This window comes from Babylonia areolata, chromosome 2 (assembly GCF_041734735.1).
Source record: "Babylonia areolata isolate BAREFJ2019XMU chromosome 2, ASM4173473v1, whole genome shotgun sequence".
In the NCBI taxonomy this organism is placed as follows: domain Eukaryota; kingdom Metazoa; phylum Mollusca; class Gastropoda; order Neogastropoda; family Buccinidae; genus Babylonia; species Babylonia areolata.
Genome location: NC_134877.1, coordinates 52,892,874 through 53,037,052, shown reverse-complemented (window position 1 = coordinate 53,037,052; position 144,179 = coordinate 52,892,874). Strand labels below are relative to the sequence as shown.

The window sequence follows — 144,179 nt, the reverse complement described above, 5'->3', positions numbered from 1 at the left end:
AGGTGTTTAGCAGTTTCTGTGTTCGTTTCTTTGGGTTTTTTCTGCCATCCCTTAGGAATGTGAGGATAGTAGCCCACATTCATGCATGTGAGTGCACACACACACACACACACACACACACACACACACACACACACACACACACACACACACACACACGCCGACCTAAGTGGTCGAAGGTGATGATATTAGACTGAAACTGAAAGGAGATGGATTGTTTTGTCTGAAATCACAAATGTGGATAGACGTAAAGCGAAAGAACGAACACACACACACACACACACACACACACACACACATCACCATCATCATCATCATCATCTGCACCGTTTCAGTGGCATTTCTCCCACGCCGCTCATTTAGATTCCTCCATACACGGGTTCGTCCGTCACAGTTCCAGCGTCGGCAGTCCGCAGGGAACCATCGATGTTAGGTCGCCAGGAGGCCATACACCAGAGGATACCCTGCACTGCTGCTGAGTCACTTCGGTGGTATTCAGTGGTGTCTGTTCTGATTTAAACGTACTTAGGACACCACCTACTAAGCCCCCTACTAACGACAATAATGGTTTAGTCGCTGAGCCAGACTGAGTGACCGCCACCACGTCCCTCAAACAACAGGCCCCCATGAATCTGCCGACACTGAAGACATTGACAGGACTCAACCCAAGCACGGAAGTGGAGGGGTATCGAAACTGAGGTCACCATGAGAGCAGGGCATGAAAGGCCACGGATTTTGAGACTGTTTTGTTTATATTGATGATGATGAAGGGGGAGAAGGATGACGATGACGATGTTGCTATGGGGGTCCATTTTGGTTTGGGACTGCGTGACAAGGCTGTACTTGACGCTTCCTGTCATTAATGATATCCAGGCGTTAACCAGGCCCGAGAGATACAGACACTTGCTGTGTTCGTCAGGTAATTAGAGCAACACTCCCAAAGACGCATCCTTGAAATGGATGGCACTCAACTGTGTGGTCCCAGTCTTCCCATTTAAGCCCACAGCACATTCAACTCTGGGTAGGAGCCGGCCACGGGCCGAAAAACCCACCTCCGCTGGGATTCGAACCCGCGTCCTCCCAGCCGTCAGTCCGCGACGCTAACCACTTCGCCACGGCGGCTGGTTACATACATATATATATATTTATATTGAATCAAAAACAAAAACAACGAACAAAAGAAGAGACAGACAAAACAGCAAGCATATTAAGCTCTCTGAACATTGAAACAGAAAGTGGTGTTGTTGTTTTTTCTCTTGGTGATTGCAGTTCAAGTATTCAGATGGTTTGGACAAACTGCTCATGGCTGTGGGGGCAATATGTGCTGCCACCACCGGTGCTGCTTTTCCGGCCATGATCATTGTGTTCGGTGACATGAACGATCTCTTCGTCGACACGGGTATCTACACTGATTTCCTGGACGACATTGGTGCTTTCTTGACATCCGTCAGTGAGACAAAAGAGTCGATGTTGGCAGATTCTTCAAAACTCCAGTGAGATTAACGTGAATGATACTGGCTTTTCTTCGTTCTAGAAAGTGCTTTTTTGGCTTGTGTACGTTTACACGCAACTTAAGTCTATGTGATAACCTGTGTTTCGATTGTCTCTGTCTCTGTTCGCGCGCGCGTGAGCGTATGTGTGTATGTGTCCATGCAGAACTTTAAGAAATTCTATTACTCTGGAAATACTTTGAGACACCAACCTTGGCTTAAAAACATGAAGAAAATAAATCCGCACATTTTAATTATAATGACAATGCACTTCCGGGAAGGGCACAAAAAGTTATAAAGAAGCAAAAAATAGACCCGAAGTCGGGTTACTGTTATTATCTTTATTTCTTATTCTCATAATTGATAGCAGTCATATTATATATGTATATATTAAAGATTTTTTTTAAAAAGGGAATTACTTCTGGAAATACTTTGAGACACCAACCTTGGCTTAAAAACATGAAAAAAAAAAAAAAAAAAAAAAATCCGCACATTTTAATTATGACAATGGACTTCCGGAAAGGCACAAAAAGTTAAAAATCAGCAAAAATACACCCAAAGTCGTGTTTCTGTTATCATCTTATGTCTTATTCCCATAATTTATTTTATTTATTTATTTATTTTTTTTGTGCTGCCCTATCATCTGCACCGTTTCAGTGGCTTTACTCCCACGCCGCTCATTTAGATTCCCCCATACACAGCCACACCCGGGTTCGTCCTTCGCAGTTCCAGCGTCGGCAGTCCACAGGGAACCATCGATGTTAGGTCGCCAGGAGGCCACACACCAGAAGAGACCCTGCACTGCTGCTGAGTCACTTCGGTGGTGTTCAGTGGTGCCTGTTCTGTTTTTTGACGTACTTAGGACACCACCTACTAAGCCCCCTACTAACGACAATAATGGCTTAGTCGCGGAGCCAGACTGAGTGAGCGTCCCTCCCAGAGTGGAGACCGCCACCACGTCCCTCAAACAACAGTCCCCCATGAATCTGCCGACACTGACGACATTGACAGGATGCACCCCAAGCACGGAAGTGGAGGGGTATCGAAACTGAGGTCACCATGCGAGCAGGGCATGAAAGGCCACAGACTTTGAGACTATTTTGTTTATATTGATGACGATGAAGGAGGAGGAGGATGACGGTGATGATGACGATGTTGCTATGGAGGTCCATTTTGGTTTGAGACTGCGTGACAAGGCTGTACTTGACGCTTCCTGTCAAAATGATATCCCGGCGTTAACCAGGCCCGAGAGATACAGACACTTGCAGTGTTCGTCAGGTAATTAGAGCAACACACCCAAAGACGCATCCTTGAAATGGATGACACTCGACTGTGTGGTCCCAGTCTTCCCATTTAAGCCCACAGCACACTCAACTCTGGGTAGGAGCCGGCCACGGGCCGAAAAACCCACCTCCGCTGGGATTCGAACCCGCGTCCTCCCAGCCGTCAGTCCGCGACGCTAACCACTTCGCCACGGCGGCTGGTCCTTATTCCCATAATTGATAGCAGTCATTTTAGATATATATATATATACATTTTTTTTTTTTAAATTGTAAAAAAAGGGAATTACTTCTGCTTAATATAGAACTTACATGGATGCGTACATCTGTCAGCAGCAGCAAAGTTCTGCGAAGTAATGGGACATGAAACTGAGTATACCGTGGAAAATATTTTTAAAAACAGATCTCACTCATCTAAAACACTAGATTTTAAAATATGACTTGAGGTGTAGAAAAGTTGTGTTTTAAGTCAGTATGTAGGTCTTGCACAATCTACATTTACTCAGGTTGACGTTTTGTGCTTAAAGGTTTTCCTTCCATGAATATTCATAATCATGTGTGTACATATATCAATAGTCATTGATAACATTTAGTTTGTGATGGTGGTGAGCAAAATATATGATTAAGGTCGTTATGTGTGTACTGGTAACTCCGTACCCCCATTCCCGTCTACCCGAGCATTTTCGGTTTCGTTGTTCCTGTAAAACGTGAATTACATGAAGGCTTTGTCTCTTGTTTTGGTTTATGGGTGAATACTTGTGGGAGAGGGGGTGTCAGTTGTATAAATTTATGCACATGAACACACGTATACCCGCGCTCACACACACACACACACACACACACACACACACACACACACACACACACACACACACGCACATTTCTACAAAACGTATGACATATCTCTGTGAGTGCAAAATATTTCGATGTTAACTGCCTTTCCTTCTTCAGAGGATACTGCAGTCAGATATCTACCTTCTACAATGGTACCAAAACGTGCCCCAGTGACTACATCACTGTTAAAATTTTGGATGAAATGACAACTTTTGCCATCTACTATGTCAGTAAGTGATCATAGTTTTCGCCATCTCCTATGCTGGCAGGTAATCACTTATCAGTAAGCATATTATCATTATACATGTCGGGAAGTATGAATTATCTTTCTTTTTCTGTCTACAAATCTGTAAATGATCGCAAATTTTGTAGCAAGTCACTGAAGTATTAACATAATTATCAATTTTGCTACTTCTATGTCAGTAAATAATCCGCCTATGATGTGTTTTTTTCTGTGTTAGCTAGGCTGGAATAGCTTAGTTGTTATAGCGCCGGACTCGTGTTCCTGATGATCATGGGGTGGTTGTCTGAATATCCACCGAGCAGTCCGGGTCAAGGTTTTTCTTTCCCTGTGAGATAACCGTGTTTCGGACTCCATTTCCTGCACGTATTTTGACTGAGACAATAAACTAACGGTTGCATGTGCAAAAAATCCCAACCCCCCAAACTGTAGCAATTCTAGTTTATTTATAATAATCAATGAATTCAGAGCAGTGTTGCCTATGTGCACAAATTTGTTCATTTAGGAAGAGAGAAAAAAGAACTCACCAATTGGAAATGAGATATCTTTTTGAGTGGTCGCAGTTATAAACTGTTTGAAATCGATTTTCATAGGCATTCATTAATATGGATTAGTTTCCTGATGTAATCAGTACATTGTAGTATTTATGGGAAACTGTGTCAGACATAATCATTTAATGTTGAATCTTATGAAGAATGGATCACAGTATATAAAGATTTAGTCTACCACCATTTGATTATGTTGTTTTGAATAGTGTCAGACTGAATCACCTGAATATTGTGTTCAATGGAATACAGTTGGTTCATTCAAATCCTTTGCAGTCACTGGTTTGGTGGTTACTGTGTGCGGTTACGTACAAGTTGTCACCTGGATGGCAGCATCTGAAAGGCAGTCCCATCGCATCAGAAATCTCTTTTTGTACAACGTTCTGCGACAGGACATTGGATGGTTTGATACTCATGAATCTGGAGAACTCAACACTCGACTGGCTGAGTAAGTCTATCCTTTCTGCACTGTTTCAGTGGATTAAAACTACAAAACATGTTTTGTTATTGAAAGGTGAATTTGTTGCAGAAGATCAGTGCACAAACGCATCATTATTAACTATTTACTCCAAAACTACACGTGTATTACCAAACCCCAGCACCAACACTACTAAGACAAATTGCAGTGAAAAGTGGGTGTCTTGCTAAAAGTTACAAATTCCTTGTTTTTAACATTATATTCCGCAAATATCATACTTTTCAGGGATAGTTTTCAATTAAATTTCCTATAGGTTGGCATATTTTGGAACATTTTAGATATTAATGAAATGTAGACAAGATTGGAACAGCGCTTTGGTGCTAGAACTAGGTGTGTGAAAATCATCTCATAACTTGAGAAGGATCAGTTTTGCTTTCTCTGTCTCTGTCTCTCTCTCTCTCTCTCTCTCTATATATATATATATATATGTGTGTGTGTGTGTGTATGTGTGTGTGTGTGTGTGTGTGTGTGTGTGTGTGTGTGTGTGTGTGTGTATTTATATATATTCTTTTTTACAACAAAAAAGATATTCAGTTTATTTTCCAAAATTCGTTTTTGTTTGTTTGTGTGCACACAAAGCCTTATTAATCGCGGATGTTTCTTCTTTCACACCTAGGATTTTGTGGTTTGTGTCTGCAGCGACATCCTCAAGATCCACGACGGGATTGGGGACAAGGTGGCGACACTGATCCAGCACAGCTGTTGCGCCATTGCTGGCATCCTCATCGGCTTCTACTACGGCTGGAAACTGACTCTCGTCATTCTTGCCGTCAGTCCTCTGCTGGTTGTATCAGCTGCTCTATTTGGAAAGGTGAGTTGCTCATTCAGTGTGTGTGTGTGTGTGTGTGTGTGTGTGTGTGTGTGTGTGTGTGTACATACATACATACATACAACGTTCTGAGTTCAGTCCCCAGATTCGTTGAGTTAAGTGTGGAGAATTTTCCAATCTCGCGGGGACAGACCTGTTTGTTTCTTAACCCACCTCATGTGTACACGCATGCAAAAATCAAATATCAGGTTAAAGATCCTATAGTCCATTTCAGCATTCGTAGGGTTATGGAAATGAGAACATACCGAACTATATATCCCAGAAAACTGAGTGTGGCTGCCTACATGGCGGGATGAAAACGGTCATACATATAAAAGCCCACTCATACATACAAGAGACTGTAGGAGCTGCAGCCCACGAACGCAGAAGAAGTACACAAGTTGTCTAATTCGTGAAACATTCTGTCTGCCTCACTATTCCAGCTTGCTGCATCCATGACAACCAAAGAAATGGCAGCCTACGCCAAGGCTGGTGCCGTGGCAGAAGAAGTGTTCAGTTCCATACGCACTGTGGTGGCTTTTGGTGGCCAGGAGAAAGAGGCACAAAGGTACTTGGCGCTGTTCTGTACAAACATGTTGAACTTAGAAAAGTTTCGAACTGAGTCGTAATTGGTGAATTTCTCATGAAACTTTTATTTTGCAGTCACATATAAACATATTTCATGGGTGTGCAAGCATATGTTGTCCACTTGTTTGCAGGCATGTACTTGCACTTGCACGCATGCACACACATTCACGCGCACATATGGTGCAGAGTCTCCTTTGGTGCGGATTCTCATGACAATAAGCCTTGGTTTTGCTATGTACAGGGGGTTAGTGATTAGTAGTTTGGAGCTAATGCCACTGAATTGGCATGGACACATTCAGTGGGACAGCAGAAAAAAATTCAAATAATAAGTACACGGTAAATCAAACTTGTTTTGTGGTTACTTGAAAATTAAAAAACATGTGCCTGATTATGCTCACCCATTGCATATGCATTCTGCTGCAGGAATTGGTGTGAATTGTCAGTTTAATTCTTAAATTTCAATCTGCGGAAAAACATGTCACATTCTACAAAATGAAAGAGATTGCAAAATGAAGAAAGAAAGCAACAGCAGAAACATGATTCTGACTGCATGTCCATGGACATATTTTGAAAAATGATCTTCAGTTTGGGTTCTCAGGCTGTAGCTGAAAGTGTGTGTGATAGAAAAAGAAGTCCAGAAGGAATGTGTATGTACATATCAGTACCTGACGTCAGATGAGCACTCATGTGCATACAACTTTCATGACGCAAAATGAAGTTGTGTGGCCATCATGTTATCAACAGAAAAAATGTGAACCAAAAAAGTTCCCCTTTACTGTTCCAGCTTGTTACAAAAGAAATTCTTCGTGTATCAGTGTATCAGTCATTCCATCTTTCTGTTGGACTATCTTTGTCTGTGTCTGTATGTCTGTCAATACCCATCACTGTGTTTCAGTCGTGAAATGTGAATGAAAATGTTGATTGCAGGTGAGATTGGACAAAGAAGGGACAGGTTAAAACACAAAACGAGACAAGGAAACGAATTTTTGAGTTGTAACCTTTGTCCATTCACTTGGTCAGAACGCATTACTTTCCTGTCTTGTTTTGTGCTATGGCATATGTTCTTGTCCATCAGGTGAGAACAGTACGATCTTGTTTTCACTGTGAAGCACTTGATAATAATGATAATATATTGTACCTATATGATGCAAACTCCCCATATAATGTGCACAATGCGCCTCGCATGAAATAATATATATACACTACTGCATTACAAGAGTACCACACAAGAGCAGATCAGGACATAGAAGTGGAAAAACAAAATCTATGTTCACCAGTACCATACTAGAAATCCCAGATATGAATAATCGCAGAAAAAAGCCACAAAATCCCCCCCCCTCCACTCCCCCCCCCCCCCCACACACACACACATGCCCCCCCACCCCCACCCCACCCCCACCCGCGCGCAAAATACAGCAGACGCCGACTCACAAGCACACACACTAACGTTCTCCAATGGAAAAGGGAAACAAAGGGAGTGTATAGGGTTGGAGGAGACAAAGGACAATGCTTCGTCACATCCAAAGGCCGTTTTGAACGGGTAGATTTTTTAGTTTTCTTTTAAAAGAGGATAGAGTTGGTGAGTGCTTGAGATCCAGAAGAAGAGAATTCCAGACAGAATGTGCTTGATACTGAAAAGCCCTTTGACCAGATGTCTTTGAAGAGACTTCAGGGGACTCGAAGGAGCTTTTCTCTGGAAGACCTGAGAGAACGGGATGGAGTGTGAATATGAAGGGCAGAAGATAAGATGGGAGAGAACCTTCGAAGTGGCAGTAAACCAATATGCCAATTTTGTACTGAATTCTGTACTGGATGGGCAACCAATGAAGTTGAATTAACATGATCTTTCTTTAACTTTTTGAGAATGACTCTGGCAGCATTGTTAAAAATTGTTTGAAGGCGTGACATCAGATCAGATCATTTGATTGGTTTGTCACTGGACATTTGCAGGTACAAGAACAATTTAGGTGAAGCCAAGGCTTTCGGCATCAGAAAAGGCTTCACAGCGGGACTGTCAGTGGGCTTTATGTTATTTCTCATCTATGGGTCCTATGCCTTGGGATTCTGGTATGGTGCTAAGCTGATCCGAGATGAACCAGACAACTACAGTGTGGGCAAGATGCTGATTGTAAGTTCATTTCTTTTTCTCCTCATTGGTTTATTGTCTATTCAATACAATGTGGTTTAGACAATTGTTCATCGATTTCAGCACACGCATGCATACTCAAAGAGTTGATGTGGAGAATGGGTCGTGAGGAGTTAGACATGGGGTGGGGGTGTACTGAGATATTTAGAGGAAAAAAGCTAAAAGTTGTGTGGTGCGACATTGAGTGGAAGGGTCATCAGTCAAACTACCAGTACAACAAGCTACACACCACACAGTGGCATATGACCTCAGCAATTGACGTCACAAATTGCTGTGAATCACACAAGACACATTGAATGTCACTATATCTTGTGCTCAGATCTATTCCCCTGTTCTTGGATACTTTCGAGTTGTGAGAATTTGTTGTGAGAATTGGGCAGTCAAAAATAGAAATGGTGTACAGAAATAGTGCTGGAGCAACTACAGGTAACATTTTAAAAATATTTTGTATTCCAAGTATTCAAAACTCTTAATTCAAAGAATATTTTGTTCCTGTTTGCAATGCCCGAGTTAAATTCCAAGTGGCACTATTTTTGTGTGTGCATCAACTGAATGTACAATGTTGTACACAGTAAGATGAATAGTAATTGTGACGTGAAAATTAAAAAAAAATCCTTTCTTGAGGCAAAAAGTATTTTGCTCTTTTAGATGTGGAATAATGAAACATCCTTCACTTTTGCATGACTCCAATACAGACCCCAATCCATCTTTGCAAATTTTTAAAAGACTGTAATAATGACGTTATCTCAACAGAAAATTTTGAATCTTGTCATATGTCAGTGTCATCAGCACGTTGCTTGAATTTGTTGCCACGGGGGGAATCACCAGAACAGCTGGTAAACACGGAATCTTGGTTACATTCATGTTTTCTTCCTTCGGATCATTTGTGTGGTTAAAGATGGTAGGCTGTAGAAAATGAATGATACTTTATCTTTTTGGAGTGTCCTTTTCTTACTTAATAAACCTTTTCACTCCCCATGGAGTCAAAAGAAATTAAAAAAGTAATGACAGTGCAAAATATATTTGTTCCTTTTTGTTCGTTTGAATTGCATAACTTCCTTTTTTTAGTCCCTTTTCAGAACGGTTATCCAGCAAGTTTAGCTTCAAAATGGTTAAAAATAAAGATAAGCATATAATGTAACAAACAATAGGATAGTGGAGGAAAACAAGTTCTGGTAAACAACTGAGCAACACTTTTGTCAATCAGAATTGACTGTTCGGATATTCTTTTAAAAAATAAGGGGAATAAATGAATAGGAAAATGAAGGGAGGGAGAAAAAGAAAAATTGAAGGATATATACCCTTCAAAGAAAACAATACGGGGCAGTTTGAATTCTCTATGAAAAAGAGAGTACACACACACACACACACACACACACACACACACACACACATCTGTATCTGTAAATATGCGTGCGCGTGTGCGTGTGTAATGTAAATGTGGAACACAACCGCCTTAATACTTATAATTGAATGTGCGCTTGTTATAAAATCAAATATTTGAAAAAAAAAAATCATATGGACAGTGCAGTAGGCAATACATTTTCTCTTTTTCCAGGTTTTCTTCTCCGTTCTGACTGGCGCATTTTCCCTTGGTAATGTCAGTCCCAGCATACAAAGTATGGCAACCGCCAGAGGTGCTGCATACATGATATTTCACCACATAGACTTGGTAAGTAGTCAGTGGTCTGTGTGTCGAGTGGATCTGCAAGACAAAGTGAGCACCATGGACGAAGAAATAGGCTTTCTGTCCTACATTCATTTCCGCATGTAATCTGGAAAGAGCGGGTTTGTGAGATGATTCTTTCAATATTTTATTTGACTGTTGCAAATATAATCTTTAAAACAGATGTGAATTAGAAAATATAATAAAGGCCAATTAGTGACACATACCATTTAAGTCTGTTTTGAATACACTTATCTGATATTAATTTTGTTCACTCTCATGTATTCTGACCCATCAAAATGTCAATAATATATTGCATACATGTGTGCAGTCTGATATAGGTTTGATATAAATTGGAAAGGAATGTAAATTGTTGTCGCTCTTGCAAGAAACATCCAACTGCTTCCTGGACATTCAAAACTGGATGACTCGAAATAAGTTACAATTGAACGCGGACAAAACTGAATCAATGATGATAGGAACTAAACAAAAACTGTCTTCCATCACAATTGACACAATCAAACTTGGCAGTACATCCATTCCTCTTTCCAGGTCAGTCAGGAACCTCGGTGTTGTCCTTGACAATACACTGTCCATGCAAAAATTTATCAGTCAGACATGTCAGTCCTGCTACTGTCAACTGCGGCGCATCAGTGCCGTCCGGAAATATCTGTCCATTGACGCAACATCTAGACTTGTCCTTTCTCTCATTCTCTCTCGCCTTGACTACTGTAACTCTCTATTGTCTGGTTTGCCTGCTTCATCCATTCAGTCCCTTCAGCGCATACAAAACTCTGCTGCCCGACTCGTCCTCAGAAAGAACACCTCCACTGGCTCCCTGTCTCACACCGAATAAAGTACAAGATCATCAATCTATGTTATAGATGTATTCACAAAACTGCCCCTTCCTATCTCTGCGGCTGCCTTCACCTCTACACTCCATCTCGCTCACTACGATCGGCTTCGGATCCACTCTGTTTACGCATACCCAGATTCAAACACTCGACTGTTGGCTGCCGTTCTTTCTCTGTCTCTGGACCTTGCAGTTGGAATGAACTTCCTCTTTCGCTTCGTCAAGTCTCCACACTCAGCTCTTTCAAGTCTGGCCTTAAAACCCACCTCTTCCAAAATAGCCTCCCTTCCTTGCCTCTTCCTTGTCTTTAGTTTCTCCAGTTTTAGAGTTATGCATGCGTGTGAAATGACTGGTGCGAAAGCGTTTTGATTTGTCTCTGCACAAGATTCAGCACTATATAAATACCATTAATAATAATATTATTATTATTATAAATCAACATAAAGGTGATTATCATAGCAAGTCCAATAAATATGTAATCATCACAAGTATATGCTTCCCTTAACACTGCCAGATCACTGATGAGCATTCAGTGTGTGAGCATGTGCTTGTGCACGCACATGCATGTGTTCGTGTGAATGGTGAGTGCGTTTATTTGAATGAATGTGTGTGAGCTTCTGCACACATGGTGATGCATGCATATATGTACCTGTGTTCAATTTTGCACGTGTGTGCACGCACACAAACACATGCGCCCCTCTCTGTCTATCTGTCTCTTCACATGCATTGCTGTGTTTCTGTTCTGGGTTGCAGAAATCCAAGATCGACAACATGATGGAGGGTGGCAAGCGTCCATCAGGAGTTACAGGAACTATCTCTTTTCACAATGTTCACTTTTCTTACCCTTCCAGGCCGGAGACAAAGGTAAATCAAGGCTCATAGTCCATTAAATGTGTAGTGTGTTACTTTCAGAAAGGAAGTGACGTTTTCACTCTTTCTTTTTTTTTCTAGATGATCCATTACCAGCAGCATTTCAGTGGCCTGACGTCCACCGCCACTCATTCCAAGTCAACCAGAGGATTTCTCTTCTCAAGTGTGTGTGTGTGTGTGTGTGTGTGTGTGTGTGTGTGTGTGTGTGTTTGTGTGTGTGTGTGCTTGTTTTCATTTTGGGTAAAGATCAGCAGAAACTTTGCTAATAAATTATGTGAAAAGATGCATTATTAGCCCAGACACTATCTTGCCCTGAGGCACCAGCCAGTTTTTTTTTTGGTTTTTTTTGTTTGTTTGTTGTTGTTTTTTTTATCTCTGTGTTATAAAGTTTGCTAGTCTGTCATTTTATCAGGATTACCTTAACTGGTTGACGGTAAGTCTGGCAGACTGACGCCTGCTGTCAAATTGAAACTGAGGATATATAATCTAAGGCAACACACCACAATGCCACATCAATGATTGAAGTGAAAGCTCGCCAGTGACAGTTACGTTGATGTGTTGTTTGTAATCATCATGGATACCTTTCATGCAAAACAAATAAATATTCTGCACATTTTGTCACACATTTTTGTCTACATATTGGTTGTTTAAATTTTTGTGTGGTAACAAAACGACAATTGTGTGTCACGATATTTTCAAAATTAACAGATAATGACATCATTTTCTGTTTCACAGAAATTGTGTGTGTTTGCATGTGTTTTTGTTTTTGTGTGCTAGAGTTTCTTTGTGTGTATTGATATATGCTTGTAGGTGGGTGGGTGTGAATTCATGTTCTCACTTCCTTGCTTGTGAATGAACAGGTCCTGGATGGACTTAGCCTAACAGTCAGTCCGGGGAAAACGGTGGCCTTGGTAGGGTCAAGTGGCTGTGGTAAGAGCACAGCTGTTCAGCTTCTGCAGCGTTTCTACGACCCTCTGGAAGGACAGGTGTGTATTGGTGTACATGTATTTGCATTAGTACTTCATCTGAGCCAGAAACGAGACACAAATTTGCATTCCCAGGTTCTGAGGGAAATCGTTAAGGTAACTTCGTCAGTTTATTCAATATCTGTGTAAAAGTGATGGATGAAAGAAAGCCGTGTGTGTGTGTGTGTGTGTGTGTGTGTGTGTGTGTGTGCTTGGTTCTTATGTGTATCATGTATCTATGTTCTTCACCATACATGAGTATCATGATTTAACTGTTTCAGAAAACGACTTACTGTCCATTATCCCCTCTGGAATCCAGGGCAGCAATGAAGAACCGCCACTTTTGTCTGTTTTGGGCCAGTCTTTGAAAGGTACCCCAGGTGTGCTTCGGGGTCTTGAGTTCTTCAATTGTTCTAGCCAGGGGGTCTTTGGTCTTCCTCTTTGTGTCTATTTTCTGGCGTCCATTGAAGGGCTGTCTTGGTGATGTTTATTTTCTCTCTACGCTTGACATGTCCGGTCCATTTCCACTAAAAATTCCCTTCCAAGCACGTAAAAATAAAAAAGGATACCAAAAACAAGCATGAAAACATACCCGAACGTTTCTTTTATATTCTTGAGAGATTTGATAGCTGAAACGACTTCTTCTGTATTGGGTGGGTCAATACTTGCATCGGGGTCAGTCTCTGCTTCTCATACATTAGCATCAGTTGTTGGGGGTTGTCAGTTCAGAAAGTTGCTGAAGTGCTCTATCCATCGAGTTTCCTGTTCTGCTTCTGGTTTGAACAACCGTTCACGCTCGTCTGTGATGGGTGCATCAGTGGTTCCACACTACCTGCTGCAGACTATCTTAGTGATCTTGTATATTTTCCCATGCCCCCTGCCCCCTCCACCACCCCCGCAACCCCTCTGATGCTTCAGAAAATGAATATTTGTGATATTTCAAAGCTGCAATCTCGTCACCTTTATGATTTATTTTGTTATGATTTGTTTGAAGGTCAAGCTAGATGGTGAAGATCTCCGAAATCTAAACGTTCGATGGCTGCGCAGTCACATTGGTGTGGTATCCCAGGAGCCTGTCCTCTTTGCCACCACCATTGCTGAAAACATCCACTATGGCTGTGAGGGGGTCACAGAAGAGCAGGTCATTCAAGCAGCCAAAAATGCCAATGCCCATGACTTCATAATGAGTTTACCTGAGGTTGGTTGATTTTCTTTTTCTTTTGCACCGTACATTTGTTCGTTCGTCTGTTTGTACATGAATTTCCAGATTTTTCTCTTGACTTAAACAGGCAGAACAGATTGTACTAAAATTATGTCATCTTAAGTGACTGCTAAAAAGGTACCTAGACTTTTGATGTCAGTATTAGACTGCCTGCAATATATCGATATAGAATATTCACTGCATGCAAACTAGTTTTCATTGTCTGTATATTTCACCACAGATACAAATAAATATAATTCAAGAATTGAAAATGTGCTCTGTGAGTTTCTCCAGTTTCGTGATGTGGCGACTGGCTTCAAACTTGATGGCTGTGTTCTAACTGCAGAAATATGAGACCTTGGTGGGTGAACGTGGAGCTCAGTTGTCAGGGGGACAGAAACAGCGTGTTGCCATCGCTCGTGCCCTTGTGCGCAACCCAAAGATCCTTCTGCTGGATGAAGCCACCTCTGCCCTGGACACAGAGAGTGAAAAGATTGTGCAGGATGCTTTGGATAAGGTGAGTTCACATCGTTTTGATGAAGCCTCGACTATTTGGAGTATCATTGTTTTTACTTGTTTTCACAGTTAGAATAGGAGGGATCTCCAAGTATTCGTTTCTTGATCAGGACTTCCAGTCAGTCTGCTCAGTACTTCAATACAGGACAAGAAATGACAAGCATTAGAATAATATTTTTGTGTCTGTGAGAAATAAGATGTACCATAACAAGCATTAGAATAATAATTTTATATCTGTGAGAAATAAGATGTACCATAACATTGAAGAATAGTTGAATTTTGAAATGTTGGTATAAATTCAACCATTCTTCAAAGTTATTATCGATGTTGTATCGAGTCCGTGCTCAGCTTCATTTATGTGCTGGTATGGAAGTTTGGGAGTGAGGAGTAAGCGTGTTTTGAACGATGTCATGAGTGTATGCAGTAAAATTGTGGGAGTGAAACAAGCTAGTATGCAAGAGCTGTATGAAAGTCGAGTGGTTAAAAAAAAGCAGGCAGATAGCAACTGACGACACCCATATTTTAGCAATGTATTATGAGCTATTGCCATCAGGACGGCGCTACAGAACTTTTAAGTTGAAATCCAGAGCTCTGAAGACTTTTATTCCACGTTCAATCCACCTTTTAAATTCTTGAGAACTCTGTGTGTGTGTGTGTGTGTGTGTGTGTGTGTGTGTGTGTGCGCGCGCGTGCGCGCACTCTCATGTGAGACGTGTGAAAGTCCGTGCAAGATAGGTCGTACCTTGTTCTAGCTGTGTGTGTGTGTGTGTGTGTGTGTGTGTGTGTGTGTGTGTGTTTGTGTGTGTGTGTGTGTGTTTACTGAGCTTAAAAACGTGACAATTGGTTATTATGAATGTGCAATATGTACGATGAATAATGTGCAATATGCAGAATGAATGTACAATGGAATATATCAAATGCTAACGTCCATATTCTAAATATATTTCTGTTAATAATTACGATGTAATAATTAATTGCAATGTTTTAAAAGCGAATATGTGAAATGCTTTTATCTGAGAACATATGTTTATTACTCTTGTTTAATCAAGTAAACCGCGTGTGTAGGGTGGGTGGAAGGTGGGTGTGTGCTGATTATCTGGTTGAGGTTTTCCGCAATTTATCTTTATTCTTATCTTATCTGTCTATTATAATCAATGTGCAATATAGTAGGCTATGCTTATAATTGTATTCAAAATAATGTTTCTTAATTCTTTCTGTTTTTACATTAAGAATACCAGTTATTACCTGCAGTGTGTGGATGTATGTATGAAACGGTGTATGTGATATTTTTTACATTTGTGTCTTCGTAATATTCGTAAAATCTGTTATTGATTTTTACAGTTATGGACCCCATGTTGTTTACTTGTCTATGTTGTGATAATGCACCTGACCAAATTTCTCCAGTTGGAGATAATAAAAGTTATTTTATTCTTATTCTCCTTACATGTCACTGGGCTATAGTCAGGTTTGGATTAATGTTAAGACTTAATTTTTATATTTACCCTTGCTTGGAAGACGCTTGCACATCTGAGATTATCCTTTTTCATTGCTTGCAATTTTTCCTTTCAATGTTGAAATGTATTCATATTGTTTTTTGTTTCTTTGTTGTTGTTTTTATAGGTTTCATTCTCTGTGTTTTTGTTCCTGTAACTTTTGGAATATGTTGTTCTGATCACAGGCCAGACAGGGCAGGACAACCATCGTTATTGCCCATCGTCTTTCCACAATCAAAACAGCCGATATCATCATCAGCTTCAAGGACGGCAAGGTGTTTGAGCAAGGAACTCACGATGAACTGATGGCAAAGCAGGGAATCTACTACCAGCTTGTTATGAATCAGGTATACTGCAGTGTGAAGGGTAGCAAATTGTGTACAGTTATTGTGCAACATCTTCACTCAGTGTGACAGAGGTAGACACATATGAAAGAGATTTAGATGCTTCATTCAAACACGTTTTTGACACTGGCAAATCTACAGTCTTTATGTCAAGTAGTTACAGTTCCCAATTGCAGCTTCAAGTGTATGGAAAGGAAGACATCAATCTAAACAGAAAATATCATTATCAATCTAAATAGTTTATAAAATTAAAAAAAGGGGAACTCTCCATTTATTTGTGAAACTGTTGAAAGTCAGTTAATCATACAAATGGATGTGCCTATCTTTATATCAACACTATTCTACATCTGTCATCGTCCTACAGAAAATAATACTTTCACATTCAGTGATGTCATCAAGAATATAAAAATACATCAGATTAATCATGGAAGCAATAATGGCCACATTTTATGGTCAGCCATTTTCCTGATATCTGCAGCCTCTGCAACATAATTTGACATGGGGGTGGAGGGTGGGGTTGGGGGGTGGGGTGGGGTTGGGGGGAGGCGCAAGGGATAACACAAACTTACAGAGAGAAGTTACATTACTATCGTGTTAATCCATGTTATGCAAGCTTAGAATTAAAACTAGGTTATATTCAGATTCAGTTTATAGTATGCAGGTGTTCGTTCCGTATCTGTGCCATATAAATCCTTTTATTTTTTCAGACAAACAAAAATGCTGCTGATGAAGAAGAAGAAGGTATGTATCATTCTATTCGTTATCAACAAATTATTGTCAGTGATTTGTACCTCTTTTCTCATCATCCACTGACCTTGGCGTAATTTTTTTATGTTCTTTAAAGACTTCAGTAAGATACACTTTTGCTGCTTCTTTCTTCATCTATCACCAGTGGATTTTACATGTCAAATATAATTGTGTATGTTATGGGAATGACGTTTTTTCATGCTAAAATCATCAGAATCAGACATTCAGACTGTTGTCAAAATCAGTTTGGAAAGTTATAGTTATTTACATTCTCATGCAAAGAGAGGTGCACTGAATATTAAAACTTAAAACGTCTTGCAGTCTCCTGTCTAATGAGAAGACTAATACTGACTCTATACTGTCAGTGTCAGGGTGTATTTTGTGGATAATTGTAGATAGACTATTATAAAGGGAATAAAATAAACAATGTGTCAGGAGGGTGTGTGTTTTGGTATTCACTTATCCACACATACACATGCACAGATTATAACAAAAACACAAAAGTATGAGTCTCAATTACTTATTGAAGGAAAAAAACAAAAACACTCACTTAACTAGTATGAATATACTATTCTATTATTATTATTATTATTATTATTATTATTATTATCAAATAACAGTATATATTAATAGGTGCAGGTCCCGTAAAAAAATGGAGCCTGTTGTAAAAAAACAAGAGTGGTTGATACATGATGTCGCTGGTAAAAGCCTCCGACAGAAGGAAGTTCACGACAGGGTCACCGTTGAACGCATCTCGCTGTTGTTTGGTGGCGTACAAATCTCTGATGACACGGCGTTCTCCATCTAGGGGGTAGATCGATCCGAAACCTTGCACCCGATCCCAGGAAACCGTCTGGTGCGTAAATGAATGCCATTAAGTCATGGTATCAAAGGAACACTCTCACTCATGTTTCCACAACATTCAAAACACCCACAACTGTCTACTGATTCATTAATAAAATAGCTTCAATAACAAAAAAATATTATGGACCTTTCTCAGTTACTCCACCTTCACATTCAAATTGTAGCAATCACAATCAGGACAGAAGAAGAAAAATTCACAGCAGTGGATACTTAGTAATATCTAATGTCAAATCATGGTGGTAAAATATAGACTCAAGTGGAAAAAAAGAAGAAAAGTTTAACATTAAGTTAAAATCATACACATAAAAATTGAACTGCCTACAAACCCTTTAGGACGTGAGATTCCTTGTAGGGTCCTGTAAAATATCATGCTATAAATCAATTAAAATGATACTGTCCAGTTTTACAGAAGCAACATTCCTCGACTGCACACAATGAACGAAATGTTGATTAAAATATTATATTTACCTTGCTCACAGCAGCATACACGGTATCCAGATATTTCAGCATTCTCAATGCTGAACAAATATTACTCAATGCTTTATGGCAAAACGACTTCGCGTCTGGTTGGCCTCAGAATGACCGTTTCAGGGGAGGTAAGTCTAAGCCTCTTTGCGAAAAACAAAACAAACAAAAAAACCAAGAGGTGCTTGATATACAAAACATTCATGGCATATACTTTTTTTTGAGAATGTAAACAAACACATTACATACACATAATTCTTGTTTTTCATGGAGGTGTCTTGCCAGAGGATAACATTCTCGTTGCGATGGGTTCTTTTTCAGTGCGCCACGTGCGTGCTGCACGCGGGACCTCGGTTTATCGTCTCGTCCGAATGACTAGACGCTCAGTTCGATTTTCCAGTCAGACTTTGGAGAAAGGGCGAGAGCGGGATTCGAACCCAGGCCCTCACGGACTCAGTATTGGCAGACGAGCGTGGAATGAGGGATGAGAAGGTGAATTTAAAAGAAAATAAGAGGGAAAGAGAAAATACAGACTGAATCAGTTTGACATTAAGTGTTGCACCTCTGTTCGTACATGAAAGCATTCTGTTTTTATGTTCCTGTGTTTAAAGTCAGTATCTCTGTCCCCACCCCCACCCACCATTGATATCTGCCTCATTTCCCTCACCCACACGTGGGACAGACGCGTCATTCATAGCAGAGTCTGTAGACTGGCTCATAAAAGTAATAATGAGCAACTTGTGTCATTGGTAGCTAATCCCAGCATAACTTTCAGCTAGGAATTTCCACTTGTATTGGTTTGAAAAGGAACACTCCATACATTACTTTTTGTTCAGTATCATTCAACTGGGGCTCTTACAGCCCTATGTTGCCTGGTTCAGCCTCTTGCAGATGATATTTATCAGAATTAAGTATCCCTTCCAAACGCTACTGTTTGGTGTGCGAAAGATTCAGTTCCCGAGGTTGTGCTTTTTTCATAACAAATAACCTGTAAAGTAACATGTCAAGAGGGGATTATTGCAATACAAAAATTAATGATAAAACATGGAACTTGCAATAGCAGTTATCTCTGCATGTGCACAACTTCATCACCTTGATATCGTTTCTGACAGAAGAGATCGAGAAGTTCACCCAGAAAGGAGCACCAGACAGCACTCGACGCCAGCTGTCCCGCGCATTGTCAAACGAAGGGGAGAGACCGCAGCGTGCGCGTGGTACATCTGAGTCAGAGAGGACAGAAGAGAAGAAAGTAAGTGGATTGTTTTTTTTTTAAATTATACACACTGCACAACAGACTGTAGCTTCGGGTCGAAGCCTTCTCCCCCTCTGTCTGTCTGTCTGTCTGTCTGTCTCTCAATAGCAGAAACATGTAAAAAGGGAAGGATCGGGGTTGTTGAAATTTTGAGATGCCTACATAAACAAGAATCCATTGATTCGTTTATTTTCTGGAAACTATTTGATGCTCAAGTCGAACCAATGTTGACCTATGGTACTTAGATATGGGACTTGGTGACAATAAAGATATTGAAAAGGTGCACACCTTTGCTGTTAAACGTTTCTTAAATGTACCTTTTCGTATATGAAGTACTGTTTTATACGGAAGGACTGGAAGATATCCATTATGTCAGATCATATGTGACATGTGTCAAATATTGGTTGAAGTTGGTTGATCTTCCTGCACAAGCGTGTGTCATGCTGGTTTGTTGTTCTGTTCACAGTCTTCGCTCACACACACTGCGACTGATAGATATAATTTATTTTTACCTAATGTCTGGTGCAACAATTGCCCCAGGGTGTCTTGCGGCATGCGATCTATGAATGTTTGATGACTTTTTCGGGTGTCCCCAAAAAAGTGAACCGCTTTTTGACAAGTATTTTCTCAGTGATAGAGAAACCAACCGAATTCACTGAAAATTTGCACATAGTAACCTTAGGGTATCATCAACTAGTCTGCAAAATATCACAAAGTTCGGACGCAAATTATGCGAGTATTGTCAAATTCAAAACAGCATGTCAAAAAATCCAATATCAGAGGAAAGAAAACACACTTATTTCAGTTAATGCTCAGTGTGGCCTCCATCTTCCTCCACGACTAAACGAAGCCGTTTCTTCCAAGCAGAAATGCTTTTACGTATTTCTTCCACCGATATCTCCTCCCATGACATAATTATCCTGTCTCGTTTCTGTTTATCATAAACGCGATCGTTTTGGTGATTTATAGCTCTCTCTAACGTAAAGTCTTTCTCGTCTGTGAAAATGATCCGTTTTACATCAGTGGCCGAGTAGCGGTCATTCAAATTACAGCAGCGAGTTTTTCTTTTCCCTATAACATTTTGGTCCCTCCTTGATACCCGTATCCTCTCGAAGGGCTTCAGCTCCAGTTCTTTCGCCATTCTTTGCACAGAAGACTTGCTCACTTGTAAATCGCTTGCAACTTCTCTAAGAGATTTCTGGGACCTTGGGTTCTCCTCCTGGGATTGAATCAGTTCCTCAACACGGTCCTTGTTCTCCTCCGAACATGCAGTCTTGGGTCTCCCACTGCCAATTTTACGAGCTACTAACCCATGCCTCCCCCCCCTCCCTCATGTGAACTTAACATCATGGGGAGAGTGTATATGGGTACAAGCCCAGAATTAATTCACTTGTCTTCTCTGACCTTAAAAGAAGAAGGCCAAAATCACTCCCCCCCCCCCCCTTCATGTAACTTGACAGGTTTTGGTGAAAGAAGAATTGGAGGCTAAGGGGACGGGGGCGCGAGTGGGGTGGGGTGGGGGGGTAAAATGGGCACAGGGCCAGAATCACCCCTCCCCCCTCTCGTCCTACATACCTTATGAGAACTGAACATTGGGTGGAGATTGTTTAGGATACAATGCCAGAAGTAATTAACTTCGCTCCTCTGACCTTAAAAGAAGAATTGGAGGGGGCGGGGGGGGGGGAGGGGGTGTGTGTGGTGCTAAATGGGCATAAGGCCACAATCACCCCACCCCCCTCCTTATGAGAATTGAACATTGGGTTGAGATCGTAAATGGGTATAAGAACAGAATTGGGTTGAGATCGTAAATGGACAGAATTTCTTCATCTCTTCTCTGACTTTGGAAATAGATGAATAGGGGGCGTGGGGAGAGGGGGTGGGGAGGGGCATAGGTCCAGAATAACTCCCCCCTCCCCCCACCCCCCTCCATATAAGCTTAACAGTCTTGGTATAAGGCCAGGAATTATTTTCTGATCATAGTCTGAGAAGATTGGGGGGTGGGGGTGGGAGTTAAAACGGGAATAGGGCCAGAATCACTTCCCCACCCCCACCTCACCCTTATGAGAACTGAACATTGCGTCGCTTCTCTTCTCTGATTTTGGTAATAGAAGAATTGGAGTCGGGAGAGGGTTGGGTTAAAACGGGCATAGGGCCAGAATACCCCTCCCCCCGGCCTCCCACACCGCCCCCCCCCCATACCCCCCAACGAGAACTGAACATTGTGTCGCTTCTCTTCTTTTTATTTGGTAAAATAATTGAAGGCTTCGGAGGGGGTGGGGGTTGTTAAAACAGGCATCGGGCCATCATCACTCCCCTCCCCTTCCCCCCAACCCCCTGTATATACTTTATATACTTAACAGTCTTGGTATAAGGCCAGGAATTATTTTCTGATCATAGTCTGATAAGATTGAGGGTGGGGGGTGTTAAAACGGGCATAGAACCAGAATCACTCCCCCACTTCCACCCCTTATGAGAATTGAACATTGTTTCGCTTCTCTTCTCTGATTTTGGAAAAAGAAGAATTGGAGGCGTTGGGGTAGAGGTGGGGGGTAAAGTAAAACGGACACATGGCCAGAATCATCCCCCCCAAAACGGGCATAGGGCTACAGTCCCCCCCCCCCCCCCACACACACACACCCTTTGTGAAAACTGAACATTGGGTTGAGATTGAATATGGGTATAAGGACAGAATTTCTTCTCTTCTCTTCTCTGATTTCGGGAAAAGGTGAATTGGAGGTGCGTGGAGGGAGGGGGGTGGTGGTGAAAAGGGCACAGGTTCAGAATCACTCCCCCCCGCCTCTTTTATGACTGGCGGGGGAGGGAGGGCGAGGGGTGGGGGCAGTGGTTTCGGAACAGGGAGTGATTTCGGCACATTACACCGGTCTGCGCGGGTCTGGAGAAAACGGATGTGCCAGAGGCTATGTCAACGTCTCCTTTACCACGAAATTCGAAAAAATCTTAGATAATATAGATACATCAGAATAAGATGATTTTATTCGGTGTTATCACCTCGAATGCAATAATCAATTTCTCGCGCTAAAAAAATGTTTGAATATTGATTTTGATTGCCGATTGGCGAGTAGGTCTACTTGCTTCCGACCCTAACGTGCTTAGTTCAATCTCAATCCACTGCCTTTTTTCCGTTTTGTTAATTCTTTTATATTTTTCAAGCTTAATAACGTTTAACACAGAACACATTTCTCTCTCTCTCTCTCTCTCTCTCTCTCTCTCTCTCTCTCTCTCTCTCTCTCTCTCTCTCTTTCCACATGATTCCTTTGTTGGATAAATTGCGTTTCACAAGGCCTTTCCTCTCTTGTCCTATTTTGTCAACAGTTTAGAGATTGTCTTACTTTTGAGCATGACTACCTCTTGTGGATGTTTACAGTTGTCTGACATGTTGTATGTTTTTTCATAGGACGAAAAGGAAGAGCTGCCCAACGCCCCATTCACACGACTGATGCGGATGAACGCCCCAGAATGGGTGTACATTTTGCTGGGTTGTATCGCTGCCATTCTCAGCGGGGGTGTGAATCCATCTTTCGCCGTCATCTTTAGCAAGATCATTGCGGTCAGTGGTTTAGTGCGTATATTGAGGAGGGTGGAGAAGAGCATTTTATCCACATGAGAAACCAGATACAGTGGGTTTTTTTTTTGGTTTTTTTTTGTCGTTCTTTTTTTTTTTTTTTTTTTAAGTCACCACTCAGTTTTTATTTGTTAATATATGACTTGATCGAGCCTAATTAATGCACAAATATGAGTAATACACATATGTGCATATACATTTATGTTCCAATCAATGCACGAATGCACACACACACGCACGCACGCACGCACGCACGCACAAACACACACACACACACACACACACACACAGTGAAGCTATAATTTACTTGTATTTATATATCATCAGTATGTATCACTAGAGAAGCATTTACATTACAATTTTCTGCAGGAAACACTCACATACCAACAGAATTGTAATGTGAATCGGTGAAATTAATTGATTACTTTTCCAGAATAGTGACAGAATCTTCAAATGTTTTTGTTTTTTTTTCTGAAGGTGTTTGCTGAGACTGACCAGGACAAGCGAGATAAAGACGTTGTGATGTACAGTTTGCTCTTGCTTGGACTTGGTTTTGTTTCTCTTGTATCAATGTTTATGCAGGTATGTATACTTGCTTCTACATTTGATATTGCATCATAATTTATGAGCATGCATATTCTAGCAATTTGTTAGTTTAACTGGTCTTTGATTAATTTTCGCAGAAATATTGTCTCTGGAGCCCCATTTGTGTCTTTAGTCATATTTTCAAAGAGAGGGGGGAAAAGGAATTTCAAAAAGATTGAATTCTTAACACTATGTTCCAAAAGTAATAAAATTTGATCACAACTTCAAGAGGTCCAACATTCCTTTGATGAGTTCAATAATGATATCAGTAAAATATGATGGTCATGGTTACAACTGTTATCAAAGTACGGAAATTAATTGAGTGAAGACATGCAATGAAACAGAAGTATAAACATATCAAGCAGCAGAAAGTAGCTTCATTTTTGGCTCACTTGTAAACAAAGTGAGTGTGTAATAATTGATTTGGTTGTGTGTGTTTATGTGATGTATATAAATGTGTGTCCATGGCAAACTTTTAACTATTTTTTTCCCCATGAAATAGTTTGTCTGTCAACAAGAAATTATGATGAAACAGAAAAAATAAGTTATTACCACTCACCAAATTTAGGGTGTGAGTCTTCCGGATTAAACCATATTTCCATATTTCCGTAACATGAACATTTTGTTTCATTTAGTCTCTGGTTTATTTCTTTTAGTCTTTTGATCTGCAATATTTTCTCATGACATTCCCGGTTCGTTGTCATGTTTGTATGTAATGATAATAATGTAAATTTGTATAGCGCCTGTTTTCTATGTGCTTTACAAAAATGGGTAAAAACACACACATACACACACACACACACACACACACACACACACACACACATACACACACACACACACACTCACACACGCACGCACGCACGCACACACACACACACACACACACACACACACCATACACACACACACACACACACACACACACACACACACACACACACAGAAACACTCAAAAGAAGCAAGAACACACACACACACACACACACACACACACACACACACATACATACGCACAAACACATTCATACACGCACGCACGCACACACACACACACACACACACACACACACACACACACACACACACACACACACACACACACACACACACGAAGAGTACATAGTCAAGACAGTAGGGGGTGGGGCAATAGTTTCTAGTTTAAAGAAGTGGGTTTTCAGGGAAGACTTGAATAAAGTGGAAGAAGAGTTCCTGATCTGTTCAGGGAGTTGGTTCCAGACAGCTGAGCCATGCAAGAGAAAGAACGCTGATAAGAACTTTGTTCTGACAGAGGGGATGCGAAGAGAATGTCGGAAGAGGAATGGAGCTGATAGGATTGGGTGTATTTGTTGATAATATATGTAAGATGTGTTGGGACAGAGCCAGTATCAGTATCAGTATCAGTAGCTCAAGGAGGCGTCACTGCGTTCGGATAAATCCATATGCGCTACACCACGTCTGCCAAGCAAGCTGATTCCTGACCAGCAGCATAACCCAACGCGTTTAGTCAGGCCTTGTGAAAAAAAAAGAAAAAAAAGAAGAAGAGGTAAATGAATATCTAATATATATATATATATATATATATACCCAAGAAAAAGAAAAGATAATCATTATTGTAATGATAATAATAATGATAACAATAACAATAATAATAAATAAAAATAAAATAAAAAGACAATAATGATAATAAATAAACAAAAACCAAGTACACAGTCAGATTCTGTCAATGCAGAATTGTATTCTCGTTGTTAAATCCTGGATGACATTCAACAAACTAAAGTTAAATTATGACAAAACTGAAGATATGATTATTTCCTCTGCAAGAATGTCCACATCTACTTCTTTTTCCTGCCTCAGTTGTGGCTGGTGATGCCACGGTTCAGTTTTCTAAATCAGCAAGGAAACCTTGGAGTCATTCTTGACTCAAACCTCAGCATGCATGCTCAGGTAGTAAATCTGATACGCATAGTCAATTGTGAACTTTGACGCATCAAGTCTATCCATCGGTACCTTTCTGTTGAAACTACTAAAACTCTTATTTCTGCTTTTGTGCTGTCACGAATCGACTACTGTAATTCTCTTCTCATAGGCTGTCCACATAATATTCTTCAGCGAATTCAAAAACTTCAAAACAATGCTGCCCGTCTGACTCTCAGAGTCCCACTTACTGATCACATTTCTCCTCACCTCCGCACTCTACATTGGCTCCCCATTGAAGCGAGAATTACATACAAAGTTGCGTGTCTCTGCTATTCTGCTTTCCACTCCGCAGGACCTACATACCTTTCTGACCTTATCAGTGTTTTCACTCCCGCAAAAAATCTCCGCTCTTCCTCCGACTGTTACCTTTTGAAACTTCCTCGTGTCAATACAAGAACCTATGGTGAACGTTCGTTTTTCCTTGCTGCTCCTCACATCTGGAACAACCTTCCTCATCATATCCGTGCATCTGATTCTATTTTCTGCTTTTCGCTCATCACTAAAAACTCATCTTTTTAAAACCTGTCTCTAAGCACTCTCAGCTTCCTTGTTCTCCAACACCACCCATGTTAGTTCGCTTTAGATGTATGTAGAGTGGGAAAGGGAGAGTGTGTGGGGGGGAGCGAGGGGGAGGGTTTTTTTGAGAAAGAGTGGTCATGAATGTTTTATGTAACTTGAAATGTTTTATGTGACTTGAAATATTTTTTTCATGTAAAGCGCCCAGAGCTCTTTCAAAGAAAGGGTGCTATATAAATGTAAATTATTATTATTATTATTAGATAAGCAAATAAATGTAAAACACACAGTGTACACACACACACACACACACACACACACACACACACACACACACACACACACACACACACGCACATGCACAGAGATCACCTGACACATGTGTACACTTACACACTCGCTCATTTCCCTTAACACCTGCATGTTCCGCGCAGTATGATCATGTACGTTTTTTAGTCTGAAAGTTGCGCATTGCCTCATGCCACTCTGTGCTTCCCATTCCACTTTCAATTTTCTGTATGAAGTTCATTGAGTCCGTTAGAATCATGGCACGTTGGTTTCCAGGCATATGGATAGATGATAGCCACTGGAGAGCATGTGTCACAGCTTCAACTTCCATCGTTAAGCAGGAGGTTGTGTACTTGGTAGGCAACATTCTCTTCCCAAATTGTTTTTCCATTTTGTTTCGCAGTGAATCCCCAACCGGACTGGTATTTGGTGACTGAACCAGCTGTGTATATGATGATTACCTCTTCTTTACTGTTTTCTTCTATGATGTAGCTTCACTTCTACCTCAGTTTTGCCCTCTGGCCATCCCCGATAATGCCTTCCTAGAGTGGGTGAAATGGCTGTGTTGAATTGATGACTGGGGTTTTCGGGGTTTTCCTCCCAGTCTTTTGTTTCTTTCAGGTCTTGTAGTCGTTATACTAGCTGGATTGTGTCTTCTGCTTGCCCCATCCATGATCGCCCTCGTCCTAGACGGCCGCCTTTTGGTTCCTTGACTGCTCTGAAGTAGGTCTTTACCTGTTCTAACTTGTTTCTGGCCTGCATTGAAGGAAGGTTAAGCAGGTATCGCATGGTTGCCATAGGCGTGTCTCTTTTTGTTCCAAGGATCAGTCTCATAGCTTCATTTTGCAGAGCCAGAATTAGATGAGAAACAGATAGATGCAGGTCTGTATTTGATTCTGTGTTGGACAGGCAGCCTGTGAAGAGACTGTAAGATAAGTGTTACGTGTTCCCATCTAGGTGATTTGCATACCAACCCGGCGGCACTGTTATGGACCTTTTGAAGATTTTCAAGAAGGTACTTTGGTGAACCAGCCAGGAGACTGTTATAATAATCAAGCCTAGACATGACCAGCGAACAAAGCAGTGTTCTTATAGCTTCAGTGGAAAAGAAATGTCGAATGGAACTGATTTTTTTTCTTCTGATTTCCGGGTTGGCTAATTAACAGATATTGAGTACATGAAATAAGAAGATCAATTGTAACACTGGGACTGCAGACTGAAGAACTAAAGGCAATACCGTTCGTGCCAATGCAGACAGACCCAGGAAGAGAAGAAATATAATGAAATTTAGAGGGAGTAAGGAGCATGATTTCAGTTTCGTGTTTATTGAACTGTAGTTTGTTAAGTGTTTTCCACTGTTTTCATTCTGCAGTGCAGTTTTGGCTGCTTGCGATCATATTGTTCAGTTCAGAAATGGAATCCGATGTTTATAGCTGGGTGTCGTCAGTGAAGCTTTCGTGTGACTGTTCGTGTTTGTAGATCATGCCAGATACAGGTTTGACGTACACAACGGACAGAACAGGTCCAAGCACAAAACCCTGTAGGATCCCATAGGTCAGTGGTGTTGCAGATATGTAAAGGCCATTGTCTGAGACTGGATGTAAAGATGTGATTTCAGCCAGTTTAACACTGCGTCAGAAATGTCAAAAGACCTTTGAAGTCTAGAAAGAATAATGTCGTGAACAATAACATCAAAAGCTGCAGAAAATCCAAAAGAGAAAAAAGAGATATCTGGTCATTATCAAGGACAATGAGAATAACGTTTACGACTTTGAGGGTGGTGGTCTCTGTGCTGTGCTTGGCCCTATTAGCAGAATGGTGTAGATCAAGTCAGATTGGTTCCATTCAGATGGACCAAACGCTGTGACAGAACGATTCTCTCAAGAAGTTCTGACAAGTAAGGGAGGTTTAAAACCGCTCATTATGCCTTTTTTTTTATAGGGAATTTGGGTCTAAAAAAAGGTTTCTTTATAAAGGGTCTAACATGACAGATTTGTAGTCCTGAGGTAAAATGCCCGATGAAAGTGAATCATTGATGACATGGGTTATATACGGAAGCACAACATCAACACAGTCAAGCAGTAAGGATGCAGGGAGATGGTCAGTTTTACGAGTACTGTAGTGCCAGGATAAGTGTTTGGTTGTGGTTTTAAGATAGCATGATATCCTATTTTCTCGTCCACTGCTAAAAGAAATGATTGACAGAACACACAGAATGGCACAAACTACACTATCAATGTTTATATTGTATAAAATAATATTTTACTGAAATGACAAGAATGAACATGAATAAAATTCTAGTCGATAGTACTTCCTGGTCAGCCTTCTTGTTAATGTTAACCCCAAGGCTGCCTGGCCGACGGGTTAACTCACCGGCGCAGCCGTGTACGGTTCGCTGCCACAGCAATGAAATAACTCGACACTGAATTCGTTGACAGACACACTGGCAGCTTTAGCTTGGGGAATCTTACTAGATTCTAATGGTAGTTAGAAACCCCATCTGCGTCAAGAGGTAGTCCTCTATTTGAATGCTTTGGTTGGTTACTGGCTGTGTTTTGTCTCGCTCGTCGCATCCTCAGCAAAATGGCGACACTGGGCTCAAGCTGCAATCGAGGAGCACCAAACAGCTATTTTCGCTGATGCTCAGAAAGAATTGAAGCGTCAACAAGAAGAAGAAGACAGTGATGAACTTTTATCAGAAGATTCCCCAGAAAATACAGTGAGCCATGAAGAGACTGGCAAGATCGACGAACAGTGAATGACGCTGTACAGAGCAGACTGACCAAATGATTGACAGTGATGCTGACTAAAATAGCAGCAGCAGGAGCGACATTTTTGGCACTGAGCCGACGCAGGGGAGATGTAGAGGTAGGAATTTGGTGAGGGGACTGAAGAGAACTGTCTGGACAAAGCGTAGCGGGTCAGAAAGGGGGAAGATGAGGGAGAGTAGGAGAGGGGTGTAGGGGTGGGGTGGGGGAGGCCACTGTGGTGTGGCCTTGGTGTGTTTGAGGGGATCAGTATAGGGCCAACAAACAACATTCAGCCTGTTATTCCCAGCTTTACTCGTGACAGTGGACTGAAAAATGACCCACATAACACAGACTGCGTGGACTTTCTCTCTCTAGGTAGATGAAAATCTAAATCAGAAATTTGTTGAGGAAACCAATTTGTATGCACAGCAGACACTCCAACAGGTACAGGCAAATCCAGAAAGGCAGAAAAAAGCGCTCCAGACTGTCAGCACGGACAGATACAAATGTGTTTGAAATGAAACAGTTCTTTGGTCTGATGGGCATGATGATTTTTTTTCTTGAAAACTGATTTGACTGAAAGGATTGGACAACCACATCTATGCTGTTATTACTTAGAGCAGTAACAATGAATCATGTATATGTCTCATTTTAGTGTCGTTGTTCTGGTATGAGTTGTTTGTACAGTTATTCATACATGTTATCCAGCTGTCTGCACGTCATCCAGATGTTTTATTAGACACAAATGTCACCCACCTGTCTCATAAGATACATGTGCCACCCACCTGTCTAATAAGATACATGTCATCCAGCTCATGTGACAGTATCATTCCAGTCCTACTTCTTTGCCGTGTCTGGAGAAAACCTGACAGTGAGAGTTCGTGATTTGACCTTCCGAGCCATGTTGCATCAGGTAAGAAAGTACTGGTATATCTTGAAAAGAAACTTAATGATGATATAGCATACATTTTTGAAAATATCTTTGGCACTGTTTGGTAGTGCTGTGAAATGGTTGATTAGAATTTTGGCTATATCTTTAAAAAAATTGTCATACTGCTGTTCTTTTTTAAAATTTTTTACTCACTTGTGTAAGCAATAAGAGTAGATGTAATAACCTGGTGTTCAGTTCTCTCTCTCTCTCTTTGTGTGTGTGTGTGTGTGTGTGTGTGTGTGTGTGTGTGTGTGCGTGTGTGTGTGTGTGTGTGTGTGTGTGTGTGTGTGTGTCCATAGTAAACTTTAACATCATTCTCTGTGGAAATACATTTTCTGCCAATACCAAATTTGGATTAAATGTAGTAGGAAAAATGTCTTCACAATCATACCAATAATAGGTTGGAAGTGTTCTAGATCAAGCTGTATTTCCGGATCTTCAACGCTTTATTTTGTTGAGGATCCGAAAAAAAAAAATCACAATTTATGGTTTGGCTTGAAGACGGCCTGACCTCGTTTTTCTTGTTCTCAATTAAAAGAAAAATACAAATTCTGGACAGAACACATACAGTGACACTAACGACACCACCCACGTGTTTGCTGCATATGAATATATATATATATATATATATATATATATATATATATATATATTAGTGGATACTGAATTAAATAGAACGAACATGAAAGAAAAATTGAATGGACCATGTTGTAGTTTCTGTCCGCCTTAGTGTTGAACACACAGATCTAGAGAAAAACAGCTTCCTGTTGCGATGTGCCAGAGGCGATGGCAACGTCTCCTTTACCGTTGACTTAAAGAATTTCTTGAATAATGGAGGTATTCCAAAATAATATATAATTTAAACGGCGTTATCACCTCGAATACCGTGATCGATTTATGACGCAAAAAAACAACATACGTTTAGATTGCCCCCCCCCCCCCCCCCCCTCCGCCCCCCCAGCTTTACATTATTGAATACAGGACACATTTTCATAACTTTTAGACTTGGTAAGGTGTGTATCACATAGTGTTGAGGCCTAGCCTCTCTTGGTTTATATATATATATATATATATATATTTTATTTTTTAAAAAAAAATTTAGAAGCACATATCTGGAAAAAAAAAACATAAAAAATATATATAATACATAAGCTGCCATGACATATGTCAGTAAATGGATAGAAGAAGAAGAAAACAATGTAGGCTGCAATATAAACCTGGTTGAGGTGATGACACTCATGCATTCAAGATCTGTGACAAAGTGAATTAAAAGAGTAGAAAATACAGATTTTGCGGAACAATGCTGAATGGTGTGTATATATGTGCAGTATGAGATGCATATGTACTTTTCTCTCATGTGAAATGTTGTGATACTGATCACACACACACACACACACACACACACACACACACACACACAGAGGTGCACACCCACACCTGCGCGTACATGCACACAGTCCACAGATGCGCGCGCGTGCGCGTGCACACACACACACACACACACACACACACACACACACACACAGAGTGAATAAACACAGTAAACAAAATAACAACAATATAAAACGTGCAGCTGTTCTCTTGAAAACCTGATTGTTGACACTGTCTTAAGGTGTTAATGCTGGGGGTGGGGTGAGGTTCGCTTTATAGTGACATTATTACAGTAAAAAAAAAACAACTTTGCAGTTGTTCTGAATCAGCCCTTAAGTTGCCCCGTTTTAGTCAGCTTACTTATGTAAGCAACATGATTTGATTTGCTCTGGAGTGAGTTTTATGCCGTGTATTTGTTTTTCCAGGAAATCTCATTCTATGATAACAAAAGCAACAACACTGGTGCATTAACCACCAGGCTGGCTACAGATGCTTCTCTCGTACAAGGAGTATGTAACTTTTTGTTTGTCTTTAGTTTTTGACTCACTTGTGTAAACCCAGTATTCGTCTCTCTCTCTCTCTCTCTCTCTCTCTCTCTCTCTCTCTGTGTGTGTGTGTGTGTGTGTGTGTGTGTGTGTGTGTGTGTGTGTTTCTTTGTGTGTCTGTATGTGTCTGCATGTATATATGTGTGTCCATGGTGAACATAACATTGTCATTTTCTCTGGAAAAACTGTCTGCCAATACCAATATTGGATTAAATATGATGGGAAAAATTCTTCACAGTCATACCATGAATAGGTTGTAAGTTTTCCGGATTAAACTGTATTTTCCGGATCATCAACGGTTTATTTCGCTGGCCGCTGGGGATCTGAATCCAAAAAATCGCCTGATCTCGTTTTTCTTGTTCATAATTAAAAGAAGAGAAAAACAATTTCTAAACAGAACACATACAGTGAGCGACACTAATTACACGATCCACGTGTGGATTCTGAATTGATCAGAACGAACATTTGAATGGACCGCATTGAAGTTTCAGTCAGCGTCAGTGTCGAACACGCAGATCTAGAGAAATAGAGAAAACAGTTGACTGTTGCGGTGACCTGATGCGATGGCAACGTCTCCTTTAGCGCGGACTTCAAAGAATTTCTTAGATAATCGAGATATACCAAAATAATATGGTTTAAACGGCGTTATCATCTCGAATACCACAATCGATTTATTACGCAAAAAACAACAGACGTTTAGATATTAATTTTTGAACGACATTGATAGGTCTGAAAAGCACTGTTAGTAAGTATCCTTATTCTCGAATGCGTTTGGTTTGAACCTGCTAACATGTTCTTTTCTCTGGAAGCTTTATATTATCTAATACAGAACACATTTTCAATTCTGTTTTTTTACTGGATAAAGTGCGTGTCACAAGTGAGTCTGTAGGGACATACCTCTATTGGTGGTGTTGTTGTTTTGTTCTCAGATTTACTGTTTCAAAATATTGAACAATGGTATAGTTTAATTAGCAACAGTTATGTTTACTGGCATTTACAGAAAAAGATGAGATTTTGTTTTATACATTCATTGAAAAAGTGTTGTTGTTTTTTAAATTGCGTGTATGCATGTGTGTGCACGTGTGTGTGAATTCATGTGAGTTGCAGTTTAGGACCAGATTATGGAGATTTTCTGGTACCAGAACAATAAGGACAGAAAAGTAGCAAAGCTACATTGTCTGTTAACCCGTTCTGTGCCTAGAAGACGTTAGTTGTCATCCTGCTCAAAGTGCTTCCCGAGTTCGTATAAGACACACATATAAGACATACATCTATTCCGATTTTGCCTTCATCGGAGTTTGGTTCAATGAACATAAACATACTTTGAATGATTAGTTTGATGTGTCTAGATTATAAAAATACTGTTTAGATGGAAGACTCCTTTCTTTTTTATACTGATTACAGCCGCGATTTGAACAACAGCCAGTTATCCTTGATTTCAATGAAACCCAAAGTTGAAAGTGCAAAAGATTGGAAATATGTTTCTTTTTTTTTTCGCGTGTGGTTTTTGTTGTTGTTGTTGTTGTTGTTTGTCACTGATCCGGTGATGGACTTGTTCACAGAAGAAGCAAATTGACATGCACAGAAGTCAGTTTTTTGTAAAACGTACATGTGCAGCAGGGACAGACTTAGTGTTTTGAAAAAGCTTCTTCCTCTGTAAGAGGAAGTTCTTTGGTGTCACAAATCTTGACTGCACAGTTTGAGTATAAATTGACCGTTTATGTTAGGGCGGTTATTCACTCACATGTCTGCAAGAGTTGTGATTGTTGTCATAACCTTATAACTTGTTTTATTTTCATCTGCGGGTATAAAATGACAAGAAGCATGTGATCTCCAGCGATATTTTGTTTGTTTTCGTTTCGGTTGTCATTCTGTGGTGATGGAAATAGACTTTAAAAATAATCGGGGAAAAAAACAGATACAGAATGCTGAGAATCATCATCGCAAAAACATTCACTTTCTTTCTGTATCTATTATAGTTTTTGTGTTAGATTTTTTTTTTATTGCCCTTGATTCCTCAAATTTCTCTAGCAAGAGGAGAGCAATTTTTACATATTCTTCGGCACTCAGAAGGTAATACATGTTAGTTATCTGAAGTCTTAAGTGTATGAAAGAAGTGTGTGAGTGTATATCCACTCGCGTGTGTGTGTGTGTGTGTGTGTGTGTGTGTGTGTGTGTGTGTGTGTGTGTGTGTGTGTGTGTGTGTGTTTGCATGTGCTTGTGTGTGTGTGTGTGTGTGTGTGTGTGTGTGTTAAGACAGTAGGTTACAATATTGGCATTATCAGTATAGCATGCGCATTAAATCAAAAACTCCGTCATATCTCAATTTGAAAGATAAGTTTTCACTTCACCAAATAAATAGATAATATTTGTAGACTATATATGCTGTTCTCATTATCTGAATTAAATCAAAGCAGTGCTGTTTGTGTGAAAAATGCTACATGTTATAAAAAATGGTAACATCGAAACATGTAAAGTCTATAACATCAGCTATGTTGTGAATGAGTTTAGAAGACTATGCTGGAACAGCTGAATTAAAAGATATTCTCTGGTCTGATTTCAGGCAACAGGGTCTCGACTGGGTATGTTCATCATGAACTTAGCCAACTTGGGAACTGGTCTCATCATTGCTTTCATATATGGCTGGCAACTCACCTTGCTCGTCATTGGGTTCTTGCCACTGATCATCCTCTGTGGATTCCTCGAAGTCCGCATTTTAGCGGGTGTAGCTGGCAGCAACAAGGCTGCACTTGAAGAAGCTGGAAAGGTCAGTATGGTCAAGTGTGTCACTACCTGGCATAGGTGTTTCAGATTTATGGAGGTGTCAAAGCGTATGGACCGGTCCATATACACTACACCATGTCTGCTCTATTGAAAAATAAAAGTCTGGTGCCTCATCTTTGCATAAACCCAGCGTACTGATCAAGTTTGTATAAATCATTGACATTCACTCTTTACCTACCAGGCGCCAATACCGAAATACGAACCCGGGACTCTCAGTTTTAACATCCAACGCTTTAACCATTCGGGTATTGCCCCCTTAACTACACATCCTATATGGCTGCCTTTGGTTCCTTCACTGTATCATGCAGTGGGTTTTAGGGTTTTCTAGTGCTCGAAATAGGCCTTAACCTGTTCTAATCAATCACTTGTGTCTGGCCTTCATTGGAGGAAGGTCAAGCAGGTATTGTATGGCTCTAGTAGGAGTGTCTTAATTTCATTGATCTGAGGATCAGTGCGTTGCTTCATTTTTAATTCTTTCTAACGTCAGGAGGCTGCTGCAAGAAAGTTTTGTTAGCCCATAGTCAGTTACACTGAGAAGAGTGAGTGATACAGCAGAAAGAAGTGGCGTTGTTCAACGCCTTTGGCTGCCATTCCCTTTAATACTGAAAGTCCCTTTTTGCATTTCAGAACAGTGTTTTCAGTATGTTTTCTGAAGTTCAGCATCCCGTTGAACTGTGCGTAGACTCTCAGTTTTCTCAATCTGAATTCCATCGAATGAGAGGGCTGTGGTGACTTGCTCAGTTCTGTTGTTGAAAGTGCATAGCAGGGTTTGAGCTGTCGCTGGATTGATGGAAGATCCTGTTTCCTGGCACCATTGGGTTATATTGTTTAGTTGTTTCTGGACAACTGCAGTTCTTTCTTGGGCATCTTTCGAAGTTTTAAGAGGAGGCCACCATCTGCTTAAGTAAGCACACAAGCTACTCCATTGTTGTTTCGATCTTCAAGCCCTTACAAATAGATGTTATAGTGGACAGTGAGAGATCCTTGTGGCATCCCCTTGGACAGTTTATAGGGTGCACACATCCAGTCTGCTGCTATCCATCTCGTTAGTGTCAGACTTACTCCATACCGTAGTCGCAGCTCCATCGCAGTTCTGTTTTAAAGTTAAATGTTTCCCGATAGCCACCAGTCAGAAAGCTTGATATAACCTATTTCATTATTTACGAGGAGCAACAGCCAATCACGCTGTGTATGGTAATTACTGTGAATCATTGTCAGTATCCCTAACAGAAATTTAGGACGACGCTGTCAGTGGCTGATAATGAAGGACAACCTTACCCTAATGGCTTGAAACAACAGCATGTTGCAAAATACCTCTGTGAATCTGTCACCCAAGATGTTGCGGAAACGTAACAAGTCGTTGAAAATGAAGAAGTTAGTGCTTGTGGTGACAATGTCCTGTCAGATGGTTCGCTTGACGAGAATGAAAGTGAGACTGATGAATTGATCCTGTGGGCATAGTGGTAGAGCTACATGTTGCAATAAAAAGAGCGGAACAGGGGGCCACGAAACGCTGAGTGGCTGACACAGAGTTGAACTCGAAGAAAAACCATCCGCTTATTCAGGGCATGCATGAATTACTGGACCAGTGTGATTTTCGAAAACCATGCTCGCATTGATCAAAGACAGGGATCAGCATTTGCCTGCAGGTGAAATTCCTTACAGTACTAACCCTCTCCCTCTGCACTGTATGCCAACTGGGTCACTGTTAACTCTTTGATGTTGTCTGAAAGTGAGCATGAGGTGAGCAAGCGTGGCACATGCAGGAGTGGCACGTGTGTGTGTGTGTGTGTGTGTGTGTGCGTGCGCGCGCGCGCGTGTGTGTGTGTGTGTGTGTGTGATTTCGATTTCTCGTAAATATAATTAAATTAATAGAAACAGTTTGTTGACTTCATTTCAACTGCAATTGCCAAGAAACTATGAGTGAGCTGAAAATGAGTAGAGTACCAGAACTTCGGATGTTTTAGTTTTTATATATAGTCTGGGATTATTTTAGATGCATTTGCTTACAATCTGTGAAGTATGTATATTCAGAAAGTATGTGAAATTTGTTTATACGTACAGTTCACTCATAGCTAACTAGTGTGTTGAAAGTGCTTCAAACAATCAGAAGTCGATAGTCTGTTCACTTTTCCTTCAGAAAAGTGTTGATTATATATAATTTCTTGCGTGCTCGAATTTTAGTCAGTTATTACCCCTTGCAACCCAAAACCGTCTGGCAAATAGGAAGCACAAGCTAAAATAATGCCTGGCACTGAACACGTTAATATAAATGTGATTGTAGTGATACTAGTATGTTTTCCCTTTCATGTTTTTTTCCCATGTTTCACATGGTTTGGTTTGAAAACTTGAGTTGTATTTGTTGTTGTGGGATTGTTTTTATTTGTTGCAGGAGCTTTCTTTGTTAAGGCAGTTTTGTTTGTTGGGGTAGTTTTCTTTGTTGATTTTGTTAGTTTGTTGGTTTTGGAGGTAGTTTTATTTGATGGGCAAGTTTTGCTTCTTGAAGGCAGTTTGCGTTTTTGTTTGGGAAGATTTGTTTGTGTAATTTGTTGGGGTAAATATCTGGTTATATTATATAGTTACATTTGCTTGTTGGTGTAGTTTTGTTGGGGTAGTTTTATGTGTTTGCTCCCGTAATTTTGTTTGTCCATCGGGGTAGTGTTCTTTGTTTTTTATGGTAGTTTTATTTGTTTGTTGGGGTAGTGTTATTTGTTATGGTAGTTTTATTTGTTGTAGTTGTTTTGTTTGTTTATTACTGTGGTTTGTTGGGATAGTTTTATTTGTTTCAGCAGTTTTGACGAGGCATTTGGATTTTTATAGGATGGGTTATAAAGGATAAGAATGTACAATCTTTTCTCAACTGAGTTGTTATGGGGTCGTTCCTGTTGTTTGTTGTTTTAACACATTTTCAAACAACAACAACAACAACAACAACAAAAAACAAACCAACTTACCTTGATATTGTTTTGCATTTTACAATATGCCCCTGAAGGCATACATTTTTGATGATTCTCTACCAGGGAATGTTTACTCGCTTTAGTAAACCCAGTGTTCAGTTTTGTGTGTGTGTGTGTGTGTGTCTGTCTTTGGTAAATTTTAACAAATTCATTTTCTCTGGAAATACTTTGTCTGCCAGTATCAAATTTAGATTGGAAAAAATATGTACAGTCATACCAGTAGCAGATTGCAAGTCTTCTGCATTAAGCCGTATTTCCGGATCATGAACGATTTATTACATTGAGGCTGCAGATCAAGAAAAATATAACTGGGCTCTTCACAGTTGCGTGAACGTATGTTAGGGTTTGAAGACGTTATGACTTTGTTTTTCTTGTTTGCAATTAAAAGAAAAGAAATACAAATGCTGGAGAGAACACATACATTGATACTAACAACACCATTGACTTGTATCCCGTATATGAATGTTTTAAAGAGGATATTGAATTGTTTAGAATGAACTTTGAAAAAAATGACAGCACCTCACAATTTCGGTTACATACACAGGTCCACACAGATCTGGAGAAAGCAGCAACATGTTGCGGTGTGCCTGAGGCTATGGCAATGTCTCCTTTACCGCGAGCTTAAAAACATATCTGAAACATTTGAGATAAACAAAATAACATGATTTAAACGGTGTTGTCACATGGAATACTGTCATCAATTTTTCGCGCTAATAAAAACAAGTTTAGATATCAATACTTCTTGTTATCAGGCAGATGTGTTTTGGTGCTGTAAGTCTTCTTGCTTCCAAACTTAACATGCTTAGTTCAATGCAGATCTTACACCTTTTTATCCCCGTTTCTTAATAATGTTCAGTAGAGAAGAAATTTTTATCGCATTTTTTTCCTCTCTCTTTTTTTTTCATTGGATAAAGTGTATATCACAAATGAGTCTTTAAGGCCTTGCCTCACATGTTTTTCGTGGTATCAGAAGCAATTCTCATTTCTCATTGTTGATAGCTTCTTGGTTTGTTTCAATAGACAGCCACAGAGGCCATTGAGTACATGCGTACGGTCGTGGCTCTTGGCCGGGAGGTCACGATGCAAGAGCGTTTCATGGAACATCTGAGAGGACCGTACAACGCTACACTGAAGAAAGGGCATATTGTGGGCTTTGCCTTCGGCTTCTCCCAGGGCTGGCTGTACTTTGTGTACGCATCAGCTTTTATGCTGGGTGCCTATCTCATCGAGGAGTCAGAGATGACCTTTGATGATGTTTTCCTGTGAGTGACTGGTATTATGCATGCTTACGTTTCTTTTCTAGTCTTTTTTCTGATCTAAATCTTTAAAATTTTATTTCAATTGAAAATCGCCTTCTGATCCAAATATTTTCAACATTTGCATCTATACCCCAACAGCAAGTCAGAGTACGTTTGGCCCTAAACTGAACAAATTCTGTTTTCCCTATGTTGTATATTTATCAGAATTGTTGAAATCCAGTAGGTTACAATATTTGCATTATCAGTATAGCATGTGCCTTAAATAAAAACAAAAACAAACGTAGTCATATCTTAATCTAAAAGAGAAATTTTCACTTCACCAAACGTTTTGAATTTCATGTCAAACACCGACACACTCAGTGATTACCTGTTCAAATCCCCAAAATCAATAGAAGATAAAGCAGCGAAGTCTGCAGCCAAAGGGTAAACCAATGATAGTAAAAATATGAAAAATAAAAAAGGATGGGTTTTCGAGGTCACAGTGGTCTTCACTTTGATTGCCATTCTGTTTTGCAACACTGTTAAACTCATCTGTTTCACTCGGCTGTGTTACCATAATTCTTTCGCATATGGGAATACATTCTATCTGTCAACAACTTTAGGGGCCATTGTTTTCACTTTCTATGCTTTGTTTCTTCAGAGTGTTTGGAGCCATCGTGTTTGGTGCCATAGCTTTGGGAAATGCCAGTGCCTTTTCCCCAGATGCCAGTAAAGCTCAGGTGTCTGCCCAACACATCATCAAGCTCCTTGACAGTGTACCCAGCATCAACAGCCAGTCGACAGAGGGCGGAAGGTTGCCTGTAAGTAAACTGCTTCATCCATTGTTGACACCCTTACATAGTATGACTGCCTGAATGGTATGACATAAACGACCAACATGTAAAAGCTTGCTCATTGAGTTCCAATTCATGAATGCAGATGAAGGAGAAGACAGACCTTTACAAATATCAAATATCATCCCTTTATTTATCTATGGACACAGCCACCACTAGATGGTTCAGTGCGTTTTGCTAGCAGTCAACTTAAGTGTGCATTAGATCAAAACTTTGAAGAGAATATGGCGTGACAGTTCATTATTTTATTTGCACAACACACAAAGTGTAAGTGGATCAGGAAAGGTGCCAATGTATGCCCCCTACACCCCTCATCATCCATCCCTCTCCCCCAATATGATTTGTAGGAGCAGGCCAGGGAAATGTGAAGAACAGTTAATTATTCAGTTACACTTTGATATTTGACACTGTGAATGATTATAAAAAGAAGTTTCGAGGCCTGTTAGAAAAGATCAACAATTAAAAACAAAATAAACCATAAGTAAAGATTACCTATAGTCTAGAAATATACATTTTATCCAAGCCATGTTTGTTTGTTTTTCTAATTATAACAAGTTTAAAACGAAATCAGGGATATGACTTGCATTAACTTCTTGAGTGCCATGGACAGAAATTTCCATGCCCTTCCAGTGGACAAAAATGTGCCCAGGTCGGAAATTTCCGTCCACGTCATTGTATGATTACAGATTATTTGCACTTTCGTTCCGTTGTTTGCATTTAGATTAAAGAAAAAAAATCTGTTATGCTCTGTGACCGAAATCTCCTTTGGCAAATAGTTGTCACTGAGCATGAAATAGAATAGAAAGGTTAAATTGTATCTTGTCAATAGTGTCAGTCTGTGCATACATTTCTATGTCTGTACATACATCTGTGTTGACAGGTTAAGGCATAGTCCTCTCTCTGTACCCCAGTTTCATGAAAAATGCCCATTTTCTTGTTTATTTTATCAATCAATGTAATTATCTTTGCTGTTTACAGAAAGGGTTCAGGTCCGAAGTGGTTTTCAAAGATGTGGAATTCCATTACCCATCCCGGCCAGATGCCAAAATCCTGCAGAAGCTGAACATCACCGTGCAGCAAGGGCAGACAGTAGCTCTGGTGGGTTCCAGTGGCTGTGGCAAAAGTACCACAGTGCAGTTGATTGAACGCTTCTATGATGCTGAAGAGGGATCTGTGGTGAGTCTGCTTCACTTTCTTGAGGAAATCTCTGGTTAACTTGTGCCGTAATTTCTGGCCTACATGACACACATATTTTACCAATTCTGACACCAGCACTTATCTGTTGATTGCGCCTTATCTATTTGCAAACCATGGACACAATTCAAATATAGCATGGGCACATTGGACACAACAAACTGACAACAACTCACTTGTTTCTGGACTTCAAAACTCACACAGCAGACAGTCACTCAGACAGCTCGCAGAGTTCTTTCAGTTCCACATTAGTTACACTTGAACTTTCAGTCCCGATATGACAGTCACAGTAAGAGTTTCTTGTCAAACCGTAAATCATACCGAAGACCAAGCAAATAGCATGTAATGCTGAATTCATACTGAAAGCTATTGCACTTGCTGACAAAAAAGGAAATCGTAGGGCTGCCTTCATACTGGAAATCATCAAGTCAATGGTCTGCACGTCTAAAAGACCAAAGACTGAATAGTGTTGGACGCAGATGACTCCATGACGGCAGATTCCAACATTAACTCCGAAAGACGACATCAGTCCTCAGGGAGCAACACCCGGAATTTCTAAAGAGGCTCTGATATTTTCGTTGTTTTTGTCTGACACTTATGAGTTGGACCTCTCGGGATTTTCAGGTCCAGATAAATAATTTAACCTAAAGTAAGTTGCCAGTCCAAAGTTTAGTGTCATTGACTGTAAATTCTTTGTTCTACTTCATGGACCTGACATGAGCGATTGGAAGAGTTGTAACATATGATTTTTTACATGTGATTTGTTTTCTCAAATTTGAATTCAAAATCAAAATGCTCGATTGTCTGCTTTAAGCAGTTAAAACAGAAAAACCTCTTTCAGCTCACTCAAAATGCACATCAGCAAATATCAGAGAGATAAACTAATGAGTAACTGGCACACCCTTCCCTGATCACAACCCACACATCAATTATTATATAACAAGAAAAAGGATTCGGGTAAGATAGTGTTACATTTTATGATAGAGTGAAACAACTCTGTGTGTGTGTGTGTGTGTGTGCGCGCGCGCGCGTGTGTGTGCATTTGTGTGCGTATGCGTGTACATTTCAATATTTTGTGGTTCTATGTCGTATCAGATGTATGCGCTTTATGTGTGACCAAATAAAACGCTTTTTTAAAGTATGGGGTGTGCCTTATGCTCCTTATCCCCTGGTGGGCTGTAAATTATGGTACATTTATAGACTTTTATGACTTGGTCAAAGGCTTTGCTTAATGTGTGTAAAGGTGGTTTGAAACAGAACGAAAAATATTTTGCGTGCTGGCTGAACAAGATTTAGTGATTGACTAATGGGAATTATGTAAAACACTTGTAAATGACTATATCTTTCTCTGAATGGAAACCATTTTAAAAGCTTTTCATCATTTCATGATTGAAATCTCTGTAGTCATGTGAAAAAAGTAAAAATCGTCGTAAATGGAAAGTAAACAAATGAAAATATTACACCACAGAACAGTTCTTTGCCTGGAAAAGCAATGTTGCCTAGAAAAGCAATTTTGTTAACAATCATAGGCTTGCATACAAATTTGATGATTCTAAAACGTAATTTGTTTCCATTTCTGTTTCTCATGTAATTTAGATATGAAAGCATCCATTTTTGTGGACAAATCTTCTTGGTCTTACTTTTCCTCAACTCGGGGGCAGAACTGTTCACCAGATTCCTCCATGTCTACTGGTTTTGCCTCATCTCGAAGTGATTTTTACGTCAACATTGTTGCTTTCATTGTTGCAGACGTTAGGTGGATACAGTGTGAAAGAGCTGAACCTGCAGCACCTGAGAGCACAAATAGGCATTGTCTCCCAGGAACCAGTGCTGTTTGACCGGAGCTTGGCAGAAAACATTGCATATGGCGATAACGAGCGAGTGGTGTCAATGGATGAAATCATCGCTGCTGCACGGGCTGCCAATATCCATGAATTCATCGCTGCTTTACCCAAAGTAACATATTATAGAGTACTGGAAATAGTTTCAAGTACGGGAAGACATTTTTGTCAAAATTCATGTAAAAGCAAGTGTCATTTTGTCAAAAAGGATTATGTCACTCGTGTGTGCATACATTCGTGTGTGTATGTATGTGCACTTGCGCTTGTGTAAGTATGAGTCAATGTGTATGTGTGTGGATGTATGCTCATGCATGCATATGTGCATGCATTCATAGGTATGTTTGTGGTATGTACACATGCATGCAATTACATTCATGCATTTTCTTCCCCAGTTTTGCCTCAGGAAACAAATGAACACAATGTGCACGTTTATTTTCTGTTGTTTACGCAGACGTTAACAAGGTAAGCAGCTATTTTTGTTATTCTTCCACCTTTCTGTTTTCACATATTTTGAGAATTGCCTCCACCAAATTAAAAAAACAACAACTCTCATCGAAGAAGTTAGCAAACAGACAAACAACCACGCTCGCCATTGACAAATGATCCACCATTTAGAACCCAAAATAAAACAAGAAAGATTGGGTCCAAAGTACATGTGCCTCATGCTCGATGCAGCCATCGAAGACACCATCTGTATTGGGTATTTTGGCTGTAAACGGTGAGCCCATTTCAGCTGCTCACATTTAGCAAAGAAACTGTTTGATTTCCCGGTTGAATGTCCTGGCAGTTGTATTCGGTGGAACAGTGAGAAGTGCCAAGCAGAACATTGTGAAAGGAAAACTGAAACTGAAGCCAAAATTGACCACTTGATCAGAGTGATCCCTAAAATGCAAGTAAAAAATGGCAAAATAGAATCAGAACACATGGGCAAACGTCTGAATGAAAAGATCGAAAAGATGGTTGAAACGAAACTGACTGAAGCCTTGGACGAAAGAGGATAAATTGAAGAAAAGGAGTGTGATGCTGGTGAGTTTGAAAGAAAGCGATGGGGAAACAGAGAGAGAGAGAGAGAGAGAGAGAGAGAGAGATGACACCACAAACCTGAAAAAATACTGACTAAAATCGACCCAGTATTGACCAAAACAGAAATCCATTATATCACAAGATAGGGACGCAGACAAGACCGACCAAGACTTTTGAAATTCAAAGTAAAAGAGAGACCCCAAGTCAAAATATTGAAGAACTATTACAAACTGAACGAAGACAAGAAAAGACAAGAAGATAGACTCTACTTCAACCCAGACCATACCCCCTTTCAGAGGCAGAAACACAAAGAGCTAAGGCAGACAGTGAAAGATCGCATCACAGCAGGAGAAACTGACCTTATAATCAGAAATGGTCAGATTGTTAAAAGACTGTTGAACATCGCTGGTGGAAGGAATGGTTCTGCTCCTTCACAAAAAGCTGCAGAGGTGGCCTCACCAGCCGACCAGCCTGCAGAGTGACTGAGCTGTCAGCAGGGTTATGATGTAAATGGTTTTAAAACATCAATTTTCCTTTCTCAGCTGCTGTTAGTACATATTCACATAATCTTACTGTTATTTACACAAATTTGGATAGTTTTCTAAACGACAAGGGTGAATCGTTAGCACTCATAGAAGAAAGGAAGGCGAATGTTGTGGCATTGACAGAAAGCACAAGCAAAAAACCAAAGGGAAATAAATTTAACTGAATATCACACCCTAGATTTTGACTTTTAAAAAAAAAAAAGAATACAAAGCCATTGCATGGAGTAGCACTCTACTTTCGAGATAACCTTAATGCCCAACTAGAAAACTTACTAAGTGATACATCGTTTCAGGAGAGTGTTTGGTGCCAGGTCTCAGATGATTCTGGAAAAAGGACCCTTGGTGTTATATAAAAGAGCTCCATTACAGCTGATGAAATCATGATAAACTGCTGGAGTTAATGAAATCAAGTATGACAATATCTGCATCATGGGGGACCACAACCAGCTGCTCAAGCAAAGAGGACTGATTTTGTGGAGGCTGTCAGAGAGGCATGTCTAATGCAATGTGTTGAAAAACCCACAAGGCGTTTAGAGGGACAAAGACCTACGAGAGAAGATTTAATATTTGTCAGTTCAGAAGAACTAATATCGGTTATAGAACATTACAGTCCTCTTGGAAAGAATGACTATGGGGTTCTCATTTTTGACTTGTTGCATATGAAAAAATTATATTAAAGAAAAACAAAAACAAAAAAACAACAAACAAAAAAAACCCACCAAAAAACCAAACAAACAAACAAAAACAAAACAAAACAAAACAAAACAACAGAACAAGTACTTGATACGACTTTGGTGAAGGTAACTATGATAATATCAGGAAAGACCTCAGCAGTATTAACTGGAGCCCTTTTGAAAAATATGATGCCACAATGGAAGAATGTGCGTCATATATTGAAAAACAGACTTTATGCACCACAGAGGCCAGTATAACTAAAAGAAAGTTAAGCGGCATCATCAAAGTAGCACCACAATAGGATGAACAAAGCATTGTTAAAAAAAAGAATAAAAAAAAGAAGAAATATCGTGCTTGTGAGAGACCACTCAAGATGGTAATGACTATCAGTTTTACATTAAACTGCGCAATCAGTGCACAAAGAAAATGTGGAAAACTAAAAGGGAACACGGAAAGAAAATAGCTCAAAATTGTAAAAGCAACCCAAAGTGTTTCTGGAAATATGTTAGAAGCAAAATTGAATATGACCACAGGCATCAGCCCCCTGGAGAGGGAAGATGGGAGTATGGCAGAGACTGACGAGGAAAAAGCAGATCTCCTTGATAATTTGTTTTAGTGTTTTCACAAGGGAAGACACAGATAATGTTCCCCATTTAAAATCTGCTACAAGATCCGATGGTGTTGCATTGAATGAAATTCTTATAACTCCAAAAGCAGTTGAGAATAAACTTAAGAATCCTTGCAAACTTAAGGCTTCTTGCAAAGAGCCAATCATACGGAATAACTGGAGCTGTATTAGCATGGGTGTCCAGTTTCTGAAAAATAGAACACAAAGTATTAGAGTTTGGAATACATACACTTCAGAAAACAAAGTTTTAAGCGGTATCCCTCAGGGAAGTGTACTCAGCCCCATTCTCATTACAATATTGATTAATGACCTACCTGACATGGTTATTAGCCCATGCAAAATTTTTGCGGGTGACACTAAAATTTATAACCTGAGCAGCCATGAAGATACATTACAGACAGATATAGATAAGCTAGTAATAATGATAACAATAATAATTCATAACTTTTATATGGCGCGATATCCAGTACTAATGCTGCTCAAAGCGCCTTACATCATCGAGCCAGATAGGAGCATAACATAAAACATTACAACAGCTCAATCCAGTGCGTTCACAGAATGAATAAAAAAAAAAGCATGATCCACCAAACAATAAAAAATATCAAGTAAATAATGCTTAGATTAAAAAAAAAATACATTCCTTAAAAACACACATTTTTTAGACACACACGTACAAGCGCGCGCACACTCACACTCGCACGTACACACATACACACGCACACACACACACACACACATGCACGCGCGCGCGCGCGCCCAGACACATTAAATATATCAACTGCACTAAAACAGGATTACGTGAGTATAAATATCTCTGGCATAAAACTCCATGTGGCGAACAGACTTTGGACTATCCATTGTGCTGAGTACAGAAATGTTTGCGGAAAAGGTGCGTTTTCAGATCTGACTTGAGGGTCTGGAGATCAGGAGCGTTTCTGAGGGACGATGGCAAAGAATTCCAAATTTGGGGTCCTTGAGCCCTAAAAGACCTTTTCCCTGCACATTTTAAATTGGTTATTGGGACTTTAAGTAAGTTTTACATGGTTCGTACGTTTCCAGCACAGAGGAGAGATACGGGGGGAGAGATTCATCAAAATGTCGGAAGGCAAGTGTCGCTAGTTTACAGTGGATGCGGAAGTAGTAAGCCAGTGTAACTGATGCAAAAGAGGTGTGACATGATCAGATTTCTTTTTTGCTAGGACGAGTCGTGCAGCATTGTTCTGTACTTTCTGTAGTCTAATAAGAGAGGAAGATGGTAAACCTGCTAAGGTAGAATTGCAGTAATCTAGTCTGGACAGGACAAAAGAGGAAACCAACTGAGACATGTTTTTCTCCGTTAAGTATGGTCTGACTGAGGCTAGTCTGCGAAGATGAAAATTGCATGAGCGACACAGGGATGAAATGTGGTCAGCTATGGTCAATGTCTGATCAATATGTACACTTAGGCATTTAGCTGATGTTTGAAATGTAACTATTGAAGTGCCGAGAGTGACTGCTCCCCCCCCCCTCCCCCTTTTTTTTTTTATTTCATTGAGACGAGCTCGGTCTCCCACAGCTAAGAGCTCGGTTTTCTCTTCGTTAAGTTTTAGCTTATTTCTGTCCATCCACACCTTTACATCAGCCACACAGGCTTCCGTCTCATTAATGACTGTTTTGAAGTCAGATGGTGGAGCGGCTTTTTGTAGCCCAGTGTCATCAGCATACTTATGGTAATCAAATGAATGCCTTTTGATGATGTCAGACAAAGGCTGAGTATATAAAGTGAATAAAATAGGTCCCAGATCCGATCCCTGAGGGACACCAAATACAAGAGGGATAGCCTTAGAAGTGGTATGACTTACTTTAACGCAGAGCTGACGGTTTGAAAGATATGATGAAAACCATTTTAAAGCAGTAGATCGAATGCCAAAGGTAGTGCTCGGACAGTTGATGAGAATTTGATGGTCAATTGTATCAAATGCTGCTGACAGATCTAGGAATACCACTAACGATGCAAGTTTTTTTTTCTGTATTTGAGAGAAGACTGTCTGTAACAGAGAGAAGAGCTGTTTCTGTGCTGTTTGTTTTTTTGGTTTTTGTTTGTTTGTTTTTTCGATAGGCTGACTGATAAATTTCGAGTAGACCGTTTTTCTCTAGATGTTCCTGTAACTGCTGTAACACAACTTTCTCAGTAATTTTAGAAATGAATGACAGATTAGACACGGGTCGATAGTTCTTTAGTTGATTCGAGTCCAGATTGTGTTTTTTCAAAAGTTGGGTGACAATAGAGATTCATCAGCAGAGAGTGGTTTACAATACTGGTGATCAAGGGGAGAAGACATACCTTTAAAAGGTTAGATGGTAATAGATCCAAATCACAGTTCTTATTTCGAGAATAAAGAATAAAATCTCTTACAGTCTTTTCAGAAATTGTTCTAAAACATGTCATTAAAACCCCTTTGAATTCATCAAACTGATTCTCTGGTGGACAAGCATACAGTTCACGTCGAATGTTAACGATTTTATCAGTAAAATATGTACAAAAAGCATCAGGAAGATCCTGAGGAGGAATGTCTTTTGGCAGTAACAGTTCTTTGCTTTTGCCAGTCAGTTGGTTTGAAACAGCATATAGCTGTTTGGACGTGGAGCACTGGCAGATGGAAACACTAAAATGTTGATGTTTTGCGGTGGTCTGCATAGCGTTCAGTGTGTTGCGCTCTTTGACATAGATCTCACAGAAGACTGTCAGTTTGTTGGAGCGCCAGATGTGCTTGGCCTGTCGTTCCCGACGCTTGGCGGCCCTCACTTCATCGGTCATCCAAAACTAAGACGGAGACAAGAATGTGAATACATGTTTTGAAGAAAAAGACTTGGGAGTTATCGTTGACGATTATTTGAAATTCGATAGACACATTAATTTTGTAACATCAAAGGCAAACAGAGTACTCGGGATTTTTAGTTTTGTTAGACAGGAAACTTAAAGGCCGCTAGGCTTATGAAACGTCCCAAGAACTTAACTGAACTGAACTGAGCAATATTGACCATTTTAATCTCAGTAATGCTGCCAGCCTGCTAATGTTTAACAGGAAGGCTGTTGATCTGTTTTCAGGGTTCATCTGCTGATGTTTAAGGTTGCTGGTCTGTTTCCAGGGTTCATCTGCTGATGTTTAAGGTTGCTGGTCTGTTTCCAGGGTTCATCTGCTGATGTTTAGGGTTGCTGGTGTGTTTTCAGGGTTACGATACGCCAGCAGGAGACAAAGGAGCCCAGTTGAGTGGTGGTCAGAAACAGCGAGTGGCAATCGCACGTGCCTTGGTGCGCAACCCTCGTGTTTTGTTACTGGATGAAGCTACATCGGCTCTTGACACTGAAAGTGAAAGGGTAAATACACTGTTTCCTTTTTCTTCTCTAAATTTTTTTCATTTTCAAGTCATGAACAAGCACTTTCTGTTTTCTTTGATGAATCATTTCAGTACAGTGAAAAGCCTGTGATCATTTGTCACATGTAATCTTTAGTTGCAGGTGTCAAAATCTCTATGTTGATTTGTGTGTGTGTGTGTGTGTGTGTGTGTGTGTGTGTGTGTGTGTGTCTGTTGCTGTTGGTTGTTATTACCGGTCTTCTTTCCAGCACATATTTTGCTTGTGTTACTTTGTGCAGGGGTGTACGTGCACTGTAATATTAGCATTATTATCATTGTTACCGTTATCATTATCAGTATCATTATCATGATGATGATTACTGGTATCATCATCATCATAACTACTGTTATTACTATGTTTATCACTATGTACCAGATCGTTCAAGAAGCTCTGGACAAGGCAAGAGAAGGCCGCACCTGTATTGTCATCGCCCACCGCCTCTCCACCATCACGAACGCTGACAAAATCTGTGTGATCCGTCAGGGGGTGGTCACAGAGGAGGGTACACACAATGAACTGATGAACTTGCAAGGCTTCTACTGCAAGCTGAACACGGCACAAGCCAGGCAGAAGTAATGTGTTGGCTTCATGGTTTCCTCAGGGTGTTGAAGACATCTGTGAGCCTTAGATGTGATGTGTGAAGGATGTTAGCCTGTTTCGTATGATCCAAGCCTGTGCGTATCATTTCTCTCATGTCATGAACATTAAGAAGTGTTGCATATCATTTCTGTTATAAACAATAAAATGCGTTGCATACAATTCCTGTTGAGAATAATAAGAAGTGTTAAACAAACAGTGCCTCCACTGTTTCAGCATTTTTTTTCCACATATATATGTAACTGTTGACGAAAAAGTTCTGTTGGATTCAGTTCATTGACTGTATAATCATGAACATGCTTTTAAGATGTTTTAAGGTCAAATACAAGTCAACAACCCTGATAATGAATCAAAGTTCAAATCTTCGGAAATCGTAAGCAGAAAATGTCCAGTTAACCTGTTACCAATTGAATAATGATAGAAATTAAAATATTTGCAAAATCCAAACCAAATCTTTACAAAATGTAGATTTGCAGAAATTTTTCCAGTTCATTTATTAACCATTTGTCAGATCTCATTTTTTTTCTGATTGTAGCTCGATATTGATGATGACTTATGTTTATTGCTTTTAATCCATATAACATTTGCTCCACTGATATTTACCTGTGTTAACTCAGTTGTATAATATGCATATCAGGTTCTGCCTGTAACTTGAACTAGCTTTTTATCTTATTGTGTATGTGGATCATGTACTTTAGGCAGTCTTGTTAATATATGTATTTTGACAGATAAAGCATTTCATTTCAGTTTTAAAAAATCTACTCCTTTTTTCTGTTTTTGGAAAAAAAGACTCCATTCTTTGTAATGAAAATGATTTGTACATGAAATGCTGAGTATTTCAGCTGCTCATGCTTTGAACGGCATTGTTGTGTAGGTTTTTTTGTTGTTGTTATCTAATGTAAGATTTGGAAAATCCTGCTAATTCTGTTTTTGCAGCATGGATGCTTAAAATACACTAGAATTGTTTTGCAACGTGATTTGTGATTCGCTGAAGCTTATCAGCATGAACTGTAATCAAGTACCTGAAAGTTCCCTCGAAAAACACAGTTTGCATACTGATATGTCTCTTGTGGTTGTTCTTCTATCTATTCACAATGCGCAAATGACTTTGTGTAAACGTGCCTCGTGGGTACAACATTTGAATTTTTTTCCACAGTGTTCGTCTGCATGTTGTCACACTGCAGAGCAACAATAGTAACTACTATATTTATATTTTTCAGCGCTTGAAACTGCAATCACGATTGTTTTGCAGGGAGAATAAGAGAAATCTACGAAAGCCCTTTTAGCATGACCAATTTTACAGAACATCAATGAGTCAAGTGGCTGACTGGCTGCCACATCAAACGGTCATTTCAAAATTGTATGTGTCAGTGGCCGATATGAAACCTTAACCCTGTACTCCGACTCCAAACCCTGTTTACCGAAACATTGTAAGTGTGGATTTTAAAAAAAATTGATATTGTATGACAATTATTCCAAACATTTTCTCTGTATGACAACTATTCAAAATATGTTCTGTACTTTTCTCCTGTATTTCATTTTAAATAATAATCTCAGCTAATACGCGTAATGTGATTTTCTTCTAAATATTTTTGTTGAAAGTAAGTTCTCATCATGTTAATACATGGACTCAGAAAGAGTCCAGATCCCCCCCCCCCCCCCCCCCCCCACCCCCCCAACTCCCCCACCTCTCTCTCTCTCTGTTTCTGATGTGAGGATGATGATTGTTTCTTCATGGTTTATTTTTTCTTCGCATTATTGTTGTTTCTTTCTTTTCTTTAGCAATGTTGATTAATAGCTCGCCGTGAGCGAGTATACCTAATTGTTCTTTGTTTCTTCTTGGCTATTATTGTTTTTTTTCTTGTTATATGTAATTTGTGAGGCGTTGTTAGCCTTTGTGTGAGGGAACAGCGCTGTAAAACAGCATTATCAAGATAATAATGACAAAAATAATAGGAATGATAATAATAATTGAAAATAATAATAATGATGATAATTGTAATAACGATAACAATAATAATAGTAATGATGATAATATTAAGAAGAAGCTGTTGTAGTAGTATCTTATGCGTTTTATGTATTATTTATGTTATTTTGATTTCTTTAGACACTTCGCGTGAGCGGAAAACTATACAGGACATTTTGTTTTTGACTCACTTCTGTAAACAAAGTGAGGCGTTTATCAGTCGGAATTCACAGTCAAAAATAATAAACCACGAAACGTAAAAAATTCCAATTTTGACTTTTCTCAAAATGAAGTCCTTTTCACTTCATACGACGTTTAGAAGTACTTGTATTTGGCTCTACATGTTATTAGTTTAATAAAATACTTAATTTTCATATCAACTTTAAAACTATAGAACTAGAATTAACATAAAAGAGAAATTGAATTGGATGTACCGGGTGTAACTAAACTTGTACATCTATCTAGATCCAGAGAAAACGGCTAAATGTTGCATTGTGGTTGCGGCGATAGCCACGTCTTCTTTATCGCGGACTTAAAAAAGAATTTTTAATTGCCCTTAAAGATTTTTTGAATGCCCAAGATACACCAGAATAATATGATTTAAACAGCGTTCTCACTGCGAATACCGCAATCGATTTATCGCCCTTTAAAAAAGCATGTTTAAATGTTAAATTTTTGAACGTCAGTTAAGGAGCCACGATACTGTATTGGGTAAGACAGTTTCTTCTCACCCGAACACGCGGGTTGGAATCTGCCGTCAGGACTTTTTTTTTTTTTTCTTTTTTTTTTTTTTTTAACCCGAAGCTTTTTAAATAACAAATACAGAACACATTTTAACAATTAATTTTTTTTTAAAGTGTATCACAAGTGAGTCTTGAAGGCCTTGCTCTCTTGTGTTTTATTAATACTCATTTTGATAAATTTATATGGTCATTGTTGTTGCCATCGTGTCCAGAGACGTTCAATGATGATGACAATACAATATCAGAGGGTCAAAATCTCTGACTGTTTCTCTCTCTCTCTCTTTCAATGAGAAAAATGGTTTAGATGCTCATCTGCCATTACAGTGTCCGTGAGGGTCTGGGTTCGATTACCGCTCTCGCCTTTTCTCCGAAGTGTTCCTGGAAATATCAAACTGAGAGTCTGGCCATTTGGCCAGTGTGACTAACCACTTTGGGTTGTGCTGCTGATCAGATGTGATGTTGCGTATATGGATTTGTCCGAACGCAGTGACGCCTTCAGTGATAAAGGCGCACACGCACGCCCGCCCGCATGCACGCATACTCGTGCACGCACGCACGCCGCACACACACGCACACACACACACACACACACACACAATCTGCATCGAATGACATATTTGAGAGGCTTGACTGAGCAGCCACACCTCCCTCAGAGTAATACAGACAAAAGGTATGAACAGCAGTAAAATATAGTTTGACGACGTCTGGAAATTCCGGGAATAAAATAATATTGATCCAGTTGCCCGAGACATTGAGGCACTGTGGGAGAAGTATGCGACTGAATAATGTTGAGGATGATATTGATTTTATATCATGTTATATGACACCGTTATTATAATGTTATTCTTCGTTGCTCATGGCAGCATGAGCGAAATGCCAACTTGGCCTATGACTGTCTTTAAAAAAATCTGTTAAAAACAAATTATCATTTATTTTTGTTGTTTCTTGGGCTTGTTGTTGTCGCTTCCTTACTTCATTGAAAAATGGGGAGATTTTTTGTTGTATTTATTTTCCCCCGGATCTGCTGTTCCATGCTTTTCTTCGCATGCGTGTTGATTTGAAAGGGATGAAGATTTGCAGTTAAATTCGTAATTATCGTTTCTTTTTGTTGCTGTAATGCCTTTCTATCTTGCCGCGTACATATGTTTCTGCGTGAGTGCGCACGCGCACGTGTTTGGATGTTTCTGTGCGAGAGAGTATGTGCACGGGTATGTGTGTGTGTGTGTGCGTGCGCGCGCGCGCGGGCGCGCACTTGTTCTGAGGCTTAACATGGTTTCACTATGTGTGTGTGCGTGTTTGTGTACATGTGTGCGAGGCTGCTCAGAGCTTATCAGCATTTTGTCTCTGTGTAGCTTGGTTTGCTGATCTATAACAAGGAGTAGGCAGTTTTAGGAGTCCTTCATGTGACGTCGCATGCTCCGAGTTGCCAGAATGACAATGTAAAGTCGGATCACCGCTGGAAGTTGGAGAAGATTATCAACTTTGGTTCGTAAGCACGTACATACATACAAACATACACTCGCGCACGCACATACACACACACACACACACACACACACACACACACACAACGCGCACAACTAATCATTGCACACAAACAGGTATATGAACAGGCTATACTGACATATACACAATACTCCACTCCCCCCACACTGCCACACTGTTCGATATATGCAAACATACGAGTGAGTTAAGAAAGTATTATACATTTATTAAGACATACAAACACACAGGCACACACTGAAACACACACACACACACCTCATTAAAGGGTTGTAACTCTGTTGACCACCTGACCTCAGTGACCAGGGGTCACGGCCGGCAGGGCCAAAAGCAACATGAGCTGACATGGGGTGAGAAGCAGGCTTGGCATTCACAATTCATTGCTCTCTCTCTCTCTCTCTCTCTCTCTCTCTCTCAAGCGGTTAGTTGTTCTCTTTCAGAGGGCAGGCCGGGAATACATTATTTGCTCACCTCACGCTCACATGACACGCGGTCGGTGTTGTTGGTCCTTACGGGATGCTGTCCTTATATGGCCGTGTGACTCTGACGCATTCACAGTATGAAGATTGAAATTCAAAATAACTGACCGGGACTGACTATGGTCCATGGGAACGAATCAAGGAAAATACCTGACGCCTTACCGTACGTCAAGCTGAATTTAAAACGATGCTATACGTTAAGAAGAATAACGAGAAATGTTTTATACATAATTTGATTATAGTGGAGCGGTGGCCTGGTGGAAATGCGCTCTACAAGGAAGCAAGTGTCAGCTGGTTTGAGTCCCCATATTCGGATCGCGATTTTTACTCGCCTCTCCACTAAACCTTGAGAGGTTTTGGGAGCTTGTCACTCGGATGAGACGATAAACTGAGGCCCCGTGTGCAGCATACATTTAGCCACACGTAAGAGAACCCATGGCAAAAAAAAAAGAAAAAAAAAAGTTCATGATAAAAATCTAAAGGAAAATCCACTTCGAAAGCAAAACAAATGCACTTGCAGACATCTTTTTGGTGGTGCTGCACTACGACGACGCGCTCTCCCACATGAAAGCAGCCCGAATTTCACACACAGAACTCTGCTATGGCAAAAAGTAATACAATATACAAATCAATACAGCACAATACAATGCAATGCAATACAATACAGTACAATACAATAATGACATTTTCTGAACGGCTGAAGCACAGCTGAGGATGACACAATCACCTGACGAAGAGGAACGAAATCTATTCATAAACAATGAATGCCCAAAGGGTAGTCAGTCAGTACTCTTTTGAAGTTTACATTAAAAGGAATGTTGAATGTGACAGATGCACCCACATAAGGACACGACAGTTAGTTAGGGGTGTAACACACGGGGCTTATGGTACCGGTTCAGTAACGTGCACATGACTCGAAAGCGTTGAGACCGTAAATCACTTTTTGAGAACATGTGTACCGGTTGTGTGGTTTGGGGACATGTCAATCTGATTCGAAAACGTTGGTTGCAAGTCGGTCTGGCGCAATGAATAACTTTTGTTTTTAGTTCATAGGGTTTGTTTTTTTTAATAGTCGACCACAATGCTGTCATTTCTTGCGCACATTCCATTGTTATTGCGTCATTTCCCATCCTGAATAATGATACTGTTTTAATCTTAAACGTGTCCAGTTCAGAAAACCGTAACTGTTCGGTCTCGTTCGATCTCGTATCGTAAGGTATACTTTGACAAGATTGAAAATATTCTTCAGAGCATTATAGAAGCATGTTATTGAGAAAGGTAATACCAAACTGACTGATAGATTATCTATATAATCATTTAGACATTTTGTACATACGTTAAAGCCACACCATTAGAAGTGTGTAACAATTGTGTTTATCTTTTAAAAGAAATGGTTTATGTTCTAATTCTTCAAACAGTTCGATGTTGCTTTAATGTGAGCCCTAAGTGGAATATAAACACCAACAACAAGACAGTCTTTTTCACACCCATCTATAGATTTCTTCGAGAAAACCTACGAAACGGTCTGATGCGTTTACAAATCTTTCTCTGAATAAATATTTAACGGTCTCCTTCTCCAACTTTCCATCACATGTTATCGTGTATTGTCGATTGAATATAGGATTGAACGGGCAGGTCAACAACTTGAAACAAAATGGCGTCGTTCGCGTTCGCGAAGAATATGAGCACGCGCTTTGAATATGTATAAATATGTGTACGCAATTGATTTTTGCCCAGACCTTCAGGACTCAGCCAACAGATCTATAAGTCCACTCATCGTATTGATTTTAGTATTTTCCGAAAAAGACCACTTGGGCGAATGAACATAGTGATGAGAAAGATCAGTTTAAGGCAAATTAAGCCCTCTACATTAATTACAGATTAATTTCCCTTTTTTACTATCTGCAGCAAAGACATGCACCAGAAATATAACTTCCATGCTTAGCAAAAGAAGTTCCTGTTTGAACATAAAATGATAAAAATGACTGCTCCTGTTGTGTCAGAATATCAGATCAAAGTGCCAAGTTTACAGAATATATATATATATATATATATATATATATATATATATATATAAACAACAAACAAACAAAAAAAAAAACCAAACCAAACCAAACAACAACAACAACAACAACAACAACAAAAAAAACCCAGTAAATTCAGTTTGCATATAATTTGGCTTCTTTATTATTTTTTTGTGCCCATCCCAGAGGTGCAATATTGTTTTAAACAAGATGATTGGAAAGAACTGAATTTTTCCTATTTTTATGCCAAATTTGGTGTCAACTGACAAAGTATTTGCAGAGAAAATGGCAATACTAAAGTTTACCACACACACACACACACACACACACACACACAGACAACCGAACACTGGGTTAAAACATAGACTCACTTTGTATACACAAGTGAGTCAAAAATGAAATAAAAGTGATAATAATAACAATAATAATCATCATCATCACAATGCATAAATTTCATATGACGCGATATCAAACACCAGTACGCCTAACATAATCCAGTTTAATGTAAACATGACATAAACAAAAATTAACGGCTCTCTGTGGACAAATAAATAAATAAATCTATATAAAGGTGCGTTCACACGAACAAATAGAAACTCCAGTAGGCCTACACATGTGCAGCTGAAAATCGCATTGCCAAACACATCAAACAGAATAACTTGTCGAGTAAACAATGCTAAAATTAAAATCAAATACATGTCAAAAGACAAAGAGAGATCGATTGATTTGCCAGTTAGGTACTTCCCGAGGACGTATAAATTATATCCATTTATAAGTCCGTGGGTACAGCCACACTTCCTTCCGTTATACGGCCAACATCGATTTTGCCGATGACTCTGTCGTGGCTGATGCATGCTGAGTATTTTCGTGTCTCCATAACCCATCGAACGCTGACATGGTTTATAGGGGTGGTTTGCATGAGCGAACTTAGCAACGCTAAGTTTGCTTATCGTTAAGAATGTTCCTAACTCCACGGTAAACTCCATATACTTAGGAACAATCCTAACTCTGAGCAAGTTTAGCGTTTCAAAGATCGCCTCATGCAACCCACCCCAGGATCTTTAACGTGCATATTTGATCTTCTGCATGCGTATACTCACGAAAGGGGTTCAGGCACTAGCAGGTCTCTATATATGTTGAACCTGGGAGATCGGAAAAATCTCCACCCTTTTACCCACCATGCGCTGTTACCGAGATTCGAACCCGGGACCCTCAGATTGAAAGTCCGTCGCTTTAACCACTCGGCAATTGTGTATCAATTAACCGTAAAGCCCTCGTATAATATATATATATATATATAGAGAGAGAGAGAGAGAGAGAGAGAGAGAGAGAGAGAGAGCGTCAATATATATGAACAGGCGTCTGGAGGGTCCAGGGTGTCCAGCATGTGTGTTGGGGGGGAAGGAGTGGGTGGGGGAGAAATATTGCAGTGCATGTATGTGCTGATTTTGTGTGTGTGTGTGTGTGTGTGTGTAGGTGTTTGTATGTGCGTGTGTGCGCGCGCGAGTGTGAGTGCGTGTGTGAGTGTGTATGTGTGTGTGCTTGTCTAAGCTGAGTCTGTCCTTGTGATGAGATCATGTAAAGGCAAACATTGCTATGCACATGTACACATGCGTGTGAATGTATGTTTGAAAATATATGTATTTGTACTGATGTATAATGTTCATTATATTTTCATCATTTTAGGAATCAAATTGTTTAACTTTTTACCATGAAGGCCAACATGCTGGAGGTTGGATCTGAGGTACGGAGTGGGGGCATGAGTTTAAAAATCTCTCACTTTATGCTCATGTCATCCAATTTGTCTCTCCAAAGGGGATGTGTGTATGCATGTATGTACGTACGTACATTAACGTATGTATGCATACATGTATGAATGTGTGTATGTCTTCTCCTTCAAAAATCATGTCAAATTTGAATAATACCCTTTTTATGGAACATTCTCTGTCTCAACGACTGCTATAAATGGACGTTGACGTCGATAAATCTCCCTCATGAGTGCACGGGTACCCTTACCATAAAAAACCCAACCTCACCCACACCTGACTAGCCATCAACCACAGCTGTGGTGGTAGCAAAACCAACTATAAATACGGTGGATCGGTAGGACTGACGCACGCTTACCATTAGCCGGCAATCAACAAGCGAAGAGGAAATCGATGTTGTGACCGTGCTCTGCCCTGAAACTGAAGGCCAGCAGAACCCGAGCACAACACTGCAGAGTTTGCACCTCAGTTCATGTCACAGTACACACTGTCTGTGCACCACGAGGATTTAATTATTGGCCCGTCGCTCATTGTTGAACACACGCTTCTCACTTCCTAATAAAAGGTAAATGTCTGTGAGTCTTTTTGAGTGTTTCAGAGATGAAAGACCAGAACTGCATGCTGTATTCGTCCGTTTCTGTTTGCTTTCCTGCAGCTGGCGGGTGATATGCTGTTGATTTCAGAAACATGCTTGGGTGGGAGTTCAGTACATGTTTGGGTTATGTATTTTGCTGTACTGCGTATCGTTGTTGTGGACCATTTTGTGAGGTAGGTATACGTAGCTACACTCTCGTACTGGTCTAGTTTGTCCACACAACTATTATGTTATATGTTTATGAAACTGAGAGGAGTTCATTTACGCTTTCTTTATTCGTAGTTTTCACTTTCTTTACGTCGTTAACACGCGTTCTTTTGTTGTATTCACATTCTGTTGGTAAGTGTGAGGAAGAAGTGGACTGACGATGATCGATGGATAAATGCAGAGTTAATGAAGCTATTCGTGACACGAGGAATGCGTTGTCTCTTGGCAGGTGAAGGTCATTGGGTTTTGTTGTGGGGGAACGTTTGAGGGGAGAGGGAAAGGAGGAAGCGAGGTAGAGGTAAGGGGCGAGAAGGTCAGAATGTTCGTGCTGGGAGAGAGAGAGAGAGAGAGAGAGAGAGAGTATTAATTTATTTTGTTATTGTCAGTTTAAAAAAAAAGTTTCTATTGGGGAGATCTAATCACACACAGATTCATGACGGAAAACAGAGATCACTGAATTTTGCTGATTCATTGAGAGTATTACTGGCCAAGCGTCTATTCCCCCCCCCCCCCCCCCCCCCCCTCCCCCCGTAGAATATGACGACAAGCGGCGGAATGCTTGAAAGCAAAACAAGAGGCAAAGGTTTCATGGCTCAGGTGTGATAGCATGCCAGCTGAACAACAACAGCAAGACTGAAAACGAATGTGATGGAGCGGTCTGGGGGTAGACGGTGGTGGGGAGTTAGCAATACATGCATATTACGATCCAAGTGATACTTTTGCTCACCATGAGAAACGATATTTTGTTGAACTGAAAGTTGTGTGCTGGAAGCAGAGCAATTCTATCTTTAGCAGCTCACATCAATTGGACCTTTCATTGTTTTACGACGAAAAAACAAAGAAAAGAAAAAAAAGATTATATATCAATTTTTTAACAATTCAGCGAGCACGGGCTAAGAGAACTTTAGGACTGTCGGCATTGAGACGGTCCCCGAAAAGACCAACTAGTCCCCATGGCTGCAGCACTAAGAGACAGTGCAACCTTGCTTACATGAGCAACAAACTGTGCACCAATATGTCAGGCCCCTGACTCCAGCTGACAGCGAGGTGTACATTCGAAACTTTTCATTCGAAACTTTTCAGCGGAAGTCGCTCTCCCTTTAATGCTGACCTGTTGCACCCTTCTCACTTATGTGTTTCAACTGCGCGCACACACACACACACACACACACACACACACACACACACACACACACACACACACGCGCACGCACACACACACGGATAGGTTGACCCACCAGCTCGCTTACGCCAATCTTGGCCACTGGCAGTACATTTGACACGGTTGACCGTCTTTCCGGTCACTGAGACCGGCCCGTGGAGAGACACACAGTATATTATGCCTGGCAGACTGTTGCTCTACAGACTATGAGAAAGGTGGAACAGCTACACAGACATTGTATTAGGTGCCTTGGACCCACACCAAACGGGTGCAATGTAAGCGTTCACGATCACCATAGATTCTCCATAGATCTCCCCAAAGATTCTCCATAGATCTTCCAAAAGATTCTCATGACAGTGAAATGAGTCAGAGTCGTAGTCTGAGTCATACCTTGTTGTTTCCACACATCATGCTTTCTTACCCACAACGCGACCACGAACCCTTCCACTACTCCATTAAAGAGCATTTCCACTTTATCGGACTGGACTGGTCCATCATCTAAAAACAGACTGTTTGCATTGCAGAAGGTCGAAATCGGCTTGCTACTGCCCCTAACACCACAACTGGCCCACCATCACCGTTAACATCGAAAAGAACCTGGTCAGCTTGTGTCACACACACACACACACACACACACACACACACACACACACACACACACACACACACACACACACACATTTTAATCAAAAGTTTTCATGAATCTTGTGCAGACAAAAAGACGTTCGGAAATCAAACCGCGAAGAAGGAGCAGGACAAGAAAGGAAGAGTGGAGACAGGGAAGACAAACCTTCACCCGCCTGCCCGAAAGAGCAGATAGAACAGAAGGACTCGATCACATACAGAACGACAGTTGTACGTGTATGTGGTGTATGTGAGGGGATCCAGAAGAAAAAATGGCCGAGCTGACCAGCTACAACAGTTCGGACACGGAGAATGGGACAGCGACTTCAGATCAGGCAAAACTTCCGTCTCTGGACAATGGTCAGACCAAAATCAGTGAGTAAACACACACACACACACACACACACACACACACACACACACACACACACACACACATGCATGCATGCATGCATGCATGCATTCACGCATATACATGCGCACACGCAAAGCCACACAACAGGCATGATAGATGAAGTTTCTTCGCAATACAGATATTTCATTACAGCTGGAGATTTTAGCGTCTTGCTGGTTGCCAAGCAAGGGAAGCTACTCGCAGAGAGATAGAGACAGAGAGAGGGAGGGGATATGGCTTTCCCTGTCTGTCACTCTCTTTGATAACGAGTGGACACAGATGATTAACTGCGCGTGTTTTGAAAGGCGTTTTGCATGTTGTATCGGAAGTACAGTACTGCTCCGTTTTTCCTCACTCCACCCAGGTGTGAATGAGTACCTGACTTTGGCTGGGGAAAGCTGCGAAAAACTGTGGAAGGAGATGATCGGGCCTCGCCTTCCCATGCCGAGCCCAAAACACAGTGAATATGAATTCACAGCTCCAGTGGTCGTAAAAGGCTATGGGACCTGTAGCTGGAATTACTGTGACGTTTTTAATTATAAAATTAAATTTAAGTTACGAAGGAGGTCGACGTTTCTTTTGATTTACACAGAGCCTCTCTTCAGTTCTTTAGTCCTGTGGAGTAGTCGCATGCGCGATCTAAGACATAGGAAGCACAAAACGCCAAGTCACAATCATGAACTGATCAATTTAACTGAGCATCAGATTCCATGGGCGTGCTTGTGCGTACGATCTGCGTAATATACCTGTTATTTAAAAAAAAAAACACCTTACTTCTTAAGGACTGTGACCGTAAACTTGAGGAGTATGGATAATAAGAAGCTGCTTAAGTTTTAGGAATTGTGATGTTGATTTCACGAGATTATGACAGCTTAAATACAGAGGTGAATCTATGTTGTGCTACGTATATGCATTAATGTAGGTGTTTTTTTCTTTCTCTTTATTTTCAGTGGTCTCTTTTCTCGGTATCTCATTATTACAAACAGGTGACACGCCTGAGCTCTTGTCTCATGACTGCTGATAGTGACTGTCTCTCTCTGCATGTTGGTTGACTTTTCCCTTCTGTATATTTCAGTAAATTTCTCTCTCTATCTGTCTGTCTCTATCTCAGTCTGTCTGTCTGTATGGCTGTCTGTCTGTCTCCCTGCTGTGGTATCTCTCTATTCTCTCTCTCGCTCTCTTCTCTATGCGCGCACTCTCTCTTTCTTTAATCTCCCTCTTCTTTCTCTCATCTCTCTCTCAGTCTTGATTCTTTCTCACTGTTCTCTCTCTCTCTCTTGTTCCCCCCTTACGCCCCCTCTAACCACCCTCTCTTCTCTCCGTGCCGTTGTGCATCGTCTTCCTGCTCTTATAGTTCCTACAGCGACACCAGCCCCCAGTATATGTGGATAATGTACAATTGCCTGTGCCCGTTTCCATGCTACCACCGCTCTCCATGCATGTTTGCCAAATGGGCCAACGTCGTAAATTTTTCAGGGCCGGACAGAAGTGCTTGCACAAGGTGAAGTGGCCAAGATTATTGCTTGTATAATCTTTTGGCGTTGATCAGAGCTGTGTTGCAGTTTGTTGCACTGTTGTGTTTTGTTGGGATATATAGATACACTGGTGTATATGTGACATTCTTTATTGTTCTGTGCAGTTTCAGTTTCAGTTTCAATAGTTCAAGGAGGCGTCACTGCGTTCGGACAAATCCATTTATGCTACACCACATCTGTCAAGCAGATGCCTGACCAGCAGCGTAACCCAACGCGCTTAATCAGGCCTTGAGAAAAAAAAGAAAAAAGATACATACATAAAAAAGAACTACTACTACTAATAATAATATGTATAAAAACTTGATGAAGTCAACTATAAGCGTACAAAATAAAATAAAATAAATAAATAAATAAATAATAATAATTTTTTTTAAATGAACGAATAAATAATAATGATAATAATAATAATAATAATAATAATAATAATAATAATAATAATAATAATAAATAAATAAATAAATAGATTTTTAAAAAAGACAACAATGATGATAAATAAGCAAATGAATGTAAAAAAAAATGCAGACACACATTCACATATACACACATATGCATAACAGATATGCACCAAACGTGCAGTTTTACGTATATGAAAGCACAGTCAAATACACATAAACGTACATGAGCCCCAACACACACACACACACACACACACACACACACACACACACACACACACACACATTACCCTGCACCCCCTCTACCCCCCTCCACACACTCATTTCTAGGCTACGAATCGCAGCTTCAACGGCACACACACACACACACACACACACACACACACACTGACAAACACACACACACACGCACACACACACACACACACACACATACACACACAGAGGCACACTTACTTGTACAAGCACACACACATACGCCCATATCCCCCCCCCCCCACACACACACACAGATATATATACAAAGATATATATATATGCACAACTGCGCGTTCCAATATTCCGTTGTTCCCACAGTGTAGGCATGGATACACACACATACCTCCCCCCCGCCACACACACACACATACGCACGTGCACAGAACTCTCCTGACACTTGTGTACACTTACACCCTCGCGCATGCACAAACGCACGCAAACACACAGACCCACACATACACACAAACACACACGCACAGAGGCTGCCACTGATTGGCCGCAAGAGGGATGGGAAAAGATCTCTGATGCCAAGAACGTGGCGTCTAGTGTGTTGTTCAGTCTACTGTAATTGGAAAAGCCCACAGAGACTCCGTTCCGTTCTGAAGAAATTTGCGCAATGTTGGTTTGGAAATGACGCCGATATTTGTTTGATTTGCAAAGCATCGTGCTCTACATTTCATGCTAGACTTACGGCCGCACCCTCTCTCCGCCTTTATTTCTTTGAGGCGATCGATGGTGTGATGGCCTTGTACCTGTTCTTTTTTATATTCTTTGACTTTTCTGAGGATTTCCGATTTTCCTAGATGTAGGCCGCTCGTTGTTGTTGCGTTACCAGCAAGTCTGTCAGCTCGCTCATTTCCCTTAACACCTGCATGTTCCGGGCAGTATGACCATGTAAGTTTTTTTTATCTGAAAGTTGCGCATTGCCTTATGCCACTCTGGGCTTCCCATTCCATTTTCAATTTTCTGTATGAGGTTCATTGAGTCGGTTAGAATCATGGCATGTTGGTTTCCGGGCATATGGATAGATGATAACCACTGGAGGGCATGTGTCACAGCTTCAACTTCCATCGTTAGGCTGGAGTTTGTGACTTTGTAGGCAGCATTCTCTTCCCTAATTGTTTTTCCATTTTATTTCGCAGTGAATCCCCAACCGGATTGGTCTTTGGTGACTGAGCCATCTGTGTATATGATTATGTCCTCTTTTTTTGGTTTTCTTCCATGAGTAGCTTCACTTCCGCATCAGTTATGCCCTCTGGCCATTCCCGACAATGTCTTCCTAGAGTGGGTGAAATGGCTGTGTGGAATAGATGGTTGAGGTTTTCGGGGTTTTTCTCCCATTCTTTTGTTTCTTTCAGGTCTTGTAGTCGGCATACTAGCTGGATTGTGTCTTCTGCTTGCCCCATCCATGATCTTCCTCGTCCTAGACGGCTGCCTTTTGGTTGTTTGACTGCGTCATGCGGTGTGTTTTGAGGGTCTTCTAATGCTTTGAAGCAGGTCTTAACCTGTTCTAACTTGTTTCTGGCCTGCACTGAAGGAAGGTCAAGCAGGTATCGCATGGTTTCCGTGGGCGTGTCTTTTGTTGTTCGAAGGATCAGCCTCATAGCGTCATTTTCTTTCTAATTTTAGGAGGTTGCTTTGAGATGGTGTTGTTAGCCCAAGTCCGTAGTCGATCACACTGAGGACGAGTGACTGGTATAGCAGGAAGAGGTGGCGTTGTTCAATATCTTTGGTTGCCATTGCTTTTAAGACTGAAAGGCCCTTTTTGCATTTGAGAAAAGTATTGTGCAGTATGACGAAGTCATTTGAAGCGATACAGTTGAAAAGTATCCCACTGTAAAAATTTTTAGCTTATAACTCTTTCACCGCCAGGTTTCTTTGTGAAAAACACTCCCCAGCGTGAAATATTTTGGAAACGATGCTCTCAGTCACATGCTTCGGTTCATGTCAAAACAACACAACGGACTTTTTCACTTCAAACTCGGTCAGGGGTAATTTACTGTTCTATTGGCGGGAACCTGGCTACGGCTGTCAAGCTTTGTTACAGTGTGAAAATGCTCTTATCAATATGATCCCTCCATGTCGACAAAAGTCGCCTTTGGCGGTGAAAGAGTTAAAAAGTGTGTGTGTGTGTGTGTGTGTGTGTGTGTGTGTGTGTGTGTGTGTGTGTGTGTGTGTGTGTGTGTTCGTTCATTCGTTCGTTCGTTCGTTCGTTTTTTTGTTCAACGTCTATCCACATTTGTGATTTTAGACGAAAATACTCCCCTGATCTTTTTGAGTGGTCTCCCCCAGGACGTGCGCAGACGACAGTAGTCAACAGACAACAGTTAGCATTTTGTGTGTGACCATCTTGACATTTTGTGCGTCAGTTGTGTACTTCGGTTTAAACTTTGAAGCATGGCTCTTCAAACAGTCTGCAGATTTATACTATTGCTTCAACAATTCTTAACATGCGCCCCTGTCGACGCCTTCAAGAGCCGGCTCGAACACCACTGGAGAGATCTGCCCACACTGACCTCACCAGCATGCCAAGAACAGACTCTACAGTCACAACATGTTCATTTACGATTTAGCTTCTTATACCTGCCACGCGTGTTGCTGAGAACGCAGTTTTTTTCCTACAGAAAGACGAACAGGCCCTTTGGAGGGGCCTCAAACGTCGTACATGTCAAATCCAGAACAGTCAAGGATTTTTTTTTTAGATTCCACAGCTGAGTTTGACATTCGCTGGCAGTGTTCTCTTTTGGTCGAGAGCAAATAGTGGCGTGAACTACTTATGAACGTATTATTATTATAGAACTGATGCCATAACCGAAAAGGTAATAGCCGTTGGCAATGGTCTGATGGCTAAGGGTGTACACCTATATGAAATAATTCATTTATGGATCTTATTTTTGCTGTACACAAAGCTGCCCACAATAGCATTTATATGTTATTATCTAATTTCAAATTGCTGTTATTGGTCAGGATTAAATATTAGAATTATAGAAACTGTAAGATTCCGAATGATTTCAGCATTAGAATATTGTGTAATCTGTACAATTAATTTCCTCATTTTCAAAGGGTAACTGATAGTCATTTTAGCCAAGTAGTATTTTTTCATAACTTGTATTGAACTAACAATCGTAGCATATACTATTCAGAGGATTTTTTCAAGATATGGTATGGGGAATTTGTGTCCTGTTCTGCTGAACAAATATTCACAGAATAGTACGACTACTTCGGTGTTTTTCCACGACACTATAGTATTGATTATGCACTGGAACTGAACTTCCTTCCTGCAGTGAGGGTTGAGGTACCGAAGTATGGTATTAGATTTGTATCCTTCTGTACATAATGAAGTTAACTGAATTATTTCTTCATTTGTACGTGCACGATCGCTGAAAAGTGATTATTGCTCTGCAGTTGCAACGATACTCATGTCGTGTGATGATTCTATAGGAGCAGCTTACACTTGCAGGAATTTCATATCCTTATTTCTATGTTTGATTGTTTATTTGTGGTGGGTTTTTTTCTTTTGTTTTGGATTTATGATATACTACTACTACTACTGATAATAATAATAATAATAATAATAATAATAATAATAGTAATAATAATGATAATGATAATGGTTACTTATATAGCACACTATCCAGAAATCTGCTCAAGGTGCTTTTACAAAAACACTTTTGTTTACATAACACATTAATCAATGTTACAAACACACACTAAAATGTGACTCAACACACGCACACACACACACACACACACACACACACACACACACACACACACACACACACACACACACACACATTCCATGAATAAATTCATAAATGATGATGCTATGATCGCTATCATATCGGTCTCCCCATCCATAGACAACACCATATTATCTTCAACTGGGGAGAGACTCAACATGTGGTTATTGTGTATTGGTCAGTCATGGGAAAAGTTGAGCCAAGTGTGCCAGTGTTGCTACTCACTGTATAAAAATAGGTGGATAGCACATGCCTTTGTTGAGAGCCTTTGCTAACCGAAGCCAGCGGAAGTGTTCAATCAGCCATTTTGCTACTCGTGTCAGTTTCGCGCGAAGCGGTAACTTCATATATGTAGCCAAGCGCTCAGCAAGCTATGGTGACTGCTTCACGGCTAGATTTCACTTGCTCGCAGCGTTATTTAAGCTGACATTCCTGTGTGTGTCTCCACAGCAAATTTGCGCAACGTGTCACTGCACTGTTTTCCTGTAATAACTTTAGTAAAAAAATAAACATTGGCAGATATCAATTGAGACACAACATTTGGCATGTCGTGCGGCCAAGCATAACACAATTTCTTCGAGGATAAATGGTCAATGAACTTGAATTGCCATCGGAATGGTTCAGTACTGTACTGTATATGTGTAACTGTGCTTGTATTCATTCATGTGTGTTTATGTCATCGAAGAGAATGAGAGAGAGAGAGAGAAAAAACTATAATTGCAAATCATTTCATGATCGTGTCATTCACTTCAGTGGGATTTTCTTTTTGTTTTGTTTTTCTTTTGGTGTGTTTTATCTTCAGTTTAACGTCTATTCACTATAAGTGTTTTTAGACTGAAAGGAGTAAAGAAGTGGATAAAGGAAAGGGAATGCATGTGAATATTTGTGTAAAAAAGTATTCATGTTATGTATCAGATGAAAAGTATATTATAAGAAAAAGGTCTAAAGAGATTGTGGTGTGTATTGAATGAGGTGTCATGGGAAGGAGAATATGTATATGCATATCAACAAGTATTAACCTACAACAATGTAAATATAAATAACAACAGTAATTATAACACATCAACGGAGGATACCAACTGGACTTGAGTTTAAAATTTCCGAAAACATTCTAAACAATGAATAATCATTCAAAATCTTTTCAGTGGCTAATGAAATATTGGAAGAAAAGTCATCAACTACATCTTTAGGAATTAAATGTCTTATGCTCGGACAATAAATGAGTAGATGACTTACAGTTATTTGTTTACCGCATATACATTTTATATTTTTAGAAAATTTTGTACGAAAGGCATTTAAACGAATTCTATACATTAGACTTGTAATTTGTCTTGAATGTGCTGCTGGTATCAAATTTAAAAAAATGTTTGGGATTAGCTGCATTCTTTGTGTTTACACAACACTGGTAATATTGATTATTTGAATCTATAAGTAATTTCTTAAATCGATTTCTAGATACATTTTCTATACAACTAATGTATTCATGTAGATCTAACTGGATGTCAAGTTGTATTGCGCCTTCGAAATTACGTGCTGCTCTTCTAGCTGCTTGGTCTACCCACTCATTTGAAGATATTCCACAGTGCGAAGGTACCCAACAGAAATTTATTTTAATGCCCTGTTTTGTCAGTTGGTGAATAATATGTTTTATTTCCATTGTCATCTCAATTCGCTTCTTTGAATTTGGAGATTCTATAGCTTGTAATACTGACTTCGAGTCTACACATAATAGAATTTCACTTTTGGTGTGTGTGTGTGTGTGTGTGTGTGTGTGTATACACACTTTCATGTGACGTACCATATCGACCGGAAGGCCTTCCAGTCCAAAAACCGTCTGCCAAAAGACAGAGAAATAGATAAGTTCAAACCTGAACCCTGAGCAGTTCTCTCAGAATCGTACTAAGCATACAAGCAGCACGGACTACACTGCCACATGGCCACAACACACACACACACACACACACACACACACATGTATCTTTCCATTTCCTAATACAATCAATGATTTTGTTTTGTAGCTGACCATGGCAGTGCGGGGCTTACTGCAGAAGGGGAATCAGGGGACGGTAAAAAGAAGAAGGAAGAAAAACCAAAGATGGTCGGCTTTTTCGAAGTGGTGAGTTTGAACTGACGTGTCATGGAGATTTATCTCTTATCGGGCATTTTGCATATGTAGGAACTACAGGTAAAAAGTGGAGTGATGGCCTGGAGGTAACGCGTCCGCATAAGAAGCCAGAGAATCTGAGCGCGCTGGTTCGAATCACGGCTCAGCCGCCGATATTTTCTCCCCCTCCACTAGACCATGAGTGGTGGTCCCGTGTGCAGCATGCACTTAGCGCACGTAAAAGAACCTACAGCAATAAAAGGGTTGTTCCTGGCAAAATTATGTAAAAAAATCCACTTCGATAGGAAAAACAAATAAAACTGCACGCAGGAAAAAAAATACCCCCCAAAATGCGTGGCGCTGTAGTGTAGCGACGCTCTCTCCCTGGGGAGAGCAGCTAGAATTTTACACAGGGAAATATGTTGTGATAAAAATAAATAAATAAAAAAAGGAAATACAAATACAAATACAAAACACTGTTTGATCTGATGGTCAGCTGACAGCCTTGAATGAAATGGGTCTTAGTGTTCGGGCTCACATTATATAGGGATCTCTCTCTCTCCCCCGCTCCCTCTCTCTCTCTCTCTCTCTCTCTCTGTGTGTGTGTGTGTGTGTGTGTGTGTGTGTGAGATTCTGGTCTGTTGCTGTTTCTGTCTCTCTCAAAGGAGAAAATAATTTGACAGACAGATAAGATAAATGGATCACATCAATAGATAGAAAGACAGATGGCTGTGTGAAGGTAGATATGCCGGTTGAGAGATGACAGGTAGACAGACACGTGAGATGTATATATTTATGAAACTAAATTATATATAGAAGAAAAAAGCAGGAAAAGTGTTTGATGTCAATGAGATTCACGAAAAAAAAAAAAAATCATGGCTACTCAGATTCATTGAAAAAGAACCAAATTCTTGAAAGACTGAAATGTAAAGACAAAATGGTTGTGGGGGTGTTTAGCAGTTTCTTTCAGCTCCTCGAGATATGAATATATTGGCCCAATTTCACGCATGTGCATGCACACACACACACACACACACACACACACACACACACACACACACACACACACACACACACACACACACACACACACACACACACACACACACTCATACACACACACACACACACACACACACACACACACACACACACACACAATCAAAAATAAAAAAACAACAAATAACAAACAAAACAAAATATGAGAGATAGACCAAACAGCGTGTGGACACAGCTCTATGGACACTGAAACAAGTTTTTCTGTTGATGATTGCAGTTCAGGTATTCTGATGGCTTGGACAAACTGCTCATGGTTGTGGGGGCAATAGGTGCTGCCGCAAATGGTGCTGCTCTTCCGGCCATGATCATTGTGTTCGGTGACATGATCGATCTCTTCGTCGACACGGGTGTCTACACTGATTTCCTGGACGACATTGGTGCTTTCTTGACATCCGTCAATGAGACAAAAGAGTCGATGTTGGCAGATTCTTCAAAACTCCAGTGAGATTGACGTGAATGATACTGGCTTTTTTTTCATGCTAAAAAATGCTTTTTGGCTTGTGTGTGTGTTTACCCAGTGTTTCAGTTGTGATGGTGGTGGTGGTGGTGGTGGTTTGTGTGTGTGTGTGTGTGTGTGTGTGTTTGGTGAACTTTAACACAATCTGTTTCCCTAGAAATATTTTGTGAACACCAAGAATGGCTTAAATTTGAAAAAACAACAAATTTTGCATACATTATAGTTATAATGATAATGCAATTCTGGGAGCACAGATAGTTAAAAAGAAGCAAAAAATACATCCAAAGTTGAGTAAATGTTATATTAACTAAGAAGCAAAAAATACATCCAAAGCTGAGTAAATGTTATATTAACTATTTCTTATTCCCATAATTGATAGGAGTTATCATATCTTTTTTAGTTCGAGTAGGAATTTCATCTGCTTGATATGGAAGTAACATGGATGCATACATCTATCAGCAGCAGCAAAGTTCTAGGAAGTAATGGGGCATGAATCTGAAAATGCTGTGGGAAATAATCTTAAAAACAGATCTCACTCCTCTAAAACACTAGATTTTAAGGTATGACTCGAGGTGTAGAAAAGTTGTGCTTTATACTCAGAATGAAGGTCTGTCTTCCATTGTCCACATTTACCCAAGTTGACGTTTTGTATTTAAAAGTATTCTTTTCATGAATATTCATAATCAGATATGCATATATATTAATAGTTATTGATAACATTTTGAAATGAGGCAAAGAAAGCCTCAAAATTATATTCAGATCATGAATTGTGCGTAGGCCTCACCTACTGTAAAATATATCCATAGGCCTCATCACCTACTGTAGAATGTCCATAAAGGATCAACAGTCCTTCGTCGTGACGTTGTTTAACTTAAGTCACACTACGCATGCACATTTGAAATCGTTTTCTGCTTCATCATTATTTGGAGAGAAATGTTCATATACAATCACAGTTGATTGTAGTTTTTTTTAAAATGAGCATTCGTGTTGGCGGATTCTGACAATGAGTCGCCCCTTTTATTTTTTGAATCGCGTCTTTGATCAGAGATCAGTCCATTAGTTTCCAGTTCATCTGATCCACCGTTGATGATTTTGCTGAAAGAACTGGATTGTACCAGTGATTATACCTGAAGATGCGTTTGATGATTTTGTTACGATTTATCAAAGCCAAAACGTTGTAATGAAGACAGGGAAAGTTTGATAGATTCGTTTTATGAGAGTAAGATAATGAAATGGTGATTGATTGAGCATGCTTTAGATAGAATAGCTCCATTTCCAGCACACATTTGACAAAAACTCGTTTCTGATGGCGGTGAGCAAATTTATGATTTCGATTGTTATGTATGTACTTGTAGCCCCCTACCCCTCCGGCCCCATCATTTTCGGTTTGGTTTTGCTGTACAACATAAATTACATGTGAGTCGTGTGAAGTCTTGTTTTGGTTTTTGAGTGAATAACATATTCATATATATCAGTGGATGCAGCATCTCTCTCTCTCTCTCTCTCTCTGTGTGTGTGTGTGTGTGTGTGTGTGTGTGTGTGTGTGTGTGTGTGTGTGTGTGTGTGTGCTGACTGCCTTTGATTACTTTTTCAGAGGATACTGCAGTCAGATATCTACCTTCTACAATGGTACCAAAACGTGCCCCAGTGACTACATCACCGATAGAATTTTGGATGAAATGACAACTTTTGCCATCTACTATGTGAGTAAGTAATCATATTTTTTTTCAATCTGCTATGTTGGCAGGTAATCACTTATCAATAAGCACATCACTACCATCTAATCATATCGGGAAGTATGAATAATCCTTCTTTTTTTTTTCCTGTCTACAAATCTGTAAATGATAGAAGGTTTTGTAGTTAGTTGCTGAAGTGGTAACAATCATCAATTTTGCTACTTCTCTGTCAGAAAAGAATTTTTTTTGTGTGTCATCTTCTGTGTCATAGGCTGGAATAGCTCGGTTGTTAGAGCGCAAGACTACTGTATCTGATGATCATGGGTCATTGAATCTCCACTGAGCTAAATGGGTCAAGGTCTTTCTTTCCCTCAGAGTTAACCTCGTTTCTGACTCCATTTCCTACAAGTCTTTCACTGAAACAATGAACCGAGGTTCTGTGTGCGAGGCATTAAAAACAGTCGCATAAGCAAACAGTCCCCCCCCCACCCCCCCAAAAAAAAACAACAACAACAACAACAACAACAAAAAACAAAACAAAACAACAACAACAAAAAACAAACCAAAACAAAACAAAACTGCAATTGTTCAGGTTCATTCATGATAATGATATCAAAGCAGTGTTCCCTATGTGTACAAATTTGTTCATTCAGGAAGAGAGAAAAAAGAACTCGACAAATGGAAATTAGAATTTCTTTGTTTTTGTCACAGTCACATTCTTTTCTCCCCAGTCCAGTTGAACCAAAATTAAATTTCAACTTGTAATTCATTTGAATCAAATTGTTTGAAATCGAATGGTGAAAAGTATAAAGTTTTATAGGCATTCACTGATATTTGGATTAGGCTCCTGCTCCTGCTCTTGATGTAATCAGTACCTTGTAGCATTTATCGGAAACTTTGTCATACTAAGACATAATCATCGAATGCTAAATCTTAAAGAATGGATCACAAAAAATAAAGATTTGGTTTACCATCATTTGACTATGTTGTTTTGAATACTGTCAGACTGAATCACTATTTTTGTGTTCATTTGAATACAATTGGTTATCAAATTCCTTTGCAGTCATTGGTGTAGTGGTTACTGTGTGCGGTTACCTACAAGTTGTCACCTGGATGACAGCTTCTGAAAGGCAGTCCCATCGCATCAGAAACCGCTTTTTGTACAACATTCTGCGACAGGACATTGGATGGTTCGATACTCATGAAACTGGAGAACTCAACACTCGAATGTCTGAGTAAGTATATCCGTTCCACTTTGTTTTAGAAAAATGAAACCAGAAAACACGCCATTTTATAAATTATTTGCTGAAAATCAGTGAACAAACACATTAGTATTAACTATTTATTCCATAACTACATTTTTTAAATCCATAACACCAGCACGACTAAGACTAGTTGTAGAGAAAATTTGGGTGTCTTGCTGAAAGTTACAACTTTCTTGTTTTGAACAGTATCATCAGTAAATTTCACACATTTCAGGGATTCTTTTCAATTTAATCTCCTATAGGCTGGTATGATTTGGGACATTTTAGATATCAATGAAATGTAAAGCGAGAGCTGTATGATCAATGGTTTCTCAATTGCAATGGGAAGTCATTTACAGTCTAGTTTTTTTGTGAAGGATCATGACTTTCAAACTAGGAGGCAAGATTGTACTGGCTCTTAGTGCTGCAGCGTTGGGGGTTAGCTGGCGTTTGGGAACCATCTCAACGCCAACTGTCCTAAAACCTCTTGGCCGAGAGAGTGGGGGTGTAGCCTGAGCAAAACACTCTCCACTATAATAAAATTCTAGCCCAGATAGTCGGGACAGCAGTTGCCTCTTCTGTTAAGAGAGAGAGAGAGAGAGAGAGAGAGAGAGAGAGAGAGAGAGAGAGAGCGCAAAATAAAAGATTTTTGTTCTGCTCATTTTGTAACATTCTTTTCCGTTATTTGTTTGTGTGCATTCATAACGTCTTGCTCACTAGGGATTTTTCTTCTCTTTCACACCTGGGATTTTGTGGTTTGTGTCTGCAGCGACATCCTCAAGATCCATGACGGGATTGGGGACAAGGTGGCGACACTGATCCAGGGGTACTCTGGCACCATTGCTGGCTTCATCATCGGCTTCTACTACGGCTGGAAACTGACTCTTGTCATTCTTGCCGTCAGTCCTCTGCTGGTCGTATCAGCTGCTCTATTTGGCAAGGTGAGTTGCTCATTCAGTGTGTGTGTGTGTGTGTGTGTGTGTGTGTGTGTGTGTGCTGGCAAAATAATTACAAACGCACGTTTGTGTATATTCGCACATACAAACACACGCATTCACGTACAAACATGCATACACACATGAATGTTAAAGTAACTGCTAAGATACTTTGAATGAAAGCACACGCATACATGCACAAATATGCATACACACATGAATGTTACAGTAACTGCTAAGATACTTTGAATTAAAAAAAAAAAAACAGTCTCTTCATTCATGCAGATATGATATATCTATATTGACACACGCGCACATTACATACATACGTACATACAGTGTCGTGAGTTCAGTCGCCAGTTTCGGTGGGTCAAGTGTGGAGAAATTTTTAATCTCACAGGTCAACGTACGTGCAGACCTGTTGTTTCTGAACCTACCTCGTGTGCATACGCATGTAAAAGATAAGATATGTAGGTTAAAGATCCTGTAATCCATGTCAGCGTTTGGCGGGTAATGGACATATATCCAAGAAAACGGAGTAGGGCGGGCTGCCTACAGGGCGGGGTAAATACGGTCATACACATGAAAGCCCATTCATGCATACAAGTGAATGTTGGAGTTGCAGCCCACGAACGCAGAAGAAATAGATAAGTTGTCTAATTTATGAAACATTCTGTCTGCCTCACTATTCCAGCTTGCTGCATCTATGACAACCAAAGAAATGGCAGCCTACGCCAAGGCTGGTGCCGTGGCAGAAGAAGTGTTCAGTTCCATACGCACTGTGGTGGCTTTTGGTGGCCAGGAGAAAGAGGCACAAAGGTACCTGGCGCTGTTCTGCACAAACATGTTGAAGTTACAAAAGATGTGAATTGTGGTGTGATTGGTGACTCTCTCACGAAAGAAATTATTCTGCAGTCACATATATGCATCTTTCATGGGTTTGCAAGCACGTGTTGTCCACTTGCTTGCAGGCGTGCACTTGCACATGCAGGAATACACACGCACTCACACGCTCATACGGTGCAGTGTCTCTTCTCATGGCAATTAGCCTTGGTGTGGCTATGTACAGGGGGTTAGTGATTAACAATTTGATGCCAATACCACTAAACTGGCTTTAATTTAATTTCCAAATGGATCAATAAAGATGTATTGTATTGTATTGTATTGTATTGTATTGCATTGTATTGTATTGTATTGTAGACAAATTCAGTGGGGCAGCATAAAAATGTACAGGTAAATAAAACTTGTGTAGTCACTTAGAAATATAAAAACATGTGCCTTATTATGCTGTGCCATTGCATAATCATTCCTGCTTCAGGGATAGTTGTGCATTATATGTTTAATTGTTAACTTTTCCATCTGCGGACAAGCATGTTATATATCTACAGAATGAAATATATTGCAACTTGAAGAATGGAAGCTACTACAGAAATCTGATTCTTACTGCATATATATGGAAATATTCTGAAAAATTATCTGTATGGGTTCTCAGACTTCAGCTGAAAGAGTGTATCAATGTATGTACTGGTAGAAAGTGTGTGGAAAAAAAGTCCAGTATGTATGTTCTTGTAGCATCAGTATCTGACATAGCTGTTCACTCATGAGCAGACGTCTTTCATGATGTAAAATGAGGTTGTGTGTCCGTCATGTAATCAACAGATTAAAAAAGTTCCCCTTTTCTATTCCCTCCTTTTACAAAAGAAACTCTTTGTGTATCAGTGTGTCTGTCATTCCATCTCTCTGTTACGTCTATTGTCTCTGTCTGCCTGTCTGTCTATACCCACCACTGTGTTTCAGTCGTGAAATGTGAATGAAAATGTTGATTGCAGGTGAAATTGGACATTAAAAAAGGATAGTTCTGTATTCACCTACTGGACAGAGAAGGGACATAGGTTAAAACACAAAACGAGACAGGGAAACGAAGTTTTGAGTTATAATCTTTGTCCATTCTCCTTGTCAGAATACATCACATTCGTGTCTTGTTTTCAGGTAAGAATAGTACTATCCTCTTATAACTGTGAAGCATTTAATTGGTCTGTCACTGTACATCTGCAGGTACAAGAACAATTTGGGTGAAGCCAAGGCCTTCGGCGTCAAAAAAGGCTTCACAGCAGGACTGTCAATGGGCTTTGTGTGGTTCGTCATCTTTGGGTCCTATGCCTTAGGGTTCTGGTATGGTGCTAAGCTGACTCGAGATGAACCAGACAACTACAGTGTGGGCAAGATGTTAATTGTAAGTTCATTTCTTATTCTCCTCATTGATTTGTTGTGTATTTACTACAGTGTGGTTTAGACAATTGTTCATTCATTTCAGAACATGCATACATACTCAAACAGTGGATGTGCAGAAGGGATTTGGGATTGTATATGGGGGTGGGGTATTTAGATACTTGTAAAAAGAGCTGAACGTCGAGTGATGAGACATAGAGTGGAAGGGTCAAAGTCAACAATAGGGGGCAATTTGAATTCTCTGTGAAGTAGAGAGTATATGCCCATCTATCTATCTATCTGTGGGTATGTGTGTGTCACTGTGTGTATGCATGTATGTCTGTGCGATGGAAAAATAGATTTGGAACACAAACGCCCCAATGCTTATGACTGTGCACCTGTTGTAAAATGAAAGATTTGGGAAAAAAAATTCACATGGACAGTATAATACGCATCTTTTAAAAATGTATTCATGTATTTTACAGCAATATATTTTAATTTAACTGATATTCCCATAAAATTACTTATTTACTTAGTAATGTTGCCATATTTTCCATATCCATTTATTTGGCGTTTATATCTTTGACTCCTTAAACTCAACTGTTAGATGTTTTTTTTACTATTGTCATTATAAGAAATAAGGTTTGTTATTGAAAGCAAAAGATCAGTGACCTTTTTCCTGTTTTACCAGGTTTTCTTCTCCGTTCTGATTGGTGCATTTTCCCTTGGCAATGTCAGTCCCAGCATGCAAAGCATGGCCGCCGCCAGAGGTGCTGCTTACGTGATATTTCAGCTCATAGATTTGGTGAGTGGTCAATGGATTGTCTGTGTGTGCAGTGGATTAGAAAGACAAAGTGAGTATTACAGATAAAGAAATAGGCTTTCCATCGTATATTGAATTCGACTTGCAATTTGTGAAATGAAATGATTCATTCAATTTATTATTTGACTGTTGTGAATATAAAGTCTTTAGAAAACAAATACCCATTTGAAACACAGATAATTTGAATTTATTTTGAATACCCTTGTCTGATATTTGTTAACTTTCATGTATGTCTGTTTACACATCTATATCTCAGTAATATATTGCATGTATGTAGTCTGATACAGGTGTGATATAAACAGAAAAGGCATGTATATAGCCATGAAGATGATTATCAGTGCGAGTCCAATAAATTTGTAATTATAACAGGTATATGCTTCCCGTTACATGCCAGCTCACAAAAGCACATTCACAGTGTGTGTGTGTGTGTGTGTACATGCATGCTTGTGCATGCTCATACATGTGTTCATGTGAATGATGTGTATGTTCGTTTGGATAGATTTTGTACATGTGTGCATGCACACATACACATGTGCCCATCTTTGTCTCTGTCTCTCTATCTCTCTTTACAGGCAGTAATGTGTTTCTGCTCTGGGTTGCAGAAATCCAAGATCGACAACATGATGGAGGGTGGCAAGCGTCCATCAGGAGTGACAGGAACTATCTCTTTTCACAATGTTCACTTTTCTTACCCTTCCAGACCGGAGACAAAGGTAATTGAAGGCTCATAGTCCATTAAATGTATAATAATAATAATGATAATAATAATAATAATAATGTGCATTCATATAGCGCCCTTTCTCTGTAAGAGCTCGGGGCGCTTTACATGAAAGAATGATATTACAAGTTACATAAAACATTCATGACCACTCTTTCTCAAAACCCCCTCCCCCCTCCCCCACTCACACTCTCCCTTTCCCACTCTGCATACATCCAAAGTGAGCTGACATGGGTAGTGTTGGAGAACAAGGAAGCTGAGAGTACTTATAGATAGGTTTTAAAAAGATGAGTTTTTAGTGATGAGCGAAAAGCAGAAATAGAATCAGATGCACGGATGTGATTAGGAAGGTTGTTCCAGATGTGAGGAGCAGCAAAGAAGAAAGAACGTTCACCATAGGTTCTTGTAATGACACGAGGAAGTTTCAAAAGGTAAAAGTCAGAGGAAGAGTGGAGATTTCTTGTGGGAGTGTAAATACTGATATGGGCAGAAAGATATATATGTCCTGCGGAGTAGAAAGCAGAATAGCAGAGACACGCAACTTTGTATTTAATTCTCGCTTCATTGGGCAGTCAATGTAGAGTGCGGAGGTGAGGAGAAGTGTGAACAGTACGTGGGACTCTGAGAGTCAGACGGGCAGCATTGTTTTGAAGTTTTTGAATTCGCTGAAGAATATTATGTGGACATCCTATGAGAAGAGAATTACAGTAGTCAATTTCTGACAGCACAAAAGCAGAAATATGAGTTTTAGTAGTTTCAACAGAAAGGTACTGACGGATAAAGTTGATGCGACGAAGTTCACAACTGACTATGCGTATCAGATTTACTACCTGAGCATGCATGCTGGGGTTTGAGTCAAGAATGACTCCAAGGTTCCTTGCTGATTTAGAGAACTGAACTGCGGCATTACCAACCACATCAGAGTCAGGAAAAGAAGTAGATGTGGACATTCTTGCAGAGGAAATAATCGTAGCTTCAGTTTTGTCATCATTCAATTTTACAGCAAGTATCGTGTGTTACGTTCAGAAAGAAAGTGACGTTTTGACTCCAGCTGTTTGGTTTATTTGTTTAACTGATCCATCACCAGCAGCATTTCAGTGGCATAACGTCCACCGCCACTCATTCCAAGTCAAGCAGAGGTTTCTCCTTGTCAATTTTTTGTGTGCATGTTTTCATTTTGGGGAAAGATCAGCACAGGATTGTTACTAAATTTTTATATATTATGATAATGACAAACTGCTCAGTATCAAAGGAAGCCCAGTTTCAGTTCAGAACAATTTTTGTGAAGAGATTCATTATTAGCCCAGACATGATATTGCCCTGAGGCACAAGCCAGTTAATATCTTTGTGTTATAAAGTCTTCTGGTCTGTCATTTTATCAAGATGCACCTAAACTGGTTGTTGGTACGTCTGGCAGACAGAGGCCTGGTGTCAACCTGAAACTTAGGATAACTAACATAATGCAAACACAGAAACAAAAAGCCATCACTGATTGAAGTGAAAGGTCATCAAGGACAGTTACGTTACTGTTTGTAATAACTGAAATCTTTAATGCAAGACAATATAATTTCTGCGCAATTTATCACACATTTTTGTCCACATACTGGTTGTTCAATTTTTGTGTGGTAACAAAACGAAAATCGTGTATGACGATATTTTAAACAGATGATGACATTATTTTCTGTTTCATATAAATTGTGTGTGTGTGTCCGCATGTGTTTTTGACTCATTTGTGTAAATAATATGAGTCTGTGCAATAACCCGGTTTTGGGTTCTCTCTCTCTCTCTCTCTGTAAGTGTGTGTGTGTGTGTGTGTGTGTGTGTGTGTGTGTGTGTGTGTGTGTGTGTGTGTGTGTCCATGGTAAACTTTAACATTGCCATTTTCTCTGCAAATACTTTGTCAGTTGACACCAAATTAGGCATGAAAATAGGAAAAATTCAGTTCTTTCCAATCATCTTGTTTAAAACAATAGTGCACCTCTGGGATGGGCACAAAAAATGAAAAAGAAGCCAAATTATATGCAAACTGCACTTACTGTTACATCTATATTTTTTTTATTCTGTAAACTTGGCACTTTGTTCTGATATTCTGACACAACAACAAGAGCAGTCAATATTGTCATTTTTTGTTCAAACAGGAACTTCTTTTGCTAAGCATGGAAGTGTTATTTATTTTGCAAACGTTTTGGTGCAGATGGTAAAAAAGGGGAAATTGATCTGTAATTAATGCTAGGGGACTTAATTTGCTTTAAACTGATCTTTCTCATCTTGAACATTACATTTTGAAATTATACTCAATACATAAAAAGCTTGTGTGTTTTACTCTCAGTGTACAGGGCTTTCACTATGTTCATTCGCCCAAGTGGTCTTTTTCAGAAAATAATAAAATCAATACAACGACTGGACTTTATAGATCTATTGGCTGAGCCCTGAAGGTCATGGGCAAAAATCAGTTGTGTACACATATTTATACACATTCAAAGTGCGTGCTCATATTCCTTGCGAACGTGAACGACGCCATTTTGTTTCAAGTTGCTGACCTGCCCGTTCAATCCTATGGACAATACACGATAACATGTGATGGAAAGTTGGAGAAGAAGACCGTTAAATATTTTTTCAGAGAAATATTTGTGAACGCCTCATCACTTACTGGAATGCCCCAAACTGCCATAAAAATATCCACAGAATCAGTCGGAATTCACAGTTTAAAATTGTAAACCATGCGAGTTAATACCCTTGAATTGATGAAATGAAAAAAATTCCAGTCTTGACTTTTCTCAAAATGAAGTTCTTTTCACTTCATACGACGTTTAGAAGTACTTGTACTTGGTTCTACATGTTATTAGTTTAACAAAATACTCAATTTTCATAATTATCAACTTTAAAACTATAAAACTAGAATGAACATAAAAGAGAAATTGAATCGACCGTGTGTACTACATTCCCGGCGGGTGTAACTAAACTTGTACATCTATCTAGATTTAGAGATAACGGCTAAATAATGCAGTGTGATTGCGGCGATAGCCACGTCTCCTTTACCGCGGACTTAAAAAGAATTTTTTTTTTTATTGCCCTTAAAGATTTTTTGAATGCCCAAGATACACCAGAATAATACGATTTATAAAGCGTTCTCACTGCGAATACCGCAATTGACTTATCGCCCTTTAAAAAAATATGTTCAAATATTAAATTTTAGAACGTCAGTTAAGGAGCCACAATAGTGTGTAATGGGTAAGACAGTTTCTTCTCACCCGAACACGCGGGGTTCGAATCTGGTTAGGACTTTTTTTTTTCTTTTTCTTTTTCTTTTTTTTTTTTTTTAACCCAAAGCTTTATAATAACAAATACAGAACACATTTTAACGATTAGATTTGTTTTTTTTTAAGTGTATCACAAGTGAGTCTTGAAGGCCTTGCCTCTCCTGTTTTTTTTTTTTTTCTTTTTTTGTTTGTTTGTTTTTTAATATAATTTTTGGATCTCAGAACGAATCTCAACGAAATAAACCGTTAATGATTCGGAAATACGACTTAATTCAGGAGACTTACAAACTGTTACTGATATGAATGTGAAGATTTTTTTCATAGTATGTTTAAGCCAAATTTGATATTCGCAGACAAAGTATTTTCAGAGAAAATGGCAATGTTAAAGTTTACCACGGACACACAGACAACTGAACGCTAGGTTGTAACATAGATTCACTTTGTTTACACAAGTGAGTCAAAACTGAATAGACCAGCGAGTTGTAGTTTCTGTCAGCCTTCGAAAACGGATCTCCGTAGATCTGGAAAAAAAAACAGCTACATGTTGCAGTATTTCTGTGTGATGGCAATGTCTCCTTTATGGGGGACTTAAAAGAATTTATTAAATAAACGAGATATACCACAATGACGCAGTCTAAGCGGCGTTATCACATCGAATACCGTGATATGTCTACTTACTTGCGACCCGTAGATGCTTAGTTCGAACCTGCGCTTATGCCCTCCTTTCTCCCCCGAAGTTTTATATTGTTAAATACATATCGCAATTCAATGATTTAAAATCTTTTTTTCATGTAATTTTTTAATGTGTATCACAAGTTAGTCTTGAAAACCTTGCCTCTCTTGTTTGTTTTGTTTTGTGTGTACCCATCCAGTACAGACTTCAGAACAAAAATGTAATATTGGTTTGTCGCCACTTTGAAGGTTCTTTCCCATCTTACTTATCTTCTGTCCTTTACACCCTTTGCAGTTCTCTCAGGTCTTCTGTTGAAAAACTCCTTTGATTCCCCAAACCTGTTCAAAGATATTAGGCCAAAGACCTTTCAGTATCAAGCACATTCTGTCTGGAATTCTCTTCCACTGGATCTCCATCACTTACCAACGCTGTCCTCTTTCAAAACAAAATTGAAAACACGCATGTTCAAGCAGACTTTTGGGTGAGATGAAGCATAGTGTTTGTCTGCAGTCTTCCTCCTCCAACTCACCCAACTTTACCCACAATTGAAGTCATCATGTAGTGTCTGTGTGCCTGTGCTTTTGCCTGGATGCTTATTGTATGTGTGCGCTCTATGTGTGCACGCGTGTGCCTGTGTAGGGCATATTTTGTGTCGTGCGTGTGCGTGTTATTGTTCATATCTGCAGCAGTATTGTCTTGGTGTATATAGATACACATATGTGTTGTTGTTCTCATGTGCATAGGTATGTTGTATATGAATTGATTCATATGAGGTGCTTTGAACCCGTTATATGGGGAGTTTGCGCCATATAAGCACAATTATAATTATTATCATTTTGTGCTTGTGGGTGGGTGGGTGTTAATGCATGTGTTCACTTCCTTGCATATGAACAGGTCCTGGATGGACTCAGCCTAACAGTCAGTCCGGGGAAAACGGTGGCCTTGGTAGGGTCAAGTGGCTGTGGCAAGAGCACAGCTGTCCAGCTTCTGCAGCGTTTCTATGACCCCCTGGAAGGACAGGTGTGTATCGATGTGTATGAACTGATATTTACACCAAACAATGCACGTACACTCACATTTACATGCGGACACAGACGTATTAACTTATGGAAATAGCCTGGAGAGAGAGAGAGAGAGAGAGAGAGAGAGAGAGAGAACAATGTTTTATTCAAGAAAGGTCATGGCCACATTTGAAGGGGTTCGAATAAATAAAACACGTTTTTGGTTATAATGTGCACACTTTTCAATACAGCAGCAGTCTAGCTGTCTCACACTTGACTTTCCTGATTTTTTGAAGGTCAAGCTGGATGGTGAAGATCTCCGAAATCTAAACGTTCGATGGCTGCGCAGTCACATTGGTGTGGTATCCCAGGAGCCTGTCCTCTTTGCCACCACCATTGCTGAAAACATCCGCTATGGCTGTGAGGGGGTCACAGAAGAGCAGGTCATTCAAGCAGCCAAAAATGCCAATGCCCATGACTTCATAATGAGTTTACCTGAGGTTGGTTGATTCTCTTTTTCTTTTACACCTTGTCATTTGTTTATTTGTCCGAAGTCTAAAGAAAATATGTTGAATGATCTGAACATTGAGTTTATGTGCCTGTGTCTTTGGTATTTTACTAAACTCTAAGCAAAATTAACATTTTAATGAAAACATTTTATCATTTTTAGATTTTACTGTTGACATAAACAGGCATGGCAGATTATACTAGATTTTTGTGATTTCAAGTAGCGATTGGCTTCAAACTTGACGGCTGTGTTCTAATTGCAGAAATATGAGACCTTGGTGGGTGAACGTGGAGCTCAGTTGTCCGGGGGACAGAAACAGCGTGTTGCCATCGCTCGTGCCCTTGTGCGCGATCCAAAGATCCTTCTGCTGGATGAAGCCACCTCTGCCCTGGACACAGAGAGTGAAAAGATTGTGCAGGATGCTTTGGATAAGGTGAGTTCACATCGTTTTGATGAAGCCTAGACTATTAATTTTGGAGTATCTTTTGTTTTTTTACTTGTGATTTCCCAGTTAAAATAGGAGTTATTTCCAAGTATGGGCTTCTTGATAAGGATTTCCATTCAGTTTGCTCGGTGCTTCAGTACAGGACAAGAAATGACAAGCCTTAGAATAACATTTTTGTATCTGTGAAAATTAAGGTGTACTTTAACCTGTCACAGATGAAACCCAACAGTGTTGCTGAATCCACCTTGTCATAAAGTTTTGAAAATTTGATGCACTCTAGTCACTGAATTTTCATATTTACCCCTGCTTGGAAGACACTCGCACATCTGAAATTATCCTTTTTCATTGCCAGCAAATTTTCCTGTCAATTTTGGAATTACTCATATTGATTTTTGATAGGCTTCATACGCTAATTGTTTATGTCCTGTAATTTTTGACTCACTTGTGTAAACAGAGTGAGTCTATGTTTTAACCCGGTGTTCAGTTGTCTCTCTCTCTCTCTCTCTCTCTCTCTGTGTGTGTGTGTGTGTGTGTGTGTGTGGTAAACTTTAACATTGCCTATTTCTCTGCAAATACTTTGTCAGTTGACACCAAATTTGACATAAAAATAGGAATATTCAGTTCTTTCCAGTCATCTTGTTTAAAACAATAGTGCACCTCTGGGATGGGCACAAAAATATAAAAAAAGAAGCCAAATTATATGCAAACTGAATTTACTGTTATATTTATAAATTTTTTTTATTCTGTAAACTTAGCACTTTGATCTGATATTCTGACACAACAACAAGAGCAGTCATTTTTATCATTTTTTGTTCAAACTGGAACTTCTTTTGCTAAGCATGGAAGTTATATTTATTTTGCATGTCTTTGGTGCAGATAGTAAAAAAGGGAAATTAATCTGTAATTAATGCTAGGGAGCTTAATTTGCTTTAAACTGATCTTTCTCATCTTAAACATTACATTTTGAAATTATACTCAATACATAAAAAGCTTGTGTGTTTTACTCTCAGTGTACAGGGCTTTCACTATGTTCATTCGCCCAAGTGGTCTATTTCGGAAAATACTAAAATCAATACGGCGAGTGGACTTTATAGATCTATTGGCTGAGCCCTGAAGGTCATGGGCAAAAATCAATTGCATACACATATTCATACATATTCAAAGTGCGTGCTCATATTCTTCGCGAACGCGAAGGACGCCATTTTGTTTCAAGTTGCTGACCTGCCCGTTCAATCCTATATTCAATGACAATACACAACAACATGTGATGGAAAGTTGGAGAAGAAGACCGTTAAATATTTTTTCAGAGAAAGATTTGTGAACGCCTCATCACTTACTGGATTAAGACCCAAGCTGCCATAAAACTATCCACAGAATCAGTCGGAATTCACAGTTAAAAATAATAAACCATGAGAGTTAATACCCTTGAATCGATGAAACGTAAAATTTTCCAGTCTTGACTTTTCTCAAAATGAAGTCCTTTTCACTTCATACGACGTTTGAAGTACTTGTACTTGGCTCTACATGTTATTAGTTAAACAAAATACTCAATTTTCATATCAACTTTAAAACTAGAATGAACATAAAAGAGAAATTGAATCGACCGTATCAACCCGGTGTAACTAAACTTACACATCTATCTAGATCCAGAGAAAACGGCAAAATGTTGCAGTGTGATTACTGCGATAGCCACGTCTCCTTTACCGCGGACTTACAAAGAATTTTTAATTGCCCTTAAAGATTTTTTGAATGCCCAAGATACACCAGAATAATATGATTTAAACAGCGTTCTCACTGTGAATACCGCAATCGATTTATCGCCCTTTAAAAAAGCATGTTTAAATATTATATTTTCGAACGTCAGCTAAGGAGCCACGATAGTGTAATGGGTAAGACAGTTTCTTCTCACCCGAACATGCGGGGTTCGAATCTGCCGTTAGGACTTTTTCCCCCACTTTTTTCTTTTAACCCGAAGCTTTATAATAAATACAGAACACATTTTAACGATTTTTTTTTTTTAAGTGTATCAAGTGTCTTGAAGGCCTTGCCTCTCTTGTTGGAATATGTTGTTCTGATCACAGGCCAGACAGGGCAGGACAACCATCGTTATTGCCCATCGTCTTTCCACAATCAAAACAGCCGATATCATCATCAGCTTCAAGGACGGCAAGGTGTTTGGGCAAGGATCTCACGATGAACTGATGGCAAAGCAGGGAATCTACTACCAGCTTGTTATGAATCAGGTATACTGCAATGTGAAGGGTAGCAAATTATGTACAGTTATTGTGCAACATCTTCACTTAGTGTGAGAGAGGTGACATGAAGGTAGAGACACTTCAGATGCCATCATGTGAACCCGTTTTATGCTAGCTTAGATTTTAAATGAGGTTAAATTTAGAATTTGTTTACAGTATGCAGGTGTGCGTCCTGTTTCTGTGTCATATGAATTTCTTCTTTTTTTCCCCAGACAACCAAAAGTGCTGCTGATGATGATGAAGAAGAAGGTACGTATCATTCTATTTATTATTCAACAAAATTATTATTCGGGTGAGTGATTAGTACCTCTTTTTTCATCATCCACTGACCATGGCGTTACATTTTTTTTTCTTGAAAGACATCAATAGTAAGATACACTTTTGCTGCTTCCTTCTTCACCTATCACCAGTAGATTTTACGTATGAAATATAATTACCGTTAAATTCAGACTATTTGCTGCAACTCTTCCCCTCACTGATCAAAATAAAGACGCGGCTGTGGATTTTACCGATGTTGCGAGTTTTCCCGATCCGATGACACGTTTAGGTCAAGTGAATTGAAAACTGGTTTTGACTCCTCGTGAATTCAAAAATCACTGAAAAGGTGTGCCAGTGTTGACTGTTCACGTTTTCCCCTCCAAATGTATATGTCCGTTATGCACACAAAATATTGAGTTGATCGCCCTTACTCAGACAACTACCATCCTGACGAAAATACGAAGCAATGCTTACGATGCAGCTTTCACTTTGCACGCATCAGACAGGTTTCTGTGTCTGTCGAGTTTCTCACTTTCTGTGGCTAATTTTGAGACGTTTTTGCACTTTTTAGTTCAACTTTTGCGGCTTATAAGCCAATGTGGCTTAGATGTGAATACATTCCCCTTTTCTGAATTAGGGGACGCGGCTTTTCTTTTACGATGCGCTCAATAGCCCGATTTTTAGGGTACGTATCCCATGCAAGTGATTTTTTTTTAATCAATTGTGTAAGCAAGTGACAAAGTGTTATAACTCGGTGTTCGGTTGCCTCTGTGTGTGTGTGTGTGTGTGTGTGTGTGTGTCCGTGGTAAAATTTAACTGATTTATTTTCTCTGGAAATACGTTCTCTGCTAATACCGAATTTGGATAAAATGTAGTAGGAATTAAAATTTTCAAAGTCATACCAATAATAGGTTGCAAGTCTTTCGAAATAAGCTGTATTTCCGGATCATTAAATGTTTATTTCGTTCAGGCTCGTTCCCGATTAAAAAAAAATCCAAAACCCCACTTCCCAGTTGCTGGAATGCAGGCCATGTTTGGTTAGAAGATGGCATGACATCGTTTTTCTTGTGTGCAATTAAAAGAAATACAAATTCTGGACAGAACACATACAGTGACACGAATTACATCATCAACGTGTTTACTGCATATTAATATCTTAAAGTGGATGCTGAATTAAATAGAACGAATGAAAAAAATATGAATTGAATGGACCGTGTCCTAGTTTCCGAGTGTAAATAAGCCTGTGGAACACGGATCTCCGCAGATCTAGAGAAAACGGCTACAAGTTGCGTTGTGCAAAGTCTCCTGTACTGCGGACTTAAAAAGAATTTCTTGAATGCCCGAGATATACCAAAATATCATGATTTAAACTGCGTTATCACTTCAAATACCGCAATCGATTTATGGCCTTAAAAAAGCACACACACATGCTTAAATGTTAATTTTTGCACATCATTGGTAGGTGCGCAATAACGCCGTGACTAAGACTATTTCTTTTTCCACCCAAAAATGCTTGTTTCGAATATGCTTTTGTTCCTGTTCTCAAGCTGAAGCTTTACAATAACAAATACAGAACACACTTTAACAATTGAAAATTTACCTCTCTCTCTCCCTCTCCCTCTCTCTCTCTCTCTCTATATATATATATATATATATATATTCATTTTTTAAGTATGTATTGCAAGTGAGTCTTGAAGGCCTTGCCTCTCTTGTTAAATGCTAAAATAATCTGAATTAGACATTCAGACAGTTATCACAATCAGCTTTAAAGAGTTGGAAAGTAATAGTTACATTCTCATGCAAATCTTGAGGAAGAGAGGTGTGTTCAAGACTAAATTAGTCTTTGCAGTCTCCTCTCCTGTCAAATGATCAGAATAATACAGCCTATATACTTTTCTTTACATACTCATAATTTCTGTTTCTCACATGCTTTGATGACCTGCTGGTTCCATTTGTTGTGGTTTTTCTTTACAGAGACCCATAGCTGAAAACAAAGGTTACTTTATTATTCCCCATTCTTTTTTGCCAGACAGCGGAGATATAGAGCTGCACAGACTTTTTAACGGGTGCATCCGAAGATGAATTATTTTGATAAAGAGGGAGAGGGGACGATGGAAGGAGATACAGGGGCTGGGGGAGGAGGGGTGGAAGAAAGAAAAGGTGGGGTAGGGGATGAGAAGGTGAATTCAAAAGAAAAACTGATTCAGTTTGACCTTAAGTGTTGCAGCTATGTTCGTACATGAAAGTCTGCTTTATGTTCCTGTATTCAAAGTCAGTATCTTTGTCTTCCCCCGCCCTCCTCACCCCTCATTTCCCTCACCCACACGTGGGACAGTCACGTCACCCATAGCAGAGTCTGTAGACTTGCTAAAAAAGTACTGAGCAATTTGTGTCATTGGTAGTTAATTCTACCCATACGTTCAGCTTGCAAGATTCACTTGTATTGGTTAGAAAAGGAGTATTCTTTACATTACTGTCTGTTCAGTATCATTTAGCTTGTTTTTTTTTACAGCCCAGTGTTGCCTGGTGCAGCCTCTTGCAGGGGATATTATAAGAATTAAGTCTCGCTCTTGTGTGCGAAAACTTAAGTTCTCTGGGTTTTGTTTTGTCATATCCAATATAGACTGTAAAGTAACATGCCGAGAAGAGATGGTTGCAATACAAAATATTAAAACATGGCACTTGCAAGAGCAGTTATCTCTGCATGTGCACAGCTTCATCACCATGTTATCGTTTCTGACAGAGGAGATCAAGAAGTTCACCCAGAAAGGAGCACCAGACAGCACTCGACGCCAGCTGTCCCGCGCATTGTCAAACGAAGGGGAGAGACCGCAGCGTGCGCGTGGTACATCTGAGTCAGAGAGGACAGAAGAGAAGAAAGTAAGTGGAGACCTGACAGGCTGGGATATTATGGAGAAGGCCTTTGGTGACATACCATTTGTTAGCCATTTTCCAGACCTTGATAACTTTGTCAAAGAAAGACACTGAAAAATGTTTGTCAGACTAGTTTTATCTGAACAGCTTGATATTTCAATTCGACAAAGGCTATCAGAATCCTTGAATTCTTTTTGTCATCGCTACTTTTAAAACATAGAAAGTTTCTTTAGTTATATATCATTAAAACAGTCACAACAACAGAATAAACTGACTGGTTGTTTGTAATACGCATTATGTATGAATTCAGTGTTGCAAACAGATACCTGCTTGGTCACAAGAAGACAACCAGTGGCAGGGATGCACTAGACACACACACCACCCAAATGACATGGCGGCCCCTTGGCCTCAGCTGCGTGGCCATTCGTTCAGTCCATATAAGTCCGTGAGTCATACCAGTGATAGGTTGTAAGTCTTCCAGATAAAGCCGTATTTCCCGACTATGAATGGTTTATTTCAAGTTGCCGGAACGTATGTTTCGGTTTAAAGAAAACATGATATCGCGCTTTTTCTTCTTTGCAATCAAAAGAGAATAAATGTGAATTATGGACAAAACACATACAGTGACACTAATACATCACCAACTTGTTTACTGCATATGAGTATTTAAAAGTGGATGCTGAATTTACTAGAATGAACGTTAAAAACAAATTGAATTGACGGCACTCCACAGTTTCGGTAGACCTAAGCCTGATGTACACCGGTCAGGAGAAAACGGCGACATGTCGTGGTGTGCCTGATGCAATGGCAACGTATCTTTTGTCACGAACTTTAAAAAATGTCTCAAGTAATACACATGAAAATAAGATGATTTAAACGGTGTCATCACCTCGAATACAGTAATCATTTTCTAGTGCTGGTAAATTATATGTTTGAATATTAATTTTGGTTGCCAATTTGTAGATGCACATTAAGTCTACTCAAGTCTACTTGCTTCCAACCCTAGCGTGCTTGGTTGAATCCCAATCCATTGCCTCTTTATTTCCCTTTTTCTCCCATTTTTTTCACTGTTAATCATATCTGGTACATATTACATTTTAACACATTTTTAACTATCTCTCTCTCCCCCTTGGATAAAGTGCGTTTCAAAAGTGAGTCTTCAAGGGTTTGCCTCTCTTGTGCCTTTTTTGTAAACAGTTTAGAGATTGTCGTACTTTTGAGTTAGAGGCTTACGGTTGTCTGACATGTTGTATGTTTTTTATAGGACGAAAAGGAAGAGCTGCCCAACGCCCCATTCACACGACTGATGCGGATGAACGCCCCAGAATGGGTGTACATTTTGCTGGGTTGTATCGCTGCAATTCTCAATGGGGGTGTACAGCCATCTTTCGCCGTCATTTTTAGCAAGATCATAGCGGTCAGTAGCCTAGTGCGTTTACTGAGGAGGGAGGGAAAGAGCATTTCGTCCAGATGAGAGACAAGAGACAGAATCTTGATTTTTATCACCACCCATTTTTCATTTATTATTATATAGCTTAAGCCAGGTTATTGACTTTTTTTAAACGATCTAATTAAAGCACAGATACGAGTAATATACATATGTGCATATACATTTATGCTCCAATTAATGAAGGAATGTACCCCCGCCCTCACACACCCTTCACCACACACACACACACACACACACACACACACACACACACCACAGAGTGAATCTTTAATTTGCTTGTATTTCATATCATCAGTCTGCATCACTAGTTAAGCATTTTGCATTACAATTTTCTGCATGAAACACTCACACACCAACAGAATTGCAATGCGAATAAGAGAAATCAGTTTATGACTTTTCCAGTCATAATCAAATGTACATGCTTTTTGTCTGAAGGTGTTTGCTGAGACTGATCAGGACAAACAAGAGAAAGACATCTTGATGTACAGTTTGCTCTTGCTGGGACTTGGTTTTGTTTCTCTTGCATCAATGTTTATGCAGGTATGTACAACTACTTCTACTTTTGACACTGCATCATGATTCATGAGCATACATATTTCAGCAGTTTGATAGTTTAACTGGTCTTTCATTAATGTTCACAGAAATATGATCTCTGGAGCTGCATGCATGTCTTTAATCATATTTTCAAAAAGAGGGGGAAACAGAATTTTCAAATAAATCTTGACAGTCTTTCAAGATGCACATGTCACCCAGCTAGCTTGTAAGATATATGCTATCCAGCTGTTTCCACATCACCAATGGATCTATGTGTGTGCCCCGATCTACATCAGACTTGCTGTATTCTGGATTTCTTTTTCTGCTTTCCTGTCAGTTTTGAACTGCGCCGGCCCGCCATTCATCTCTCCCTTCAACACGCCTGTACACGTGCAAAACGTAACGTTCAGTGGTAGTGGACAGGTGGGCAGCTTTTGTCAAGGTGAACGCAACGTCCCTCCCTTTGTTCTGTATTCGCGCGCTGAACTGTTTGCTATCGAACCTGCACCTTTGACCCCTGACCTAGTTGTGCGCCTGCGAGGAACAGGCATAGGCGCTTGCCTGCCGCGAAGACGAACTCGCCGAGCAGGAAAGAGAAAACAAAAGCCCATCAAAACTGTCGTTTCCGTACGGACCCCCAACAGCACTACTGACAGTACCCCTGATGTGTCACCTGTGTATGTTGACAGATCCACTTTATGCGGCGCTGTTTGTGCTGCTTCCAACCTCAACACACGTGTTCCTGCTAACATTTTTACTTTCCGTGACATTGTCCCCTCTGATGACAATATTCCGAACTGTAATGTATCCCCCGTGCCAGTGATAGCCTCTGCTCCTCTGCTTCCTACTCCTGCCACACCTGTCTCAACTCCCGGACCTTTTTCTTCCATTGTCCTCCACTGCTCAGTCACCATCTTCTTCTTCCACTGTCTGTCTGCCTGACTCACCTGCTTAACCATTAGATTCCTCTCTCCTTACCTCTGATGTCTTTCATGCCTGTCTGTTCAATGCTCAGTCTGTCTGCCCTGATCAAAAGACTGACTATATTTCTGATTTTATTTTTGAAAAAAACTTTAATATCGTATTTCTTACCGAAACCTGGTTAAAGTCACAAGGTCACGAACCCCAAAACAACTGACCCCCCCCCCCTCCCCTGGATACAAAACTATGTCACTTCCTCATTGTCTCGTGTAGGTGCCATCGCCACCGTCTACAGAGATATCTAGATATCTTGGAGTCTTCCCTCTCCTTCTCCCATAACCACGCCTTTCCACATGATACCTTCGAAATGCTAGAAGTCACTCTCAGTGTTCCCGGTCACTCAATCATCTTCTTTTGTCTCTATCGTCCTCCTCCTAGTCGTAAAAATAACCTAACATCTTCTCAGTTTCACGATGAGTTCCGAACACTACTTGATTACTACAACCTTCGTTCTGGCAAACTTATTATCCTCGGAGATTTCAATTTTCATTTCGACAACCAGACTTCCACTGATGTCAAACGCCTCTGTCTTATCTCTGTCCACTCATTCTCTCTCTCAGTTCGTTACAGAACCAACACACAGATCTGGCCATACGTTGGACTGGCTCATCGCACGTGACTCTGATGCCACAGTTGCGTCAGTGACTGTAACTGACAAACTTCCTTCCGACAATTCTGCTGTTATATTCTTGCTTAATATTTCAAAACCTACCAGAACCAAAAAATCTGTTACTCGTCGCAACCTGAAATCCATCAACATTAATACTTTTTCTTCTCAAGCTGCTGAACGCCTTTCCAAAATTTCTTCCCGTACTGACGTATCCACACATTACAACACTGTCCTCTCTCAACTGTTGGATGAACATGCACCCCCCACTACCCGCATGCTCCCTGACAGACCCTCCGCCCCATGGTACACACAAGGCATTCGACTTGCAAAACGCAAACGTCGCCAACTGGAAAGACGATGGCGATCAACAAAACTGCAAGTCCACAATCAAATATTCCGAAAACAAATAATGTCAAACATGTGATCTCATCAGCAAAAACAAACTTCTTTTCTTCTCAAGTTCGCGATGCCACATCCACCAAATCTCTTTACTCTGTCATGTCAAATCTTCTTGGAACTTCAAAAAAGACTCCTCTTCCTTCTGCCTACACTTTATCTGAACTCCCCAATGTCTTCTCCTCTTTCTTTTTCGACAAAGTCCAAAATATTCGTACCATCCTAGACCAAATGTCTTTCCGACCTGCTCATCCTGATCCTCAATTCAGCGGCACTCCTCTCCATTCCTTTAATCTATTGACTGAAGCAGAAGTTCATGAAATCCTGAAAGAAATGACAATAAAATCCTGTGAGCTCGATCCTATACCAGCCTCGGCCTTTTCCCAGTGTGTCTCACATCTTCTCCCCACAATCACCAATATTGTCAACTCATCCCTTCTCACTGGAACGTTTCCATCCAGTTTCAAAACTGCAATCGTCCGGCCTCTTCTGAAGAAACCCAACCTTGACGCAAACATTTTGAAAAACTATCGACCAGTTTCTAATCTTCCATTCATGTCCAAACTCCTTGAAAAAGCTGTCCTCAAGCAGCTCAACAACCACCTTTGTTTCAACAATCTCATCCACCCATTTTAGTCTGCCTATCGCGCTGACCACAGCACCGAAACCACTCTCCTCCACATTCTGAACAATCTACTGATAGCGTCCGACTCAGGAAAAATTTCCCTTCTTACTCTTCTCGACTTGTCAGCCCACTTTGACACGATAGACCATTCAATCCTTCTTTCCCGTCTTCATTTTACATTTGGTATCAACGGCACTGTTCTAAACTGGTTCAAATCTTATCTCACTGATCGGTTCCAGTCTGTCATTGTTGATCATTTCCAATCTGAACCCGTTAAAATCGAACATGGAGTCCCACAGGGATCTGTTTTAGGCCCGGTGCTCTTCACACTGTACACTGCTCCTCTCGCTGAAATTATCAACCGCCATAATATCAGTCATCATTCTTATGCTGATGACACTCAACTCCAGAAGAGTGATACCTCTGAAAAATTGTTGTCGCTCTTGCAAGAAACATCCAACTTCTTCCTGGACATTCAAAACTGGATGACTCCAAATAAGTTACAATTGAACGCGGACAAAACTGAAGCAAACATCCAACTGCTTCCTGGACATTCAAAACTGGATGACTCCAAATAAGTTACAGTTGTGAACGCGGACAAAACTGAAGCAATGATCATAGGAACTAAACAAAAACTGTCTTCCATCACAATTGAAGGCCCGGTGCTCTTCACACTGTACACTGCTCCTCTCGCTGAAATTATCAACCGCCATAATATCAGTCATCATTCTTATGCTGATGACACACAACTCCAGAAGAGTGATACCCCTGAAAAATTGTTGTCGCTCTTGCAAGAAACAAAACTGGATGACTCCAAATAAGTTACAATTGAACGCGAACAAAACTGACGCAATGATCATAGGAACTAAACAAAAACTGTCTTCCATCACAATTGACACAATCAAACTTGGCAGTACATCCATCCCTCTTTCCACGTCAGTCAGGAACCTCGATGTTGTCCTTGACAATACACTGTCCATGCAAAAATTTATCAGTCAGACATGTCAGTCCTGCTACTGTCAACTGCGGCGCATCAGTGCCGTCCGGAAATATCTGTCCACTGACGCAACATCTAGACTTGTCGTTTCTCTCATTCTCTCTCGCATTGACTACTGTAACTCTTTATTGTCTGGTCTGCCTGCTTCATCCATTCAGCCCCTTCAGCGCATACAAAACTCTGCTGCCCGACTCGTCCTCAGAAAGAAAAGATCTGAGCACATCACTCCTCTTTTGCAACATCTCCACTGGCTCCCTGTCTCACACCGAATAAAGTACAAGATCAGCACTCTATGTTATAGATGCATTCACAAAACTGCCCCTTCCTATCTCTGCGGCTGCCTTCACCTCTACACTCCATCTCGTTCACTACGATCAGCTTCGGATCCATTCTGTTTACGCATACCCAGATTCAAACACTTTACTGTTGGCCGCCGTTCTTTCTCTGTCTCTGGACCTTGCGATTGGAATGAACTTCCTCTTTCGCTTCGTCAAGTCTCCACACTCAGCTCTTTCAAGTCTGGCCTTAAAAACCACCTCTTCCCAAAATAGCCTCCCTTGCCTGCCTTTCCTTGTCTAGTTTCTACAGTTTCAGAGTTATGCATGCGTGTGAATGACTGGTGCGAAAGCGCTTTGATTTGTCTCTTCACAAGATTCAGCGCTATATAAATACCATTATTATTATTATTATCTTATTAAATTCAAATGTCACCCAGCTGTCTCATAAGATATATGTGCCACCCACCTGTCTAATAAGATACATGTCATCCAGCTCATGTGACAGTATCATTCCAGTCCTACTTCTTTGCTGTGTCTGGAGAAAACCTGACAGTGAGAGTTCGTGATTTGACCTTCCGAGCCATGTTGCATCAGGTAAGAAAGTACTGGTATATGTTGAAAAGAAACGATATGATAATATAGCTTACATTCTTGAAGAACGTCTTTGGTAGTGTTTTGTAGCGCTCTTGAAATGGTTAATTAAAACGTGTCTATATATATATATATATATATATATATATATATATATATATATATTTAAGTGGTATTGCTGTCCATTTTTAGAAGCACATGGCCTGTTAGAATTTGAAGAAGAAGAAAAAAATATATACATATATAAATGATATATCTATATTTATATGTATATATATGTAAGTATGTGTGTACGTATATATATAGTACATGTACTGCCATGGCATATGTTAGTAAATGGATAGAAGATAACAAAAATGTATGCAATATGGATATCATCCTGGTAAGAATCAGTTGAGGTGATAACATTTATGCATTCAAGAGTTTCAGTTTCAGTAGCTCAAGGAGGCGTCACTGCGTTCGGACAAATCCATATACGCAACACCACATCTGCCAAGCAGATGCCTGACCAGCATTGCATTCAAGAGCTGTAACACAGTGAACTGAAAGAGTAGAAAATACAGATGGTGCAACATAGTGGTAAGTGGTGTGTGATATTATGCTGTATGATATGTATATGAACATATCTCTCATGTGCAATATTGTAATGCTCATCAGTCACTACTGGTGGATCTTAAGTAAAACCAGATTGACAGCAAACTGATTGATGTCTGTTTCCACATACACACACAAGCCCACATGCACACGCGTTCACACACACGCACACATACACACACACAAACGTACACGCACACACACACAGAGGTACAAACGCACACCTGCGTGCGAGCACATACATAAAGTGAATAAGCACAGTTAGCAAATAACAACAATATAAAACGTGCAGATGTTCTATTGAAAACCTCATTGTTGATACTGCATATGTTGTTTATGCTGGAGGGGGGGGGCGGGGAGGAGGGGGGGGGGGCTTCGCTATATAATGACATGATGACAGTATACAATTGGGTATTTGTTCTGAATCAGCCCTGTTGTGGCCTGTTTATGGTTAGCTAGTATATAATCAACATGATTTGATATGTTCTGAGTGATGTTTAAACCGTGTGTTTATTATTTCAGGAAATCTCATTCTATGATGACAAAAGCAACACCACTGGTGCATTAACCACCAGGCTGGCTACAGATGCTTCTCTCGTACAAGGAGTGTGTAACTTTGTGTTAGTTTTTGTTTGTATGTTTTTTGGTGTGTTTTTTTCTCAGAATTACTGTCTATATACTGTTGAATAGTGCTACAGTTTAACTGGGAATTATTATGTATAATGGCAGTTACAGGGAAAAAAAGATTTTGAGTTATATATTATTTTTTACAAAAGCTTAAAAATTATGTGTATATGTGTGCACGTGTGTGTGAACTCATGTGAGTTGCAGTTTAAGGCCAGATTATGGAGATTTTCTGGTACCTGAGCACTAAGAACAGAAAAGTTGCAAAGCTCCATTGTCTACCAACCCGTTATGTGCCTACAATGTCAGCTGTCGTCCTTCACAAAGTGCTCCCCCAGTTCGTATAAAATACACATATAAGACATCATGCATCAATTCCGATTTTTTCCTTCATCGAAGTTCGGTTCAATGAACATAACTATACTTTGAACTGTTAGTTTGATGTGTCTGGATTATAAAGACACTTTTAAAATGAGCACTCGTCAGGTGTAAGACCTCTTTGACACAGGGACTGCCGCGGTTTGGACATCGGCCAGTAATCCACAATTTCTATTATAACCAAGGTTGAAGGTGCAAAAGATGAGAAATATGTTTCTGTTTTTTCATGCTTTTTGTCACCGATCAGATGATAGACTTGTTCACAGAGGAAGCAAACTGACATGCACAACAGACGGTTTTTGTTAGCACATGGGCAGCATGGACTGAGTGTTTTGAAAGATCTCCTACCTCTGTAATGGAAAGGTCTTTGGTGTCACAAAGCTTGACTGCGCAGTTTCTGGGTATACTTTGACCGTTTATGTTAACTGAGCTAATGTTTATCTTTGTCGGAACGGTTATTCACTTACATGTCTGGAAGAGTTGTGATAAGTTATGTTGTTGTCATAATCTTACAACTTGTTTTATTTTCATCTGCGGGAAAAACTAAAATGCATGTTATCTGCAGCTAGTTCTTGTTTGTTTTCGGTTTGGTTGTCATCCTGTGGTGGTGGAAATTGACATTTTTGTTGCAGAAAATATATCCTGATCTCGAAAGGCCTGAACAGTTATCCGCAATCAAAATAATTCAGAAAAAAAAACCGATTCAGAATGCCCACAAACACCTTCACAAAAACATTCACTTTCTTATTGTATCCATTGTAGTTTTTGTGCTAGAATTTTCTTTTTATTGCCTTTGATTTCTCAAATACCCATAGCAAGAGGACAGCACATTTTCTTTACAAATTCTTTGTCACTGAATGTTTAAACATGTTAGTGTTCGTTCTAAGTGTATGAACCAAGCGCGTGTGTGTGAACACGGATGTGTGTGTGTGTGTGTGTGTGTGTGTGTGTGTGTGTGTGTGTGTGTGTGTGTGTGTGTGTGTGTGTGTGTGTGTGTGTAGTTTTAATGTCTTTACCAAATAAATAATTATTTGTTGTAGACTATATATGCTGTTCTCATCATCTAAATTTACTCTTACCAATGCTGTTTGTGTGAAAAATGCTATATCTTATCAAATAATTGCCACATTTAAACATTTTGTCTATAACATCATATATATGGTAGGATAAATTTGGTAGTCCACACTGGATTAGCTGATTAAAAAAGATTTCTCTGGTCTGATTTCAGGCAACAGGATCTCGACTGGGTATGCTCATCATGAACTTAGCCAACTTGGGAACTGGTCTCATCATTGCTTTCATATATGGCTGGCAACTCACCTTGCTCGTCATTGGGTTCTTGCCACTGATCATCCTCGGTGGATTCCTCGAAGTCCGCATTTTAGCGGGTGTAGCTGGCAGCAACAAGGCTGCACTTGAAGAAGCTGGAAAGGTCAGTATGGTCAAGTGTGTCATTACCTGTCATAGGTGTTTCAGATTTATGGAGGTGTCAAAGCGTATGGACTGATCCATATACACTACACCACATCTGCTGTTTTGAAAAAAAAAAACCAAAAAAAAAACCAGGCTGGTGCCTCATCTTTGCATAAACCCAGCATGCTGATCAGGCCTTGAGAGCCAATGCTAAGTTACATAAACCATTGACATAACAAGAGAGGCAAGGCCTTCAAGACTCACTTGTGATGCACTTTTAAAAAAAATGTAATCGTTAAAATGTGCTCTGTATTTGCTATTATAAGCTTCGGGTTAAAAAAAGAAAAGAAAAAAGAAAAAAAAAGTCCAGAAGGCAGATTCGAACCCTGCGTGTTCGGGTGAGAAGAAACTGTCTTACCCAATACACTATCGTGGATCCTTATCTGACGTTCAAAAAATTAACATTTAAACAAGCTTTTTTAAAGGGCGATAAATCGAACGCTGTTTAAATCTTATTATTCTGGTGAATCTTGGGCTTTCAAAAAATCTTTTAGGGCAATTAAAAATTCTTTGTAAGTCCGCGGTAAAGGAGACGCGGCTATTGGCTATCGCCACAATCACACTGCAACATTGAGCCGTTTTCTCTGGATCTAGATAGTTGTACAAGTTTAGTTACACCCGCCGGGAATGTACGACACGGTAGATTCAATTTCTCTTTTATGTTCATTCTAGTTTTACAGTTTTAAAACTGTTATGAAAATTGAGTAATTTGTTAAACTAATAACATGTAGATCCAAGTACAAGTACTTCTAAACGTCGTATGAAGTGAAAAGGACTTTATTTTGAGAAAAGTCAATACTGGAAATTTTTACGTTTCATTAAGGGTATAAACTCTCATGGTTTATTATTTTTAACTGTGAATTACGACTGATTTTGTGGATATTTTTATGGCAGTTTGGGGCATAATCCAGCAAGTGGTGAGGCGTTCACAAATCTTTCTCTGAATAAATATTTAACGGTCTCCTTCTCCAACTTTCCATCACATGTTATCCTGTATTGTCGATTGAATATAGGATTGAACGGGCAGGTCAGCAACTTGAAACAAAATGGCGTCCTTCGCGTTCGCGAGGAATATGAGAGAGAGAGAGAGAGAACTCAGAACTCAGAACTGTTTTATTGTAGAAGGCCTTCTGACCCATTACAATGTTGAGCACACACACACACCCCATCCCACACCTCCAGACCCCTTCCCACATCTCCCCCACCACACACACACACACACGCGCGCGCGCAGACTCGATTTTGTAAAACCGGGCATGCAAACACATGAATCGAAAATTCAAAAAGGTAAATGCCTTCCATCGTGAGCAAGTCCGCTTAAACATGTACGTTCGTTGTTTTAAATGTATAACAGAACAGAACTCAGGTTGTGCCCATTATCATAATAAAGCAGCACGACGTTTATTAGAGTGATAAATAAAGCGACCTAGATCATGAAGGATTTTTGTGTCATGCATTATAAATTCTAAACTTTTGTCAGAGGGATGTTTCGTGTACCAACATGGAATATATTTATGTCGCAGATCGTTAAGAGATTTACAGTAAAATAAAGTGTGTATCTCGTCTTCAATACCAGCGTTACATAGTGGACATTTCAGGTCGTTTGGACTGACGAAAGCAAATCTCATCTTGTGTGTACGGATATCCGAGGCTCCTATTCTAAACCTTATAAGCACATCTCTTATGTGTTTATTTTTAACTGCTGTAAAGTAAGATTCCAGTGATATGGATGATTTGAAATTTCGATAAACGCTGAACCTGCTGCTGCTGTGAAGATGTTCGTGCCAGTTTTGACTATGGCAATCGATCAGTCTTTGTTTGAAATCATTCAAGAATCCTCTTGCATTTTCTACACCTTGATTTTCCCAAACAAAGCCGAATCCAAATTTATACAAAGTGTTTCGTACCTGAGATGCCCAGCACTCTTTGTCTTGATCACATAGCGATAGAAGCATTTTATAAGATTTACGAGGAAGTCTATTTTCATCCATTCTTGTAAGTCTGATCCAGTACTTTATACATGACAAGAAGGAATATACATACAGAGGGTAACGACCTGTCTCGCCATACACCATGTCATTTGGTGATCTTGGACTCACATTAAGAAGTTTTTTTAAAGCAAACATGTGCACTTTTTCTATTGGTGAAATTTGCATTAATCCCCAGATTTCAGAGCCATATAACAGAATTGGTTTTATTTGTGAATCAAATAATTTAAAGAAAATACTAACAGAGAAATCGTCAAGTCTCCATAACGTTCTAAATATTTCTATTACACCTTTCCGTGCTTTCATTGCTATGTCATCCAGAGCCTTCGAAAAAGATAATCTAGTGCTGAAAAACAAACCTAAGTACTTATAAGAATTGACGATTTTGATGTCGTGACCTTCGTATGTCCAGGTTTCCTTCCGAGCAATGTATCCACCATTTCTAAAAATAATTATTTTGGATTTATCAAGGTTAACGTGTAAATCTAACTCGGAAGCCTTCATTGCCAGCACATTCAGTTGGTTCTGCAGACCAGTAACTGTATCAGACAAAAGCACTATATCGTCCGCAAAAAGTAAAATAAACAGTTCAATCATATCAGGATTCAGTTGTATGCCATGGCGTCCTTTCTCGATTATGTCCGTGGCAAGATCATTTATGAACAGAGAGAAAAGTAAAGGACTTGTAACCTCCCCTTGTTTTAAACCTTTTTGACAAAGGAAAGCTTCGGTTACCCTACCCCCCCAACGTACTCGAGCTTTAACGGTTTTATACATACTTTGAATGGTTTTTAATATTTTCCCTTTTAAGCCAGACTTCCGCAGTACGGGCCACAGTTTTCCATGTGAAATAAAATCGAAAGCCTTACGAAAGTCAATGAAAGCTACAAATAATTTTCTATTTTTAAGCAAATATTTCTGTACCATTGAGAATAGCGTAAAAATATGGTCAATTGTTGAATGATCTTTTCGAAATCCGGCTTGTATATCACCTAATATGTCCTTACTTTCAACCCATTTTGATATTCTCTTGTTGATAATATGGCTGTACAGCTTTCCACATATGTTCAAAAGTGAAATGCCCCTGTAATTGTCTGGCTTGTGTAAATCGCCTTTCTTGTGCAAGGGTTGAATAATCGATTCAGTCCAAGCTACTGGGTACTGACCCGAAGAAAATATGCTATTAAACAGTTTCAAAAGAAAAGGAACAATTAGCTCACTTGAGTGTTTAAAAAGTTCGGGTATAATGCCATCTGGGCCGGCTGCTTTATTGTTTCTTAGATGACGGATGGAATCGAGTATTTCTTGTTCAGTTATATCACTGTTCAGTAGGACATCGTCCTGATTGTCACTTTCTTCAGTTCCATTCCCAGGTTCAAAGCCAGTGAAATCGTCGTTTATCGTATCATTGTCATTCACACCAAAAACCTCTTTAAAGTGTTGTAACCATTCATCATCTGAGATGTTTCCAGTCTGTTTACTTTTCTTAGAAAATTGTTTGATATTTTTCCAAAACTGCTTGGAATCATTAATATTCCCTTCAAGTTCAGCTCTACATTTTGCTTTGTACGCTCTTTCTTTATTAGCCAATAGCTTTCTGTAAGACTTTCTGGACTCAAAATACGCATGCCCATCTGCAGTAGGATCGGCTCTCTGTTCACGTCTAAATTCACGGAGAGCTTTCCTTGTGCCCTTCCGATGTTCATGGCATTCTGAGTCGAACCAAATGTTGCCTTTTATGGCTCTAGCACATCCTCTTTTTACAAGCATGCAAGAAGCGGCGGATTTTAGAGTAACTGAAAACAAGTCGACTGCTTTATTGATGTTTTCATCAATCAGGTGTTTGGCTTGTTCAAGAGAAGCAATATTTTCCGGTAAATTGATACAATAAACGAATTCGTCACGTTTGTCATCAGACCAAATGTACCTAGAAATAAATGCATCTGTTCCCCCTTTATACTTTTGTCTATTACACTTTATAAGACATGATACAGGCATATGCTTAGAGTCTATCATTTCTTCTACAAGTATTCTGTGCGATAAATAGCTTAATGAAGTGGAGAAAATAAAATAATCAATGACACTGCTACCAGAGGGAGACGTATAAGTGAAAACCCCATTTGTGTCTCCGTCACAAACACCATTCAAAATGTACAGATCAAAATTAGAGCACAAGCAGAGTAACTTTTGGCCATAGTCATTGATCACTGTATCTTGTGAACAACGGTCAGGAATCGATTCGTGGCCATCGTCAAAGTCAAACTGAAAACCATCGTGTGTGTCGTCTGAGGAAAAGTCAGCACTAAACTGTTCTGGGAATTTGTTACCAGTCCTGGCATTAAAGTCTCCACACAAAATGAAGGAAGCATCCTCGTGGTTTTCAATAATGTCAAGTAGACATTGTTCTAGTATAGAAATCCCATTGTCTGCCTCACTTGTCTCGTAAAATGGACTGTTGAGAGGATTTATGTAAATACTAACAATAAAAACACTAGACTCTGTTCCAAAAAGTTCTTTTTCTGCTTGAAGAATAATTATATTATCGTATTTTGTTGGAAATTGTTTAAGGAAAGGTACATACTCATTGTTTACTAATACAATGACACCCCCACTCCTCCTCCCCTGATGTGAGAGCTTTATCGCTGGAGCAACGTAACATGTATGTGATGGGAATAACGAACATGTGAAGGACTCTACAAATGTTTCTAACAGACAAATGAAGTTAAACTTTGAAATAAAGGAGACGAAACTGGTGTCTTTCAGTTTAGACACTATTCCTTCAACGTTATATGAAATCATTGAAAACTGGGAGTCTTTTGAAATGCCAGTGTTAGGGTCAGGGCCATACCATCATTTTTTGCCTTTTTCTTTCGAGGTGGTAACTTTTCGGGGACTAGCGCGTTTGCTCTGTTTGTTGTTTCTTATCCAGCTGTTGGGGAGGGAAGACTGTCTTTCAAGTGACACAGATTGTGACCGTGTGATCACCAGTCTTTTCTCGCCAGTCAAGCTGCCACGGCGCTTCTGCCGTTCATTTTGCACGGGAGTCACACGGGGCGATTTCTCCGTGCAGCCAAGGGAAGGGGAATCCCCGGCATTACATAGCGTGTTGACATTGGTGTCGGAGGTCACGCTGCTTTGCGTTGAGGGGCCGTCTCCATGGTCAGCACGGGTCGCGTCGTCCTTCGGGGTGGCAGGGATGTTGGGTGGAAGCCCTTCATCATCCGCGTCATCAGCCAGGTCATCTTGCTGCTGTTGAACGTCCAAAGCATTCATCACACTGCTGTCCCTGTCAACCCGATCACCAGACTCTACTGCACTGTCTCTACCTCTCTCAGTGGCTCTGTCTGCAGTGGCGTTGATGGCATCAGTGGCATCCTGTCTGCATGCAGTGTCACCGCGTGCATCTTCAATGCTGTGGCTGTCGGACGTGGTGACAGCTGGGTCACAAGTCGACGCTTTCTCTTCGGTAGAGGGCTGGGGAACAGTGGGGGGAACCAGAAGGACATCCGATCTGACACTGCCAAGGTCAGACTGGTCGTCGTCATGGCAGGAGTTGTCCTTTTCCAGTTGGTCGGCTCCGTTGATTTTGTTGTCTGTCCTGTTGTTCGCAGCAGTGAGCTGGTGTGTGTCGTGTCGAGTATCACCTTCCATACACTCGTTCGGTCTGTTTGCGTTGTTTGCGTTGTTTGTTGAGGGTGACTGACGCGGGGAGTCTTTCCTGTTTGCAGCTTCTTGCGTCAGTCTGTTTTCTTGATGTCTTGAAGAAGAGCGGACAGACTGTATCACTTCACTGTATGATCTCGTCCCAGGAACCACTCTTGGGGAATAGGCTTTATCGGCTTTATCTCTGGGGCTTAAAAAGTTGCGCTCATTCCTCTGACTGGAAGCATGGGCATTGTTTGAAATGTCCAAGTGCTGGCTGTGATGGACATGGTTCCAGCTGTTCCACATATCACCATGAGCCTGTTGAAACCAGTCGTCAGCGGGACGATATCTTGCTGTTTGGCTTTGGAATTCCTCGTAGTTGTACATAGGAACATAGGGTGTGTGCTGATATTGAAAAGCTTCCCTACCAGCATTGTAGTCGAGTTGTGCAGTGGGATCGTTCTCAAAGCTGTCTTGCTGGTACATATCGTACTCTTCCTGCCATCTGGAGGAGGGCGCTGACTCCACTTGGCTGTATGGCTGGCTCTGGTGGTGGATGTGTTGAGAGGGAGCGTGGTGTCTGTGTGCACTGGATCTGTTCTCTTCGGAGTCGCATTGCTGCCTGTTGTCAGTCTCCTGCTTCCTGTATGTACTCGATCCCCTGTTTCTTTGGTGGTCCCCATATCTGGTACCAGATGCTGTTCGCTGGTTATGAAAATTCGCATGTTTTGCGTTGAACGGGCGATGTCGGTCTGTGCCCCCATTTTCTTCTCTGTTCTGCTGTCCGGGTCGGTCGGTCGTCCAAGTCATCAGTGTACAGATGTGAATGCTTGTCTTGGACATACAGTCTTTCTTTCTTGAAGTATGCAATCTTCCCTGCTGACGGTGGTGTATCTCCTCTCTCTGACGTGTTGTGAGGTCCGCGGCGATTCGGATGTTCTCTCTTCTGAGGAGATTTCTTAAGTAGTTGTTGCTCAGAATGTCCATCTTGTCTGTCCAGTTGCGGAATCGAACGATTAATGGGCGTGGCTGTGAGGAGTACTGTCTCTAGCTGCCGACGCGATACGCCTTCTCAATGTCTGACAGACGCCATGAACTGGAGGACGATGAACGATTCAAAATGTCAACAGCTATTTCCGCACTTTTTCTGTTGCTTTCCAGACCGGTTTCACGAACACCTAGAAACTTCAGATTGTTTTCTTTTGAGTTCATCTCCAGTGTGTTCATTTCTTTCTCCATTCTGTCCAACCGTTGATGAACATTGACCTTGTCTTCCTGCATAGCATGTATCTCGTTGCTGTGTTCATAAACGACATTTTGTAGGGTCGATACCTCTGACATCAACTGTGATATATTTCTTTGGAGGTTCCCGAAGATGGTTTCCATTTTCTCACACAGACTTGCGGATTGTAATCGTAGTTCCTCCAATATCTGGACAAATCGTCTATCCATAGCAGTGTGCATTTCATGTTTCCAGTTTGTGTTGCTTTCGGGACCAGGATTCGTCTCTACGTCCATGCAGATAGGGAGCAGGATAATAGCCAAGCAGTATAATACTGTCAGTGTCAAACAAACACTCCAGGCAACACGTACCTTTCTTTTATCTTTCTTTTGTCTGTGTAGAAACGAAGTCCTTCCTCTGCCGAAAATCTTCTTCAACGTTGGGTAGAAATTTCCAATGCATGCTCGATGCGCCTCTGCAGTAATAGGCATTTTCCTATCCTTTTTTCCCAGCCAGTAACAACACAACACACTGAACAGTTAACTCAGAGAGAGAGAGAGAGAGAGAGAGAGAGAGAGAGAGAGAAACGTATAATTGGTCTGTTCTTAGCTGCCTGAATATAATGTTTCGATTTGAAGACAGTATTGACTTTGTTTTTCTTTTTTTGTAATTAAAAGGAAAGACATACAAATTCTGGACAGAGCACATACAATGACACTAACTACACCATCGACATGTTTACTGCTTTAGAATGCTTTAAAACGGATACTTAATTAACAAGAACGAACTTTAAAACAAATGAATCGACAGCACCTCTCAATTTCAGTAGCATGCACTGGTCTGCGCAGATCTAGAAAACCAGCAACATGTTGGGTGTGTATGAGGCGATGGCAACTTCTCCGTTACCACGAGCTTTAAAAGATTTCTTAAATAATCGAGATACATCAAAATAACATGATTTAAACGGTGTTATCACATCGAATACCATAATCATTTTATCGCGCTGATAAAGCAAGTTTAGATACGAATTTTGGTTGTTAGTAGACAGATGTGTTTTGGTGCTGTAAGTCTTCTTGTATCCAAACTTAACGTACTTTGTTCAGTCCGACTCTAATACCTTTCCCCTCCAAGCTTGATAATATCTACTACAGAATATCTTCTTTTTCAAAGCTTGATGATATCTAATACAGAACATATTCTAACGCTATTTCTCTATTTCTTTTTTTTTATCCCCTTTTTTGTCATTGGATAAAGTGCGTATCACAAATGAGTCTTGAAGGCCTTGCCTCTCTTGTTTTTTTCTAGTATCAGAAGCCATTCTCATTTCTTATTTTTGATGGTTTCTTGGTTTGTTTCAATAGACAGCCACAGAGGCCATTGAGAACATGCGTACGGTCGTGGCCCTTGGCAGAGAGGTCACGATGCATGAGCGTTTTACCAAACATCTGAGAGGCCCTTACAACGCCGCACTGAAGAAAGGGCATATTGTGGGCTTTGCCTTCGGCTTCTCCCAGGGCTGCATGTACTTTGTGTACGCATCAGCTTTTATGCTGGGTGCCTATCTCATCGAGGAGTCAGAGATGACCTTTGAGGATGTTTTCCTGTGAGTTGAGGGCATTATGCATGCTTACATTTCTTTTCTTTCCTTTTTTTAAAAGTATTTTTCTGGTCTGAATCTTTCTTCCCCTTTTTTATTTTGATTTTATTCAATTAACAGTCACCTTCTGATCGGAATCTTTTGAACATTTGCATCTATACCCCAACAGAAAGTCAGAGTGTTTTACCCTAAACTTCCATACATATGTAAAGATTTTATTTCATTTCAGTCGACATGCAGTTTTGTATTTCTTAGAATTGTTTAAATCCAGTAGGTTATAATAATCATCAGTTAAGTACGTGTATTGAATTAAAAACTCAGTCATATCTTATATTAAAAGAGAAAGTTTCACTTGGACTGAACTGTTTGAATTTCATGTCCAACACAGTCAGTGATTACCTGTACAAATCCCAAAATCAATTGAAGATAAAGCAGTGAAGTCTATAGTCATATGTGTAAACCAATGACAGAATTAAAAAAAAAAAAACGAAACAAGGATGGGTGTTCGAGATCCCAAAGGTAATCACTTTGATGATTGTCATTCTGTGTCAACACTGCTAGAAGCTTGTGGTTCACTTAGCTGTTTTATCATGATTTTTGGCATACAGGCATATATTGTACCTTTCAACAAGTTTAGGGGCCATTGTTTTCACTTTCCATGGTCTGTTTCTCCAGAGTGTTTGGAGCCATCGTGTTTGGTGCCATGGCTTTGGGAAATGCCAGTGCCTTTGCCCCAGATGCCGGCAAAGCTCAGGTGTCTGCCCAACGCATCATCAAGCTCCTTGACAGTGTACCCAGCATCAACAGCCAGTCGACAGAGGGCAGAAGGTTGCCTGTAAGTAAACTGTTACGTCCACTGCTGACACCCGCGAAACACGGTATGGCTGCCTAAATATTAGGATATAAACGACCATTTTTGTCAAAGCTTGCTTACTGAGTGAGAAGAAGACGACAAATCTGTTGGCTGTTTTCTGGGTCTTTTCGAATATCAAAATAATCCCTTTTTTATTTGTGGACACAGCCATCACTAGATACTCATTGAGCTTTGGACTGGCACCTGGCGGTGAAACACCCAGCAATGCTGTTCTTAAATATCTACAAAACAATGCCAAAGTGAGCCTTATTGTGCTTGCTTGTCTGAATGGAAATCGACCAAGACTCTTTTTCAAGTCACTGACGAACTTTTTGGCAACTCTAAATTTCCTGCCATTCCTTCAACTATCTCTCTATCTGATCTTCCTAGTAGATTTGTGAGTTCTTTGATCAGAAAATTTCAAACATTTGCTGTGAACTGGACACTGATTCTGCTTCTGATGTTCACTCGGATACTTTCAATGTTGTCCCATTGACTGATTTTGAACGAGTCTCTGAGAACACAGTGAAATATTTGCTTAATCATTATCCACTTAAATGTTGTGGTTTGGATCTTGTGCCTGCTGATCTGTTCTTACTGTGCTCCAATGGTCTACTTCCAGTTGTCACAAAGATTGTAAACATCTCTCTGTCCACAGGTTCTTTTCCTGAAGATTTTAAACATGCCCAACTCACACCCCTACTCAAGAAACCTGGTCTTGACGAAGAAATCCTAAAGAAATACAGACCTATTTCAAATCTACCCTTTCTGTCAAAAATGCTCGAAAGAGTCGTCCTTCATCAACATCTCAGTCATTTGTCATCCAGTGACCACCTTGAGGTATTTCAGTCTGCATACAGACAGAATCAAAGTACCTCTTACACATATCCAACGCATTATTGTCCAGCCCCAGCAACAGGGATGTATAAGTTTTGTGTATGCTTGATCTGTCTGCAGCCTTTTACACAGTAGATCATGATATTCTTCTCAACCATCTTCATCATACTTTTGGAATCTCTGGCACATCTCTCGATTGGTTTAAACCTTACCTCTCCAACTGCACTCAAAGGGTGTACATTTCCAGGTCTCACTCTGAATCCAGACCTCTTCCTGTTCGATATGGTGTTCCCCAAGGTTCAGTTCTTGGTCCAGTATTATGTAGTCTGTACACTCAGCTACTGTCAGACAACATGGATGTGATTTTCACAAGTTTGCAGATGACAATTTACTCACTAAAGCTTCTTCCCCAAATTCTTTTGATATCCTCTGGAAAAAAACAGATATGTGCATTGTTGCTGTGTAGGAGTGAATGCTAACAAACTTAAACTAAATAACATTAAGACAGAAGCCATACTTATAAGTTCTAAATCTACACTTAGTCATATTTCACACCATACCATGACTATCAGTGATTAGGATATCGGCTATCAAAAATATGCCAGAAACCTTGGTGCATTTTATTTTTATTCAGCTCTGTCCATGCAGGACCATGTCAATAATTTAAGTAAAACTGCAAACTTCCATCTGAGGAAAATCTGTACCATTCGACCACATCTAACTAGTGAAGCATCCACTCAGCTTGTCTGTTCCTTGATCCTAAATCGCGTTAACTACAGCAGTTCAGTACTTGCTGGTTTACCTTGAAAAATGCTGCAAGAATCATTTCAGAAAGTCAAAAAACTATTACGCTACCCCACTCCTACGTCAACTTAATTGGTTACCCATCCAGTTCAGAATTCAGTACAATATTGCCATATTGGCTCATCGCCATTTTGAAGGATCTCCCCCATCTTTCTTATCTTTTGTCCTTTATACTTGCACCCCTTCCCATTCTCTCTGTTGAAAAGCTCCTTCAAGTCCCCAAAACCTCTTCAAAGACATTTGGCCAAAGGGCCTTTCAGTATCGAACGCCTTCTGTCTGGAATTCTCAGTCTTGATCTCCGGCATTTACCAACTTTGTCCACTTTCAAAACAAATTTGAAAACCCACCTGTCCAAGCAGGCCTTTGGGTGAGGTAATACGTAGTTGTTTGTCTGCAGTCTTCCCCATCCTACCTACCCCACTTGACCCTCTATTGAAATCATCATGTTGTGTGTGTGTGTACCTGTGCCTGGGTGTTTTACTGTGTGTGCGCGCGAGCATGTGTGTCCGCGTGCAGTGTGTGTGTGTGTGTGTGTGTGTGTGTGTGTGTGTGCGTGTGTGTGTGATCACTCATATCTGCTGTTTCTAGTATTGGTGTTTTTAGATACACGTATGTGTTATTTTTCATGTGCAGGGGTATGTTATAATGCACAATTGTACATGTATTGTTTGAGCCCATAAGTACTGTCTATTATTATTTTAAGTAATAGTAGTAGTAGTAGTAGTAGTGTCCACTGGATCGAAACTTACACTTACAAGAGAGTATGATGTGACAATTCATTATCTTATCAGCCCAACATACAAAGTGGACTTCGATCAGGAAAGGTGCTAATGTATGTCCCCAACACGCCTCTCCCCTAGTATAATTTGTAGGATCGCGTCTGGGAAATGTGAAGAACAGGTAATTATTCAGTTACATGGGAAAATTGACGCATTGTGTATGATTATAAAGAAAAGTTTGCGTGCTACATTACTTCTTTTCTTTTACCTTTTACGCTGTGACCAAAAGATCCCTTGGCAAATAGTTGTCACTGAGCATAAAGTAGATTTCGCACCGAAAAGGATGAATTGTATCCTGTCAGTCTGTACATACATTTCTGTTGACAGGTTAAGACACAATCCTCTCTCTGTACCCTCATTTCAGAAAAAAATACCCATTTTCTATTCATTTGTCATATTTATCAGTGTAATCATTTTTGCTGTTTGAAGGATGGCTTCAGATCCGAAGTGGTTTTCAAAGATGTGGAATTCCATTACCCATCCCGGCCAGATGCCAAAATCCTGCAGAAGCTGAACATCACCGTGCAGCAAGGGCAGACAGTAGCTCTGGTGGGTTCCAGTGGCTGTGGCAAAAGTACCACAGTGCAGCTGATTGAACGCTTCTATGATGCTGAAGAGGGATCTGTGGTGAGTCTGCTTCACTTTCTTGAGGAAATCTCTGGTTAACTAGCACCGTAATTTCTGGCCTACAAGGCGCGCCTATTTTACCAGCACTTATCTGTTGATAGCACCTTATCTGTTTGCAAATTACAAATACCCTGGACACAACTCAAATGCAGTATGGGCACATTGGATACAACAAAATGACAGTAGCTCACTTGAGTCTGGACTGACAAATCTCACACAAAAGACAACCGCTCAAGCCACTCTACCACTCACTTCCATGTTGAACTTTCAGTCCCGATATGACAGTCACAGTAAGAGTTTCAAGACAAACCATAAATCTTGCCGAAGACCAAGCGAGAAGCATGTAATGCTGAATTCAAAATGAAAGCTATTGCACTTGCCGACAAAAAAGGAAATAGTAGGGCTGCCTTCGACATGGGAACCATCAATAGTCTGCACATCTAAAAGACCAAAGACTGAATTGTGATGGGTGCAGATGACTCCATGACGGCAGATTGCTGAAGACATCAGTCCTCAGGGAGGAACACCCGGAATTTCTACAGAGGCTCTGATATTTTGTTTTTATCTGATACAAAAGAGTTGGTATTTTCAGCAGCGGATGAATATTTCAACCGTAAGTGAATTGCGAATCCAGCATTTCGCATCACTGACATTGTAATTTTTCTTATACTTCACAGACCTTACATTTTTCTAAAACTTCACAGACCTTACATTTGTGTTTGCGACACATGCTTTTTTCTCTGTGCCTATATGTCTTATCAGATGTATGCACCTTATCTGTGAGCAAATTAAACTTTTCTTTTTTTAAGTAGGGGTGCGCCTTATGTTCTGTATCTCCTTGTAGGCTGGAAATTGTGGTGCATTCAAAGACTTTTATGACTTGGTCAAAGGCTTTGTTTGATGTGTGTAAAAGTGGTTTGAAACAAGATTTAGGTTACTGGCTAATGGGGAAAATGCAAAATACTTTCTGAATGGCTATATCTTTCTCTGAATGGAAGCAATTTTAGAAGCTTGAACAGAATTTCAGATTTCATAAATTTGTAACTCCCAGATTAACTTCTAATTGATTTTTGACATTGATCACTTTATACACACACACACACACACACACACACACACTCACACACTCACACACACACACACACACACACACACATATATATATATATATATATATATATATATATATATATATATATATATTCTTAGTGTTCTTTTCCCTCAACTCAGTGAAGAATTATTGGGGGCAGAAGAACTGGTCACCAGATTTCTCCGGATCTATCAGCTGTGCCTATCTCAAAGTGATTTTTATGTCAACATTGTTGCTTTCATTGCTGCAGACCTTGGGTGGATGCAGTGTGAAAGAGCTGAACCTGCAGCACCTGAGAGCACAAATAGGCATTGTCTCCCAGGAACCAGTACTGTTTGACCGGAGCTTGGCAGAAAACATTGCATATGGCGATAACGAGCGAGTGGTGTCAATGGATGAAATCATCGCTGCTGCACGGGCTGCCAATATCCATGAATTCATCGCTGCTTTACCCAACGTAAGATTTACTGTTCTTCTAGAGTACTGAAAATAGTTTCAAATACAGCAGGATATTTCTATGTCACAATTTATGTAAAAACAAACGTCATTTTATCAGAAAGTATTATTTCACCCGTGTGTGCATACGTGTGTGTGTGTGTGTGTGTGTGTGTGTGTGTGTCTGTCTGTCTGTCTGTCTGTGCATTTGCTCGTGTGTAAGTGTGAGTCAGTGTGTATGTGTGTGCATGTATACTCATGCATGTGTATGTGCATGCATTCAGTGGTGTGTACACCTGTATGCCGGTACATTTAAACATTTTCTTCCTCTGTTACCTTGTAAAACAAATGAACACATCATTGACAGTTTAATCTCATTAAGATTGTCAAGCTGGTGATGTTTAACTGTAAAGCTGCTGATGTTTTCAGGGTTCATCTGCTGATATTTAACAGGAAGTCTGTTGATCTGTTTTCAGGATTAATCTGCTGATGTTTAACAGGAAGGCTGCTGATCTGTTTCCAGGGTTCATCTGCTGATGTTTAACAGGAAGGCTGCTGATCTGTTTCCAGGGTTCATCTGCTGATGTTTAGGGTTGCTGGTCTGTTTTCAGGATTCATCTGCTGATGTTTAAGGTTGCTGGTCTGTTTCCAGGGTTCATCTGCTGATGTTTAACAGGAAGGCTGTTGATCTGTTTTCAGGATTCATCTGCTGATGTTTAGGGTTGCTGGTCTGTTTCCAGGGTTACGATACGCCAGCAGGAGACAAAGGAGCCCAGTTGAGTGGTGGTCAGAAACAGCGAGTGGCAATCGCACGTGCCTTGGTGCGCAACCCTCGTGTTTTGTTACTGGATGAAGCTACATCGGCTCTTGACACTGAAAGTGAAAGGGTAAATGCATTGTTTCCCTTTTCTTCCCAGATTTTGTGTTTTTTCTGATGAGTTTTCAGGATTTTTAGGCGCCAGCAGGAGAAATGTGTGCAGTAGACCATGCAAGTAATGAATGAACAGGCACTTGTGGGACGTAACTCATACTGACTGCTTACACAGCCAACATTTGACGGTCTCTGTATCTTTATGTTTTTGTACACATCAAATTTGGAAGATGATTTTTTTTCTCACGGGAATATTTAGATAAAATAGCCTCATTTTTCTTTTCCTGTTTTCTTTGATAATCATTTCAATACAGTGAAAATACTGTGATCATTTGTCAGATGTGATTTTGAGTTGCAATTGTCAGTACTCTGTTGAGTTTGTGTGAATGTATGTGTGTGCAGTGTGTTGCTGTTGGTTGTTGTCACCAGTCTTCCTTGCCGCGCATATTTTGCTTGTGTTACTTATTTTGTGCACTGTATATATATATATATATATATATGAGATAAAGGCACAAATATGAAAAAAAATATGTACAATATCTGTATTGTTTTTGTTTGATCATAATCATTGTGATTATCATTGCCATGATTTTGTTGCTGATAGTATAAGTCTTTGTGTGTGTATATATATATATGTGTGTGTGTGTGTGTGTGTGTGTGTGTGTGTGTGTGTGTGTGTGTGTTTGTTGTTTGTTGTTTTGTTTTTTTCGGTTTCGTTTTGTTTTGTTTTTCAATAAAAACATCAGCATTATTAAAAGATTAATTAACAGTTTTATTATTTTACTTTATCATTATCAGTATTATTATCACGATGACGATTACTGGTATCATCATAACTACTGTTATTATTATGTTTATCACTATGTACCAGATCGTTCAAGAAGCTCTGGACAAGGCAAGAGAAGGCCGCACCTGTATTGTCATCGCCCACCGCCTCTCCACCATCACGAACGCTGACAAAATCTGTGTGATCCGTCAGGGGGTGGTCACTGAGGAGGGTACACACAATGAACTGATGAACTTGCAAGGGTTTTACTACAAGCTGAACACGGCACAAGCCAGGCAGAAGTAATGTGTTGGCTTCTCGGTATCTTCAGAATGTTGTGGATATTGGTGAGCCCTGGATGTGATGTGTGAAGGATGTTAACCTGTTTCATATGATCCAAGCCTGTGCATATTATTTCTCTCATGAACAATAAGTGTGGAGTATCATTGCAACTATGAACATTAAAATGTATTAATATGATTCTTGTTGTGGACAATAATGAATTTTAAGCAAATAATATTTCCACTGTTTCAGCACTTTTCTTTCAATTGAATGTTGACAAAAATTTCAGTCTAATTCAGACTAGTGATTGAATAATCATGAACATATTTTTAAGCTGTTAGGTCTAACATAAGTAAACAGCTGGATAATGATTAAAGTTCAAATCTTTGGAAAACGTAAATTAGCAGAAAATATCCTAGTTTAGTCGTTGCCAACTGAATAATGATAAAAATTCAAATCCTTGCAAAATATAAATAAAATCTTTGCAAAATGTAGGCGTGCAAAAATCTGCTCAGTTCATTTATTGACCATTTGTCAGAGCTCATTTCTAATTGTAATCTGATATTGATAATTACTTATACTTACTGCTTTTAACTCATATCACAATTGCTCCACTGATATTTACTTGTTAACTCAGTTGTATAATCATGTATATCATGATTTGCCTGTAACTTGAACTAGCTTTTTATATTTTATTGTGTATGTTGATCATCTGCTTTAGGCAATGTTGTTACAAAAGTACATAATCATGCTGTGATGTGATATGGATTTTGAGAGATGAAGTGTTTCATTTCAGTTTAAAGATTCGACTTATTTTTCTGTCTTTGGAAAAAGACTTCATTCTTTGTAATGAAAATGATCTGTACATGAAATGCTGAGTATTTCAGCTGCTTATGCTTTGAACTGCATTATTGTGTAGATTTTGTTGTTGTTTTTTATCAAAGATTTGAAAAATCCTGCTCATTCTGTCTCGCAGCATGAGATACTGACATTACTTTGAAATATGCTTGATTTATTTTGCAACATGATTTGTGAATCGCTGATGCTCATCAGCATGAACTGAAATCGAGTGCCTGAAAGTTCACCAGAAAAATGCAGATTGCTTTGTGAATTGTCTCTTGACTAGCAAATTACTTTGCTCCGGCTTGGCTTTCAAAGACTTAAATAATCATGTGTAACTCACCACTCATGTACTACTTCACATGACCTTGAACTTACTGACAATTAGATTTACTTTTTTCTTCAAAGTAAACCCTCGAGCAGCTTTGAACTGAAGTAAACTCGTCCGTTTCTTCTCACTGGTTTATTGTGCCTTAAAAAAAAAAATAGCAGACTTTTGGATCCACTGATCCAAGATGTAACATCCAGCAATACTAAACACATGCACACATGCACACATACATGCAGGAACGCATACACACACAGCGGCAGTCACACACACACACACACACACACACACACACACACACACACACACGCACACACACACACATTCAAAGTCTCCTGTGATAACTCTGGCAAGAAAAATTAGCTGGCAGACAAATGACCAGTTGAAGTTTTACGTCTACTTTGACGTGGGAGAAGACCTGATTGTGTTTGGAAATATCAGAGAGGAACAATTTTTCAGGCATCAAAACGTTTGTCAGTCTGACTGCAGGTAATGATTTCCCATGTGACAGAGTCCCCATAGGTGCTTTGTATGGTTACTGTACTGTTTACAGTGTGACCAACAGCCTATGCATGCATACAATTAATACTGTCTGCTGGATTACCCAATTTCCACAAATACATGATTATTGCGGTCTACTGTGTAACCATTGTCAATGAGTGAATTGAACTGTTAATGTTTACAGTGTGTTTCAGTGTCCACAAGTGTATAGGATTGCTACTGTCAACCATGTGACAAAGTATCCATATGTGTATAGAATTGTTATTCTCTTCGGTGTGACCATAAGTGTATAGAATCGTTACTGCATACTGCGTGACCAAGAGTTGATCAATGCTTAAATCATTAGTGTCTACTGTGTGATTAAGTGTCCATCAGTGCAAAGAATGGTCACCGCCGACTGTGTCACTAAGTGTCCATCAATGCACAGAATTGGTACTGTTTAACATGTGACCATGAATCCATCAAAGCATAGAACTGGTTTGTTTAACATGCTACCACTTGTCCATCAAAGAATAGAACTTGTTTGTTTAACATGCTACCACTTGTCCATCAAAGCATAGAACTGTTTTGTTTAACATGCTACCACGTGTCCATCAAAGCATGAAATAGGCTGTTTTTGAACATGTGACTGAGTCCTTCAAAGTATAGAATTAGTGCGGTTTTTAACGTGTGATTATGAGTCCATCAGTGCATAGAATTGATGCTGTTTAACATGTGACCATGAGTCCATCAAACCGTAGAATTATTGCTGTTTTTAACAAGTGACTATGAGTCCATCAAAGCATAGAATTGGTGCTGTTTAACATGTGACCATGAGTCCATCAAAGCATAGAATTGGTGCTGTTTAACATGTGACCATGAGTCCATCAAAGCATAGAATTGGTGTTGTTTTTAACATGTGACTATGAGTCCATCAAAGCATAGAATTGGTGTTGTTTTTAACATGAGACAATGAGTCCATCAAAGCATAGAATTGGTGTTGTTTTTAACATGAGACAATGAGTCCATCAAAGCATAGAATTGGTGCTGTTTAACATGTGACCATGAGTCCATCAAAGCATAGAATTGTTGTTGTTTTTAACATGTGACAATGAGTCCATCAAAGCATAGAATTGGTACTGTTTAACATGTGACCATGAGTCCATTAAAGCATAGAATTGGTGTTGTTTTTAACATGTGACAATGAGTCCATCAAAGCATAGAATTGATGCTGTTTAACATGTGACCATGAGTCCATCAAAGCATAGAATAGGTACTGTCTACCAATAGCTTACCTTGAGTTACATTATTGATGTAAGTTCGCTAGTTATTCCAAACGCCTCCAAAATGATGGAGAAAAACGCCGAGAACACTGATTTGGTCTATTTTCAACGACCAGTGTTATGGATGATACTACTTGGAAAAACAGAAACAGCTGACCTACGTGTGAGCCAGGTTTTTTTTCTGTTTTGAAATCTGACTAAAGATATGATCATAAGCTTTTAAATTTCACAGAAAATTACAACATAGGGTTACATATTTTTAGATTTAAAATTAAAGAAAACATTTTAACAAATTTGGTATTGACATAAGTGTCATATTTTTAGAATCAAGAAGATCCACTCATACAGTGAAGAAATTGACTGAATCGAATTAAAAAAAAAAATAAAAAAAAATAAATATATATATATATATGTAGAGAGAGAGAGAGAGAGAAGAATACTACAAAAATTGTCTAAAGCTGACAAAGGTTCACACCAGTGTTCTAGCGTATGTGTGTTGATGGGAGAAAGAGGATGTAAGGGGATTTAAGTTATAGGCATTGCCGTAATTTCTTTATTTGCAGTAATTCCAAGGTTGGTGCCTCCGTCTGATGTAAAAGGCAACAAATATGTGTCAGTTTCATTGCCACCACCATTGACGTCTTCGGTACTGCCATCATCATTGTCATGTTAATCTTTGTCATCGTCCGCCCCTTTCTCTCGTCTTTTTCTCTCGTGTCATTGTTCGCTAAGATATGTGTGATGAAAAGACAAGAAAACAACCCCGTTGACTCAGGAAATGATGTTGTTTTCAATAAAAAGAGGGACATCCCACGTTTTCTCGCACAATGCTTTCAAGCACTTGAGAACAAAGCGTGGCAGGGCAACATCCATTCTTTCTTTCAGTTTTCACTTTCTCAAGGAGTGGTCACTGCGTTCGGACAAGTCCATATAAGCTACACCACATCTGCTAGACAGATTCCTGACCAGCAGCAAACCCAGCATACTTACATAGGCCTGAGTGCACCCATCAAAGTGGATTTCGTCTACAGATTTTGCCAGCGGACAACACTCTCGTTGCCATGGGTCTTTTTCAGTGCGCCAAGTGCGTGTTGCGCACAGGACCTAGATTTATCGTTTCATCCGAACGACTAGACGCTCAGTTCGATTTTCCAGGCAAACTTGGGAGAAAGGGCGAGAGCAGGATTCGAACCCAGATCCTCACGGACTCTAAATTGGCAGATGAGCGTCCTAACCATTCTGCCACATCCTTTCCAAAGGAATGACATCAGCACCCAGTGTTCCGTGTTAGGCCGCTTCTTTCAATCACAAGCTTTCCCGTAAAGTAGGGGAAGGCGTATGTGAGAAAGCGTGGGCTAACAGAGGCTATGAGTTTTTTCACTAATGCCTTTTGTAGCTATTTTGATGGCCACCACAGTCATGATAACAGAATTTCCCAGTTGTTTCTGAATTAAATCAGGAAAACCATATTTTACAGGACTGGCGAGATGCGTAGTTAGTTCTCTGTGTGTGTGTGTGTGTGTGTGTGATAGCGCGTAATTTTCCGGCACACGCGTTTGTATATGTGTACAAATATGCGGTGTGTTTGTGCGCACACTCGCTTTTTCATCACCTGTGTATTGAAACGCACACATACGCACACGCGCACAGACACACGGCTCACTTTCACTGCAAAGAAACAGAAAATGGCTGCAAAACAGGAGCGAATTTTGTAAGTGGTAAACTTTATGGAAGATAATTATGAACTTTTATAAATGGCCATTTTGTAAACATGAAGCTAATTTTGCAGCAAATCCATATGCACTCAGGAATACTAGCATACAATGATAACTAAGAACAAAACTGTTCTGTTTTGGTGATATCGAAAAAAATTAACGCAATATATGGAAACAAGATCATGGCATAAACTTACAACAGTAATAATACGAAAATAAAAAGCTATTTGCACACAGCACTAAAAATAAAAGATTAAGCAAGCTGTAAGTGCTTCACAAACCCAAATATCAAAATAAATAAATAAAGATTAAATAAAAATACATGAGTCATAAAAGGTAATAAAAGCACATTATTCAATATTTTAAAAAAAACACAGTTTATAACACCCACGAAGTAATATGTATCGTCGATACAACAACTCTTACACTCTGTTCAATAGTTTCCTGGATCACACCTAGACCCTTTCTTTTAAAAATTGCTGCAATGTCAGTTGTTGTTGTTTTCCAGTCTTTGGCAACAACTTCGGATTCTAATGACCCATTGTACACTGGCAGTAATGTCAGTGGATATAAAAACTGTCCAGGTAGCTCTTTTAATACTCTCGGTGGTGTTTTATCTCGTCCCTGCGCCTTTGAGGCATCAAGTTCTCTCAGCCTTTTTTCCAAAAGCTAGGGGAGTAACCCTAATCTCAGAAACGGACTTACCATTAGAGATTGAGCACTCTGTCAGAACTGGTAAGTTGGAAGTATCTGCAACCCCCCTCGGGTCACTTGTGGGTACGCACGGAATATTTACACCCTCACAAAAGCCAGCAGACTAATAGAATTTAAAGTTGCAATAATTTAACGTCCAAACACATCCACTGAGAGTTGTTTTTATCAAAATAAAAGCGTGACGAGTTAGAGTGTCAGAGGCGAGATACAAACAAAAGGTAAGCGGGGGACAAGTACGAGGTCAGTGGGGACAATGCTACCCTGCAAAAAACAATAACAAATAAACAACAACAACAACAAAAAACAACTATTATTGTAATGGAACATTTTCACACGCTCACCAAGACGTCGTTATTGTCTACCACCTGTGGCAAGATCAATGGAGCACAAAATATCCTTAGAGATATAGTCTCACAACTTCAAAACACAGGACTGTATAAGTCCCCACATGACAGGCAACATGTTCAAATTACCACCTTTTTTGTGTGATTGAACGAACGGAAGCTAAGTTGCTAGCCTTCCTCTACTTACCACGGAAAATACTAATGAGACTTCCTAAAAAATTGTCCTCTTCAAAACTCTGTATTGAAGAATCCTGTTTTGTTTAATTTAGGCCATTGCCAATATGAGCAAACAAAACTACACATCTTCTTCCATGCTGAAAATTAACTTCTCAACAGTGTGCTGATGAACTTCCTTAAATCTTATCAGCAAACAACCAGTCACTGGATAACAGTGAATTACAATAGCTAGATTTTTCACCACTAAACACACCCAAAGTACAAGTACGCACGATTTCACAGTATTTTGCGGATTCGAAGTGATAACGCCGTTTTAATCTTGTTATTTTTGTATCTCTGGGGCATTTAAGAAATTCTTTAAAGTCTGCGGTAAAGGAGACTTGCCATCACCTCAGGCACACTGCAACATTCAGCCATTTTCTCTAGATCTGCTGAGACCCATGTTCAACAGGCTGAGTTACACTCGCCGGGAAACTACGACACGGTTGGCTCAATTTCTCGTTGAAGTTCTTTCTAGTTAATTCAGTATCCACTTTAAAATATCAGTAAATAGTAAACACGTCGATGATGTTGATAGTGTCACTGCATGTCTTGTGTCCAGATTTTATATTTCTCTTCTTTTTATTGCAAACAAGAACAAGAGAGGCAAGGCCTTCAAGATTCACTTGTGATACACTAAAAAAAAACCCAAACAAATCTGATCGTTAATATGTATTCTGTATTTATTATAAAGCTTTGGGTTAAAAAAACAAGAAAAGAAAAAAAGTCCTAACCAGATTCGAACCCCGCGTGTTCGGGTGAGAAGAAACTGTCTTACCCTTTACACTATCGTGGCTCCTTAACTGACGTTCTAAAATTTAATATTTGAACATACTTTTTTAAAGGGCGATAAATCAATTGCGGTATTCGCAGTGAGAACGCTGTTTAAATCATATTATTCTGGTGTATCTTGGGCATTCAAAAAATCTTGAAGGGCAATAAAAAAAAAAAAATCTTTTTAAGTCCGCGGTAAAGGAGACGTGGCTATCGCTGCAATCACACTGCAACATTTAGCCCTTATCTCTAGATCTAGATAGATGTACAAGTTTAGTTACACCCGCCGGGAATGTAGTACGACACGGTCGATTCAATTTCTCTTTTATGTTCATTCTAGTTTTATAGTTTTAAAGTTGATATGAAAATTTAGTATTTTGTTAAACTAATAACATGTAGAGCCAAGTATAAGTATTCTAAACGTCGTATGAAGTGAAAAGGACTTCATTTTGAGAAAAGTCCAGAATTTTTTTCATTTCATGAATTCAAGGGTATTAACTCACATCGTTTACAATTTTTAACTGTGAATTCCGACTGATTCTGTGGATATTTTTATAACAGTTTGGGGCATAATCCAGTAAGTGATGAGGCGTTCACAAATCTTTCTCTGAATAAATATTTAACGGTCTCCTTCTCCAACTTTCCATCACATGTTATCCTGTATTGTCGATTGAATATAGGATTGAACGGGCAGGTCAGCAACTTGAAACAAAATGGCGTCCTTCACGTTCGTGAAGAATATGAGCACGCGCTTTGAATGTGTATAAATATGTGTACGCAATTGATTTTTGCCCATGACCTTCAGGGCTCAGCCAATAGATCTAAAAATCCACTCGTCGTATTGATTTTAGTATTTTCCGAAAAAGACCACTTGGGCGAATGAACATAGTGAAAGCCCTGTACACTGAAAGTAAAACACACAAGCTTTTTATGTATTGAGTATAATTTCAAAATGTAATGTTTAAGATGAGAAAGATCAGTTTAAAGCAAATTAAGTCCCCTGGCATCAATTACAGATTAATTTCCCTTCTTTACCTCTGCACCAAAACGTTTGCAAAATAAATTAAACTTCCATGCTTAGCAAAAGAAGTTCCCGTTTGAACAAAAAATGATAATAATGACTGCTCTTGTTGTTGGGTCAGAATATCAGATCAAAGTGCCAAGTTTAGAGAATAAAATAAAAATATAGATATAACAGTAAATGCAGTTTGCATATAATTTGGCTTCTTTTATTTTTTATTATTTTTTGTGCCCATCCCAGAGGTGCAATATTGTTTTAAACAAGATGTTTGGAAAGAACTGATTTTTTCCTATTTTTATGCCTAAGTTGGTGTGAACTGACAAAGTATTTGCAGAGAAAATGTCAATGTTAAAGTTTACCACGGACACACAGACACACACACACACACACACACACACACACACACACACACACACACACAAACAACCGACCACGGGTTAAAACATAGACTCACTTTGTTTACACAAGTGAGTCAAAAAACAAGATCTGCACAGACCAGCCTAGACAAGGCTGACCGGAACTAGTGAAATGGTCAATTATTTTTTTCTGTAATGTTAATTCTAGTTAATTCAGTGTCCACATTAGAATATTTATATGCAGTAAACACGCCGATGGTGTACAGTGTCACTGTATGTGTTCTGTCCAGAATTTGTATTTCTTTTCTTTTAATTGCGAAGAAGAAAAACAAGGTCATGCCATCTTCTTACCAAGCATAGTCTACGTTCCGGAAACTGGGAAGTGGTAATATGGTGTTTTCAGATTCCGAAACGGGCCTCAACGAAATAAACTGTTTATGACACGGAAATACGGCCTAGTTCGGGAGACTTAAACCCTTATATTGGTATGACTGTGAAGATTTTTTCCTACTATGTTTAAGGCAAATCTGATATTGGCAGACAAAATATTTCGAGAGAAAATGGCAATGTTAAAGTTTAACACACACACACACACACACACACACACACACAACCGAATACCAGGTTATAGCATAGACTCACTTTGTTTAAACAAATGTGTCAAAAAAAGGAAGGGGGCGGGGGGGGGGGGGGGGGGGGGGGTTAACAGATCAAGCACAATTATTCCTTGACTTGTGGACAAACCTGTGATGTCGCTACAACTGTCTCTGTGTGAAATTCGGCTCACTCTTGAATAACATATGTTTTGAACAATTCGCCATGTTCTTTTTCAGGCAAGGGCACTCACACTAACATAGACAAAAAACCAAAGAACCCGTTCTCTCCTCCAGCACCCCGCTTTGCACCACCCAGCCCCACTGACCTAGAATTGCTACTTGTGTTCCAGTATTACCCCGCTAGCATTGTTGCTGCTGTTGTTACTGCTAGTACCACCTCTTCCTTCCATTGTTTTATCATGCAACAGAGTACTAACAGGGAAGTCGTTGATTCAATAAGAGAAATAACTGGCAATGAATGTAGTTTCAGTTTCAGTAGCTCAAGGAGGCGTCACTGCGTTCGGACAAATCCATATACGCTACACCACATCTGCCAAGCAGATGCCTGGCCAGCAGTGTAACCCAACGCGCTTTGTCAGGCCTTGAGGAAAAAATTTTTAAATGATAATAATAAATAAATAAACAATAATAATATGATTAAAAATAATAATAATCATGAAAGTAAAATAGATAAATAGATAAACAAATAAATTAAAAAGACAACAATGATAAATAAGCAAATAAATGTAAGAAAAGAAAAAAAGCAGACACACATTCATACATACACACACATATGCATAACAGATATGCACCAAACATGCAGTTTCACAGATATGAAAGCACAGTCAAATACACATAAACGTACATGAGCCCAAACACACACACACACACACACACACACACACATTACCCCGCATCCCCTCTACCCCCCTCCACACACTCATCTCCAGGCCACGCACCGCAGCCCCCACGGCACACACACACACACACACACACACACACACACAGGCGCACTTACTTGTACAAGCACACACACATACGCCTGTGTTTTGGGACTTTTAAAACTAAACCAGTTAATCCATGTGACAGACTTACTTTGCCAAGGCAGAAGAAAGCACTGACCAAGAGATCTTTTGTTTCTTCGAAATCAGCAGCCGACCGTACAGATCTAGGACTTTAAATGGAAAGTAAGTCACAAATATGATAATGTGAGTGCAGTAAGGTTTATGGCATTGAAACACATGGTTTCTCAAGAAGATGAGTTAATAAAGGTTCGTCTGGATGTTCTAGGTATTAGCCTTGCGGCACAGTTCTGGATTTCCTGGAGTTTTTAACAGTTTCATCTCACTAGTCATATCATATCGCCCATGTTTTATGTCTTTGGCAAAGTACACGATCATTAATATATTAATGATGATGATATTAATCATCATAATCATCATATTATATATTATTACTATCATCATTATTATCATCATCATCATTATTATGACGACGATGATTAATAATAAACAAACGCAAAACAAAACCACAGAGCAATACAAGCAACAGCAGGTTGCATGAGAAAAGATGTTAAAAGTTGTTTCTACACTTTTCTTTCTTTCTTATAAGGAAGATGGCAGAATGATTGAGACGCTCATCTGCCAACACAGAGTCCGTGAGCGTCTGGGTTCGAATCCCGCTCTCGCCCTCTCCCAAGTTTGACTGGAAAATCGAACTGAGCGTCTAGTCATTCGGATGAGACGATAAACCGAGGTCCCGTGTGCAGCACGCACTTCGCGCACCGAAAAAGAACCCATTGCAGCGAGAGTATTTTCCTCTGGCAAAATTGTCCAAGAAATCCACTCTGATAGGTAGACACTATATATGCATGCACTCAAGGCGACTAAGCGCGTCGGGTTGTGCTGCTGGTCAGGCATCTGCCTAGCAGATGTGGTGTAGCGTATATGGGTTTATCCTAACGCAGTGACGTCTCCTTGAGAAACTGAAACTGTTTCTTTACTTTGTGTTAGATTCTGTAGTGAAGACATCAGTCACTGAATTCGTGGCTTTGTTTGGGAAACTCATCAGCTCTCTGGCCATGCTGTAGATGAGGTTTGCCTCATCAGAAGAGAGCTGACCCCGATGTACCTTGTCCAGGACTTGGGACATCATAGCCACAGAATGAGAATGGGAACTAACGGTGCAGGGCTGGTGCTTGGTTTTATCGGCCTGTGCCTCAGAGCGAATTCTGCATTCCAGAAACTTGATCAGCTTTCTCTTTTCCCTTTCCCGCCGTCTTTGCATCATGGCATTGAAGGTGTACAGGAAAGGGTTGAGCGCCGAATTGAGCGGCAGTACAAAAATAGCCATGCCCACGTTGACTTCATCAGGAATTGTTATGTTGCGCGAGGCCAGCAAACCCAGCAGACCAATTGGGAACCAGCATAAGAAATCTGACAACACGATGAAAGCCAGTCTGTGAGCGATTGCAAGATCACGTGACTTGGCTTTGAGATAAGAAACGGCCTTTCCGTTGGAACGGACTGAACAGAAGATAGCGATTTGTCCGAAAGCGATCATCACAAATAGAACAAAATTAAGAACTATCATAATTCCGAAAGAATATTTTTGTCCAGGAAATGTGTAGTTGCTGAAGGTAGCGGAATGCAGATGCCTGTCTGGCCATAAAAGTCCCAGTCTGTTGCCACAGGAGTCAGAGGCAGCGTGGCGATAACGAAACCCATCAACCAAGCCAACCCAGTCGCCATTCTAGCTGACCCGCGCTGAAACCGTTTCTGAGAGAAGGGGAAGCGCGTAACAACGAACCGATCTATCGTGATGAGACAAATGATGAAAGCTGACACTTCACTGGACAGCAGGGACAGAAAGCCAGCTAATCTGCATACCCACGAAGATTTCCACAGTTTGTCATGCCATAAATACCTTCCCTGATAAAAGTAATCAGCGAAACCTATAATGGCCAGGTACACACCCATCAGAAAATCGGCAACGCACAAGTTGGTGACAAAAACAGGGAATCCTGCCTTGGCTGCTTTCTTCTTGATAAACTGTCTAACCATGAAACTCACGCTGTTCCCAACTATGGCCACAACAGCGAAAATCCAGAGAAACGTGCGAAACACAGGAAAGCGAAGGAGATTGTCACACGAGGATACATCGTCCATTGGAGCGATACAATTACCTTGAGGAAATGAGGGTGGTAAAACAACTGGACAACACATCCTGTAGTTCATCGTGTGAACGAATTTTAGATGTTGCAGTCCTGTAAAAACATCTGCTGGAAAAGAAGTGAGAGGGGATTTATTTATATCAAAAACTCTCAGTTTGCTTACATTTGTGAAAGAATCAATTTCTTCAATCTTTGAATGGGAAATGTTTACGATTTCAATGTTCGGAAATCCAGATAAACATAGTGAAGAGTGAAAGCTGAGAAGCATTAGACCAGATAACTGAATGGTGGTCAAGGACAGATGGTGACTTCTTGTTGTGAATTCTGTGATATTGACAATTGGATTCCATGACATGAAGAGAACTTGTAGGTTGGGAAAATTCATAAAGAAGTTCAGGTCTAAAACATGCAAAGAATTGTTGCTCAAATCTAGCTCTCTGAGATTATGCAGCTGTATTGGTTCAAGCTTGGTTAAACCACAGTCAGACAACTTAAGAGACACAAGGTAAGTGTTTTGATGCAAATCCATTAGTGTCATACTTGTACGACTGGCATCCAGATAGCGCAGGTCTGGATAGTCTTCGGCAGCTATTGGCTGACTGCATGCAAATGCCAGACCCTGACAGCGGCACTGTTCGGGACACTGCAAGCCACAGTACTTTTCGTCATCGTGTTGGGGGCACTGAGCCACACCGTCACACAGGTGCTCGAGATGAAGAAAAATCTTGGAATGCTGACAATAGTAGAAGCCTGGCCGAGAGTCATAGCCTTCACAAGACACTTCATCCTCTCCCCAAGGGCAGTCTTTCACGTTATTGCAGTGCAGGTAGACAGGCAGGCAGTGGGACCGGGGGCACCTGAAGTGAGTCTCCGGGCAAGACGTGCTGACGTTCCAAGGAGTGTAGCTGAAGCTTCCAGACCCATCCAGTTCTATTAGAAACGAAGAGGGAACTCTGAGTAGCAGATCACTACCTGAAATCATGCTCTCGTAGCATTCTGTTTCGTCACTGCCATCGTCACAATCATCGAGCTTGTTGCACCGCAGCTGCTGCGCAATACACTTTCCATTGTCACATGCAAATCCTCTACATTCTTTGTGTTGGCAGAAGCTCTCATCAGAGTTGTCTAAGCAGTCTGAGTGGTGGTCACAAACAAGAGTGAAAGGCAGGGTGTGATCTGAATTGGCACATTGAAACATGGGCATCACCCCACCAGAAGGAGTCACACAAACAGGAGAATTACTCATGGGAAATCCACGACATTGAGAATTACATGATAAAAAATCTATTTCAAAATGCCCATCTGAACAATGCACAATCTGTGTGTTTACACGAGACCAGTTCTGTGACTGCATCTGAACGACAGGAAACAGAACAGTTTCCTCTATGTTTGAGGACTGATGTGTGTCCCTCTTCTCACAGAGAACATGACTTGTGACAGGTGCGTTGCAGAATTTCATGTTCAGTTTGACTTGCACCCCTGATATGCCAGTCTGCATCAGAGCACAGGAAGGGTAAGTTGACAATGACGAGTTCGTAAGAAAATCGAAGGAACTCCGATTCGTTGTCCAACGTAAAATGCGTTTGTACATGGTGCCAAAGCGAGACTCAGACGCTTGCAGACCTACCCATAACATAGATGCAGTGTGTTTTGTCATTAAGAACCTGCCAAAGGCATCCATATCAGAACTGTTTTGAAAAGCTGCAAGTCTGGAGCCCGTCCACCAACACAATCTGCTCGCTTGCATCCATGATACCTTCTTCAGAAACGAAAAGTATGAATAGCAATTGTTTCTGAAATATATACCTTGTCTGCAAGAATCAGAGGTATAGGGACAGTCACGTTCATCTTCGCCATCTGCACATTCAGTTACAAAATTACATTCAAGGTGTCGTTTGAACGTCATGTAAACTGGTGTTGAACAATTAAACAAACCAATATGAAGTCGAGTAGGTTGTTCGTCCTCCTTGAGAAAGGAATAAAATAATTTGAAGCCCTTAGTTTTATGGTCGGCCAGTGCTGGAAGAAACTCAATTGTAAAAGAGCTGTTGATTAGTTGGATGTTTGTACCATAACTCACACAGATGCTTTCCGCAACAGAGTCGGATGGTGCTTGTCTTCTGTCATGCTCTAATTTTCTTATTTGGAGACAGAAATCGTTGCTGTCAGCATCCGTTAAATCAAAATGTTGTACACTGACCATTACCACGAAACCAGGCTGAACATATACAGTGGCACTCTTTCCAACGTTCCCAGTTGGCATAATAGACACACCATCATACATTGGGGAAGTTATGATGCCTGAAGTGGAGGAATTTGAAAGTACTACCATTTCTGGTCTTTCCTCGTGTGATTCAAAATGCAAATAGACTTGAACTGCATCATATCCAGTATGTGTGAAAGTGTACTGTAAAAGCCTTCCTGTGGCATAATACCGCTTTTGGTTTAAGATATAGGAAAACATGGTGCACTTTGAAGTTCCTGACATAAAGCAGTCCTCATTCTCGTGTCTGTATACATGCAAATTCTTATCTTGTTTATAAGGCTCCGTATGTCGAATCCATACAGAAATGATCTTACCTGTAAGGATAGTAAACCTTAGACTGCACTGACGAGAACTGATAATTCTTTGCTTGCTGACGTCCAGAATGATTGTGCCATTGTTACCAACAATATCCACCCGCTTCTTTCTGGAGCAGTCAATGAAACGTATGTGGTATGGAGAGAGTTGGTTTGTCACATTCACCATATCAGCTTCTGAATAGAATTTGGTTGCCCCGTGTGTTGTCATTTCATTCAAACGAAATGCTCGTATGGTTGATTGAATCCTCTCATTCGTGTCAGAAGGTATTTCTACCTCGCTGGTGAAGGACTGGGGTGTGCTGTGGTTCACTTTCTGATGGTTTCGTTCCACCGAAGACTCACAGGTAGACTCTGTGACTCCATAGCGTTCCGTGGTGGTTGTTATTCTGGTATGTTTGTCTCCATTGACTTCGACGGACATGTCAGGTGTAGTGACTTCATCAGTCACCTCTGTCATCAGTGTGGTGGTATCTGCTTCCCCTCCAAGTGACTGCGCCTGGTCAACGCTGCTTCGTTTTGCTGTTCCGAAACAGAAGACCTCTCCATGGTGCACCAAACGTAAGAGGCAAATCGCATGTAACGCCCATATAGTCTTCCAGCCCAGTGACATTTTGTTACGAAACTTGTGTTGCTGCAACGCGTTCATTTTTGCAAGGACAACATTACATGACGGATGATCTCGAACTTTTGGACGAAAGCCCAGTATCAAGCTTCAAACCGAAACATATTACCGAGTCCAAAGCGTTGCTGCATCAGTGTTTGACTGCATTCACGCGATTCCCTTTTTATACGTTGCAGACCATTCCTGGTGTTTGTTGATAAGATTTGTCATCCAGTTTCCAATTCAGTGAACCAGTTGGCAGGAACATTTGTAGATGACAGAGGACAAACACTGCAGATGAGTTCTGGAGAATTTCCGGCAAAGCAGTTCCCCAGTCCAAGTGGAATACGTGCTAGAATTTGATTGACGGTGGTAATTTGAATGCGGCCTTTGGACCAAGTATGAGATAAGGGCTCTTCCAGAAAATCCCAATAATTTCATTATGCGTTGGTCACATCATTCAGGCAAATATTTATAACTCGATTGTGTTATCACTGAATTGACTTGGTGTGAAACATGGTGGAGGGGAAGCCACCTGAACATGACATCCTTTTTGTGACTATTGGATTAGTTATATAAACTGACAGCAAAATGTCCGCAACATACGAGACAGCTTATACTAGCGTTGTGACAACCAAATGGAATGTTTGTTATTTGCGTTTTCGGTTGTAGGCACCAGTTTAGACGGTGATTAATATTTGTATACCAACATCTGGAATCATTCTACAGCAATCAACTCCAACGAGAATAAAAACTGTCCTTTTCACAGGTTCAGGTTTACAATCACCTTGACCAGCTGGTCAGGTCTACTCTGATGCTGCTTTGATGCATCGTTTCATTCTGCTGACGATGTCATCACTGGGCGAGCAGAGAAGCAGTGAATGCGCGTGCACTTGCCCACGTGCATGAACCAACAAATAAATGCTTTGGCAGCGCCGCGAACACACACATTCATATGAAATACAAAATAATAATAATAACAATAACAAAAACTTTGTCGGTTCCTTTCTTGCACTGTCTGGCAAGGCGATCATTGTGTTCGTCGTGCTGGTCAACACAAATCTAAGCGTGTGGAGATTCCGTCAGACTGAATGGAATTTGTCAGGGATGAAAATCCATAATATAAAGGCCTTTTTGACATTTTGATATGGAATTTTAATGTGAAATTGTTTTAGGTGGTATTTGCTCTTGCTGTTGCTGTCACGAACGCCAATATTCTCACTGCTTTTTGTTGTTGTTGTTGTTGTTTTGTTGTTGTTGTTGTTTTGCTATGACTTTTAATGATGATCTCCACCTGCATTACTGAAACTGTTGCTGATGCATATCTTCTACTTAGACACAAATGTGAATTCATGGAGTGTCCTTTTGGTTGTGACTGAGGTGGTATTGCTGACGATGATGATGATGATGATGACATACAGGATGAGAAGAAAGACACTGAAAAATCCAGGGACAACATAATGGAAAGCACGGAACCTTGGATATCGCAATGAAGTGTATACGCACGCAGAAGATCAAATACGCACGTTAAAGATCCTGTAACCCATATCAGTGTTCGGTGGGTTATGGAGACACGAAAATACCCGGCATGCATGAATCACGACAGAGTCATCGGCAAGTCGATGTTGGTCGTGTAACGGAAAGAAGAAGAAGAAGAAGAAGTCATCTACTCAGCCCAGGACGGCAATGGAATCCATAAGGGTTGTCTCCCCTTTTCCTGTCAAGGTCAGCATTTGTCGTCCGCTGTGACAAATCATCTTTATTTCTCCCGAACCACAGGTTAACGGCGCCAGAGACAACCACTGTTTTTTCTCCGCAGAACAGAAATCAACGACTGGCCCTGCGACCGAGAGCTGACATTTTGTCAATGTGTGTTATTCCTGCTTGAAGAGGGCAGTCTAAGATCTCGAAGACAAGCTGTGGTATGAATATCTGAATGAAGTGATTGAATGGGTTGTTAATTTAACACTGAATCGTTCGCAAAGGTTAGTTCCAGTGTTTGAAGAATTGCAACAAATACACATTGAGTAAAACAAAACCGCTTGGCTTGAATTTCAAAATCTAACAATACAGCTTTCTGTAAAGTCATGTTAACCATTATCAAGCTAGCAACTAATGACGAAAAGAAACAGCCTTAAAGATGCATCCTGAGGCACCAAGAACTGAATGTTTTTAAACAAATTAATTCCCGCTTCTCTCTCTCTCTCTATCTCTCTCTCTCTCTCCCGCCCCTCCCACACACACAGAGAGACTCACGCAGCGTGTAAACTGACAAAGTGGTGTTGGGTTTTGTAAAGCTGCACTTACATTTTCAAGTTACACAAAACGTATCATTTTCCCTGTTGTAACAGGCACCCCCCCCTTTGGGCCCTTTGTAAAATTTTAAATTTTTTGGGGCGTTAAAATTTTAAAAGGGAAAACGGGTTTTAAAAAAAGCCAAAATTTTAAATTTTTGCCAAAAAAGTGGTGAAAAGGGTGGTGTGTTTGTGTGTGTTTTGTTCTGTCTGCTTCCCCCCCACTGCCCCCCCCCCTAAAATCCCCCCCCCCCCCCCTCTCTCTCTTTCCTTCGGACCCCCCCCCTCTTGAAAGAACAGAGAGAGGGGAAGAGGAGAGAAAAGAGAGAGGGGCGAAAAGAAAAGAGTCAGAAGGCAGTGAAAAAAGGGGGACAAAAAAAATTTGCAGACGATCGATTTTTTTCCCGGCCGCCCCACAATGCCCCAAAAAAGGGGTCGGGGTGCCCCCCCGCCCCCGTGATGGAGATTCCGTTGAAAGTGAACGCACTTTTCAAAAACCTCCAAGTAAAGGTAAACCCTTTGGGGTTTTGAAAGGAAATTTGCCAAACCCCCTCCCCAATTTTAAACTGCACCCCAACATAGCACGCCTTTACACTAAAACCAAAAGGGAAAACAAACCCCACAAAGCGCGCCCCGCGAAACACCCAAAAACCCCACCAAAGAGAAACCCCCCACACACCAAAAAGGGGAGCAGCCCGCCCCCGAACCCCCCCCCCCCCCCACACACACACACAAAAACCATAGAGGAACCCGGGGGGAGGGGGGGGTTGGGGGGGGAAAAAAAACCCAAAAAAAAAAGGCATCTTTAATTGGGGTTTTTTTTCCTTCACCTCCCGTTAAAAAGCGGGGGAAATTTACGGGGGTTTTAATCGAAGGTCGGGCCGTTTGATTTTTCCGAGGGAAAAACCTAAATTTTCAAAACCTATAAATATCAAAGGGTTCTTTCCTCTCGTGTCTATCCACTGCCCGAGATGAAAGTGTTCCAGTTAGCCCCCCAATTTTGCCCCTTTTGAGGGTTAAGTGTGTGGTGTGTGGGGGGGGGGTTGTGTGTGTGTGTGGGGTGTGTGTGTTTTTTGTGTGTGTGTTGGTGTGTGTGTTGTGTGTGTGTGTGAAGGGCTTCGTGGTGCCTGCGGGAAATGCTAACGGAAAGTTTTTTTTTTTCCTGGCTTTTACCATATGGGTTTTTTTTAGTGAAACCTTCTAGATAACGGGGGGCACAACTGTACAGCATTTAACCCGTCACACAAAAGGGAAATTTAATTCACCTTTTGGGTAAAAATTCACCTCCTATACCCCTGCCACCCTTCCATTTAAAGGGACCAGTTAAAAAAACCGAAAAAAGGGAAACTTTTTAATTTGAAACGACGGAACTTTGTAACACTTTTTTGCTTCCCAAACCCTTCCCAAATTTTCAGCATTTTGGGCTTGAGGGGGGGGTGTTGGGAGCTATTAATATTTGTTTAGTCTTTTAAAGGGCTTCCGGTGTGTGATTGATTACGAAACGTCGGTGGTCTAATGAATGGAACTTCCTGATTTCCGGGAAGGGGGAAAGCAAATGGGAAAAAAAACCCTTAAAAGGTCGGGGGGGAAAGAAATAGCAATGTTTTTCCCCACGAATGCGTGCAGAAACCCGGCGTGCGCGCCAACTCCACAAAAAATGTACATCCAGGCACCCCTGCACACAAACAACACACAAAAACAAGCCTTTTGGGGAAATGCCCCCGGTTTGAAAAGGGCGTTTAGAGTTTTGGTTCTGATCGAGGAAAGGCGTAAATAAAAAAACCTATCAATAAAAAAAAATCAGTAAGCTTTTTTAAGAGATGTGGTAAATATCCCCTCGCGCGTCGCGGTGCGTGTTTATCTGTGTACGCATACGTGCGGGGCGCCACGGTTTTGTAGGGGGGTTTACATTGGGGGGGTTTAAAGTTTGGGGGAAAAAGGAGGGGGGTTTGGGTTTTAATCGTTTGCCTGTGAAATCCCTCTTTCCTTTTCCCGATGAAATGTATGTTTGTTGGGGGGTGTGGGGGTGTGTGTTCCCGCGGGGTGTGGGGTTGTGTGTGTGTGTGTTGTGTGGTGTGTTGAACAGTTTTGAAATTTTCTGTTTGCCCTGTTATTTTCATTTATCTTTTGCCTCTCCTCCCAAACCCAAATACCCCCTTTCTTTTTCCCCCATCCCCCAAATGTACTGTCCTGGGCATCCCTTTCTAAATACCCCCCCCCTCCCCCCCCCAAAAACCCCTCCCCCGCCTCACCCTTGCCTTCTTCGTTCCCCGAAAAACTACACATCCTCCAGTCTCCCTGTTTCAAGCACAGTTTTCTTCATTTCTTCTCCCCGTTGTTTATGCCGGTTTAAGTTTACACCAAAACACAGCGGGAGAACGTTTAAATATAACCTTGCTGTGTGGTCTTTTTTTCTTTTCTTCTTTTTTTCTTTTTTTTTTACCTCAAGAGTTGTGTGTGTGTGTGTGTGTGTGTGTGTGTGTGTGCGAGTGTGAGCGTGCGTACGTACGCGCGTGCGTGTTATCTGGAGCATGTATGGTTCGTCTTCTCAAGACAGGGGGCCAGAAAGAACCCCCCCCCCCTTCTCCCCCCCTTTCCCTACCCCCCCCCCCCCCCCCACTCCCCCCTCCCCGTCCCTCCCACCCCACACACCCAGGAATTTCAAGGCTACAGTCACCCGGACACCTTTTCTTTTGTGGGGAGATCGGGTGTGTGGGGATGATACAAGGATGGGATTTCCTTTCCTTTCATTGACTGGGGAGGTCTACAGGGAAGGGGGTGGCGGTGGGCGGGTGGGTGGGTGGGTGGGTGGAGTGTTTGGTTGGTCGTGTGTGGAGGCAGGTCACTTGTGTGTCTGTCTCTCTTACCAGCGCGCTCATGGACACACACACACACACACACACACACGCCCACACGCACGCACGCACACACACACACACCCACACACATACAAACACACACACACACTCGCGCGCGCGTACACAGGGACGCACGCACACACGCACAAATTGCACCCTACGGAGCCCAACACCCAAAAATGCGCCGGGGCGCATCACACACACACACCAAAATTCCACGCACGAAACTTTCCCATGCGCCACAAAAAACCCAACAACACATGTATCCCACAGAAAAAACCGCCCCGCCCTGGGGCGCGACACACATAACAACCACACACCCTGAAAACGTTTGGGGCGCGCGTGCACACAAAAACAAACACAAACCAACAAAAAGCACACAAAATACAAAAACCCAACATTGCCAAAACACACACAACCCCCAAACAAAACACACACAACATCTTTCCATAAAATTACGAGGAAAAGAATAGACTGGGGTCGGGGGGGGGGGAAAATCAGAACAATCGGGGGACTAATGAAAGGGGGAAAATTTAAAACCCGAGCATAAAAAACACCCTTATCTAAAAAATTTGTTTTTCCCCAAAAAGTATTTAAAAAAAAATTTTTAAAAAAAAAAAGCCCGGGAAAACTTTAAAAAAATTTTAATCTTACTCTTTGCTTTTACGGTTTGCATGAAAATCTTTTTTAAAATCTTGGAATTTCCCCTTTCCCCTTTTGTGTAGGGTCCCTTTTTTTTGGCCCCTTTTTTAATTCTTTTATTTTTTTTTTTTTTTATATTTTTTTTTTTTTTTTTTTTTTTTAAAATGTTTTAAATTTTCATTTCTTTTTTGTATGGTGTGTGATAAAATCCATGGGGTTTATTTTTTTCAATGTCCCCAGGGGGTATTTTAAATAAAACCCCTTTGGGCCCTCAAAAACAACAGTCTGGTGGATACAAAAGGAGTGAGGGTGAGTGGAAATTTTTATAAAAGATTAAAAGGGGGAAGAATAAAGGGGAGTTGGGGGGGGGGTTGGAAAAGGGGGGGGGGGGGGGGGGCCCCGGGGGGGGGGGGGGGGGGTGCCCGGCGGACGTTTGTAAAACCCCGCATATCCCCAACGGGGAAAAGAAGAGAGGAGAGAGAGTGAGTGAAAGATGGGAAAAGGAAGGGGCAGGAGCAGTCCGGAAAAGAGAAGTTTTTTTTTTAAAATCGGGCCAAAAATTTAAATATTTTTAAAATTTTATAAATATATTATATATTTTTTATAATTATTAAAAATATTCGTTTTTTTGTTCTGATTAAAATGTATCCTTAAAACAAGAATCGGGACTTACATTGGAAAACCCAAAACGCCCCCTTTTAAAATTTTATGGGAGTTGCCCAAAAGGGAAAGGATGTTTGTAAACCTGCCCCCATTGATTGGTATACTCCCTTTGGCTGTACAAAAAAAAGGCCCGAGAGGGATGGGGGGGGGTAGGTGGAAGGTAAGTAGGGTTTGGGGGAAAGGGTAAGTGGCTGCGAGAGGTCGGGGACGGGGTTTGGGTTTAGGTAAAAAAAGGTAGGTAGGTAGATAGGAGGGTAGGTGATAGTTTAAAATTAGGTAGGAGGTAGGAAGGAAGATAGGAGGGTATTTTCGGGGAAAGGAAGGAAGGTAGGTGGGTAGGTAGATAGGAAAGGTGGGTAAATTTTTTGGGGGGGTGGGGGTTTGGTGGGGACATAGGTGAAGGGTAAAAAGGGAAGGGTAGGAAGGTAGAATGAAAAGAAAATTTGGGAAAGTAAGTGATGATTTAAGTAGGTGGGAAAAGGGTTGCTAGGAAAGGGGATGGGGAGGGAAAGTAAAACCAGGTTAAGCAGGTGGGAAGGTAGGCATTTAGATAGGAGGGTAGGTAAAGAGAAAGTAGGGGTGGTAGGTAGGTAGGTAGGAAGATAGGGACTGAGAAAGCTTGGGGGTATGGGTGGGATGGTGGGGAAACGGGGAGAAATAAAGGTGTGGGAAAGGTTTAATAAAATAGGAAGGTAGGTGGTAGGTAAAAGGGGGTAGGTGGGAAAAGGTAGGTAGAAAGATGGGATGGCCAGGGTTGGGGGGTTTAGGTAAAATAGGAAGGAAGGTGGTGGGTGGGTAATTTTAGGTTTTTGGGTGACGGGGTGGGTTGGAAAGGTTTTTAAGAAAGGAAACCTGTGATTGGGTTTGGTAGGGGGCGGGGTAGGCAGACGGGAAAGGGGTAGGAAATTTAGATAGGGGGGTGGTGACAATGAAGGGTTTAAGTAGTGGGAAGGTATTTATAAAAAGGGACTTAATGAGGAGGGCAGGTGGGAAGGTAGGAAAGGTTTAAAAGGGGTAGGGGGTAGGGGGACGGAGTAAGGAAGGAGGGAAAGAGGTAGGGGATAAGACTGATAAAGGGAAAAAAAACCCCCCGGAAAAAAACAGTGTTGTGGGGAAAACAATCCACACCCCGTCGGGAAACCCACAAGGAAAAAGTGAAAACCCGCGTTCGATTTTCTTGTAATCCACCTCCTCCTCCTCCCCCCCCTTTTTCTTCTTTCAGGATAACATGGGAAAACCTCTAAACTGTGAATATGGTTTATCACATGATGCTAAATTTTTTTTTTTTTCAGACCCAATTTATGAGTCCCCCTTTTTTTTTTGCCAATTTTATTGGAAATTCTGTCGAATTTGGGCCAAAAAAATTGGACATTTTCAATATAAAACCTTTTAAATAATGCATAAAGGGAGGGGGTTTGCCTGAGGGAAAAACTTCCGGGTGGGGTTTGGGGGAAATAAATTTTGGGGGAAAAAGTGTAATCCCAAAGCTGTTGGGCTTAAAATTTGATTTTTCCGATCAAAGTGATAAGACCGGGCCGAGGAGCGGGCTTGATCAAAAATTTCCCCCTGCCCGGCACAAGAACCCGCTTGCAAAAAAAAAGGGCTACACACTTTAGGTAGCCAAAAAAGGGTTAAATACCCAAAAAAACCCAACCCCCACCAAAACCCTAACAATATGGATATATATAAAATTAATTGGCGCGCACAAAAATAAACTTTAAACAAACGGCCCGAATTTTAAGACACACAAACACAGGGACTTTCCCAAAGAACACCAAAACACCCCACAAGCCCACCCCCAAAAACCCCCACACCCCGGCCCCGCCGCGCCGCACACACCAACACCCCAACCACCCCACAAAACAAAACCCAAAACCACCACACAGATGTTTATTTTTAACCTGTAACCCCTTTTGGGGGGAAAGGGAAGGGGGTAAAAGAAATTGAAAAAAAACAAAAAATGTAGGATAAACCACACCCCACCAAACACACAAAAAAAAAAAAACCAAAAAAAAAACCCAACACCAACACAACCACCACCCACCACCCCCAACCACCACACAACACAAAACACACACAACCACCACCACCACCACAACTACACCCAAACACAACAACCCACCCCCCACACACACAACACGTCCCCCCCCCGGCCCACCCCCTCCCTTTTCCCCCTTCCCCCCCTGCAAAACCCCCCCCCCTTTTCCCCCACACACATTAGAAAATAAGGCCCCCCGTCCCCTCTAAGGACCCTTGCCCCAAAACTGCCCGGGGTTAAAAAAAGGTGCATTTCATTAACCCCTTTGCTTTCAGAAAGAGGTCCCCAGAAAGGAAATTTACATTTCATCTCGTTAAAAAAGGGGAAAATTGGGCCCCACGGGTTTGCCCCGTTTTCCCTTTTAGGTAAACCCACCCCCGGCCAGGGGTTTTTGCCCCAAATGGTTTTCGTCCTTTTAAAAGCGTTTTGGCAATCATCTTCCCTTCCCTTCTTCTTCCGGGGAAAGCGACAGCAATCAACCAGTAAATTATTCTGTCATTTGGGGGGAGGTCGGAAGCGAAAAAAAAAAAAAAAAAAAAAAAAAAAAAAAACCTTATAGGGGGTCCGGGGGCCCCTTGACACGAAGGTGTCAAAAGGTTTGTGGCCCCCCCGACGCTCTGGAAGGTCGTTCCAGCCCTGGGGTTTGTTCTTGGTAGGAAGGATTTTTTGCGATTTGTGTGGGGCCCATCTTGTTTGGGTGTATTGGGTTTTTTGGCCTCTCCTCTGTCGGGTTAACACGGGCCCCAAAATTTTTGGAAAAATTCCCCAATTTGAAAGGGGACTCAGATATCTAAACTGCCAAAACCCGTTGGTCGGTTGATATGATTATATTTTATATGATTTTTTTTGGGAATAAAAAACAAAAGACCCAAGCTCTAAGCTTTTTGCAAAAAAATTTTGGGGTATTTGTAAAACGGCTCCCTTTCCCGGGATAAAACCGCTGACGGCTCCCCATTGGGAAATTTTCATAAATTTTTTTCCTGTGTCTTTTCAATAAATTTCAGGCACGTGCAAATACACCCCCGGGAAATTTTAATTTTTTTACGGTATCATCGTACATAGGGGTTTTGTCCGGAAAAGCAGGGGCCCCTCCTTGGTAAATGAAATGAAACTTTGGTTGGGTTTTTAACCCTTCCCTTTAACATACCTATCCATGCCTTACGTTCAGTCAACCTGATTTTTTTTTTTGTTTTTTTAATTTAAGAACCGCCTTGGTACATTCAATACTTAGTTTTTCCAAAATACTTTTTCCCACAAGCCCAGATTTCCCAATTTTTCCTTTTCCCGGTATAAAGTTTTTTCCTTGAAGAAAAGGTATTTTACTTTGATTTTCCTGATTCCACCCAGTTGTAAAGGGTGAAGGGCCAAGGCAAAAAAGTTTATTTTCGTGTGCCCCTGGGGGGCATCAAAAACTTTAACATACCCTTTTTTTTTTTTACACTTATATACAAACAAAAAGAGTGATTTAAAAATAGGAGGGGGCCCCATTCATTCGTAAATCAAGATAAAATTAAAAGGGTTAATATTTATTAGAAAATATTTAAAAAAATTCCCTTTATCAATAGAAAAAACGTATGAAAATAACTACGCACGAAAAAAAAAAAGGGGTTAAATTTTTTTAATTGAAATTGACTTGGGTTTGGGGGAAAAGTTTTGAAATGGGGGGAATAGGGGTTTTCCCACTGCGAACCCTTTACCCCGGTGGATGTTTTTTCCACTGCCCCGGGATGCCCTAAAAAAAGGGCCCTTTTGGGTTTTTTTTTAAATGTTTTAAATTTCGCAGAATGACAAAAAAACCAAACACAATCTGCTGTTTAAAATGTAAAAAACCATTTAAAACCGACGCCGTGGTGTACACTAAAAAGGCTTTTCCCCCAATTAAAAATTTTTAATTCACTCGTGGCCTTAAACAAAACCGTTTTTCCCAAAAATAAAAAACATTCACTCGGGGTTAACACAAAACGTTATTAAACCAAAGGGGAAAATTCAATTCCCCCCGGGGCCTGAAACCAAAACGTTATTAAAGCTAAAATTTCCTTTAAACTCGGGGCCTTCCAAAAACTTTAATTCACTATTTGAAATTATTCGCCCCGTACCTGTACCAAAACGTCCATTCACAACCCCTAATTTTTCTTTCCCACCCGGGGCCTGTACATAACTTTTATTAAAAAAAATTTAAAAATTTAAATTACCCCGGGGTCCTGAAACTCAAAAACTTTCATTCACAAGCTAAATTCATTTCCCGGGGGCCCTGTGCACTAAATTTTATTCAAAACTAAAATTAAATTAAACTCGTGGCCTGTACACAAAAACTTTAAATTAAAAAAAACTAAATTCATTCACCCGTGGCCTGTACAAAAAAGGGTTTTTTTCCCACTATTTAAAATTCATTAAATGGGGCCCTGTACACAAAACGTTATTCAATACTGAATTTAAAATTTCCAAAAAGTTACGGGGCCGAAAGGGTTATTTTGACAGTTTCTCTGAATTTTTCCCAGTCAAAAGTGGAAATGTGGCAGATTTTACTCCACATAGGGAAACACCAAAAGTTGGGGCCCTTTTATCTGTCTTCCCCTGTTAAAATTTAGCTAGGTGTCTGTATTTTAATTTTGCCGTCTGTTTTGTACGTAAGACTGTGTCTCCCCCTAGGGTTTTTTTTTTTTTTTTTGGGGAGGGGGGGGGGGGGGTATCCTTTTTCTTTTTAAAAAGGGGTAAAAAGGAGGGGGTGGGTTTTTTTGGGTTTACCAAAAAGGGCCAAGGGGAAAAACCTAATTTTATTTTTTGACCGGGGGCCAAAAAGAGTTGGAGGGTAAACCCGGCCCCACCACTTTGGGTTTTCCCCCCTTCGTAAGCCACGTTAAAAAACCTAACCTTTTGACTTCAAAAACACGGGCCCTGATTATTTTTGGTGGGGGGGTTTTTATATGATAAAAGGTTTAAAAAAGGGGGGAATGGTCCAGAGCCCGAATCCCGGTCCCCGCACCTGGGGGTTTTTAAAGGGTGGTCTTTTCCCGATTTTAAATTCCAAATATTTTCCAGCCCTACTAGTGCTAAACCTTTCGTTGCGTGTAAACCCCCATGCACAAGCCCTGTGCGCACGAAAGCGTTTCGGGGGTTTGGAAACAAAATTACCTAGCATCAAAAAAACCCCCCCCCAAAAAAAAAAAAGGGTGGGAAATGGGGCCTGCCTAAAGGCGGGGTAAAAACGGTCATGCACTAAAAATTGGGAATCAAAATTGATATTGTATTTTTATTTTCACTTTTTGTCCCAAAAATACCCAGTGTATAAATTGAAAAAAAAAAACCAATTTTTAAAATAAAATTTTCATATTTTTTTTTTTTTTTATTTTTGGGCCCAAATTTAAAAAAACAAAATCAAAATTAACCTGCCTTTTTGCACATTGCCCCCCCGCACGTTCCCTGCATGCTCTCAGGGGAAAAACCAGGGTAGGCAATACAAACCCAATCCCCAAACCCAGGTTTCATCTTTGGGCCATTTTTAAAAAATGCAGGCTTTCCCCTCCTTTCAAAAATTTAAAAAAATCCTTTGACCCAAATGATAACCCATTAGAGATTAATGATCCCCTCAAATGGGAAAAAACCCACTACACGTGCTACTCCCCCCTTTAAACCCAAAACAAAGAACGTTTAAATGTCAAAAGGACTGGGGGTTGGCAAATAACACCCATGCTTTAAAACCAGTAAACCAAAGGGGTTAAATTTACTTAAGGGCAATGTCTTTTGCGACATTGTATACTGATATTGATTTAGAATAATGAGAGGGGGAGGGGGGGGCAGAGACAGAGACAGAAGGAGGGATGGAGAGAGAGAAAAGGGGAAGAGAGAGAGTGGGCCCTTTGGGGGAAGATAATTAAAAATCCCAGTCCAGGAAGACAACAGATCGAGACAAAGCCCAGCCCAAAAAACCCACGGGGGGAAAGGGAGAAATAGGGGCGACAGACTTCCCGGGCCGAAAGACGTTTGGCAAGAAAAAGGGGGGAAGAAAAAAGACTTTCCGAAAGCCCAAGTTTGGAAGAGAGAGAAGAGTTTTCCCTCTTGGTTTTGTTTTTACCCTTAAAGGTCCCTTTGTAATTGAAGACAAAAAACCCCGCCCACCCATTTCCTATATCCCCTTTTTTTCCCCAGTTGAAACGGGGTGGGGTGGGGAGGAGGGGGTGGGGGGGGGTTTGTGGAGGGGAAGGGGGTTTGCGTACGGAAGTTCCCCGGGAAAAAACGGTTGGGGGTTTTAAACCCCCCCCGCGGGGAACCTACGGAAAGGGGGGGTGGGGTGTGTTTGGTTTGTGGGGGGGGGGGGGGGGGGGGGGGGGGGGGGTGGTTTTTGAGCCACCCTTTTACGGCCGATCGGGGGAAGGAAACTTAAGTATTTTAAACCCTTTTTGTTAAAGGGTACAGCTTCACTTTTTTTTTCCACCGTCTTTTTCAGAGTTTCCCGCTTTGTTTAAATAGAAAAAACCACAGGGATTTTTTTAAATAGTTTTTTATTTGTAAAAAAGTGTAGCGGGATCCGTGACCGGGGGCTCAATTTAACAAACAAGCAAAAAAAACCCCTTGAGCTATAGAGATGCCTTTTTCGCAACAAACCCCCAGTCCCCCAAAACCGGTTTCGCAAAAAATGTGGGGACGCCTTTCCCGGGTTTAATAAAAAGCCTTTTCTAAATAAATTTTTAAAAAAATCTATTAAATAAATTTTCCCCTTGTATACACTTCATTTATACTCATTAAAAAAAATGGGTGTTGAACCTTTCTTTTTGGGGCCCTACCCAAAACGAAAAATGGGTTCAGAAAACTTTTAGAAACTTCATTGAACACCTTGTGCACACACTTCCCAAAAAATTTTAGGCGGTTTTGGGCCCGATTGCTTCCCCGGGCCCCAACCAACGGCCCATTTAGTTCTTTTAAACTCCCCATAAAAAAGACGGTGTGGTTGACCAGGGGCCCATTTTTTTCCACGGGGAAAGTCACGGGGCTAGAGCCTGCCCCCTCTCTCTTTGGGTGTCATAGCGTGTGTTTTGTGGGGTTTTTCCCCCGAAAAGGGTTGGGGGCATCGCCATATCTTTGACACTGTTTTTTCTTTTTCTTTTATTTTCTCTTATCTCTTTTTCTTTATTAAATTTTTTGTAAAAAAAAACAAAAAAGAAATCCCTTTTGGGGCCCGGGCCCTTGCTATAGGGCCCCTTTGTGCACGTGGTTCTTTCCAAACCTTTTAAACTACTCAGTAGGGGGCCATTTCCTTTCTTTTCCCCCTTTAAAAACCCAAAAACCCCCGGATGTAAGTGGGTTTTTTAAATGCCCCAAACCTTTAGTTTCCGTCTTTCAGAAATGGGGTATTTCCGGGGGTAAACTTTCACTCTTCAATAAGAGCCTTCCATTTGGGCAATTTTTTGGAGAGGGAAATTTGGAGTGAAATTTTAAAGGGTGTCTCTTTCGCCCGTTTTTGGGGAGGGGTTTTAAATTACAATAAATCATCAAAAATTCCCTTTTTTCCCGCCCCT

The 144,179-nt window shown here is 40.3% G+C and overlaps 2 protein-coding genes across 2 annotated transcripts in view; both read left to right on the top strand.

Annotated features, from left to right (window-relative positions):
- The window catches only part of LOC143277728 (ATP-dependent translocase ABCB1-like), a 51,575-nt gene extending 1,668 nt beyond the window's left edge, over positions 1-49,907 (top strand). The window contains exons 3-27 of the mRNA XM_076582629.1: positions 1,270-1,493; positions 3,722-3,834; positions 4,667-4,838; positions 5,508-5,679; positions 6,120-6,244; positions 8,215-8,392; positions 9,969-10,082; positions 11,683-11,793; positions 12,660-12,785; positions 13,759-13,962; positions 14,312-14,482; positions 16,160-16,321; positions 17,026-17,059; positions 19,507-19,643; positions 23,062-23,214; positions 23,707-23,811; positions 30,184-30,261; positions 32,076-32,159; positions 34,759-34,962; positions 38,957-39,198; positions 39,836-39,995; positions 41,007-41,204; positions 42,972-43,178; positions 49,146-49,292; positions 49,707-49,907. Of these exons, the coding sequence (XP_076438744.1) occupies positions 1,270-1,493; positions 3,722-3,834; positions 4,667-4,838; positions 5,508-5,679; positions 6,120-6,244; positions 8,215-8,392; positions 9,969-10,082; positions 11,683-11,793; positions 12,660-12,785; positions 13,759-13,962; positions 14,312-14,482; positions 16,160-16,321; positions 17,026-17,059; positions 19,507-19,643; positions 23,062-23,214; positions 23,707-23,811; positions 30,184-30,261; positions 32,076-32,159; positions 34,759-34,962; positions 38,957-39,198; positions 39,836-39,995; positions 41,007-41,204; positions 42,972-43,178; positions 49,146-49,292; positions 49,707-49,907 (3,822 nt within the window). The remainder of the gene's footprint in view (positions 1-1,269; positions 1,494-3,721; positions 3,835-4,666; positions 4,839-5,507; positions 5,680-6,119; positions 6,245-8,214; positions 8,393-9,968; positions 10,083-11,682; positions 11,794-12,659; positions 12,786-13,758; positions 13,963-14,311; positions 14,483-16,159; positions 16,322-17,025; positions 17,060-19,506; positions 19,644-23,061; positions 23,215-23,706; positions 23,812-30,183; positions 30,262-32,075; positions 32,160-34,758; positions 34,963-38,956; positions 39,199-39,835; positions 39,996-41,006; positions 41,205-42,971; positions 43,179-49,145; positions 49,293-49,706) is intronic.
- Positions 49,908-58,714: 8,807 nt separating this feature from the next.
- On the top strand, positions 58,715-119,510 carry LOC143274960 (ATP-dependent translocase ABCB1-like). The gene is made up of 28 exons (XM_076578979.1): positions 58,715-58,974; positions 61,087-61,372; positions 69,341-69,438; positions 70,703-70,926; positions 72,537-72,649; positions 73,682-73,853; positions 74,632-74,803; positions 75,492-75,616; positions 76,853-77,030; positions 77,697-77,810; positions 78,431-78,541; positions 83,374-83,499; positions 83,777-83,980; positions 84,251-84,421; positions 86,515-86,676; positions 86,901-86,937; positions 89,690-89,826; positions 91,085-91,237; positions 91,706-91,810; positions 96,208-96,285; positions 97,399-97,482; positions 99,107-99,310; positions 107,568-107,809; positions 108,479-108,638; positions 111,507-111,704; positions 113,045-113,251; positions 113,970-114,116; positions 114,972-119,510. Exons 2-28 carry the CDS (start codon positions 61,270-61,272, stop codon positions 115,170-115,172), a joined length of 4,026 nt encoding a protein of 1,341 aa, XP_076435094.1. The 5' UTR covers positions 58,715-58,974; positions 61,087-61,269; the 3' UTR covers positions 115,173-119,510.
- Positions 119,511-144,179: the final 24,669 nt, after the last annotated feature.

Coding starts and splice junctions, on each gene's coding strand:
- LOC143274960 (XM_076578979.1), top strand. CDS start 61,270: ATGGCCGAGCTGACCAGCTACAACAGTTCGGACACGGAGAATGGGACA. Junction 73,854..74,631: donor CTCAACACTCGAATGTCTGA/GTAAGTATATCC, acceptor TTGTGTCTGCAG/CGACATCCTCAAGATCCATG. Junction 78,542..83,373: donor CTTCCAGACCGGAGACAAAG/GTAATTGAAGGC, acceptor GCATATGAACAG/GTCCTGGATGGACTCAGCCT.